Below are 144,179 nucleotides of genomic sequence, written 5' to 3'. Positions count from 1 at the left end.
GTTGGGCTCTAGCTCCCCCTCCCCTCCTACTTCTCCCTCTCTACTTGGGCGACATTATAGAAACATAGGAGGGTTCTTCCACTTCCTTGAAATGGTTTCTTCTACCTACAAAGGGACAAAGCCAATGACTTGAATCAACCTTCAGCGACAAGATTGACTTCCGACGCAAAATCACCAAGCAAGGATATGGACAACTCCTTATCAACCAAAGGCTCAACCCCCTTTACCATTGAGCACACCAGACAAAACCCTAGGACCTTGACACTAAAGCACTCAAAACCTTGACGAACAATAACCAGACCCCACCCACAAAAAAAGGCACTCTTTGCAACCAGAGGCACCTACACCAACTTAAGACTTGAAACCCCACCATCAACTTTTCCAAGAGTACATAGACTCAACCTCCAAGAGTTGACCATAACTACAAAGCTTCTACAGACCTCAAATATGAGAATACAAAACAAATTCAACAACTATGACACTAAACCCCAAAATCTTAATTCTTCACAAGGAAAACAAATGCCAAACTAATTTAAACAAGACAAGACCAGAGGGATTGCACAAGGCTTACCACTTCGAATTACAAACAAGAAATTTCCATAGAGTCGTCGATTCCTCTCTAGGACGCGGCCAAACCAGGAAAATTTCACCAGTCGACCAAAATATGCATTCTCGAGGCTCCAGACCTCCCTTCCGAGGCAGGAACTCACCCCCAACAAGGTCTATCGAATGAGGATGCCATAAGAGCCAGGGACTCACCCTCTTAACCAGAAAATCGTCACCATTGCTCACTACATAACTACTGCAAGAAAAAAACATCGGACTTGCAGCTCCCTCACCTCATCTCAGGGAAATGACTTCCACCTCCTTCCCCATCATACATAACCTCGATGCCAACTAGAGAAATGCATACTCCTACATACGAGATGCCAAATGCGTACGCATTCCATCAATGCATAATTAAAACAACAAGAATGGTGGCCACAAAATCCCAAACCCCTCACCTCCCTTCATAACACCCCATTGAAAAATTATCCCAAACCCCTCACCTCCATTCATAACACCCCATTGAGAAATTTCAGTTAGTTTATTAATTTAAGTATTTTCCTTTATGAATTTGTATTTGTATTTAATTGGTATGATTTATTAAATTTAAGTAAGAATTTATATATATATATATATAATTATAATTACAATAAAAAATAATCGTCATACTATTAAAATAAAATTATACCAATACAAATAAAAGTAAAATATGCCTATGAAAAAAAAACAATATTGCAATACTAGAGTCCAAACTTACTATTAAAATAAAAAATAAATCATCATATTACTAAAATATACCCATAGAGGATGAGAAGCGAAGAGAATTTTGCATGGGGTTGTGTACATCTTTTGGGCTTACAAATAAATTAATAAAGAAAGATTAATGAATGTAAGCTATGTCATAAAAAGACAAAGTGGGGTATCACTTTTGCAAGGGGCTGTGTACATCTTTTGGGCTTACAAATAAATTAATAAAAAAGATTAATGAATGTAAGGTATGACATAAAAGGACAAAGTGGGGTATCACATTCTCGTACAAAGAAAGATGCTTCTCGTACAAAGAACGTGATCCTAAGCTTTTGACTTTTATACGGTGAATGTGAATTCTTTCAAATAATTTTATAAATTTACTAAGATATTCTTAGTACAACCACGTGATCTTCATCTTGTGGAATATATTACATGACATAAAATAAAATAGAAGGAATAAAGTTATTGTCTCTATAGGTTCACATGCTCCAATGGACTTGGGTTGTACCAAAGGTGTTTAGGGTTCTTCCCTTCAATGATTTTATGAATGAAATCATTGAAAGCCATGAAATTTTCCACATATTTGAACTCTTACTCCAGCATAGTAGAGTTTGGAGATTTATTGCTGGTTTCTATAATGATTAATCTAGGGTGTATTTGAGACTTGATTTGAACTTCAACTAAGTTAATGATTGCCTATAATAATTAATCTAGGATGTATTTGAGACTTGATTTAAACTTCAACTAAGTTAATGATGGTCTTTTGTGTTTATAACTTATTTAATTATCTATATAAAATGAGAATGAGGTGACATCATATTTTTTTTGTTTTTTATATTAAAGTATCACTATAGTTTCTAATAATGATGTAGTTATTTCGAGAATAAAACCTCTTTGTGGTGGTTAAAATATGGAATCTATTTTAATGATTGATAATCAAAATTTTATGTTAATGCATTTCATTAAATCAATAATGTAAGCTCAAATATAAAAAGACACGTTATTTGTTTATCATATTCATTTGAAATTAACTTTTCTCTAGTAAATATTTAGCCTTTCCTAGAAAAGGTGTAATAAGCTCATGCTTTTCCATTATGTCCGTACATTTATTGGTAAACTTACTCTCATCAACCAACTTCTCTCGCTTCATACTTATATGCCAGTCTCACTCTGTTTTACACCTAATTGTTATCTTGATCAATTAGTTCCAACTTTTATTTCTTGTTTTCTCTAGCATTCATTCATGTAACTACCCCTTCAATCACAGAGCCATGAAATCTCTCTTCCACACTTTACTAACTTGTAATTATTTCCTTTCTTCCATATTTTGGTTTCTAAAACCATGTCGTGTAATTTTGTGGACTCAACCTTCAAATTTTGAACTATATTGGCCTAGATAATCCCAACAACTATACAATCGTGATTTGTGATAGAGTACATGTCAATAATACAAGTTAGAACTAATGAAACGTTAACCTCAATTACAAACTCAATCTTGTCCTTTCTATATTCGCAGACATGTTTATGTCTTTTAAGCTCACAAGCTATTTTCACATCAACTCAACTATGACCAACTTGTTCATCTTACATTACCATATTCCTAGCATATTAAGAATAGTTTAAAATCACAACGTAATGTTAATTTTAATGCTTGTGACGTGCACCCTTGCTTTATGATAGGCCTCATAGGTTTGAAAATCACTATCTCATTTTCCAATACCTATAAGTCTAGCAATATGCTAATAAAGAAAACAAAAATGTCAACATAATAAATATCCTTTAATATCATTATAATTGATAAACTCTCTATGTGTTTAAAATTCAGAAAGATCAAGCTATAGAGCAAAGAAACACTTTAGTGAAATAGCATGGCGATGCAAAAGCATCACAACAACTTATAATTAGAAGCATGGATAATCTATGTGAAGATTGGATGAAGGTAATCATGGAAGGAAACATAGTGATAGTGAAAAGATGTACATGCACATAGAGATAATATGAAGAAATTGGTGGCCATGGTGTATGAGAAGAAAGTGCATGATAGTTGAGGATGGAGCATATAAAAAATGATGTTTGCAAGAAGTATGAAATTGGTAAAATATATAAGAGTGTGAAATTATGTTGAAAAATGTTACATATGGAATATTGCAAGAAGAGTAACACGATGTACATGGAATAGTGCAAAAGGAGGATATAAGGTGAATATGATACAAAGATAATTCAATAAGAGAACACCAAGATAGAGATAGAAAAATGTGTTGAAGGAAGGTGAAGGTCATGACACAAAGGATTTGATATTGAACAATCACAAACATAATGAGCAGTTGTATAGGGAGTTGAGAACTATAACAATGGAATAATTAACATGATAGAGATTTTGCACAAGATGGCCAATTTAGTTAATGATAGAATTGTAGTCAAAATATAAAAGAAATATTAGTGAATCTATAATGTGTTGAGTAGTAACAATATGGCAAAGATCTCCCTAACATGTATTTCTAATTATGTACTATAACTAATAATGAGTGGAAAGTCACCCCATAATTATAATATGGTTTTGTAAATGTCACTATGATAAAAAAAAAAACATGAATGTTGTGTTAACATGATCTTAATTTTAGGATGATAGAGTTATATGACATTATGTGAAAGAGATGAGATTGTAGGTTTTAACCCTATACAGAAATTACCTGCATACGAATTCTAAAACACATAAAATAAATAATGCGAGAGCATAACACATAAAACACATATACATAGAGATATTCCCCTGGATCCCAAAACTGGGACTACCAGCTTGATTTTTCATTATGTTCCTTTCAATGTTACAATACATATTTATACATGCCGAAGCATCCAATACCATGGACCGAAAACCATTGCATCCAAAACCATGGACCAAAAACCATCGCGTCCAAAACCATGTGTGAAAATCATGCACAAAACCATATGTAGGTCCGCCCAACCTAATATAGGATCCAAAAAACAAAATTTTCTGGGGCGCTGCCCTGGACCACATGGAGGGGGGTTACTTGCACCCCTCAAACTCCCTGTGACCCCCTCGCTACGTAATCGGTGCAACGAAGGGGGGGTTCTGCCCCCCCTCTAACCCCCCGGTTAACTATGTGGGCTAGTCGTGGAAAGAATATAACATAACCCAACATTCTCCCACTTGTTGTTTTCTTTCCACAAGGAGCCACAAGAGAGCTTAGTCATTTATCCAGCCCTGCAATGCCCATTGTTTCTCTACACCAAGAGAACTTCTCAGAGCTCACAAATTTTTTCAATGCATTTGCAACATTCTTAAAAGTGTCCACCTTTACCAACAACACCTTTTTGTCTTCTATCATATCCCTCATAAAGTGATATTGAACATCAATGTGCTTTGTCTTTGAATGATATGCAGGGTTCTTTCCCAAGAAAATTGTACTTTGGCTGTCACAGTCTATCCTTATAGCTCCCTGTACTAACCCCATACTTGAACACAATCTCTAAAACAAATCGCTTCCTTGCTTGCATGAGTGGCTGCCATGTATTCTACCTCAAAAGTTGATAGTGTCACTACAGGTTGTTCTTTACTCATCCAACTGAATGCACCTCCAAATAGGTTAAACACATACCCACTTGTAGATCTTCCCTGATCCAGATCTCCAGCCCAGTCTACATCAACAAAGCCACGAATATCCAACACTCTGTCCAATCCTAGTCTTCCTTGGTAGCACAAACCATAATCACTAGTGCCACACAAATACCTGAAAACTCGCTTCACTGCTGCCTAGTGCTCCTTCCCTAGTTTTGACATAAACCTGCTCAATACTCCCACTGCATGTGCAATGTATGGTCTAGTACAGATCATTGCATACATCAGGCTACCGTCTGCACTTGCATATGGAACATGGGACATGTCTTCTTCCTCTTCTTGTGTCTTGGGACACTGTTCAACAGTTAACTTCACACCTACAGGAATAGGAACCTTCCCTGGTTTACTATCATGCATACTAAACCTCTGTAGTATTGTCTCAACATACTTCCTTTGGTTTAACTAGAGCTTCCCATTTGCCTAATCTCTTTTAATTTCCACGCCCAAAATATAGTTTGCAACACCAAGATCTTTCATGTCGAATTTGGAGGACAATTGGGTCTTCAAATCCTGGATAATTTCTTTGTCATTTCCAACTAGCAACATATCATCCACATACAAGACCAGATAAATAACATGGTCACCAATTAATTTAAAATACACACAGTGATCTGATTTGCTTCTGGTGAAGCCAAGTCCCCGTATAAATGTATCAAATTTCTGACACCACATCCTTGGTGACTGTTTTAACCCATACAGAGACTTCTTTAACTTGCATACCAGTTATTTATTACCCTTCACCGCAAACCCTTCAGGTTGCTTCATGTATATTTCCTCTTCCAGATCCCCGTGAAGAAATGTTGTCTTCACATTCATCTGTTCTACCTCAAAAGCAAAAGTAGCAGCAACAGATAAAAGTAATCTAATAGAAGTTACCTTGGTAATAGGAGAAAAAATATCACCAAAATCAATTCCTGACACCTGGGAATAACCTTTTGCTACCAACCAAGCTTTGTATTTCTCCACCTTTCCTTCTGCATTTGTCTTCTTCTTGAACACTCATTTGCTGCCAATGGGTTTCCTTCTAGCCGACAACTCCACCAGATCCCAAGCCTCATTTTTGTGCAAAGATGCCATTTTATCAACCATGGCCTCTTTCCAGAGTTTTCCATCCTTTGAATCTACTACTTCCTTCACAGTTTTGGGATCATCGTCAGTAATAGATAAAGAAAAATTTGAACAGAAAGTAGATGGACTATACCTTTCTGGCTACCTTCTTTCTCAAACTGATCTTCTCACACCTGGAGTTTGTGGCTCTTCATCTTTTGTTTCCTCCTCTATTTTAGAGTCTGATTCTTCCTCCTTAAGCTCAAATTCTATCTTCTCAGGTTCCTTTGGTTGGGCTTCATGTTTAATAAAATCTTTTACCTCTCTTAACACCACATCTCAATTGTACACAACCTTCCTTATTACTGGGTTCCAAAGCTTATAACCCTTTAAACCATCCTTATACCCAATAAAGATGCACTTTTCAGATTTACTATCCAACTTGGTTCGTTTCTCCTTTAGAACATGTACATATGCATCACATCCAAATACCCTCAGATGTGAAAGAGAGGGTTTCTTACCAGTCCATACTTCTTGTGGAGTCTTATCCTCCAATGCTGATGAAGGTGATCTGTTGACCAGGTAACATGCTGTCTCCACCGCCTCTGCCTAGAATTCCTATCCTAACCCAACACCACTGAGCATGCTTCTTTCCCTTTCCATCAACGTCTTGTTCATTCTTTCTGCAACTCCATTTTGCTTAGGTGTGTATGGCTTATTGTTCTGCCATGTTATACCACACTTCTTATAGAACTATTCAAATTCCTTATTGCAAAGCTCTCCACCGTTATCTGTCCTCAACACCTTTATCTTCTTCTTTGTCTGGTTTTCCACCAGAGCCTTAAATTCTTTAAACCTGTCAAAGACTTCAGATTTCTTCTTAAGGAAATATATCCATGTATTCCTTGAGAAGTCATCTATAAATGATACATAGTACACATAATTACCTAGTGATGGAACCTTCACAGCTCCAAACACATCACTGTGCACAAGCTCTAATATCTGTTTCGCCCTCTTACCACCACAGGGGAAACTCACCTGATTCTGCTTCCCATATACACAATTTTCACATAAATCAAAATCCAAATAGTTGTTACTCATACCTTCTACCATACCTTTATCATGAAGTATTCGAAGGCCCTTCTCTCCAATATGTCTAAGCCTTTGATGCCACATCATGGTCTTCTCTCCAAAGACCACTAGATTTTCTGCTCCACTTTTAGGAACCACAGAGCTGTTGCACCCATCAACAATAGTGCTACCTTGCAACTTGTACAGAGTTCCAACCCGAACTCCCCGCATCAATACCAGTGCTCCCCGAACCATCTTGTAGGTATCCTTCTCGAACACTGTTTTTACACTTGCATCATCCAGCTTGCTTACAGAAATCAGATTTTTGGCCAATGAAGGAATATGTAGAACACCCGGAAGTGTTCTAATCCTTCCACCTTGCAACTTCAACTTTACTTTTCTGTGACCAACGATTCTAGCCTTCATGTCATCCCCCAAGAAGACGCCACCACCATCATATTTCTCATACTCGCAGAACCACTCTCTATGGGGAGTGAAGTGAAAGGATGCACCTGAGTCAATCAACCATGGCTCATGATCTACATGTGTACTTGAATAATCCAAGTACACATCCCCACCTTCATCTGAGGTGGTTTTCGCCTCTGTAGAAGGAGCATCATCAGATCCATTTCCTTTGTCATGAGCTTTAGATTTACAGTCTATTTTGTAGTGCCCTTCCTTTCCGCATTTCTAGCACACCACCTTTATAGGTTTTCCTGGAGATTTAGATCTCCCTCTAGATTTAGATCTCCCACTTGATGACTTATTTTTGTTTCTGTTATGGGACCGTCCTCGTATAGACAAGGCATCACCATTCTAGCTCTCCATATTTTTTCGTCTCATCTCCTTCGTCAGCAAGGATGAGACTATTTCATCAAACTGCAAGGCAGTTGCATTGCTACCTATTGCAATAACCAGACTATCCCACAAATCTGGTAGAGAACACAACAAACTGATGCACTTATCTTCATCTGAAATTTTAATATCAACAGATAATAACTGACTTACCATAGTATTAAATGCGTTCAGATGCTCTGTCATTGAGTCTCCATCTTTCATCCTCAGGTTATATAACTTTTTCCATAGGAACAGTTTATTCACCAGAGACTTAGATTGGTACAAAGTCCCTAACTTGTCCCACAAAGCCTTCGCCGTAGCTTCCCCTGATACATTCAACAATATTGAATCTGAGACACACAATCATATTGTGCTCTTTGCCTTCCGATCCAACTTCTTTCATTCTTCATCAGACACTCCCGTTGGTTTAGTACCCGGATCTATTGCGATCCACTAATATTTATCCACCAACAGATCCTCCATCTTGAGTTTCCATAACTCAAAACTCTGACCATTAAATTTCTTGATCTCTATCTTTCCACTGCTCGCCATCTTCTTTCACCACTAGAATCGATCTCACAGATCTCCCACTGAACAGGGTCTTCCACAGGCCCGAGCGAAACCCTTCAGCAACAAAGGCGTCCCATTGAAGCCAAAACAACTCTGATACCAAATGTAGGTTTTAACCTCATATAGAAATTACCTACATACAAATTCTAAAACATTGAAAATAAACAATGCGAGAGCATAACTCAAAACACATATACACAAATATTTTACCCTGGATCCCAAAACCGGGACTACCAGCTTGATTTTTCATTATGTTCCTTTCAATGTTACAATACATATTTATACATGCCGAAGCATCCAATACCATGGACCTAAAACCATCGTGTCCAAAACCATGGATCGAAAACCATCGCATCCAAAACCATGTGCGAAAATCATGCACAAAACCATAGGTAGGTCTGCCGAACCTAATATAGGGTTCAAAAAACAAAAATTTTCGGGGCGCTGCCCCGGACCCCATAGAGGGGGGTTACCTGCACCCCTCAAACCCCCTGTGATCCCCCCACTATGCAATTGGCGCAACGAAGGGGGGGCTCTGCCCCCCCTCTAACCTCTTGGTTAACTATGTGGGCTAGTCGTGGAAAGAATATAACACAACCCAAAAGAGATTTGGAACATTGCACCCCTAACTGTGTCATTCAATATCTAGAAGAGAGAGACTAACTAGTGCTTAAAGAAAGTGACATAAGTCATGAGTGAGAAGAAAAGGACAAAAGAGTTGGAAAAACCATGGCAAATATAGAATTTTATACATTAAGGGGAAGAATAAAAAACTTACAAAATAGACAACAAGCAAAGGCATTGAAAGGAGTGGCTCAAAACTAGAAGAAAAGGTAGTGGAAGAAGGAGAAGTTGTAAGTAGCCTGTAAGATTATTAAGAGAATACATTTATAAAGATAGAAGTTTCTTACTATGGGGGAGCGTTGAAATTAAAGTATTTGATAAAGTGGCTCAATGGATGAAAATATATTTTTGAGCTTGTTGGGTCCCTATAATATTAGTGATTACCCCATTACTATTGTAGTTGTATCCCTTATTAATATTGTTGTGCCCCTATTTTCCCCATATTGTTATTATTGTGCCCTATAGAATCCCTCTATTGTTATTTTTGTGGCTTTATATTACTATTGTTAGGTCGGCTGGGTTATATTGTGACTCCTTAGACTCCTATATATAGAAAGGAGGTTTTGTCATTTGTATCATCCAAGAATTGCTAATTTATGTAATGTAAAGGAGGTTTCCCCCTCGAAGAGGCTAAATTCTAAGGTGTGGATCTCTCTTTTCTATCTTTTGTGAGCTGTTTTCATAACATTTAGTATCAGAGCTTTGGATTCTAGGGTTTCGCTGCTCCAAACAGGTCATCATGGAATTTTCGCTATAACTTTTTTTCTGCGATGTTTCAGAAGCTAAAAAAAAAACCCATTTGAGAAGAAATCACGCTGAATTTTGGGTCCGAATTTCAGAGCTTTTCACGCTACATTTATGGAGAAATGATCTGAGGAAGTTGGTCTTTTTGCAGACTTCTGAATTACATTCCAAACAGATGACCTGGGGAAAATCGTCATAACTTTCTCTCTGAGCATCAGATTAAAATTTCATAAGAAGGTACAGAAAGAGGATAGATTTTAGTTTCTTGTATATCCTTTTCAGATCCAAAGGTCTAAATAGTGACTTGTGGCACATCGTACAAGTTCGCTCTACTGAACTAGTCTATAATCAAGTCATCTTGGGATATTGTGCATAACTCTTCCTTGGAGAATCAAACTTGGATCAAACTGGTGGAATTAGAAAGAGGACACAAAGGGCTACTACAGGTCACAATTTCAGAACTGGATGATCCAAAATTGTAGAGATACATCAGATTCAATATCAAGCTTCTACAAAGTGAAAAAAGGTGTGTAGTTTTTTTAAATTTTTTGCATAAGCTTGGTTTGAAAAATTAGTTTGAATCGGTAATTGATGCCCCGAGGAAAGAAAATGAAAACACCTAGTAAGCAACCTAAAAGCTCTAGCATGAATTATGAATAAGAGGAAGAAATGCAACATGATATATCAAAATTACGAGACCAAGTGCAACAAGTGTCACTTGCACAAAAAGCAACAGAATCTAAGATGGATAGTTTAAGGAAAGATGTAGAAGCTAATATGGATGGTTTAAAGAAAGGTGTAGAAGATAAGATGGATTGTTTAAAGAAAGGTTTAGAAGCTAATATAGATGGCATGGAAGCTAAGATGAATGGCATGGACGCTAAAATTGATGGCATGGATGATAAGATGGAAGAATTGAAGATAAATATGAATAAGTTGCTACAAGAAATGGTCACTAATGGTGAAAGGGTAGTAAAGAAAACTCATGATGAGAACAAAAGAAATGTTAATCATGATTCCATAGACTCTAATGTTGGATCGAAGACCTACCATATTCCAAAAATCGATATGAGGAAGTTTGATGGCAAGGATCCCGCAACATGGATATTACAGATGGAGAAATTTTTCGATCTCAATAATGTGCAAAACACACAAAAGGTACGTATTGCAACTTTATATTTGGAACCAAATCAGTTTGTATGGTATCAATGGCTTTTCTCTTGTAAACAAATTATCACTTGGGCAATTTTTACGGAAGAATTGACAGCACATTATGAGGATACAAAAAGCAACACTTTTTTTAGCCAATTGATAAGTCTCAAACAAAAGGGTTCAATAATGAAGCACATTGAGGAGTTCCAAAAATTGAACATAAGGGTAAAAAATATTTCAGAGGAGCTTAGGATTGATGTGTTCATAGGGAATTTAAAGGATAATATCCAACATGATGTTCGCCTTTGGGAACCTGATTCATTAGAGAAGGCATTCAGGTTAGCAAGAAAAATGGAAAGCAAAATTATGGCAACTAGGAAGCATACCACTCACAACTATAAAGATGGAAGTGTTGTTTCCCCTAGTCTTCCACAACCTATAAGGTTAACACCACAAAAATTGGAAGAAAAAAGAGCAAAAGCGCTTTGTTACAGTTGTGATAGCAAATACACTAAAGGTCATAAGTGTGCTGAGAAGAAATTATTCTACATAGATTGTGAAGAGGAAGAAGAAAAGGATTAAGAAAGGTCAAAAGAAGAGGATATACTCCAGGAACAAAGCCTAGATAAAGAAGAAATGAATCCTACCATATCTTGTAATGCAGTGGCGGGAATTACCACTCCTCAAACCATCAAGATAGAAGGACAAATCAAGAAGAAAAAGGTAATAGTGTTGATTGATTCAGGAAGAACCCACAATTTTGTTCATTGTACGGTAGCAAAAGAATTGAATTGCTTCTTATATCCAACACCAGAGTGTCAAGTGATGGTTGCAAATGGAGGAACAATAAATTGCTCTGGAAAGTGCCATAATATCAAGCTATCCATGGGAGAATATGTATTGACTAGCCCAATGCTTTCCATTCCAATGGGAGGTGTTGATGTTGTACTAGGATTCCAATGGCTACAATCCTTGGGTACAATAGCTTTTAATTTTCAAGAAATTTTCATGAAATTTTTTGTGGAAGGAAAGGAAGTTGAATTAAGGGGTATTGCAAGGAAACCAGGAAAGATAATCAGCTCTAACGGTATGAAAAAGCTTCTAAAAAAGGAACAAAGAGGTGTAATTGCACAATTATGTTCGCTAGATGTTTCCACATTGGAATCATCTATTTCTCCAGATCTCCAAAAAGTCTTAGACAATCATTCCAAGGTATTTGAGATTCCCAAAGGTCTCCCACCTATTCGTGATCATGATCATGCTATTCATCTGATTCCAGGAAGTGTTCCTCCAAACATCAGGCCGTACAGATATCCCTATGCCCAAAAGAGTGAAATTGAACGTATGGTTGCAGAAATGCTAGAGGCTGGTATAATTCAACCGAGTCAAAGTTCTTTCTCTGTTCCAGTAGTATTGGTGCACAAGAAGGATGGATCATGGCACATGTGTCTGGATTATAGGGAGCTCAACAAGCTCACTATTAAAGATAAGTTTCCCATTCCTGTCATTGATGAATTACTGGATGAATTTCATGGATCAATTTACTTCACCAAGTTTGATCTTCGTTCAGGATATCATCAAATCAGAATGAAGGCTGAAGACATTCCGAAAACAACATTTAGAACTCATGAGGGTCATTATGAATTTTTGGCCATGCCTTTTGGCCTTACCAATGCACCTTCAACATTTCAAGGTTTGATGAATTCCATTTTCAAACCATTCCCTAGAAAATTTGTGTTAGTATTTTTTGATGATATACTAATCCACAGTAAGTCTTGGAAGGATCATGTTGAACACGTTGACAGGGTGCTACAACTATTGGAGGAGAAACAATTATATGCAAAAGATCCAAATGTTTCTTTGGAGTACAAGAGGTGGAATATCTGGGTCATATTGTATCTCATGAAGGAGTTAAGGTAGACCCTAGCAAAATTAAAGCCATTAAGGAATGGAAAACCCCACATCCATAAAGCATCTGCGAGGATTTCTTTGGTTGACAGGGTATTATCGCAAGTTTGTTAAGAATTATGGGAGAATAACAGTGCCTCTAATAACATTATTGAAGAAAGATGCATTTTCATGGACTCCAGAAGCAACAAAGGCCTTCGAGCATCTTAAAGGGGCAATGTGCCAAGCACCGGTCTTAGCTACACCAGACTTCACAAAAACCTTTATTGTGGAATGTGATGCTTCAGGAAATGGAACTGGTTCTGTTTTAATGCAAGATGAAAGACCCATTGCTTTCGAAAGTCATCCAATCAAGGGAAAGTTTTTACACAAAGCTATTTATGAGAAGGAAATGTTGGCAATACTCCATGCACTTAAGAAATGGTGACCCTACCTAATGGGAAGACCCTTCAAGGTAAAAACGGATCATGATAGCCTTAAATACTTTTTTAGAACAAAGATTATCCTCTGAAGAGCAACAAAAGTGGGTCACAAAGATTTTGGGTTATGACTTTGAAATCATCTAGAAAAAAGGGAAGCAAAATGTGGTGGTAGATGCACTCTCAAGAAAGGATGAGGATGTGGAAGCATTGTTGTGCGCCATTTCTATTATCCAAACAGATTCGATAAACGAAGCAAGGGGGGAATGGAAGAATGATGAATAAATGTGGGCACTTATTCGAAAGTTACAACAAAACTCCAATATGTTTGATACATTTAGCTAGCAAAATGATTCATTGTGGTACAAAGATCACTTATACCTCTGTAAGAATTCCCAGCTAAAACAAAATATTCTTATGGAATTGCACACTTCTCCCTTAGGAGGGCACTCAGGATTTTTAAAAACTTACCACAGGGTTAAGAAGGAATTTTTTGGGAGGGCCTTAAATCAGATATTCAAAAGTATGTGGCAGAATGTTTGGTTTGCCAACAAAATAAAGTTGAAACAATTAAGACACTGGGTCTATTACAACCTTTATCCATTCCAAGCCAACGTTGGGAGGAGGTTTCAATGGATTTTATTATAGGTTTACCCAAGTCGTGTCATCATGGTGGTAGTTGACAGACTTACCAAGTATGCACACTTTTGTGCATTATCACATCCATTTAAAGCCAGTACAGTTTCTACTGCATTTATGGAAACAATTCAAAAGCTACATGGAAACCCAAAGATTATTGTAAGTGACAGAGATCCCATTTTCACTGGAAATTTTTGGACATAATTATTTTCTTGTCTTGGTACTCAGTTAGCTCATAGCTCATCTTATCATCCTCAATTTGATGGGCAAAATGAGATATTAAACAAATGTTTGGAAGGATATCTTCGTTGCTTTGTATCTGATAAACAGACACAATGGGTCAAATGGTTGCCTCTGGCTGAATGGTGGTATAACACTTCCTTCCATACAGCAACAAAAATGACCCCATTTATGGCACTTTATGGATATCAGCCACCATCCATCACATCATATTTAAGAGAAAATTCTAAGGTTCAAGCAGTGGAACATCACATCGAACATCAACAACATGTCCTCCAACTCTTAAAGGATAACCTCGTGTTGGCACAGAATATAATGAAACAACAGGCAGATCAACATCGCAGCGAAAGAAGTTTTGATGTAGGTGATTGGGTATTCCTACGGCTACAACCATATAAGCAAATGTCCCTCAAGAAAGCTAAGAAGGATAATAAATTATCACCAAAGTATTATGGTCCGTACAAGGTGTTGCAAAAGATTGGTACTATGGAATACCAATTGGATCTTCCTGCAGCTTCTCGATTGCACCCAGTTTTCCATGTTTCATGTTTAAAGAAGGTTATAGGTGACAAGCTCCCAGTTCAAACAATATTGCTAGAACTTGACGAGGAAGGAAAAATTATATTGGAACCAGAAGCAGTCATAGAAACAAGAACTCGACAGTTACAAAATCGATCAATTTCAGAGTATCTTATCAAGTGGAAGAACTTATCCGCTGAAGATTCCACATGGGAGGATGAGAATTTTATACAGAAGCATCCAGAACTACTGAAGCGTTGAGGACAACACATTTTTGAAGGAGAGGGGCATGTTGGGTCCCTATAATACTAGTGATTACCCCATTACTATTATAGTTGTATCCCTTATTAATATTGTTGTGCCCCTATTATCCCCATATTGTTATTATTGTGCCCCATAGAATCCCTCTATTGTTATTTTTGTGGCTTTATATTATTATTGTTAGGTCGACTGGGTTATAGTGTGACTCCTTAGACTCCTATATATAGAAAGGAGGTTTTGTGATTTGTATCATCCAAGAATTTCTCATTTATGTAATGTAAAGGAGGTTGCCCCTTGAAGAGGTTGAATTCTAAGGCGTGGATCTCTCTTTTCTATATTTTTGTGAGCTGGTTTCATAACAGAGCTCAATAGGATCGAAAACCCTTATATGATGAAATTTGCAAGTACTAAGTTGAAGGAACACAATAATTTTTGGTAGAATTATGGGCAACATGAATGAATGCATAAGGGTAAAGAGAAGATAAAATGTTGGATATGATGGCCACAAAGCTGCAATAATAATTCATGTGCATATATTACAAACAAATATTGTTCAAATAATTGCATAATTCAACATAAAAAGAGAAATTTGTACATTAGTGACACTAAAAATTTCAATAAGATTTCACTTTGGGTTAGACACAAGGAGAATGAAGACCAACATGTCTCAAGGTGTTTTAATGAATTGAAATTTCTATATCATAATGAGAAATTTTCATAAAACGCATTAAGTAGAGGAGGCATAAAAATTAATGTCAAAAGATGAAGAGAAGTTAGCGTGCAACACTAGTAAAAGGATTTTTGGTAAAGGACAAGATGTTGATAATGAAGGAAAAGATTATAATTTCACACATAATATGGATGATGTGTGTTATGAAAGGGTAGTAAAGTCATAGGATATTTTTGTGATAGGATATAGGTGGACATTGTAGATGCTCTTGGGGAGTTGGAAAAGGTTATAGTGGTTACTAATGACAAATTCATTCTTACACGTGGGACAAAATGAAATAAGTCATTTGAATTCCCACAAAAGGAGAATGTGCACCTAAATGAACAAAAGAGGACTACATTAGTGTAGGGAAACACTTGAAAGGAAAAAGCATGTCTCAGAGTTAAGTGTTTCAAAGTTATTATTGACAGTAGTAGCTCAATGAACATCACTACTATATAGATAATAGAGAAATTGAATGTAGCATGATAAAATCATCCACAATCATTTTCTTTGTTTTGGCTCTAAAAAGGTTATTGTGTAATACTAAAAACCTAGTGTAGGGTATCATGTAATATAGAAAAATGCAAAGAAGTGATTTCATGCAATGATATACCCATATATTTTTTCCACTTCTCATTGGGAAGGTCATTGTTGTATGATAAGAATGTGATCCATGATGAAAGGAAGAATATCTACATCACTGAGTATATTGGGAAGCAATTTGATTTATTATTGATGGATGATGAAGAATTAAGAAAAAGTTGATCTTAATGAAAGAGTTTTCACAAAGACATGTTATGTTTTGTTACAAAATAAAGTTGCAAATTGAAATAGGATGGAAATCTCTACATGAAATACACTTGATTCTAGAGGCAAGTTCATCAAATTTTATAGCACACAAGGTGAGTTTAAGGGAAAGTGTGTAGCTAAATTAACAAGTGGGGAAGCTACCATCATAAGTTTGTGTTTGATTCCAACGTTGTTCATTCTAAAGAGGGATGGATTATACATGATGCGTTATGTTGTATTACTTATAAAGTTGCTATGAAATAGGATGGAAATATCTACATGACATAGATTCATTGATTCTAGATGCAAGCTCATCAAATCATGTAGCACAAAAGGTGAGTTTAAAGGAGAGTATGTAATTGAATTAATAAGTGAGGAAGCTACCATCATAAGGTTTGATTACGGAAAGTATGAGCTCGTGTTCAATTCCAACGTTGTTCATTCTGAAGAGGGATGGATCATACATGATCTGTACATACCATTGCATAGTGAATATGATCATATTTGAGTTTACATTCCCATTTCTAAGGATCGATAACTTCATGGATAGTTTGAGTGGCGCCAAATGCTTCTAAAAAATAGACCTAAAGAGTAAATATCACCTATATTTGAATAATTTAAGGTGATGTGTGCAAGATTTCATTTAAGAAAACGTTGGAGTGTAGGAGAGGTTGATTGTCTTACATTGACTAATCAATGCACCCAATATGTAAATGATGCTAACGGAAATTGTTTTGAGGTTGTATATTGGTAATTTTAACACAATTAAGAGAGGTAGAATTAGTTTTTTGCTTAAAGAAATGTGAGTTCTTCAACGATGAATTAGTATACTTTGGCTTCATTGCATCCAACAAAGGGTTAAACATGGATAATGAGAAGGTGAAGGTGATAATGTTGGACTGGTGTACGATGTGTAATGTCACAACATAAGGACTTTTCATGGCATTATTATCTTGTATAGAAAGTTTGTTAAGGATTCAATGGAATATATGCATCGATCATTGAATATATGAAAGCATCCATACTTTAGTGGATAATAGCAACATGATGTAGTGTTGAATGGCTAAAGAGGAAGATAATTGAAGCATCAATTTTAATATTTATTGTATTTTGGTCAAGTGTTCCAAGTAGATTGTGATGAGAGAAAGGTAGTTATTCATGCCATGATAATTGAAAAGGAAGGTTGATAGACCAATCAAAAAATAAGTTGAATGAATCATATAATAAGTATTCAACGTATGATTTAGAAATTTATGGTATTTTGCATGCAATGAAGAATTGGAGGTTCATCATTTGAGGGGTTGGCTACTATGGGGTCCAACATTTTCAGAGCATTTTTCAGAAGGTTCCTGGGATTAATATTCTAGAGAGAATCAGGGTGGCTCATTTCCTTCCTCATTTTGTGGGGGAGGAAGAAAAATTGGGGTTGATGGCAGAGGTCACTGAATATGAACTAAAAACTATTCTCTCAATTTTTCAAAAAGATAAAATCCTAGGCCCCGATGGGTGGGTTGTGGATTTTTTTCTAGTTTTTTACGATCTTATGGACCCTAATCTTCTACAAGTGGTTGATGAAGCTTGGTGGGATGGGAGGATTTTACCATATTTTAACTCTACATTCATTTCTTGTATTCCAAAGGTTGATCAATCTACTTCATATGAGAACTTTCGGCCAATATCCTTGTCCAAATGTGTATATAAAGTAATTTCGAAGGTGGTTGCAGGTCTGATTAAAACCATATTATCTAGGGTGATATCTCAGGAACAATTTGGGTTCTTGGAAGGTTGTCGAATTCATGAGGCCATTGGTATTTCCCAAGAATGTCTTCATAGTATAAAACTATTAAATATCAAAGGGGTGGTTTTTAAAATTGATCTATCAAAGGCTTATGACAGAGTAGACTAGTCCTTCATTCGTATGTTGCTTCCTCATGTGGGCTTTGATTATCACTTTATTAATTGGATTATGGGGCATATCTCCTCGGTCTCTTTCTCTATTTTGATCAATGGTGTAACATATCCTTTCTTTCATTCCCGATGAGGGTTGTGTCAAGGTTGTCCCTTATCCCCATTACTGTTCATTCTTGTTGCTGAGAGTCTTAGTTTATTGATCAAAGATGTTGTCAGGTATAAGTATTTTCATGGGATTGAGATTCACTCATTTATTATTTTTGGATGACATCTTAATTTTTTGTAATGGTTCAAGTGGGTACATTGATAAATTGATGGAGCTTCTATTGTTATTTGGAACTGCAACGAGCATGGTGGTGAATGTTCAGAAATCTACAGTTGTTGTCGATAATTTTGGGGAAGCAAAAGTTGATAATATCTGTATGGTCTTTCCATATGATATCACCCATTTAGAATTTGGAATCAAGTACTTGGGTTTTTAATTAAAGTCAAACATATACTTAAAGAAGGATTGACTTTGGCTATTGGGCAAGCTAGAAAAGAGGCTATGTTTATAGCGCTTTCGGTGGATCTATAGGGTTGGTCATATGGTATTAATTAAGGGAGTGTTGGAGGATATTCCAGTTTACTAGATTTCTATGGTGTCGATTCCATGTGGAACGTTGGACAAGATGTGACATTTATGCTTTTGTTTCTTATGGGCTGGAGCAAAGGACCAACATGTTTTTCCATGAGTTAATTGGAATAGATTAGTGGTCCCAAAGCTTGTTTGGGGTTGGGGACTTAAGAACATCTTCCACTTTTCAAAGGCCCTAGCGAAAAAACGTGCTTGGAGGTTAATATATTTTCAGAATCTATGGACTCAGGTGGTTATCTATAAATACATTGAACCTACGTCTTTAGAGGATTGGATTCATTTTCCAGATAAGTCACGACAAAATATATCTATGATTTGACAAGATATTTTTCACTCATTTGACCAGGTGGCATTTAGTTTGGTTTAACACATTGGTGATGGGATGAAATTTCACATTGGTTATGATCCATGGTCGGGGTGCACACATGGATATGTTCTCTCTCCCCCTTTTATTGCGGATCTCCAAGCGATGGGTATTACCTGATTGGCTCATGTTACTACTCCAGAGAGAACCAATATTTGACATTGAGGCTAGAAATATTCTAATACCTTTTCTTTCCACATTTCCTACAAGAAGAATCGCATAGGTATATTGGGGTGTTATCCTTTTCTCATGTTTGGCTTTGTGGGGGAGTGGATGAGTTAGCTCAGACATTTGCACTAGATGATAATTACACTCTAAAATTTAGGTATCTATGCCTGAGTGCAACTGACAAACTGTAAACTCTGGACTGGTGGGGGGGGGGGTATACTATGGAAATCTAGATGTTTGAAAAAAGAAAAGTTACTTGTTTGGGCTATTATGGAGGGGAAGATTCCAATATGGGAGGTCCTATAGTGTCATTTTACTTTTGGTCCCAAGAGGTTCCCTTTGTGTAAGTTTGAGGGTGAACCCAGTAATCATTTATTCATTCAATGTACTTTTACTTGAAGGGTCTGGGCGTCCTGTATGACTTCTTTGGGGCCCTCAATTCAATGGGGCATGCTTACTTTTCCTAATGCTTGGAAGTTATGGGTGGGGAATTGTCACGCGAAATGTCTCCTGGCGTTGCCTATTATTCTCTATTGGGTTGTTTGGATTTCTTGAAACAAATCTATTGTTAGGGGGTTTCAACTTCTTTGGATTTGGTTATTGCTCAAGGTTTAGCAATTCTTGCTCATTTTGCAAAGGATGTGGCGGCAACTCCTATTCAAAATGTGTATTTTTCTGAGTCGAACCAATCTTGTCCATGGGGGTTTTTCGATGGGGCTTCTCAAGGAGAGGACCTTGTTTATGGTGGGGGTTTTGTTTTATTCATCAATGCACATCATTACTTTCATGTTTAGTTGGATTTGCATTGGGGCTCAAATAATTGGGCCGAGTTCAATGCATGTTGGGTTATGATTAGTTTTGTTGTTGAACAGGGGATATCTCATTTGCAGTGCTTTGGGGATTCTATGGTTGTGATGAACTGGTTATTTAGGAAAAATATATGCAGAAATTTAGGTTTTGTTGATATTGTTGCAAACACTCTTCATATTATTTCACACTTTATCTCCTTCACTTGCATCCATGTATACAAGGATTGAAACTTGGCTATTGATCGCCTTTCTAAAGAAGGCATCCTCCTAGATTAGGGTCTCTGGCTAGTGAGGGAGTTCCAAGTTTTGGATCAAGTGCAGTATTAGTTGTAGGCCTATGTTGTGGGGCCTTTTGCATAGTTTCTTTTATTATCTATTTATATATTTTATACTTATATGTTTCGCTAACAACCATTTTGTCAGCAGATACAATTATCATCTTTTTGTGCTTTATACATAGTATTGTAAAGTACCTATGGTTTGGGAATAGGATACTCTCAGAGTGTATCATGGTTTCTAATTTTGATGTATTTTGTTGGAAATACTATGAACATTAACTGGTGGGATCTAAGTCAAGATGGATAAAAAAATGAAGAATTGGAGGAAATACTTGTAATTGAAGGAGTTTGTTTATTTTTAGACTCAAACAATTAGGAACTAAAGTTCATCAATGCTCGAGGCAAGTTGGATTAGTGACATATGAGATAGATAGTTTTTTGGGAGAACTACATGGTATCCATAAAGATGTAAAAAAAAAGAAAAAATGAAACAATATCACAGATGATTCATGTGGAAAATGCTAAATTAGCAGCAATAAATATTATGAGTAAAGTGGATTTGAACAAATCAATGATTACTATACTTGATAAGTTCACCCTAGCACTCTCGAAAACACCACATGAGTTCATATAGAAAGTATTTGATTTTCTTAAAATATATTTTGATATAATGGTAAATTATTGAAGTAGGGAACTTTAAAATAATATGGGAGCACCATTTTAAATTATTGATATAATATTTTGTCATAAAATGGTAAATTTAAAACAAGGAACTATTAATAATATCAAACTAATTTTCCACTAGGGCATTGGATAAATATGAGGAGCATGCTAATAATGAAATTTGGAGTGATTTTTAAAACTTCATGACCACACATGTTTTGAATTTCTCCAAGTGACCTCTTGCATTAATATGATAATGACTTAGTCTTACACTAGTCACACCATGTAGGCCAATAATGAAACATGGGTGGATGAAATTAAATTATTTTTGGTAGTGTGGCTATTCTTCAACATAAATTAATGTTGTATTCCCAAAGAAAATATATGAGATAAATTGACATGAGAATTGTATAGCAAAATATTAGGAGGACATTATAGATGTAATGATACATGAGCTTTATTGGATGAGAGGTAATTTGTGTTGAGTATAGGGAAGGGGGTCCAGAAATTTTAGAGAAATGTCAAATATGCAAGATGGACAATGGACTAAGCCAAATCACATGATTGTACACATTGTTACTTAAACCAAAAATGACTTTGGAAGATATTGCGATGGATTTTGTACCTGCATTAATGAGAAAATAATAGAGATATGAGGCAATGTTAGTTATGGTTGAAAATTTTCAAAGATGATGTATTTTTTCCTTGTAGAAAAACTAGTGATGTGTGTTATTGTGTAGGGATCTTATTTAAGAAGATAGTGTGACTAAGTTGATTTTGAAGATAAATACAATAGATAAACACATTAAACTTTTGAGTTATATTCACAAGATCATTTAGAAGAAGGTGAAAATTAAGTTAAATTTTAATTCAATGTATCACCCTCAATCCAATAGAAAAATGTAAGCCATACATCAACATTTTAGGAAATTTCCAAGATGAATAGTTGAGATAAGCCAAACAATATAATGAAATTTTACTTAAGACAAAATTCTCATGGAATAATTTTGTGAAAAAATTTCCTAGATTTTTTCCCTTTATGATAATGAACAAGATAAATATGAAAGGAAGTGTGATTTTATTTGATTCATTGTTTAACATAAAAAAGAGAAAAGGAAGAAAATACAATGAATGAAATTTTATAACATTGATAAAGTAGTTTTTTGTATATTTCCAAAAAAGACATTAAATGAAAATGGTACAAAATATTATTACAAAAAGAATATGAATAAGAAATATATGACTTAAAGAGATGATGAAATAGAAATGAAAAAAGAAAAAGAAAAGAGAGAACATATTTAATGAACATGAAGAAGATCAAACCATGCAAGTTTTAAAGAAAATGTGGAAACAATGTACATATAGTTGCATTATCTTAGGAATATTACATTTCAACCATATTCACTATCATAAATTTATACCAATAATATGTTATTGGAATACAAGTGTAATAACATGGGGGAAGCACAATGATTTCCAAATGAGGGAGTTGGGTTGGCATCTAGTCATTTTAAATTTGGGTTTATGGTGATGGAGTGGCTAGAGATTGCGAGGCATGCGACTAAAGGTGAGGTGTTATCCTCGACCTCCTTTCTCTATATTCTTCTATGGATGTTCCTCGTTTTTGAGTTGGTAGATGTAGAGTTTGGTCTTCTTATTCCTTTAGAGTCTAGACTGTGGGTTTTTCTCTCTTCGTGATAGTTGAATTGGGGTCCCTTCATCGATTTGCATTTAAGACTTTAGTGGCGAGATTGCAAGGAACTTAATTGACCTTTGGTTGCTATGAATTGTGTCATAGGCTTTTCCTCTACTTTATGGATGTTTATTCTCATAGTGTGGGCCACAATTTCAACATTCCAGGTTTCCTTGCTCCAATTCATTGTATTTTTCTATAGTTGCATCTTGCCATTATTATCTTATGGAATTGTGAAACATTGTTTTTATTTGATAGTGCCTAGTTTGGCATTGCTTGAGTTGTCGTGTCTTTCAAGTGTTCAATTCATCCTTTCCCTTACTCTCAGTAATGTATCTATTATTATCTTATGTTTGCATGAGCCTATCTACCTAGTTGAGCATTGGGGTTTTTGTATTATCATGCATTTGTGTTGTGGTGAGATTAATAATTTGTTGGGGTTTGGACCTTGGGTATGGTAAGTGGGTGATGACATACTAGTTTTTTTCTCATGGTTTTAGTGTCTAGTGCTTCCTTTTTCATCTTGTTTTGTTGGTAGAGGGTCTCCCAGTGGTTTTTCTATGTGTTCCTTTTCACTGCTCTCATGCCTCCTCAAAAAAATATGGCAAGTAGGAGCGGTGGTTTTAGTCATGTTGGGCATAAACATATGTGTCATTTTTCTTATGACTCATTAGTGAAATTTTTTCAATGTGGTTCCTTTGGAAGTGAGAAAATAAATCCTTTTACTAAATACTAAGGAGTCAAGTCAATGTTCATATCATTAAGATTTAGATATTGTCAGTGAATATATGATTAGAGTCCCTGATCCTGGTCGATTTAGGAAATGAAGGTTTCATTTCCTGAATTCCTTGGCTCTTCACCAACAAATGGACACTTTGTTACATCTAGTTTTTAAGGATAAGAAATTTGATAATTATAATGTGTTTTATTCCCTTGAATATATAAAACGTATGATCATGAACGTAAGGTTATGTTTGGGTAATGTGGATACTCATTTTTCCAGCATTGGAAGTTTTCTGGTTTTAGATTCTTGGTCAAGAGACCTTACTAATCCTCCTAGAGATTCTATCAACCCTCTGATGGACAACACTTAGGATTTAACCATTATCTCCTTTGATCAAGATTATATTTCCTAGGTATTTGGTTTTTTGGTTCAATTTTGGGCATCTCACACTAGGTATGGGTTCATTTTGGCAATTTCCTCTTGGTTCAATTCAACAGTTCAATTTTTTGGCTATAGGTGAGTGTTTTGCAATTACACAATTATGGAGGAATTGGAATTACCAGTTTCTAACTGTAAGGTATTACTAGTGTTGCTTCTTTTTGTTTTATCATGATTTCTAGACGTGTGAAGGTATCTCAGGTATTTTTATTAGATGGAGGCATTCAATATGTTCCTCATTATGGTTGACAATGCTTGCACTTTTACTCTTCCATGTCCATGCAACTTATGGTATTTATTATGTGAGATGGGTCATGGTTTTGATCTCCCTGGTGATAGCTCAACTAGTGGTTTCTTTGGATATCTATACTCCTGGAGGGCCATCCAATTTTAGTGCTTCTAGCACACAAACCTAAATTTGGTTTTCATTGTGAGAAGCACTCTCTAGGTGTTTTCCTCCTTTGGTATTGTACGTATTTATGGAATCTTATGATTTCATGTTTCATCTCTCTTTGGTGGTTGGATTGTGGGGAAATCTAATGTTACTGTTTCTTTGGAATTCAACTACTCTAATCAATTCTCTTCATTTGGGTATTCATTGTTGTGTCTCCTCCTAGTTTGTGGAGCGATTTTTTATTAGTATCTCTCTTTGTTGTTGTATGGAAAGCCAATTTCCCTGTGAGTCAGACTCTGATCAATATGTAATTAAGTTATTTTAATGAATATGAAGTGAAGAAGTTTACTATATATATATATATATATATATATATATATATATATATCAAATTTTAATTAATTAAATCAATACGCATTATGTTTTATTTGAAAATATTGAAGAAAAATTACTTAAGAATCAAATAAATTACATATAATTATAATTCCATACAAAGTTTATATATATATATATTCACTTGGAATTAAAGCACGGGAAACCTTGGAGTACTTCCCCACATTTTGTGGATGGTAAACCGAGTAAATTGTCAGCCTTGATTGTGAGGTCTCGCCAAAAGGGAATGGAAGAGAGTCAAACTGGTGATCAACAACAACTAACAACAATATAAAAGAACTTCACATCTCGCTCTTGAACACTTGATCTAGCGAGCCTTGGGGCTCTCTCTCTCTCTCTCTCTTTATATATGATTTATTTATTTTATTTAAATGATAGGGTGTTTTTTTTGTGAAATCAAGATATTTATATTATGATATAAAACATGAACATACATCAATGATTGTATCCACTAGTCAACCACTTAGGAAACCAGAATAGTAGCATAAGCAAAAAAATTATAATTCTTCATACTATTCATAACTTAAAGGTTTGATAATATAAAAAATACACAGAGTTCTACATGGAAAACTGAAAATAAATTCGAAATCATAAAAAAACTAGTGAAAATTAAGCTATTGGTGTGAGATGATGCTTTGTAGCCTTTCATTCTACAAGGGTATCTTTTAGGCCTGGAGAATGAGGATCTCTATTAGAGTCTAATGTAGATGGATCCATGCATATCAACCTCTTAGTTAGTAGTGTGATTTTCTTGTGAATTTTTTCCACTTTCTCCATAAGATCTACCATACATATGATGATTCTCTGCTAAGTATCAACCATGTCTATGAGGACTCTTCCCATTAGAGTCTTTATATGGAAATATAGGTTTATTTTATGTATGTAGGAGGAGGCCTTGGCTCTAGTGTAGTTCCCAATGTCTAGGATTCAGTCTCTAGTTTCTTGGTCCATGTGTGTGTCAAGAATGAGCCTATGAGATTGCATTTTTCTTACACATTATATATTTCTCTATTAATATACGCAGGGATGGTATCGCTATATCTTTCCATAGCTTATCTAACAATGGATTGTGCATGGGTGTAAAAAATGGAGGGAATACTATATTCTGGTGAAGAGAAGGGACTAGAGCACACCTGCATACCTCAACGAGATGCTCCAGCTAATCAATGTGTGGCCATGTAGGGAAGGGGAGGATCACATGCTGGGAAAAGGGGGGAGTGCAGCATTGGAGTAGATGAAAGAAGGGGGGGGAGAAGGAAAATGGGAGGGGACCTTGAGAGCACAAAGTAAAGGGAGGATGTGGTAGGGAAAAATGTGGATAGGAAGGAATGACCATGATAACAAGTAGGGGGTTTTGTCACTTTTTCTAGAACCTGTAGCATAAGTACTTCACACGATATAGAAGCTTCCTAGTGACAACCTTTGAGTTGACTATAGACCAGTTCCTAGGACATCTTAAAGAGATGAGTTCTTTTGGATATTATGCGTAGGAATTTCTGTTGCACTCCAATTGTCATGTAGTTGGAAAAGATAATGAATGGGGGTTGGTTAAATAGTCCTTCATCATGGTAAACTCAAGAAAATACATGGGTCTAAATGCACAAGGGGGAAATAGGACCGATATCAAAGAGAAATGTCTAGTTTTGGTGGCTGACACACAATAACAGACAACTTTAATATTTTCATTGTAGTAAAGTGAAGAGGAGGAAAGAAAGGAAGGAATTATATGCATAGGGTTGGGAAAAATACAAAATCCTAAGCAACAATATTCTAGTAGAACGATGGAAGACTGAAGAGATGCAATGACAATAATTGTGGAGAAAAAATTAAGGTTTCATGCTCTATACCTCATAGATACACTTATCACTAATCAACATAAGTAAATTTGTGCTCTTAAATTTACATAAGTAAATCTTTAATTTACATAGATATTGTTACTACTTAGCAGCATACATATAACTATGAGAGAATGAGATTGACAACTTCATTACACAATTTTAGTAGAAGAGAAACATACATGAAGTGAAATACAAGGAGGAAAACATACTGCTTACTGCTTTGATAGGAATCACCAAAGGGTTTCATTAATCCTCAAAATGAATCTAATTCACCAGTCCATTACATTTAGCAATACATAGCTCAAGTCCCTCATGAACAGGAAAATAGAACCAAAAGTGGAATCATAGAATTTGAACCCCTCGGGTGCAAAATTATGGAACCTCTATTAAGTGTTTCTTCCTACATTTTATAAGGAGAGGGAGAGCTTTGTAAAAATTTACAAAATATCTTAGCCTAAGCTCTAGCTGTCTGATAGACTAGCTATCTTGGTGTGCAAGGCTCTATCGCCCAAAATTATTACAAAAGAAAAGATGCTTTTCTTTAAAACAGAATAACAAAACAAAAAAATAAAATTGTTGGCTTAGGGGGTCCTGACCCAGGTTCAGAGTTAGTTGCACAAACCAACAAACCCTACACTACTGGACCTTTCAGCAACAACCCACATAGTGCATGATGTAGTCTCACCAAAAGTAGTATGGGGGGATCCAAGAACCAAGTTTCTGCATTCAGACCTTTGCAAAGGTCGATGATTAGTCCTTGCGGACCTTTAACAGTCAATTTGTCTACTTACACGTATCAGAGGGTAGTATTAAATTAGGGTTCATACAGATTTACTTAAGTTATTCATAAACATCAAAGAATTCATCAGTGTCTTTGCAAAAATACTTAAACATGCATTGCGTAAATCATTAACAGTTATTAAAGAGAATCATGCAACATTCAGTTAATATTCCATAAAACACATCATTCATAGACAACATATAGCATTAACAGAAGTAAATAGAAATACACAAGAATTCTTCAGAAACTGTCTTTATTGATCTTCAATTCAGGATTACAGACTCAAAACTACTCTGCGCACATAGCTGTAGGGGTCTGCACACTCAGCTATGGATTCTACCTAAGCCTCTGTGCACTCAGTTGTAGAGCCTTTCTTCTCCTATCTAGCCCGCTTCTTCTCACTATCACTTCATCATACTACTCTTCATTCTTAAAAACATCTCTTAGACTCTCTAAGACACACCTATTTATAGCCTTTTTCTTACAATTCCATGGTCCATAAACCATGGGTAGATCTCAAAACCAACTCAAAATTTACATAAAATAAGGGGCTAAACCCCTTTGACTCCTATTCATCTACGCACTCCATATCCACAAATCATGGGGACTTTACATTAATTACAAAACTACATCAAACTTGGGTAATCTTAACCCCAAAACAGACCCAGGGGACCCCATCCCAATAGGCCCCCAACACAAAGATCGTGACTCGCCCTCGAGTCACTATGCTGGTGCTACAATCTTACTTCGAAGATCCCCCCTAACTCTACCTGGATCACTACAACTTCGGCAACACTCTATGTTGTTTCCTGCTTGACTTCCTCAACTAATTTTTTCATGGCTGGTCCTTCTACGACCAGCCTCATCATTTGTTGTTTCTGCTATAACCCTTTAATATTATCCTGAATGGTTGCTGTGACTTGATAAGCCTCCTCTAGCCAAGGTTGCAACCTATCCTTTAGCAAGGCCTCATTTTTCTGCGCTTCCTCCACCTATGCTAAGAGTTGCTTTCCTTCCCACAATTTAGCAAGGCGTTGCGCTGGTGCTATGGAGCGCACAATCGCCTTGACTTCATCATATTAATGCTATATCTCCCTTACCTCAGTGTCCAACGTCTACAGGTGTGGATCCTCCTACAGATTGGTCATGAGCTCCATAGCCTACTCAAATAGCACCGCATAGTTAGCGACGGTGGCATCCAATGTAGCCATGATTTCCTGTATCGCAGCTTTGTGCTGCTCCTAGACCTCAAGCGGGTTCGTGGGCTACAACTTTAACTGCAACTCTGTAATCTTTATATTGAGCTCAAACGCGACCTGGCCAACCTCTACTTTAGCCTCACGCGCACCAACAACTAGTTTTCTGATCTTTGCTTCTGGCTGTGCATCCTCCAGGATCTGAAGCTCAGGCACTGCCTTTGATGCCTCTGCTACTACTAACTCTAGACTCGAACTACGCATATGAAGTGCCTCCTTTTCCTTCAAGGCTTACACATTTTCAGTGAAAATTTGCTCATTTTTCACTTTGTACTCACTGATGAGGTTGAAGGCATGCTACTCCCTAGTTCTCAATTCATCTTCCACCCCTGTATGCAGCGTGTGGAGGGTCTCATTGGAGAGCACCACTATATTCAACCTGATGTTCTTGATTGTACTTAGGATAATGCGATCGTTGGTGGTCTCTACGTGAAGGGACCCATCTGGCAATGCTATAGTTCAGAGGTCAAGGGTCCTTACTAACTCTGCTACTTGGCTTGTCCCAGTTACTAGGCTCGCTTGCTTCGCGCTCGCTTGTCCAGTGCCCACTTGTATTATGTTTACTTGGATCTATAGCTCACGCGGATCCTTTTGGACACTTCCCAGCATCTACATGTAGTGCTACTCAAACTGCTACAACAATTCAGTTTTTGTATCCCCGATTTTGTCGGCGATCTCATCAAGATCACCTTCCGTTAACACCATGGGATCAACCTATTAATTATCCAATTTCTTCTTCTTCCTTGTATCTCCATGCTACTCCTTGACACGTCTCTTTAGAATAAATGGGGTGCTATTCCCCTCATCGCTTCCACCGCCATGCCCTAAAAGTTCTTCCTCCTTTGTCTCCAACGAAGGTGACTTGTCACCTTTTTGTGACTTACACTATTCCTGTTCCACCTGTTCCTTGGTAGCACGTTCTTGCTCCACACGAGCCTTTTCTGTGGCTTCCTACTTTTTCTGTGTTGCCAGGGTACACACAGCCTGCTTAGCTACCTCCTTTCTCTTCTGCGCAACAGAACTTCCCCGCCCATGCTTGGTCAAACATCAAAGTCTGACGAGGTGCGCCACTCTATAGGCCATTTTGAGACAACCTCCTGCACATTTGTTTCTATCACCAAATAGGGCAAGTCATGCCATTTCTGCTCTGTATCCTTCTGCGCCTAGATATACACTCTGTCGAAGTCAGCCTTGAATGCCACATAGGGTGACAGCTGCATGAATAAGGTTGGAGATAACCTTGGATGCTGATTGATGGCCATGCAGAGACTCATTTCCATAAGAACCAAAAATATCTTCCTCTCAGTAATTCGCGTGACATACTTTGTAGCCCATAAGGAAGCGAATTGCACTGCCTCTGGCAATCCTTCCTTGAGCGGAGGAAATTGGCTATCCTCCAGCAATTCCCATGCAACAAGCACAATCGACAACAACAACCAAGCATAGTGGAATGACTTGGTTTCATCTTCAGCCTCTCGGAATTTTGCTGGGAACTCTTAACAGAGGTATCTTGACCAATTAAACTGTACGCCTTTCGCACACTGTGCAGTAAGGGAAACTACAGGCACTGGAACTTTATCCGCGCAGCATTTTCTCATCAACTTTCCTGCTAAAATCTGGGCATCCAATTGAAATTTTGAGTCTATTATAGACATAATTGAATACCCTCGCGACTTCTTCATGAGGCCATAATCTCTCTTCATTCTTTCTGTGAGGTCTTTCTCCCCAGTCTTTCTGCCAAACTCCTTAGCTAGGTCTGCATCCTTATAAGGCAGGTGTATTCTGTGAATGAGCATGTCTGTAATGGGGGTAGTCCCTCCTAGCCATAAACACCCATCGTGCAACAATGTAAGAAGCTGGTGCACACATATTGTATTAATGGGGGTGCGGTGATAGTGGGGCACCCACAGCAGATTGAGTAACCCTGAGTTGTTGAGTATGCAGCATGATTGTTTAGAGGTCTTTGTTTTAGCCGGATGTATACCCCAGGAAGTTTGTACACCCCTCCACGCGGGGGGGTGTAGGGGGGCTGATCCCCCCGGCTAAAAACATATGTAAAATTGCCTCGTAAAAGTATAGTAATTTCTAGTCAATCTGGGCCATTCATTAGGCAGATGATTTGACGGTAGAACTTATGTTTAGTTTAGGGTTTTTCCCCCTAGAAGGCAACCCTTCTCTTTATATGAGGGCATTGTATTGAGTCTATGTAATATATATGAGTATTCTCCAAGCAAGAAGTAGAGAGGTGAGACTGTGAGAGAAAACAGAGGATATTATAGCAGATCTACTGTAGGTTGTGTCTCTTCATTTTGCTGGATAATAGAAAGGAAGGACTGGCTGTTTTGGGTGGACGTAGCTCAAACTGGGTGAACCACATATATCTGTGTCTCTCTTGTTTTATGTGTTTTCTGTGTTTATATTTCTGCAATATTTTATGTGTTCCATTGCTCCATAATATATAATTTTTTAACATGAGTGCTCGACACCATGAATCCATTCCTCCATTTCCAGCACTGTAACACCTGATTCTACATAATAGACCCACCTCATGTACTTTTTTGTCACCAAGTGTGGAAACCTAGCATGGTCTACGAGGTCCCAATCCTCCATTTTCAACAGTGGGATCCGCGCGAGTCGAGGACCTTCAAAAGGGACCTGCTTAGGTAGTAGGGGCATAGATATTGTGAACTTCTCAGAATCTAGGTCCTTCGTGACCTTCACTTTTCCCTTTCATGGAGGGATATTCTCAGGGAGCCTTGTTATAGGTTCTGATCCTTCAGCGTCAATATCTTCGGTTCCCTAGGCTTCTTCCGCCTCTAGGTCCACTACCTTCTCTGGATGCTTATCTTTCTTCGGCTTCTGTGTTTCAGAATGCTTTCTTGGGGAAGTGCGGACTGACACCAACTTCTTTTGCTTGTCCTTCTTTAATTTGGTTGGTTTTTTTTCTCTAGTAGGTGTAGGCTTTGGCCTAAGTGATTGTCACACGGAATTGGTCAAGGGTGTGGACACGACTGACCTTCCTAGAAGTCTAAGACATTCTAATGACAAACAAGACAAAATGGAGTGATCTTTCTCTAAATACACCTTTTATAACATGAAAACTACAAGTGTTTAGGCTTACCTTATTCCAAAACGTTGTTGTTGAGGTCCGTTCTTGACGATCCGGATGAGCTCCTCCTTCAAGTCAATTCCTACAACCACAAACAATCAAACAATTACCAAGCACTTGCATTTCATATAATAAAACATATATTCAACATGCAGACCAAGGAACACATGAAATAACTCATTAACACAAGCTATTGAGAAAAATAAACCAGTTTGTATTAATAACGAAACAAAGAAACTCTTACAACCTGGCCTTGGTGTTGTGCAAGTTCCTCCCAGGGTCCATCAAGGGTTTTCCTCTACTTTGACAAAGCTCACCCTCTTCCAAGTAGAATCAAGTAAAGACAATCTCTCCTTACAAAGGCTCTAATGGAAGACCTAAATCCTGCAGCATTTACCCAAAGAAAATGTATAGCTCCAACCTCCTCTCCTTCTGGCTCAATGCCTTTATTTATAGTGCTGTAAAGAGGTTATTCAGGTCCACTATCAATGGGATCATCCCCCTCTTTGGGTGGGATAGCTCCCTTATTGATGGGATAAGTTCCCCCTTAATAGAGATACATGAACCAACTGGAGGCGCATCCATTTCATCAAACCGACCTCTAGAATGTTCTAGAAGTAACCACAAGTAACTTTTTCAAGATAAAAACTCGCGCATTTTGCCTTTTGCAGAGGGACGCACATGTCCCTTAACATACAGAGCGTCCATGGACGCAGATTTTGTGAACATGGTCAGCGTCCCCGCGGGTAAGGCTAGAGAGAACCTGCGACCCCAGAGATAAACATAGTTTTTACAAGACTTTCTCTCTTCTTTGAGTTTGAGATGGATAACAGAGGCATGAGACTTGCCTAAGAGGGTAGCATGATTGTTGATTTGAGCCATACTAACTGTAAGTAGTCAAGGTGACATTTTTTAGTGTAACAGATTGCCCCCTAAAGTGCGAAGCCTGGAATAGAATAGGGTTTTGTAATTCTAGGAAGGGTGAAGCGCTTTATCATTTCAAGGATTGTCTTGTGGATGGCCTGGTTGGAACCTGCAATTTTCAACACAAAATACATGGATAAGATTATAGCATCACTGAGGTAGGCATTCCCATACTCAGATTCAAAACTTTAACTAATGGACTAACTATTCTGATACAGGAATGATCTTGCAGTACATCATTTTAATAGACTTTTGTAGACACAGTATGGACGCAGCCATTTGTTTATGATTAGTCTACATAGATAATGAATACAAAACTCCTCGCAGCCTAGATGGTAGAAACTAGATCCAGGGTCTTTACTTCTACTTCCCGAATTGGTACGATTCTAGCCATGTGATTAAATGATTTGATGTCGAACATGATAGAAACCACTTGATTACCAGTCAATGATGTAAACTGTTAACAAGCGTGAGAGAAACCACCAGTAATGTCAATGGTTCTCAAAGTACCAAGCACAACCCGTGAAATGTGAATAGATGTTTTGATGTCGAACACTTCACGGAATCCTTTGATCGAAAGTCAATGATGTAAACTGACGTCAAAGGCGAGAAACCTGCCATTGATGCATGCAGACTTCAAGGTACTGTCGATTCCTAAGTCATCTTTCTAGATAATGTGTCGATGTCGATAGAAAGCGACCCGTTGCAGGCAAGCCCGCAACACGAAATCATTGTTCAAGTTGAAGAAATGTTGCTGTAAGGACTGACTCAGGGATGGTCAAATGGATGACAAGTATTTTGCAGATGAAAGTTTTGCTTGCAGACCTCTTGAACACATAACGACACAACAGATGGCTTGGTGACGAATAACTCAAAGTTAATCCCCGAAACCCGGTTAAAGACTTTCAAAGTGATTTGGTCAACTGTGAGGTAAAAGATTTCCCAACCCAGGTGAATGAAAAGTGTCGTGTTCAAGAGTGGTAATAAAGTTTCTTCTGAGACAAAAGGTGACAAACAGGTTCATTCTTCTCTCTTTTCCCCCACCATTTCTGGCAAGTACCTCTTTATTTTTAACAAGCTTGAGGAGGATAACATATGCTTGATTATAAGCTCATCCTTCGGACGAGTCCAACCTAGTTTAAATTCAAACCCTAGGAAGGAGTGGTTCGTTCCTGTTTGTAATTGAACAGGTCCTCTACTGTAAAAGTTTAACGAGCCCAGTATAGGAAAAACTCGGCGTTTTTCAATTTTAGAGAGTCTGAAAAAACTAAAGGAGACTCCACGTTGAACTTTTTCGTACATTTGTGTCCCTCAAGCCCGAAAAAGTATAAAATAATACCTGGGGGAACCGCTTGATCTGGCGACCAAGGAGTACTTTCATAATAGTGTCGTTGACCTGAAAAGTAAAAAGCGATCAAAGACACGTCGTTTTATTTCCTTATCGAGTTTGAAACGACAAAAACCCGGCAATCTTTTCCTGATTTTGCGGTCAGAAAAGAGCTAAAAGGGGACCGTCTTTTAATTCCGTTTTAACGAGTGTAAAAGAAACGCTCGACAAACTTTTCATGTTTTGAGAGTCTGAAAAGAGCTTAAAAGAGAACTCCAAGGTTTCACTTTTTCGTAAGTTTTAACGAGTTCGAAAAAGGGATAAAAATGTACTCATGGTTTTCATTTTTTCGTATGTTTTAATGAGTTCGAAAAAGGGATAAAAATGTACTCATATGGCCGACTTTCAATTTAATTTACGAGCAGGAAAAGACGGAAAGAACTCGGCATTTTCATTTGTTTTACGAGAATGAAAGATAGCAAAATAATCTCGGTATTTTCATGAGTTTAACGAGTCTTGAAAATAACTGAAATTGACTCGAGATAGGTTTCATTTTTACAAAAGCAACTATGCTTCAAAGTAGTTTCATTTTTTCACAAGCTTGAAACAGAGAGAAAACTGTGCTTGATGCCCCCTAAGCATAACTGCTAGAGCGCATGCCCCCCAGCTTCATTTCATTCAATTGGTTGGATGAAATGAAGGTTCAAGTACGAGATCATTTGAAAGACTCGACCTAAAACTATAAGAAAATTATGCAAAAAACTGAAATAACTAACCTAAAAACTTAACATTTATAAGATCTCGTCAATCTCTCAACTTAAGTAGAGGAGGATTTGTTTCATTTTTTAACGAGCTTGACACAGGAAAAGAACTATGCTCGGATTCGGTTTCATGTTTACGCAAGCTTGAAACGAAAAACTATGCTTGTTATAAGTTCGCATGCCCCCAGCATAATGATGCAAAACGAGGTACATGCCCCCCAAGCTTCATTTCATTCAACCAGCTGGATGGAATGGAGCTTTACTTTCAAGATCTTGTAAAGATTCGACTTGAAAAGGGAGTTGTTTCATTTTTTAACGAGCTTGACACAAGACAAGGAACTATGCTCAGAACTACTCTCTACAATCTACCTAACAAAGACTCTACTCTAAAAACCTTGATTCATTTTTTAACGAGCTTGACACAAGACAAGGAACTCTGCTCTAAAACCCTTGTTTCATTTTTTAATGAGCTTGACACAAGACAAGAAACTATGCTCATGACTACTCTCTACAATCTACCTACTTAACCTACCCTTGTTTCATTTTTTAACGAGCTTGACACAAGACAAGGAACTATGCTCAAAAAGTTCGCATGCCCCCAGCACAATGATGCAAAGCGAGGTACATGCCCCCCAGGCTTCATTGCATTCAACCGGCTGGATGAAATGAAGGTTTACTTTCAATATTTAACTTGAAAAGGGAGTTGTTTCATTTTTAAGGAGGTTGACACAAGAAAAGAACTATCCTCATACCTGATTCATTTTTTTAACGAGGTGGACTCAGTAACAGGAACTATCCTCCAACCTGATTCATTTTTTAACGAGGTTGACTCAGTAACAGGAACTATCCTCAAAACCCTACGTTCTGCAATCTACCTACATAGCCTAAAATCTACCTGATTCATTTTTTAATGAGGTTGACTCAGTAAAAGAACTATCCTCATACCTGATTCATTTTTTAACGAGGTTGACTCAGTAACAGGAACTATCCTCAAACTCACTGATTCATTTTTTAACGAGGTCGACACAGTAAAAGGAACTTTCCTCGTACCATCCAATTTCATTTTTTAACGAGGTTGAGAGAGGAACAAACTATCCTCGTACACACTGATTCATTTTTTAATGAGGTTGACACAGTAAAAGGAACTTTCCTCACACCTGATTCATTTTTTAACAAGGTTGACTCAGTAACAGGAACTGTCCTCACACACATTGATTCATTTTTTAATGAGGTTGACACAGTAAAAGGAACTGTCCTCAAACCTGATTCATTTTTTAATGAGGTTGACTCAGTAACAGGAACTATCCTCAAACCTGATTCATTTTTTAATGAGGTTGACTCAGTAACAGGAACTATCCTCAAACCTGATTCATTTTTTAACGAGGTCGACACAGTAAAAGGAACTTTCCTCTCTAATCCTACTTTCCTATATAACCTAAAATCTAGCTGATTCATTTTTTAATGAGGTTGACTCAGTAAAAGAACTGTCCTCATGCTAGCCTATTTCATTTTTTAACGAGGTTGATATAGGAAAAAACTATCCTCGTACTCACTGATTCATTTTTTAACGAGGTCGACACAGTAAAAGGAACTTTCCTCACACACACTGATTCATTTTTTAACGAGGTTGACACAGTAAAAGGAACCATCCTCATAACTTCCAGTTTCATTTTTTAACGAGGTTGAGACTAGAAGAAACTATCCTCACAACATTGATCATGGATTCCAACTGGAAGAAAGACATGTCAATGGACACACCTTGATCATGGCTTCCAAGAGGTCTTCATCAGAAGGAAGAGTAGTTCTCGGAAAGGAACACATGTCAAGAGACTCAAAAGGGATAAGAACATCGTGTTCATATAATCCCATAGAGTTTTCCATGTCAATTACCGGATCTAAATCAAAGGAAGATGAGCAAACAGTGAGAGGCTCACTTACATCGGTAACTGAAATCATGGGACTGGTTGCCACATAATTAACCCGTGGCAGGGTAGATACCACTTTAGAATCAGGAACATTTAGGGGTGTCATATTATTGGTAGTTGAAAAAAGACTAGGGAACGAAAGCTGGTCTACAGTCACAATACTGCCATTGTGAGGGAAAGACATCACGCGAAAGAGTGTCGATACGACAGCTTTCATTGCATAAACATAGTCTCGCCCAAGGAGTAAATTGAAATCCAAGGGACCTCGAACTACCATAAGATCAACACAAACAGTTTTACCTTCCAAGGTAATAGAAAACTTAGGAAGGATCCCTAAAGGTTCACTAATTGTTTTGTTAAAAGCTTTCAGATTCTGCGTAATAGGCGCAAGCTGAGGGGAACCCAAAGCTTTCCAAACAGCTGAGGATAAAGTACTAACAGAAGCACCTTCATCTACCTGAGTACGATGTATGTCCCTACCACCAGCCTTGACAATGATTTGGAAAGGGATGGAGGAAGGAAGACGAGGTTCTGTCAGTCTATTCCAGTCAAAGGAAAAGACCTCAGTACTTGGAGGGGGTTCTGTAGAAACAGGTGAAATGCCCCCTGGCATAGAAGAATCTGATGTAACAAGAAGAACCTGAGCGGTATGAAGTTCACTCTCTAAATGGAAAGTGGGATCGACCGAATGTGAAATTGAATCGACCACTTGATCAACTAATGGATCATCAACCTGAGTGACATGAGTTTCACTCTCCAATGGGAGAGTGTGACCGACTGTATTTGAATTTGAATCAATCACTCCGTCAGTTGACGGTAGGTTGGGAGAAAGTTTATGGTAACCAGTTGGAAATTCTTGCTGTGGAACAGGAAGGTTTTCCAATAATGTTGAGGCTTCATCCATGTGAGGGCAAATGTGAGTTTGATGACTCCCTTTGCATAACTTACAAGGAAACCTAACTTTACCCTTTTTCCCAGGAACCTGACTATCACTGGTTGATGGATCAATGGAAAGTTGATGAAATTTTTCTGACCATACTTCCAAGACTTTTGGAATACCAGGACAATTGACAAGGAAGTGGTCACCCTTACAAAGCCTGCAAGGGTATTTGGGTTTACGGTGCATGTCGGAATTTTCCTCAACACAACTAACACTTACAGCCACGGTTGGTTGGTTGACTTCTTTCTTATCTTGCTTCTTCTTCTTCTTCTTCTTCTTCCCTTTCTTCTTCTTCTTAGCCTCCTGGTTACTAACATCAAGGCTTTTACCAGGCGAAGAGGAAGAAATGGAGGAAGAAAAATTAGGCGAAGAAGGTAAAGGGTCAACAGAAGGTTGGTGATGTTGAGATGGTGAACTCTGTTGAGGTGAAGCATCCGGTTGAGATGGAACAATTGGAGTATTTTGGGCCAACGAAGTTGAAAATAACCATATCGGTAAACCTATTGTAAATCCAGGTAATGACAAAGTAGCCATATAAGGAGGACCAACATTTCCAAAGTAAGGAAAAGTACTAGGATTCTCATTAGGAGGGGTTCCTAGGTTGATAAATTCCGGAACATTTGCCATTATATTCAACTTCAGTGAATTTTATTAACAATTTAAAACTAAAATTAACAATTCACAATTCACACTTAACAACTAAAATTCACAATTCACACCTATGGTCTCTAAAAGTAAAAACAAACAAATTAACACGCGCTATCAAATCTAGGAGTCAAACCACACACAAACAGTAAGCTCTCCGGACCGAAAACACTAGTTGGTGATGAAGCCCAACCTCGCAGAATTCAGTACAGAAATGGCGGGTGGAACAGTTACCCCGGCAACCTGCTTAATGAATAGACCGGCACAAGTTCCTCCACTTTAACCGTCTCGAAGTGAAGTGAACCCCCCGGAAAATCCAAGTGAGTATAACCGACGTCTGCTCCAGGTACAGTGGGACCTTCCCTCCACCGTCACCTCGGTAGAACCCTAAAGATTATGGTCACTAAGGTCACCAACAGTAACAAATACACCTGGGGGAACAGTCTAAACTCCGACAGCACGCAAGGGCAGAGTAGCAAGCTCAATCCCCTTACCGGCTCCTTGACAACAATCCAAGGTTTACCGATAAGTGACCCCTGGCTCCTCGACAATGGTTAATCCGAGGTTTACTGTTTGTAATACGTACTGTCTGGCGTCGTTCCCAACGAGGGGGGAATGATCCCCTCACTGGTTTGGACACGAGCTCGTGCTTCTCCTTTAAGAGGAGCTTTCCCAGAGTGCAATTGAAACAATTGGATTTATTCTACTCAAGATAAACTATCTGTTTGGTTTTGTAGTCTTGGAGAGTTAAGTACTCACCTACTCCAAGACCCTAGCCTAAGCTATGTTGGCATTTCAGAGCCCTAGAAATGTAAAAATTACTAGATGAATTTTAATTAAGCGCTGTGTTATTAAGGCTGTTATTACTCAAATGGGTAAATGGAGATGAAACCAATGGTGTTATGACCCGACTCAACTGAATGCAATCCTTTCAATTCGATGAATCCTAACTAGAGTAAGGAGAGAGTTTCCATTCACTTCCAACAATGCAAAAAATTGATCATTAAGAGAAAATTTAACAAATTCTCTAATGCACTAATTTCATCAAGAAAAACTAATGCAAATCAATTCCAAACCAATTTTTATTTTTATTTTTGTGTAAATTCAAATCAAAGAAAGCTGATCTAAATCTACGATTGATTTTTTAGAATGTAAACTATGCAATTGTAATCTATGCACAATTCACATGAAAAGTATGCAAATGTAATCTATGCACATTTTTCATTCATATTCTGAAACTGAGAACTCTAATTATGCAAATGTGATCTATGCAAGAGAATTCTCAAACACAAGATGATTCTAATGTAATCTAAGAACCAATCAAGTGCAAGTCGAGAAAATTGGGTGAGAGTTCCAAAGATCAAAACATAAAAACACTCAAAGGCGATTAACACTCATACACAATTTAGCCCCCCCGGCGAATGAGGGGGAAATTTTTTTGCAAAAACAAAAGCAAAAAGATGCAAAATTGTGAAAAGACTGAGAGAAACCTCCAAGTAATGACCAAAGGAAATCAAATTAAGAATTTCTCAAAAAAGAGACTCAAAACACCCAATTGATGAAAGCTAAAAGCAGGAATGCTAATGAAACAAGTTCAGGTGAAAATTTTTGACAGGGTACTAAAGGATCTGGGCAGAAAACACTAAGAAAAACCAAAATCTAAAAGCAATTAAAGCAAAAATGGAGTTTTCCTAAATTTTTACAGGAAGACGCAGGCAACCTGTTAGAACAGGCGCGGGCCCGCTCTGTGCAAACGGCAATAGAGCGTCCAAAGACGCACTGTGCAGTACTCAGAGGGTGCGTCCTTCTGGAAAAGTTAAGAAAAACCAAATCTAACTAAATCTAAAGCTAAGCCACCCAAATACTAATTCTCACAGTCAAAAACCAGAAAATAAAAATGATTTTCTCAGAGCAAAGTTCACACAAAGGAAAAGACTTTCACATTAATGGATTCCCCAGCGGAGTCGCCAATTTGTCACACGGAATTGGTCAAGGGTGCGGACACGACTGACCTTCCTAGAAGTCTAAGACATTCTAATGACAAACAAGACAAAATGGAGTGATCTTTCTCTAAATACACCTTTTATAACATGAAAACTACAAGTGTTTAGGCTTACCTTATTCCAAAACGTTGTTGTTGAGGTCCGTTCTTGACGATCCGGATGAGCTCCTCCTTCAAGTCAATTCCTACAACCACAAACAATCAAACAATTACCAAGCACTTGCATTTCATATAATAAAACATATATTCAACATGCAGACCAAGGAACACATGAAATAACTCATTAACACAAGCTATTGAGAAAAATAAACCAGTTTGTATTAATAACGAAACAAAGAAACTCTTACAACCTGGCCTTGGTGTTGTGCAAGTTCCTCCCAGGGTCCATCAAGGGTTTTCCTCTACTTTGACAAAGCTCACCCTCTTCCAAGTAGAATCAAGTAAAGACAATCTCTCCTTACAAAGGCTCTAATGGAAGACCTAAATCCTGCAGCATTTACCCAAAGAAAATGTATAGCTCCAACCTCCTCTCCTTCTGGCTCAATGCCTTTATTTATAGTGCTGTAAAGAGGTTATTCAGGTCCACTATCAATGGGATCATCCCCCTCTTTGGGTGGGATAGCTCCCTTATTGATGGGATAAGTTCCCCCTTAATAGAGATACATGAACCAACTGGAGGCGCATCCATTTCATCAAACCGACCTCTAGAATGTTCTAGAAGTAACCACAAGTAACTTTTTCAAGATAAAAACTCGCGCATTTTGCCTTTTACAGAGGGACGCACCTGTCCCTTAACATACAGAGCGTCCATGGACGCAGATTTTGTGAACATGGTCAGCGTCCCCGCGGGTAAGGCTAGAGAGAACCTGCGACCCCAGAGATAAACATAGTTTTTACAAGACTTTCTCTCTTCTTTGAGTTTGAGATGGATAACAGAGGCATGAGACTTGCCTAAGAGGGTAGCATGACTGTTGATTTGAGCCATACTAACTGTAAGTAGTCAAGGTGACATTTTTTAGTGTAACAGTGACCCTGGCACCGTAGGCACAGGAGCCGGAGCTTCCATACTTACAACTTCTGAGGCAACTGCCTCAAAGGCAACATTGTCAGTACTCACATTTTTTGCAAGACTTGGTGCCAGAATTTTTTCAAGAATAAACTTCTGGTTTATCTCAAACAACTTAGCAAACGTGGGGCTCGCGACTAAATCTTCCCAAGCCAATCGTTTCATAGGTGACAGACAACGAATTTCACTAACAATTATTAGAGTGCAAAGTGTTCTCTGTTGGACTAGCACACATAATTTATAGGGACTTTTGAATTCAAATCCGACCGTTCCCCCCAATTTCTGATAATAAATTTTATTTTGGTGGCAGATCTTCAAAGATTTTTTCCTTAAATGCCACCACCCCACTCCACTTAACTATCTTCTGGCCGTCAAGTCATGAATAGTGACTCCAACAGTCACCTTCCTGCTGTGCTGTGCGGCACCTTCCCCCATGGTGCAGCTTCCTACGTGCAGCTCCTTGGATTGCATCTCCATCATTGTCCACACAGCCTACTCGTTGTGTTGTCCTCCAAATTGGGTAGTGTAGTTTATAGTCCCGCGCTCCCTTGCAACTGCCTGGAGCACTAAGACTATCCTGCTTCCATATAGTCATTATGAAGGATCCCCTGTATACAACTTCAATCTTCTCCCATTCACTCTTCCTGGGAAAGGTTCCCCGTTCATCTTTGCGAGCTAAACTGTGCCTCCATCTGTAATTTCTTTGATAATATATGGTCCTAGCCAATGCATCTAGAATTTCCCCGAAAATTTAGTGAATTTACTATCATATAATAGGACAAGATCATTTACCTTGAAAGTGCAAAGCTTGATATGGTGATCATGCCACTCTTTTTCACGTTCCTTCTGTACTTATTGATGAAATCCTGCCAAAAATCGATCCTCCTCGAGCTCCATCAGCTGCTTGATTCATTACTCCAAGGCCTCGTGATCCACCATATCCATTAGGGCTGCTATGAACAAACTAGGAACAATGTACTCCATCAACATTACAACTTTGACCCCACATACTAATCTGAACATCGTTTTCCCTGTCAGCTTCTTACAAGTAGTCCTATAAGCCCATAGTAATATAGGTACGCTCAGTCATTTCACTGCGCGTTGTAGATCTTCTTCAGCGTGTTCTCCAAAATCTTATTGAAGGCTTCAACAGTTCCATTGGCATGTGGTTGATACTATGTACTCTTTTGATGGTCGACCTGGAATTCTTTAGTCAATGTGCTGATCGTTTCATTCAGAAGGTGCATACCTCTGTCACTCATCAACACTTTCGAGCAACCAAATCTGGTTAAGACATATTTAAAATTTTTTTTTGTTGTCATAGCCCCTATACAATCCTTAACCGGTTGTGCTTCCTCCCATCTAGTTAGATATTCCATCGCGGTGATGATATAGTGCACACCTATTTTCTTTCCTGGGGGCTGAATTGGCCCAACAAAATCAATCGCCCATTTCTCAAATGGTTGTAAAGCTACTTGAGGATGTAATGAAAATTCATCCCTTCACGATGGTTTGCCCATTCTCTGACATGCATTGCATGCCTTACAATACGCCTTGGAATCCTTGTGCAACGTTGGCCACCATAGACCTGCGCGCAAAATCTTCTGCACAGTTTCCTTGCCTGCATAATGACCTCCCGCAGCTCCCCCATGAGCTTCAACAAGAATGCTATCCTGCTCAAAATCCGGCACATATCTTCACAATATTTCATCTACACCCATCTTATACAGATGTCCCACAATAACTGAAAAATCTGCCATGTGCACTACTAATTCCTTCTTTTGTTGACTTGTATATCCTTCTGGTGCCATCCCTGTAGTCAAGAAGTGAATAATGTCTGCAAAATGATTATCCTCTACACGCACCACAAAGAGTTGCGCATCTGGAAGCCCTTCCTCTAGATTTGTAGGTTCTTCGCCTATCTCGATCCGTGATAGATGGTCAGGTCCTTCATTTAACCTCCTTGGATTCATAATGACTTCAAAGTCATAGTCCTGAAATAATAGCAACCATCTATAGATCTTCCCCCCAACATAGGCTTATTGACCAGGTATTTCAAGGCAGAATGATCTGTGTACATCTTGATATGTCCTCCTAACAAATAATGCCTGAATTTTGGCAGCATGTACACCATGGCCAATCCTTCGTGCTCGGTCATTGAATAATTATTCTTGGCCTTTGATAACTTCCTACTTGCAAAGGCTATTGGATGGTCCATTTCTCCTTCACTGACTTGTGTTAGCATTGCACCCAATGCAATGCAAGAGGCATCCACACGTATGTGAAACTCCTTCTTCCAATCAGGGAATACCAAGATCGGCGCAGTGACCATCTTTTCTTTCAATACGTATAAGATGCACTGACATTCTTCATCCCAACAGAATGTTGTGTCCTTCTTCAGCAATTTCTCCATGGGCACAATAATTTGAGCATATGCTTTGATAAATTTTCTATAATATCCCATATGTCCCAATGTTGCATGCAACTGCTTGAAGTTCTTAGGGGCCTCCAAGTTCACTATTACTACAATCTTTGCAGGGTCCACCATTAACCCTTGCTTGCACACCACGTGACCTAGCAAAATTCCAAAGTGAACACAAAATATACATTTCTTCATGTTCATCGTGATCTGGTATCTGTGACAGGTATCCAACATCAGGCGCAGACTTGCTACATGGCACTTTACTAATCCAAACACCATCTAGTCATCAAAGTATACTTCCAAGAACCTATGAATGAAATCCTTAAATGTTGCTTTGACTACGCGGGAAAATATTGTAGGTGCATTGTTAAGCCCAAACGACATCATAGTGTATTGAAAACAACCCCATTCCATCGCAAAGGTCGTTTTTCTCCTATCCTTTGGCATGAGCTTGATTTGATGATACTCGGAAAACCCATCAGTAAAGGAATATGCCTCTTGCCCTCCAACATTGTCTAATACTTCATCGGTAAATAGTGTTGGGAATGCGTCTTGGACACATGCATCATTAAGCTTCTGTAGGTCTACACAAATCCTTATCTCACCCTTTGGTTTCTTCTCCTGAACCACCATTGGGATCACCTAATCAGATTCTTCAACCAGTTCTATGATGCCTACTTCCAGCATCTTGTCCAGCACTAGGCGAACCTTTTCCTTATATTTAGGATTAAGGTGATATGACCTTTGTTTAATAGGCTTCGTGTTAAAATTCATAGTGATCTTCATAGCGCCCAAATATCCAACTATGCCCTTCAAATCTAAGAACTTGGTAGAGAATAGATCCTAGTATTCGTGGAGTAACTCAACAACTTTATCCACGGTAGCGTCGTCCTAATAATCTCTAATTTTTGTGAACTTCGGTTCTGTTTTAGTACCAATGTTTACTTGCTTTGTCTTCAGTGGTGTGGTGATGTCTGGGTTGTCTATTTGTGGGCCTTCGACTTCGCGATGCCCTTCTGGCTATGGAATATTAATGTTTCTAAAATCTTCATCTTCCTCTTCAGCGTCACATTATAACATTCCAGTGCATGGCACAACTAGGTGCTCTAATATAGTTGGGTCCACTCCATAGGTTCTTGTGACTTTCTCAAGATAACCACCTTAATCTCTTGTAGAGATTAATCGATGCTTGTGAAGCCATATTCCATGGTGCCATGGCGGAGCTTCGTTTTCAGATACCAATTCATGGGAATTATATCAAAAGTATGGAAAAATATGTGTACCCTCTCTGTCTGCAGTTCTGTCCCCCATGCTTTAGTCCATTTTGCTAGGTGATCACGTGGATCATCCCTTCCATTATATTTCTCACTCAATCGAGTGTTAGGACACCCAAACTATAACCTCATCATTCTTTTGTAATCTCTCCATCCATCAAAATTATCTTTATGTGTACCCTACCATCATGCAGGCGTAGCACGCAGGGCCAAGTCTAACGCTTGGAAGCAGTGATCCTTAGGGACTTCTCGCTCAAATTCATCCAAAAACTTATCTACATCACTTAAACCATCATAGTAGGGTAGTTTCCTTACCTCTGACGAGACACAATGCAGAGACTTCGTCATCATATTGCATCACAGTGTGGATACTTCATGCAAATGGTTCTGCCAATGCTCCAACTCTTCATCTGAGTTAGAGGTGCAGGAACTCTCCCGATCCCATGAAATCCTCCCATATTCCATTGGATTGATCCAGTCCTGGTCTCACACTATTATTTTGTAGATTTGATCCAATTCATCCTCACTTTCTTCATAATTGTGGACTAGTTCAATATAGCACGCCCCTTCTACAGGGTCCAATGGTACTACAACATGAAGCGATTTCCTTTCAAACGACATTGTCCTCTTCTTCAAATTGATGACCCCATTCATATCAATAGCTCAGTCAATTCCCAAGAGAATTAGGTATGGATTACTATCATCAACAATCTCTATAACCTCAAACTCGGCCATCGCACTAACACCTTTTATATCAATGGTTACTCCATATAATCATCCCATCAGGATGATTTTCTATTGGTTCACCATCCTAAGCTAAATTGGAGACCACTATAGTGCAAGTCTCCCCATCCTTTCCCATGTATGTTTTGGTAATACGTTCACATCAAACCCCAGATCCAAGATGACAGGGTCCATATCATAGTCACCTATCTGTGCTGTGAGCCTCATTTCACATCTCGTTCTTGTCTTATGTTTGCCAATATTTCTAACATCCCGGTGTCCATCAGGGACCATCTCTTTGCTGGCACATTTGTTTATTAATTACTGTAGGTCTTTCATAACTTTTCTATCGCACAAAAAATTTGTGTAGGTCTCCAAAAATGTTGTGAGTACAGAGGGATCAACCTCTGTAGGTGCGTTGGTTTCTTACACCTTGTCATGGCTTCCTGTGGTGGAGGCCTCAACGAAGCTTTTCCTGGCTTCCATAAATGGTTCCTTAGCGTGATTCAAATCAAAACCAACTTCCTTCTCTAAGGCCTTACGGACCCATCCACATTCTTTAGGCTATTTACCTTTATCATTGCCAGTTAATATACCACTTCTTAGCACTATATTCACACTTTGATCCTCCTCGCGGGCTCAACTCTCATCATTTGTAAGTTCTACATAGGCTGCTAAGGCTGTGATTTCTTCTCTTTCATTTTAGCTATCAGCACCGAGCATTCTTCTATAGTTTGGTCAAACTGGATGTAGTATTGACATGACGGGCATGTCTTATTCTAACACTCCCATGCGTAGTGCCTTGGCTATCCACAGTTGTAGAAGATGATTTGACCACGGCCTCTACCAGGCCATCCTCCTCCTCGGCCCCGTCTGTGTCCCTGATATCCTCTACGTGCTCCTCCAACGCCCCGCTTTAGAGGCCGAGTTTCTACTTGCATCGGGTATGTAGGTTTCCTTTCCATCATCAGTTCATAGCTTTGACAATGGCACTCATCATGTCCCACCAATTTGTAGAAGTTATGAAACAACTGCTGGGGTGTCTAGACGAATTTTTAAAGTAGATGAAAATTATCTGTCGCATGTTGTCCAACAACCTGACAAATAGCACACCATAGTGCAGCCGCCATGCATGGTCCTACTGAGGCTTCTAACTTCAAGGGAATTGGCCCCCCTTTGGCAATATAATTCCTCTACACTAGACAATGGTCTTTATCATGCCCTTGGCTCTTGCACTTCAAACACCAGACTTATGCGTGCACTTCTGGTTTAGTCTCCTTATCTTTCTTCAAACTCTGCAATTCTAACTGTAAGCTCTGTAATTGAGAGTGGATCTATTGTACCCCCAAGGTTGTGTCCTGAATAGGTGATGCATGTAACCTCATCATGATTTCCAAGGCTTCTTCTTGTGTTCCTATCTTCTATTATGACAAAGAAATTCTTAGGTGGGGCAGAAGCAAATCTATAAACCATTCGTGATGCTGACTATCTGTGAGTTGCATGTTAGCTTCTCGAATCTAACACTTCAATCTTTGATCTAATTCCCAAGGCATCTCATCAACCCTCATCATGATTTCCTTGAATCAAATTACTGTCTACGAGTAAGACTTAGGTTTACTAAACTCCTTTTTTTAAAGCTTCCCTCGTCTCTGCTAGCGATGCAAGAGGATTACTAGAACAATACTTAATATACCAAGTTAGCGTGCAATCCAGCAAAGCGCTAACCAACTATGCCTTCTTTATATTCTCATCAGCAATCTATTGCGTAGTCCAAACAACATTTGCAACAAACTAGAACTGCTTTTTATCTTCACTCCTTATGCCCTTGAATATCGGCGGCTTCATCGTGTTCACCATGTTGAATGGTGGTGGTGGAGGTGGAGGTGTGGGCGAAGGTGTATGCAGTGGAGGTGGAGGTGGAGGCGAAGTGGATGGATGATGTGATCTAGTGATGCGACATCACACATATCTTTCAAGAAGATCTCGATCCTGGAAACAGAACCATTTTTTGGCTTAGGGGGTCCTGACCCAAGTTCAGAGTTAGTTGCGCCAACCAAAAAATCCCTACACTACTGGCCCTTTCGGCAACAACCCGTGTAGCGCAGTCTGCAGTCTCACCTGAAGCAACATGGGGGGATGCAAGAACCAAGTTTCTGCATCTAGATACTAGTGTGATGTCTTCCAGCACCTTAGATCTGCCTTCATGCAGATCGATAACCTCTTCAGGAACGTTGCTGCAATTCTGTTAAAATATCCTTCAGACCTTCACAAAGGTCGACGGTCAGTCCTTGCGGACCTTTAACACTCAATTTTTCTACTTACATGCATTAGAGGGAATTCCTAAATTATGGTTCGCGTAGACTTACTTAAGTTATTCATAAACATCAGATAATTCATCAGAGTCTTTGCGAAAATATTTAAACATGCATTGCGTACATCATTAATAGTTATTAAAGAGAATAGTGCAACATTCAGTCAATATTCCATAAATCACATCATTCATAGACAACATATAACATTAACATAAGTAAACAGAAATATGCAAGAATTCTTCGGAAATTGTCTTTATTGATCTTCAATTTAGGATTACAGACTCAAAACTACCCTGCGCACACAGCTACAGGGGTCCGCGCACTCAGCTGCAGACTCTACCTAGGCCTCTACACACTCAACTGCAGAGCCTTTCTTCTCCTATCTGACCCACTTCTTCTCGCTGTCACTTCATCATACAACTCTTCATTCTTAAGAACATCTCTTAGACTCTCTAAGACACACCTATTTATAGCCTTTTTCATACAATTCCATGGTGCACGGACCATGGGTGGATCTCAAAACTGACTCAAACTTTACATAAAACAAGGGGCTAAACCCCTTTGAATGTTATTCATCTACGCACTCTGCAACCACAAATCGTGGAGACTTTACATTAATTACATAACTGCATCAAAACTTGGGTTATCTTAACCCAAAAATTGACCCAGGGGACCCCATCCCAACAAGAATTAACATGTGAAACTATAATGATGGTGAGGAAAATATCTCCTAGTCATACTTGTGATTTCCCCTAATGAGGCCATGTTATGCCTTAAACTCTCTCGGCCTGTTTCCTATCACTTTCGACCTCAACCGCTTTAATTGTTTACTTACAAGAGCCGAGAGCGATCACTCATGATGGTCATAATAGATTCTAAGCACAACTTCTGACTCATCCACCCCTCTAGACTTCCTGTATCACACTATCGGAGCCATGATATGCCTAGTTACACTGCCATAATGCTAAATCGGGGATTCTCATTATTTGCCTTTTGCACTTGAAAAAATTACAAAAAAGGCGAGTTCAGGGATATTCGGCTCCCTTTGTTTTAGCCCCTTTTCGTAATTCTCTTCATTTAACTAGGGGTTATGACTAGGTGCTTAGCCCTAAGGTGCTAGAGCCTTTAGACTCCTGTCCGGGGGTCTTTTTCCCTTTATAAAGTGATTTGCACTCCTTCCCTTTAAATTCCTCTTACAACCGCGCACTTAGCCATACATTGGAGGCTTCTAGTCGGGGCTTTTATATTGGATCCACAACATGTTTGTGATTTCTGATTGTGATAGATCTTTAGTGCTTGGCCTCTAGCTCCGCCTTTGGTTTTTTATGACTTTATGACCACAGACTAGCTCCCCACATCAGAGCTCTCTTATCGATGATTTCCAATTAGGGATTTAACTATGGAGTTGCAACATTTCAATTTTTCCAATTGCCGATAGTCGATCTGATGTCATCCTCTACCACATGGAACCTCGTGAGCAGTGACACGTGTCACCTTGTTTTCCCTCTCTAGACCCTTAAAAATGTTAGATCTGCATCCCACATGTCCATAATATTTCCACATCATGATGATGTTAGATGCCACGTAGCTTTATCGGGACCTATGGTATTCATCCATGCGACCTTCTATAGGAGAGAGAAAAGGCCCGCCTTCTTCTGGTTTTGAATCTGAATTCATTTGTAAATGTTTCAAGGTGTTCTCCTGACAGCTTACACTCTCGACATTTTTTCCCGCAATTCCTTTATAGTGGTCCCTCAAGGATTGTTGATTGTCAACTTGTGACATGCCTAGCATTGTTGTGATATTGCTTGATGTTGGACCTGTGATTGCCGATCTCCGATGTGCCTTATGTTGCGATCACTGATTCCTAATACCACTGGGCCTCTGATATATCTGAACTTTAATGTGCGATGCGTTGATATGCCATGATGTTATGAAGTGCGATCACCAATATGCAATATGGCCTATGTAGGTTTTAACCTCGTACAAAAATTACCTGCATATAAATTCTAAAAAATAGAAAATAAACAATGGTGAGAGCATAAAACATAAAACATATATACATAGAGATTTTCCCCTAGATCCCAAAACCGGGACTACCAGATTGATTTTTTCATTATAGTCCTTCCAATGTTACAATACATATACATACATGTTGAAGCATCCATAAACCATGAACTATAACATAACCATAGTTCTCTTGACTGGATCTACAAAATACCATGGATAGAAAACCATCATGCCCAAAACCATGTGCAAAATCCATGCACAAAACCATAGGTAAGTTTTGCCACCTAATATAGGGTCCAAAAAAAATAATTCTCGAGTTGCTGCCCTAGACCTTGTGTAGAGGGATACCACCCCCCTGCATACCCCGTGACAAGGGGGGCAGCTGCCCCCCTGTGACCCCCCTGCTGCACTTGACACAATGTACAGGGGGGACTACCACCCCCCTGTGATCCCCCCGCTCATGTGGTAGTCGTGGAGATAATATAACACACACCCAACAACCTAGACATATTGAATGCCAATATTGTAGAACCTTTGATATGTCATGTTTTCTAATCCTCTAATCTGTAGCACCTTCGATATGTGGGATATATGATTTGTGGGATCTTCGATTAGCTCTTCTTTCCTTCCTTTTAAAGGTGAAAAAACCCCCAACTTCAACAGGCTATATCTTCTGATCCAGAAGTTCATTTTCAGACTTCCACATACTGTTGGAAAGGTTTTTCAGATAAATTCCCAATGGAGAGGGTACGATTTAGCTTTGAGTGCTTATGTGTTTTGGAAGATGGCTACAAACTCATCTTCTCTTTTGTACTCTTTTGACAGTTGAAAACACATTTTGTAGAAGGTGACAACATTGGCTCCAATCGGGGACGGTGTGTTATGCTCTTGACTCGCAAGATATTCTAGAATACCAAATATGTGAAGAAATACAACCCAGAACACAAAACAAAATGAGAAAAACAACAAGTATTTTATTATTCAGAGATGAAAGCAATGTTCACTTGCCTCTTCGAGGGGGAAACCTCCAGTAGAGTAGAGCTCGATTAAAAAGTAAGACTCGATATTTCTCAATGGGGAGTCTCTATCCTTTATATAGGATTCATACATACAATACCATGGGTCATTACCATGGTTCTCTCAATACCATCTATCTAATACCATGGCCCATTTGCAACTAACTGTGGTCCCTTTCTTAAATGCGAGTCAACCACTTATAATTATTAATACGGGATTTATTGACTCTTTAGCTAATTATAACTATGACTGGACCCTATTACATAAATAAAGGGGTTAGGGTTGGCCCCTAACATGCTCTCCCCCATAAAAAGTAGTCTTGTCCTCAAGGTTGAAGCTGCGGAAACTGTAGAAGAATAGTGGTTGGTTCCTAGGTCGAATCTTTTGGAGAGGTGTATCTCCACTTGACGAGGACTTCCTTGATCGTGCGACCGTGTAAATGTTGTTCTTGTATACCAATGAACTATTCTGGTTGGAGCCAGAGTGAACCTTCTTCATCCCATTCAGGTAGACTGGTTTGAATTCTGCAATTGTTCCCCACCACTTTCTTGAGGCATGATACATGGAAGATTGGATTGATTTTTGAAGTTGGTGGCAAGGCCAACTTGTAGGCTACTGCTCCAATGTGCTGAAGTATTTGATCAGGTTCGTAGAATTTTGGAGCTAATTTTTTGCAGCCATTCTCTTTGAGCAATGTTTTCTTATATGATTGCAGCCGTAGGAATACCTGATCCTCTTCTTGAAATGTGTGCTTTGAATGATGTTGTTCTGCCTGTTGCTTCATTCAATTTTGAGCTTGATGGATATTATCTTTGTGACAGGCTAGCATGGTTGCACTATTCTGTAGGAGTTGATCCACTGCTTGCACCTTAGAGCATCCAGGGATATAAGAAATAGGTGAAGGTGGTTGTTGGCCATACACTGCTTCATATAGAGTCATCTTGGTGGCTGCATGATAGTTAGTATTATACCACCATTCAGCTAAAGGTAGCCATTGTACCCATTGATGTTGCTTTTACGAAGTGAAGCACCTTAGGTATGTCTCCAAACATTTGTTGACTGCTTCAGTTTGACCATCAGTTTGGGGATGATAAGAAGTACTTAGTTGGATTTAGGTGCCTTGTAGCTTGAAAATTTCTTTCCAAAAGTTACTGGTGAAAGTCGGGTCATGATTAGACACAATGGAAGTGGGCATGCCATGTAGTTTGAAGATCTGGTCCATGAAATCTTGAGCCAAAAAAGTGGGGGTAAATGGGTGGGATAGAGCACAAAAATGAGCATATTTAGAAAGTCTGTCCACAACCACCATGATGACTGATTTGTTGCCTGACTTTGGAAGACCAGTAAAGAAATCCATAGAAACATTGGTCTATACTGAGGTAGGGATTGCCAATGGTTGTAAGGTGCCTGGTGACTTGACTGTTTCTCCTTTGTGGTGTTGACACACATCACATTGAGCTACAAAAGTAAGAATGTTAGTTTTCATGCCTGTCCAAAAGAAAGAAAGACGAGTGTGAGCATAAGTCTTCTGAAAGCCTGCATGGCCTGCAATGGGAGATGAGTGCAACTCTGCCAAAATCCACTGTTTGAGGGTGGATGTCGGTGATATAACTACTATATCCTTGTAGCGAAGAATATCATCCTTCCAAGAGTAGCAAACTACAGAATGAGAATCTTATCTCAAGTTATTGATGATTTGGGAGAGAGAGGGTGTTGGGTCCCTATAATACTAGTAATTACCCCATTACTATTGTAGTTGCATCCCTTATTAATATTGTTGTGCCCCTATTATCCCCATATTTTTATTACTGTGCCCCATAGAATCCCTCTATTGTTATTTTTGTGGCTTTATATTATTATTGTTAGGTCGGCTGGGTTATATTGTGACTCCTTACACTCCTATATATAGAAAGGAGGTTTTTTCATTTGAATCATCCAAGAATTGTTCATTTATGTAATGTAAAGGAGGTTTCCCCCTCGAAGAGGCTAAATTCTAAGGCGTTGATCTATCTTTTCTATCTTTTCTTGAGCTGGTTTCATAACATTTGGTATCAGAGCTTTGGATTCTATGGTTTCGCTGCTCCAAACAGGTCATCGTGGAATTTTCGCTATAACTTTTTTTCTGCGATGTTCCAGAAGTTGAAAAACAAACCCATTTGAGAAGAAATCATGCTGAACCTCGGGTCCAAATTTCATAGCTTTTCAAGCTATATTTGTGGAGATATGATCTGATGAAGTTGGTCTTTTTGCAGACTCCTGAATTACATTCCAAACAGGTGACCTGGTGAAAATCATCATAACTTTCTCTCTGGGGATCAGATTGAAATTTAGTAAGAAGGTACAGAAAGAGCACAGATTTTAGTTTCTTGTATGCATTTTTTAGATCCAAAGGTCGAAAAAATGACTCGTGGCACGTCGTACAAGTTAGCTCTACTGAACTAGTCTATAATCAAGTCACTGTGGGATATTTCACATAACTCTTCCTTGGAGAATCCAATTTGGGTCAGACTTGTGGCATTAGAAAGAGGACATAGAGGGCTACTGTAGGTCACAAGTTCAGAACTATATGATTAGAAAGTACAGAGATACATCAGAGGCAATATCGAGCTCCTACAAAGTGAAAAAAGGTGTGTAGCTTTTCTTAAATTTTTGCTTAAGCTTGGTTTGAAAATTTATTTTGAAGGAATTCAAAGGGCATAGTAGAGCATTATTATCGGTAATTGATGCCTCGAGGAAAGAAAATTCAAACACCTAGTAAGGAACCTGAAAGCTCTAGCATGACTCATGAAGAAGAGGAAGAAATGCTACATGATATATCAAAATTATAAGAACAAGTGCAACAAATGTAACTGTCACAAAAGCTGACAGAAGACAAGATAAATGGCGTGAAAGCTAAGATGAATGGCATGGAAGCTAAGATGGACAACTTGAAGATAGATTTGAACACAAATTTGAAGACAGGCATGGCAGGTTTGAAGACAGATTTGACAAATTTTCTACAAGAAATACTTACCAATGGTGAAAAGGTAGTAAAGGAAACTCATGATGCGAACAAAAGAAATGTTAATCATGATTTCTTAGACTCTAATGTGGGATAAAAAACCCACCATATTCCAAAAATTGATATGAGGAAGTTTGATGGCAAGGATCTCGCAACATGGATATTACAAATGGAGCAATTTTTCGAACTCAATAATGTGAAAAACACACAAAAGGTACGTATTGCAACTTTATATTTGGAACCAAATCAGTGTGTATGGTATCAATGGCTTTGCTCTCATAAACAAATTATCACTTGGGAAATTTTTACGGAAGAATTGATAGAACATTATGAGGATACGAAAAGCAACACTTTTTTTAGCCAATTGATAAGTCTCAAACAAAAGGGTTCAATAATAGAGCACATTGAGGAGTTCCAAAAATTGAACATAAGGGTAAAAGATATTCCAGAGGAGCATAGGATTGATGTGTTCATAGGGAATTTAAAGGATAATATCCAACATGATGTTCGCCTTTGGGAACCTGATTCATTAGAGAAGGCATTCAGGTTAGCAAGAAAAATGGAAAGCAAAATTATGGCAACTAGGAAGCATACCGCTCACAACTATAAAGATGGAAGTGTGGTTGCTCCTAGTCTTACACAACCTATAAGGTTGACACCATAAAAATTGGAAGAAAAAAGAGCAAAAGGGCTTTGTTACAGTTGTGATAGAAAATACACTAAAGGTCATAAGTGTGTTGAGAAGAAATTATTCTACATAGAGTGTGAAGAGGAAGAAGAAAAGGAGCAAGAAAGGTCAAAAGAAGAGGATATACTCCAGGAAAAAAGCCTAGATAAAGAAGAAATGAATCCGACCATATCTTGTAATGCATTGGCGGGAATTACCACTCCTCAAACCATCAATATAGAAGCACAAATCAAGAAGAAAAAGGTACTAGTGTTGATTGATTCAGGAAGTACCCACAATTTTATTCATTGTAAGGTAGCAAAAGAATTGAATTTCTTTTTATACCCAGCACCAGAGTGTCAAGTGATGGTTGCAAATGGAGGAAAAATAAATTTCTCTGGAAAGTGCCATAATATCAAGCTATCAATGGGAGAATATGTATTGACTAGCCCAATGCTTTCCATTCCAATGGGAGGTGCTGATGTTGTACTAGGAGTACAATGGCTACAATCCTTGGGTACAATAGCTTTCAATTTTCAAGAAATTTTCATGAAATTTTCCGTGGAAGGAAAGGAAGTTGAATTAAGGGGTATTGAAGGGAAACCGGGAAAGATAATTAGCTCTAATGGTATGACAAAGCTTCTAAAAAAGGAACAAAGGGGTGTAATTGCACAATTATGTTCGCTAGATGTTTACACATTGCAATCATCTATTTCTCTAGATCTCCAAAAAGTCTTGGAAAACCATTCCAAGGTATTTGAGACTCCCAAAGGTCTCCCACCTATTCGTGATCATGATCATGCTATTCATTTGATTCCAGGAAGTGTTCCTCCAAACATCAGGCCGTACAGATATCCCTATGCCCAAAAGAGTGAAATTGAACGTATGGTTGTAGAAATGCTAGAAGCTGGTATAATTCAACCGAGTCAAAGTTCTTTCTCTGCTCCAGTAGTATTAGTGCACAAGAAGGATGGATCATGGCGCATGTGTCCGGATTATAGGGAGCTCATCAAGCTCACTATTAAATATAAGTTTCCCATTCCCGTCATTGATGAATTACTCGATGAATTACATGGATCAATTTACTTCACCAAGTTGGATCTCTGTCACTTACAATAATCTTTGGGTTTGCATGTAGCTTTTGAATTGTTTCCATAAATGCAGTAGAAACTGTACTGGCTTTAAATGGATGTGATAATGCACAAAAGTGTGCATACTTGGTAAGTCTGTCAACTACCACCATGATGACACTTGAAGCAACAAAGGCCTTCAAACATCTTAATGAGGCAATGTGCCAAGCACCGGTCTTAGCTAGACCGGACTTCACAAAAACCTTTATTGTGGAATGTGATGCTTCAGGAAATGGAATTGGTGCTGTTTTAATACAAGATGAAAGACCCATTGCTTTTGAAAGTCATCCAATCAAGGGAAAGTTTTTACACAAAGCTATTTATGAGAAGGAAATGTTGGCAATACTCCATGCACTTAAGAAATGGAAACCCTACCTAATGGGAAGACACTTCAAGGTAAAAACGGATCATGATAGCCTTAAATACTTTTTAGAACAAAGATTATCCTCTGAAGAGCAACAAAAGTGGGTCACAAAGATGTTGGTTATGACTTTGAAATCATCTACAAAAGAGGGAAGCAAAATGTGGTGGCAGATGCACTCTCAAAAAAGGATGAGGATGTGGAAGCATTGTTGTGCACCATTTCTATTATCCAACCAAATTGGATAAACGAAGCAAGGGAGGAATGGAAGAATGACGAAGAAGTATGGGCACTTATTCGAAAGTTACAACAAGATTCCAGTACGTCTGATACATTTAGCTGGCAAAATGATTCTTTATGGTACAAATATCGCTTATACCTCTGTAAGAATTCCCAACTAAAGCAAAAGATTCTTATGGAATTGCACACTTATCCCTTAGGAGGGCACTCAGGATTTTTAAAAACTTACCATAGGGTTAAGAAGGAATTTTTTTGGGACGGCCTTAAATCGGATATTCAAAAATTTATGGCGGAATGTTTGGTTTTCCAACAAAATAAAGTTGAAACAATTAAGACACCGGGTCTATTACAACCTTTATCCATTCCAAGCCAAGATTGGGAGGAGGTTTCAATGGATTTTATCATAGGTTTACCCAAGTTTGAGGGAAAGAGTGTCATCATGGTGGTAGTTGACAGACTTACCAAGTATGCAGACTTTTGTGCATTATCACATCCATTTAAAGCTAGTACGGTTTCTACTACATTTATGGAAACAATTCAAAAGCTACATGGAAACCCAAAGATTATTGTAAGTGACAGAGATCCCATTTTCACTGGAAATTTTTGGACATAATTATTTTCTTGTCTTGGTACTCAGTTAGCTCATAGCTCATCTTATCATCCTCAATCTGATGGGAAAACTGAGATAGTAAACAAATGTTTGGAATGATATCTTCATTGCTTTGTATCTGATAAACAGACACAATGGGTCAAATGGTTGCCTCTGGCTGAATGGTGGTATAACACTTCCTTCCATACAACAACAAAAATGACCCCATTTATGGCACTTTATGGATATCAGCCACCATCCATCACATCATATTTAAGAGAAAATTCTAAGGTTCAAGCAGTGGAACATCACATCGAACATCAACAACAAGTCCTCCAACTCTTAAAGGATAGCCTCATGTTGGCATAGAATAGAATGAAACAATAGGCAGATCAACATCGCAGTGAAAGAAGTTTTGATGTAGGTGATTGGGTATTCCTACGGCCACAACCATATAAGCAAATGTCCCTCAAGCAAGCTAAGAAGGATAATAAATTATCACCAAAGTATTATGGTCCATACAAGGTGTTGCAAAAGATTGGTACTATGGCATACAAATTGGAGCTTGCTGCAGCTTCTTGATTGCACCCAGTTTTCCATGTTTCATGTTTAAAGAAGGTTATAGGCAACAAGCTCCCAGTTCAAACAATATTGCTAGAACTTGACGAGGAAGGAAAAATTATATTGGAACTGGAAGCAGTCACAGAAACAAGAACTCGACAACTACGAAATCGATCAATTTCAGAGTATCTTATCAAGTGGAAGAACTTATCCGCTGAAGATTCCACATGGGAGGATGAGAATTTTATACAGAAGCATCCAGAACTACTCAAGTGTTGAGGACAACGCTTTTTTTGAAGGAGATGGGAATTTTGGGTCCCTATAATACTAGTAATTACCCCATTACTATTATAGTTGCATCCCTTATTAATATTGTTGTGCCCCTATTATCCCCATATTGTTATTACTGTGCCCCATATAATCCCTCTATTGTTATTTTTGTGGCTTTATATTATTATTGTTAGGTCGGCTGGGTTATATTGTGACTCCTTAGACTCCTATATATAGAAAGGTGGTTTTGTCATTTGAATCATCCAAGAATTGTTCATTTATGTAATGTAAAGGAGGTTGCCCCCTCGAAGAGGCTAAATTCTAAGGCGTTGATCTATCTTTTCTATCTTTTCTTGAGATGGTTTCATAACAGAGGGGTGTGAAAACCATTCCTTGTGGGCTTCTTCAATCCAATCTAGTATGGGAAGAGAGATTGATAGTATCGTGCTTTCATCCTCAAGTTGGTGTGATAAAACATCCGCTACTATATTTTCATGCCCTTTCTTGTAAATTATCTCATAATCATATCCAAACATTTTGGCTAGCCATTTATTTTTCTCGGGTGAGGATAGATGTTGCTCCAAAAAATATTTGAGGCTTTGATGGTTGGTGCAGATATGGAAATGCTGTCCCAATAAGTATGGTCGCTAGGTATCTACTGTGTGTAATATGGCCATCATCTCCTTCTCATAGGTAGATTTTCCCAAATGTTTCTCACTCAGTTGTTGGCTGGCGAAAGCCAAGGGTCGACCTTCTTGCATTAAGATAACACCAATAATAGTACTTGAAGAATCACATTCAATCACAAAAGATTTGGTGAATTCGGGTAGTGCCAATACGAGAGTGGAACACATGGTTTGTTTGAGAACCATAAACGTCTATTGTGTGGCATCAATCTAGAGGAATGAATTTTTCTTGAGAAGGTTAGTGAGGGGTCTAGCAATGTGACCATAATTGCAAACAAATTTGCGATAATAATCGGTGAGACCCAAGAATCCCCTCAAACTCTTCAAGGTTTTTGGTTGGGGCCAATCTTCCATTGCTTGTATCTTTTTGGGATCCACCCGGACACCTTCATGACCCACAATGTGGCCCAAATACTCGACTTCTTCCATGCCAAAAGTGCACTTGGACAATTTGACAAATAATTTGTTATTCTAGAGCAGTTGCAAGAGCAGGTCTACATGTTGAAGATGTTTTTGCTAGTTTAGGCTATAGATGAGAATGCCATAAAAGAAAATGAGGACAAATTTTCAAAGATATGGTTTCAGCAGGTGATTCATGAGGCTTTTAAAAGTGGATGGGGAATTATAGAGACCAAATGGCATGACCAAGAATTCATAATGGCCTTCATGAGTTCGGAAAGCAGTCTTGGGAATGTCTACTTCTTTCATGCATATTTGGTGATAGCCAGAGAAAAGATCTAGCTTAGTAAATAATTGAGCACTATGTAGTTCATCAAGTAGATCATCAAAAACCAGGATAGGCAATTTGTCTTTTACAGTGAGCTTGTTGAGGGCCCTGAAGTCTGGACACATACGCCATTCCCCATCTTTCTTGAGCACCATGACCACTAGCGATGAATAAGGACTAATGCTAGGACAAATAACACTAGCTTCAAGGAGTTCCTGATGATTTTTTCAATTTCATTATTTTGGTCAAAAGGATATTGGTATGGGTGCACATTTGGTGGCTATGCCCCTGGGACCAAAGTGATGCTATGATCATGTTACCCTCTAGAGGGTGGAAGCTCTCTAGGTTTGTCAAATACCTGCTGGTGGCGGTTGAAGACATATTGCATCTCAGGATGAATATGAAGAGTAGTGGGCTCAATGGCCTAGATGGCATTAAACTGGGTGATAACTCCATGATGGCCCTTTTTCAACAAATTTTCCATTTTATGCGAGCTGTTGATATAAGGAGCACATGCCTGGAGTCCACAGAGGGTATGCATATGGTCATTCTACTTAAAACTCATATATAACTCCTGGAAATCCATTGTGATTAGGCCTAGTGTGTAAAGTCATTCAACACCCAAGACAATGTCACAACCACCCATGTTAATCACAAACATGTGGATCTTTAGGTGGTAGTCTCCCATCTAAAGTTTGATTTTGTCGTAGCAGCCTTCACATTTCATTGTCCCCCCATCAGAAATTTGGACCTTGAAATTAGAGACTTCCCTGACAAAACAATGAACAGCTTCGGTGACTTGCTAATGGATAAATTTATGAGTGTTGCCACTATCAATCAATACTACTACAGGGTGATGTTTAATAAATCCTCTGATTTTGAGAGTTTGGGGCACAAAAATTCCCGCCAAAGCATGTAGTGAGATAACTGGTTCCTCTGGCGTAGCTGGGAGCTCATTGTCCTGCTGGGTGTCCTCAACTTTGTCCTCTGGTCCCTCAAGGGGTGGGGCTTCTTCAGATGAGCTGTGATCAATAACATCAATTTGAAAGAATTTGGGTTCCTTGCATTTATGCCCCAGGGAGTATTTTTCATCACAGTAGTAGCACAATCCTTGTTTTCTTCTTTCAACCATTTCTGCTGGAGACACCTTTTGAACCTTAAGTGTTTGGGTAGGGACCTGAGCCTAGGTGGGGCGTCCCTTGGTGATGAAATTTGGATGAAGTGACTGGGCAGCTAAAACACATCCACTTTGATAGCCTTTGTGCAAGCGTCCATCCATGTAGGTGGGTGGTGCATCTGGACATCGGCTTGGATGGCTTCTTTGGGACCACTTATAAAACATTCCAAGCAGAATTCATCTCCTAGACCTTCAGTGCGGATGGCCAATGTCTCAAAGGCTGCAATGTAGTCTTTTATTGTGCCTATCTATAGGAGCTTAGTAAGACGCCCCAAAAAATTAGATTCTCTGTCAAAGTGGTCACAAAGAGATTTTGAGAAGACTTGCCAATTTATGCTTGGGATAGAATTTCTGATGCCACTGCCACCATTGCCATCTCTCTTGGTCTAAGTAAAGGACTCCCACACATAGTTTAGGTTGAGCATCTTGGATATCATTCAGAATGAAATATTGTTCCATTTGTGCTACCCATACTATTGGATTAGAGCCATCAAATTTATACATGTCCAACTTGGGTGGCCGAGGGTGGGAATGTGGGTGATTTTCATGGAAGTGAATATGATGGCTAGATTCTTGTTCAAGGTCTTCATTAATACCATGTGCCTCTGAATGTAACCCGGACGTGTTCATTTTGAATTGTTCTATGAATTGTTGCATTTGATCCACTAGGCTCTGGAAATAATCCAACTTTTGTTCAAGGCTCGTGATCTTCTCGTTGGCCATGACTTGAGCTTTGGTTTCTACCATACACAGATCTTAGTCACTTTTCATCACTTAGAAAAAATTTGGGACTGCCCGAAAATTGAAGCTGACATGTGAATGGTACCACTACGATCAGCTCGTTGTCCTGAATATTATGGGCTAAGTCTCTTGTAAGCGTTCCGGGAAAGCCTCAGAGGTTTTTTTTTTAAACTCCAAATGGAGTTTTACTCCTCGCTGATCAATAATGCAGTGGGCAAATTCCAGAAAACTTGATCCTACCCAATGTCCCATGAAAATCGACCTAGACTATAGGAGCCACAAGCATCGTTGTGCAAATGGTCAGATCTACCTGCGAAACCCTGACGGTTGAATGTGAGTTGGACTATCGTGGCGGCACAACCCCAACTGCTAGATCTGAATGGTACTATGGCGATAAAACCTCAATTGATGGATCTGATTGTTGCGGCGATGACAAAACCCCAACTGCTAGATCTGATTTGGAAAATATGATAATGGGCGATCTTCAGAGAGTCGAGGGAACTATGGTCTCAAAGGAGTGTCAGGTGCAACATATCGCAATATACATAAGGGTCCAACAAAAGTACTCGATCCAATCTTTCAAGGCACTAAATAAGGAGGATCAACCGTACCCTTAGCCGTACTACCCGACTACCCTATTGTACGCGTGAGTAATCTCCTTGAGTGTTGTTCTCAATGCACTGTAGTAGTAAGATGGCCGACGGTTTATCTAAGGTGAGGTTTCAGGTGAGCCTAGGGGGCTTCTGATATACCTAGAGGGTGCATCGAAGGCAGTCTGTGCGCGGTTCTATCTAATGCGCTACTACTCGAAGGGGTACCCACAGGGGATACAAGGGAGTCAAACATGTTGGAAATAATACTGAGAGGGGGGGGGGGGGTGAATCAGTATTATCAGATCAGTAAAACCTTTACAAATTTCATACTCAGAAACATATACGCTACTTCAGTTAAGTGAACCCGCGTGTACACGCTACTGTGTCTAAAAAAACTAGCGTATATCCAGAATTCTTATGATTCAGTTAGCTTATCTTCAGTAAATGCATCAGAACATTATTAACCATATTAACAGGAAACAGGTGCAGTATAACAGAACAGATCATCACACAAAAGCCACACACATGAACACCATGATATAAGGTGGAAACCCAATCTGGGTGAAAACCACCTGCTGCAATTCGTCTCTTTCTTCTTTAATAAGAAACTTCTTTTACAATGTACTGGTGCAGTCATTTACCAACACGCAGGCTAAAACCTGCAGAGGGCTACAACCCTCATAGCTCTTGTACTAGCCGATCCATTTACTAGTACGTAGGTGCCAACCCTACAGAAGGCTACAACCTTCACTCGTTTTCCAGCTGCTCCTGGAAGGGAGCTACAACCCCCTGGCTCTTGTACTGGCTGATATGTTTACCAGTACGTAGGTGCCAGCCTACAATCTTCTCGGGACCACGTTTCATACATTTTCATACTGGATCCATAAGACAATTACCATTGTAGTACAACCTGCATCATCAATCACTGAAACACCCAATACTGAATCACTGAAACCCTGTCAACAACATCATAACAACAACCAGATCCAACTCCATCTTCAAATATCATACTTCACATTGTATACGCTACTTGGATGAACCCAACCTGCGTGTATACGCTCTTTTACCAAAACCAACCTGCGTACAGATCTACAAATTCAAGCTTAAAACTCCGCAGCTATATCAGACATCAAAACATACCCAGATCATAATAATAAACATGCGTCAGTAGATCTAGTCTATCCACAGTCAAACCATATGAAGATAATCATTCCAAGCCTTGAGATCTCGTTCCATCATTCATCATCCTCCACATGAGTGAAACCTTGGTTCAGATCACCAACCCATAACCAGCACTTGGATCTCACACTTCCTCAGATCTTCATCACTCACACACTCTTGCACTCAGTCTGGCCTACTGATCTTCTCCTTATATAGGCTTAGGCCCTTCACAATACCATGGTCCAAAACCATAGTAACACAATACCATCAACTTCAAAACTAGGGATCAACACGTCTGTCGAGACACCATGGTCCAAAACCATAGGCACAACTTCCAAGGACTAACCGCCACGGACCAAAGATAAGTTTTCCACATGTATGCGCTTTTACTGAAGCCAACCTGCGTGTACACGCTGATTTTCCTTACTGAACCTGCGTATATTGCTTTCTTGTCCTGCTGTACTAAGATCTGTCCTCTGATTAAGTTGCCATCACCTGTACCTGCCTCTGAGTGAGTTGCCATCAAGGACAACACTTGTATCATAATGCCAACAATCTCCCCCTTTGGACTTGATGGCAACCACCACACCAAGTCACTCTCCCCCTTTGACATCAAGGGCAAAGGGCGGACCAAGATATTCTCCTCTTTGGTATACCTTTTGCTGTACATACTCCCCCTGAGTACCTGCTGAAATCTCCAAATGTGCTCCCCCTTTGTATATGCCAAAGTGTACCAATCTATCCATGCTCCCCCTGAGTACATGCTAAAGTTTCTGATTTGGCTCCCCTTTGTATTAATCCATCCATGCTCCCCCTGAGCAGATGCAGGTTCTAAGACTAGCCATTCATTCAAGACCATGACTATCATTCATCATATATGATCTGTACCATAAGCAACAGCCTGCAATTCCTTTGATCAAACAACAAGATGTATCATTTAGCTTCATAGACTTTATCAACAACTTCTAACCATAATGCCAACAATGCATTATTTGAAGTATATGCTCCCCCTGAGCCTGTGCCATCTGTAGTTAGATCTGATCATGCATACATCAGTAATAAGCATCAAGATCTCATCATCATCAAGTTAGGATTAAACAACTTCTAACATCTTACAAGTATCAAGACATTTCCAGACATCCTCAGCAGACTGTAACTGTTAACCAATAGAGCATATACTGGACTGGATCATATCAGACCCCTTTTCTGAGTCTGTCCCCACTGCTTTTTCACAAACTGACATATACGCGACTTTGTAGTGTGAAACTCGCGTATATATGCGGATTTCCTTCATGAAACTTGCATATGAGAATTAGAACACTGAAGTTTGACACTTTCAGCTCCCCCTGAGTCTGTTATGTCTGTGCTGGGCTGAGTACCCTGTGCTGTGCCACATCTTTCTAACTGAACTTCCTTCTTCTTCCATATCTTCAAGCATGTTGATGATTTCTTTTTATCATGAGCTTTGTTCCTGCAATCTTTTGCTCTATGTCCAAACTTGTTACATGCATAACATCTTACATGTTTCATATTCTTCCTATAGCAATCGGCAGCTTTGTGACCAAACATATTGCAAGAAAAGCAATATCCATTAAAGTACCTTGAATGTGATGATCTTTCTGCATGATGTTCTTGAAACCTTCTTCTTCTACATATGGCTGCAACATGTCCAAGATTATGACATACATGGCATTCAACATTATTCATGGGAGGAGTAAAAGATTTTCTTTGAGGTGTCTCTTTCCTTGATTGTTGATGGGGTTGTCCTTTCATCTCCTTGTAGAGCCTTTCAATTTTTGCATTAGAGATTCTTGTCTTACTTTGTGAACCAGATTCATCTTCAATAGACTCATGAAAACCAAGACCAGTTTTGATAGCAGGGGACCTTTGACTACTAAGAATATCATCCAAGATCTTAGTACTATCTTGAAATCGTAATAGTTTATCTTTTTCTTCTAATTTACTTTTCAAGATTTTTACCTCAACTTGGTGTTGTTCTTCTTTTTCCAGACATTGCTTCTTCAAGGTCTCTTCAACTTTCCTTCCTTCATCCAGCTGGTGCCTTAGTTTGAGGATCTCGTTTTCTTGCTCTTTATTCAGCGCTAGCAGCATTTGTCGAATTCTGGAGGCACATTCCAACTGATCTTCTAATCTGATGATTTCTTCTTTGAGGGCATTCTCCCTTTTTCTTTGATCTGATGCTTCATTTGTTTGTCCATCTTCATTCTGAGGTGATTCAGGATCTGAATTCTTGCTTCCACTCAACGGCAGGTTGTCATTGTTCCTTTGAGCTGTCTTCTTCTTCTGACATGCTTTCTTTCCCATTGTTCTACGAATCTCCTTCAAGCGATCAAGCTTCTCTGAAGGACCTGCTCTGATACCAATTGTTGGAAATAATACTGAGAGGGGGGGGGGGGTGAATCAGTATTATCATATCAGTAAAACCTTTACAAATTTCATACTCAGAAACATATACGCTACTTCAGTTAAGTGAACCCGCGTGTACACGCTACTGTGTCTAAAGCAACTAGCGTATATCTAGAATTCCTATGATTCAGTTAGCTTATCTTCAGTAAATGCATCAGAAAATTATTAACCATATTAATAGGAAACAGGTGCAGTATAACAGAACAGATCATCACACAAAAGCCACACACATGAACACCATGATATAAGGTGGAAACCCAATGTGGGTGAAAACCACCTGCTACAATTCGTCTCTTTCTTCTTTAATAAGAAACTTCTTTTACAATGTACTGGTGCAGTCATTTACCAGCATGCAGGCTACAACCTGCAGAGGGCTACAACCCTCATAGCTCTTGTACTAGCAGATCCATTTACTAGTACGTAGGTGCCAACCCTACAGAAGGCTACAACCTTCACTCGTTTTCCAGCAGCTCTTGGAAGGGAGCTACAACCCCCTAGCTCTTGTACTAGCTGATATGTTTACCAGTACGTAGGTGCCGGCCTACGATCTTCTCGGGACCACGTTTCATACATTTTCATACTGGATCCATAAGACAATTACCATTGTAGTACAACCTGCATAATCAATCACTGAAACACCCAATACTGAATCACTGAAACCCTGTCAACAACATCATAACAACAACCAGATCCAACTCCATCTTCAAATATCATAATTCACATTGTATACACTACTTGGATGAACCCAACCTGCGTGTATACGCTCTTTTACCAAAACCAACCTGCGTACAGATCTGCAAATTCAAGCTTAAAACTCCGCAGCTATATCAGACATCAAAACATACCCAGATCATAATAATAAACATGCGTCAGTAGATCTAGTCTATCCACAGTCAAACCATATGAAGATAATCATTCCAAGCCTTGAGATCTCGTTCCATCATTCATCATCCTCCACATGAGTGAAACCTTGGTTCAGATCACCAACCCATAACCAGCACTTGGATCTCACACTTCCTCAGATCTTCATCACTCACACACTCTTGCACTCAGTCTAACCTAATGATCTTCTCCTTATATAGGCTTAGGCCCTTCACAATACCACGGTCTATAACCATAGTAACACAATACCATCAACTTCAAAACTAGGGATCAACACGTCCGTCGAGACACCATGGTCCAAAACCATAGGCACAACTTCCAAGGACTAACCGCCACGGACCAAAGATAAGTTTTCCACATGTACGCGCTTTTACTGAAGCCAACCTGCGTGTACACGCTGATTTTCCTTACTGAACCTGCGTATATCGCTTTCTTGTCCTGCTGTACTAAGATCTGTCCTCTGATTAAGTTGCCATCACCTGTACCTGCCTCTGAGTGAGTTGCCATCAAGGACAACACTTGTATCATAATGCCAACAAAACAAGCATGACCACCTCTTGTATTTCCTATGTGCATGCCTCCCCAAATCCATAGGCTTATGTGCTTAATGAAATATCCCATGGTTTAGAGATGTCAGAACACATCTCTAGCCTAAAAAAATTCTGCCAAAAATGGAGGTACCACCGGCCTTGGAAAGTGCTTTGATACCACTTGTTATGCTCTTGACTTGCGAGAAATTCCAGAATACCAAATATGCAAAGAAATACAACCCAAAACACAGAACAAAATGAGAAAAACAACAAGTATTTTATTATTCATAGATGAAAGCAATGTTCACTTGCCTCTTCGAGGGGGCAACCTCCAGCAGAGCAGAGCTCAATTACAAAATAAGACTTGATATTTCTCAATGGGGAGTCTCTATCCTTTATATAGGATGCATACATACAATACCATGAGTCATTACCATGGTTCTCTCAATACCATCTATCTAATATCATGACCCATTTTCAACTAATTGTGTTCCCTTTCTTAAATGTGGGTCAACCACTTACAATTATTAATATGGGCTTTATTGACTCTTTAGCTAACTATAACTATGACTCAACCCTATTACATAAATAAAGGGGTCAGGGTTGGACCCTAACACAGTGCCTTGTTGGCAAGGTGTTGAGACCTACAAATTAGTAGCCTTCACCATTGGGCATGGAGTAAAAAATATAGCGAATTGATAAAACCATAAAATCCCCATGTAATTTTATTTGTAGGGAGTCCTTTCCTCATCAAACTGAAATGTAGAAATATAAATGCTAACAACTGGAAATTAAATGCTCAGCTAGTGAACTTATTTATGTACAACTCCTACTTATGTATATGGAATAAATTCACCTAAGTGAGGTCAGCCCTCTAATGGTACTAGGTCAGCATTTGGGTGCTGGTCCTAATGCCTCCATGCTGCTGAAATTTAAAAATCACAACCAGCATGCACCATAAAAAATATTTGGACAAAACTTTTGATATGTGCCCCCAACTTGATAGTTGATGCTCACCTCTTTTAATTTCCTCCATGAACCTTCTAATGGGGCTATGTTCATAAACATTAGTGGCTAACATGTTAATGTATCCCATAATAGCTTCAGACCAAAGGTTTGACACATACCTTGGAAAAGTTGTATATTGTTACTGACCAAAGAAAGATACCATGTAGTCAACTACTAGATCATGGAACTAATGAGGAAAATTGGTAGTTGTCTCCCTTTCTTGAACAATTTCGAGGGAGGAATATTTCTACAACAGGGAACAATAGACTTTGCTTGGCTCTTCAACTTTGGGCTCTTCTTGAAAAAATTGTCACTAGAAGCCCTTTCTCCACTTGTTTGTAAGTATATCCCTTTGATAATCCGTGACCATCTCATCCTCCTAAGAATGATATGAATCATAAATGGGAGGAGGTTCTTGAAATTTTTCTCCAGGTGAAGGATACAAATCGTAAATTGGAGCCTCTTATTTTTGTGCATCTTCCCATGATTGGGACTGTTGTAGTTCTGCATCGCTCGACTTCCCATTGGAGTCATACTCATCATAAGAAGGAGAATCATCAAATTCAGCTGAATAATATCTCTGAGGGTTATTTGTAGCTCAATGATGTTTCCTTCTTTTCTTCCTTGATCACTGGGAAATGCTTCTTGATGTGAGTATATATCTTCTTGAATTGGAGTCTCACAAACATATTTAGCAGGGTCATTAAGCTCATAATTATTTTCATCATTAAAATATGCACAACAATCTTCAAACAGAGCATCTAGTGGATATAATCCTTTGAAATAATGATTGAATTCCATGTGAAAACTCTTTAAGGAATATATGCTTCCACGAGGTATTGTTTTGTACCAACTTCTAAAATCATCTTCTAAAGAGTACATGAACAATTTCAATGTCGCATCTTCTAAAATAATACCTTGTTGTTCCATGCATTCATGAAAATCCTTAAGGTGTTGGTCATGCCTTCTATCTGGGTTTCCACTGAATCTAGGCAGATAGGTATTCCATTCATGAAATGAGGGGACATGATTGGGATAACCAACAATAGAAGAAAAATCCAGTGGGGAACATTTGTTGGCTAGGAATGCAAGAATGGCGATTTTGAAAACCCCTTTAGGTGAGTGGTCTCAAGTTCAAAGATAGGGGGATTTTTTAGCATTTTAGCATCAGAGCGAATATGAGGTCTCTTGAATGCCAGGATGATCAAATAAATATATAGACAGTGGAGTTGCTAGGATGTTTATAATGAAATTCAGATAGTGGAGTCACCAAGGTGAGAGATCTTCAACCCACACTTCCCTTGCTCAACTGATAGAGGGAATGTAAAAATTTGTCATACGCAGGGAAAAATATTCTAATTCATTCCCCCAGCGACAATGCCAGAAATATGTTGCTTTTTCTAGAACACGTAGCACAAGTGCTTCAGGCGATATAGAAGCTTCCTAGAGATAGCCTCTAGGTTGATTGTAGATTAGTGCTTAGGACATCTTAAAGAGAGGGGTGATTTTGGATATGCTGCACTCCAATTGTCACGTAGTTGGAAAATATAATGAAAGGGGGTTTATTCAATAGTCCTCCATCAAGGTGAACTCAAGAAAATACATGGGTCTAAATGCATAGGGGTTAAATTGAGCTGATATCAAAGAGAAATCTCTGGTTTTTGCGGTTGACACACAACAACAAGCAGCTTTAATATTTTCGTTGTAGTAAAGTGAAGAGGAGGAAATAAAAAAAGGAATTCTATGCATATGGTCGGGATGGAAGACTGAAGAGATAGAATGATAGGAATTCTGGAGCGTGAATTAAGGTTTCATGCTCTATACCTCATGCATACACTTATCACTAATTATCATAAGTAAATTTGTGCTCTTAAAGGTACATACATAAATCTTTAATTAACACGTGTTGTTACTACTTAGAAACATACATATAACCATGAGAGAATGAGACCAAGGACTTCATTACACAATTTCAGTAGAAGAGAAACATAGATGAAGTGAAATATAAGGAGGAAAATATACTGCTTACTACTCTGATAGGAATCACCAAAGAGTTTCATTAATCCTCAAAATGAGTCCAATTCACCAGTCCATTACATTTAGCAATACATAGCTCAAGTCCTTCATGAATGGGCAAATAGAACCAAAAGTGGAATCATAGAATTTGGACCCCTTGGGTGCATAATTCCGGAAACTCTATTAAGTGTTTCTTCCTCCTTTTATAAGGAGAGGGAGAGATTTTTAAACCGTTACAAAATATCTTGGCCTGAGATCCAACTATCTGATAGAATAGTTGTCTTGACGTGCAAGGCTTTGTCGCCCCAAATTATTAGAAAAGAAAATATGCTTTTCTTTAAAACAAAATAACAAATCAAAAAAATCAAGAAAACAAAATTATCATGTGAAACTAAAATGATGGTAAGGAAATATCTCACATCCGTCCTTGTGATTTCCCCTGATCATGCCACATTATGCCTTATACTCTCTCGGCTTGTTTCCTATTGCTTTCAGCCTCAACCGCTTTATTTCTTTACTTATAGGAGTCAAGAGCGATCACCCATGATGGTCATAACAGATTTTGAGCACAACTTCTCATCCACTCCTCTAGACTTCTTGTATTACACTATCGGAGGCATGATATGCCTAGTTACACTACCATAATGCTAAATCAGGGATTCTCATTATTGACCTTTATCACTTAAAAACATTACAAAATAGGCAAGTTTTGGGATTTTTGCCTCCCTTTGTTTTAGCCCCTTTTTGTAATTCTCTTCAGATGATCGGGGGTTGTTGACTTGTTGGGGCCTGACCCAGGTTTAACGTTAGTTAGCCAAACAAATCCCTACTCTACTGGCCCTTTTGGCATCAGCCCATGTGTTATAGACATTTTTGTGCCTTACAGCATGAAGCATGAAATGTCAATAATCTAAGGGATCCAAAGTCCCTAAACATGTTGTTCCTACCCCTAGAGGAACAAGGTCAGCAAACCACAGCACTAAAAATCAGTTCTCCACCTGAAAACACTCAAAAACAAGCTATTTCTGGATCATGTCAACTGCTCCACTGAGCATCTGCGCTGAATGTCAACTGCTCCACTCGGTACCTGCGCTGAATGTCAACTCCAATGAAGGCTACCTGCGCTGGGCGAGTTTGGCCAAGTGGCACAGTCATTCTGCAAGGTGTCAATGCCCAGGAAGCTTCCAAAATGACACTTGGATCAGGGAATTCGCCTAGTGATGAGTAAGAGGGTCTAGATCTCCAAGTGGAAGCAAGAACCTCCAAGTGGACTCAAGAATTGAAGAACAACTGAAGTGGGAGAGGACACTAGTCAGCTCCATGCCAAGCTCAAGCTGACTCATCCTTTCTCCAAATCTCCTATATATAGAGCTCTCTCATGAGGTCTAGGGAGGCTAGAATCTTGTGAATGTAAGGAAGTGCTGTTGGTTTGTGCATAGAACTATTGGGTGATTGCTTTGAAGGAGGTGAAGAGGAGATTTCTTTCTGCTGGGAGGTGTTGCTGGATTGGACCTCTTATGGTTGTAACACTCTCAGAACTTTACTTCTTCCATTAATAAAGCATTTGAGGTTCTTCTATATGCATGTGTCTCTGTGGCGTATTGATGCTTGTATATTTGATTTATTCTAATCCTTGAATCAATTATGGATGTATGCTTCTTGTAGTTTCCTTTTCTTGTGCTTTTGCAGGATCTTTGTGTAGCTGGGCCAGTGAAAGAGCAAGGAGCTGGGAGCAAGCAGCAAAGAGGGAAGATTGGATCAATCATTAGCGGAAGATAACGGTTAGTGGATCTCTTTCTCCTCTCTCTTACATCTCATAAGGAAGTAATCTTGAATAGCTTTGCATTCGGTTGTTGCTGAGGTACTATCACCCTTAGAGTGGGATAGGGTCATTCCGTATTGGATACTTTTCCCAACAACAAATTGGCCACTCCACTGGGGATCGTATCTTGTTGGTTGTTTGTGTTTTTGCTATTCATTTCATAAACAAAGGGAGTACCGAATCGAACTGCGTTTGGATTTTTCAAATGTAAAGTAGAGGGCAGCTACTCTAGCTCAGTTTTCTGGGCAAGTTTATGATTTGAAGAGCTGATCCACAAGGACTCTAATAAGCTCTTAGTGATACCTTTTCATCCTCCTTTTCATCCCTTAGTGTGTCCTTGACTGATAGCTTATGATTTGGCCAAAAACTGTGAATTTTTGAGCAATCTGTGACCCGGAAACCAACAGAAACGAAAGTTTCGTTCTTCAGTGCAGGCTATGTGAAGGCTGTCTACATTTCAGCGCAGTTCCCGAAGGGGCTACCTGCGCTGAAGGTCAAACTGCCTGTGTACCACCTGCGCTGGACCAGTTTTGCCTAGTGCTACTGGGGTTTCCTGCTGTTTCTTGCCCTGTTTTCACTCTTGTTTTTGCTGCCTGTTACCAGTCAATGTACCTATCTGAAACCAACTTTCCTTGCCACTATTCCGCCTCGGTTGTATAAAGAAACTGTGTTTGTTCTTTGTGTATTTCTTGTATCATTTGCAGTTTCCCATAACAAAAGTGAACTAGTCTTGCTGTGGCCTCTTAGATCTAGACCTGTGATAAAGTGTCGTTTTGATCTTAAGAGTTAGTTTATTTGTTGTTCATAGCTGATTGAGCTTTTGCTTTCGTCATATGGTTTGAGTTTATATATTTCTAGTGTCAAAACAAGTAAATCTTAAGGTGTCTTTTGATTTTGGACAAGCTTGTTTGCTTTCACTTGAAATCAAATTCGAAATTATACAACAGCTTTCTTTTTGTGTCGCACAAACATTAAGAAAGAGAAAAGAAATACTTGCATTGTGCATGTGCATTATGACAGTTTGCATGTTGATTTAGGGAAAAATGCATTAGTGTGTGCTCTATGATCTGTGTGAAAAGATGTTATCTTTCTTTTCCCTCAGTAGTTAAGATTTTCAAAGTTGAAAGATTGAAAAGCTTGCTTATCATCTTAGACTGCATTTAGGAGTGTTACTATACATCTCGTGGTGATCCATAAAGGCAAACTGCTAAACAAGATCAACCTTAAAATAAATTGAATTTACATAACAACGCATTGAAACATAACGCAAACACATAGAGGTCTAAGCTAGAGACGTGTTCCGGCGTCGTTAAACGTGATATCTTAGCGTTGAGTGGTTGGGTGATTCCTCCACGGTGAAGCGATAAGTATCAATACGGACTTGTGATCCCACGTACCGTCGCGTATATATTGGGAGACCCCTATAGGAACAAAGCCTTTATCCATAGGAAACCGTGTCGGCCGCCCTACTGATCGCAATGCAGTGAACACAGCATTCACGAAGATCGACCACTCGTACCGTAAAACGTATTCTGTGGTTTTGCGAAAAGTTTGGCACACCCTCTGCCTAGAACTCCAAAGCAGTTTCTTTTGGCCTTTTTCAAACTCTATAACTGAAAAAGTCCAACCGAGCATTTGTCACTTCGGGCTCGTTAATACATTGAAGGAGACTAGAGTCATCTTTAGCTTTTTCTCGACTCTTAAAAAGTGAAAAAGCAAGTTGTGTCTAAAAGCGTCTAATAAAATTCATTCAATTCGGAAACACAAATTTCCCCTTTTAATATTTTGGTTGATCGAGTAATCCGCAATCGTGGAAGAAAGTCAATTGAAACCCTGTCGTTCGCGGAGGCTTACGAGTCAACCGTCTTTGTCTCCGGAATCGAAAACAGTACGGACAAAGCGAACTCGTTTAACCGGTTCAAAATCTCCTTTAAAAGTTAGAACAAGTGTTCCAACTGCATCTGAGGTTCCGGTTACTCTGAACATTTCTAGAAACCCTGCCTCTATAGAGGAAGTTCAACAGCCACAGAAGGACAGTAATACTGATCCTAGTCTGGGGGCAAATACTTGTATAACTGAACCAGTTCCATCTGTAACCGGTCCAGAGAGTTTTGCTCCTCAAACAACTGTCGCTGTCGAAACAACCACTTCTTCGGCACCAGAAATATTTTACGGACCTGACGGTCTTCCTCTTCCACCGGGTTTGATTGCGATAGAGGAAATTGCAGAGGATCCGCAAGCAAGTACTCCAACTCATTTTGGAGTCGGGGTCACTCTATTTCCTTCATCAGAAGTTAATCCACCACAAGTGGAAGTTCCTGTAGAATCGCTAGGCAATCTATTGGATAGACTTAAAATGTCTGAACAACCGTCATCATCTAGGACTGTGTCAAATGACACAGCGACAGCAGAAGCCCCTGCCGTCACTCCGACGATGTTTGCCGGCATACCAGCTGTCCCGACTAGCTCTCAACCGCTGGAAGGAGTCCACCAAGGGACTATATCGACAGTGTGGTCTGTTCCAGTTTGTTCATCCGGAGTAATACCCGGTAATTCTTATGTTGAAACTCGCCAAATTGATCCATTTGGAGGTCAATCTGGGCAATCAATCCCCTTTAGTTCAGGATTGATACCGTATGGGGGGCAGTATGCTCTTTCATTACCCCCTCCGGGAGGGTACCCATAGGTGAGTTCACAACAATGTTCAGGTTATACTGGAATTGCGTCAAGTAGTTGGGTACCAATGCTACCTCAACAACCAAGGGTTGTATATTCTATGCAACAGTGTGTACCTATGACGAACATCCCAACCACACCGGCTATTGTAACCGTGTCACAAGTTCAAGCGATACCTGTTGCATGTCAACCTCAGATTTCTCAGGTTGTAATGCAACAGCCACTTGATCATGGGTCACAACCACAATCGCCAACTGGTGGGGCGACACAGGTCCAAACGGGTACAATTACCCCACACCTCAGTCCAACGGTTAGCATAGCACAACAGAACATGGCGTCACAACCGTGGCTTGTGCAATACCAACAACCGAAATTCCAACAAGTGTACCAAGGTTCTGAGCAGCAAATCTTTGCGAACAGTGGACAACCGTATATCCAAAACGGGCAAAACCAACCACTTTACAGTGGTCAAGTCCACCAACCGTATCAGTCATACCAACATCAATTACATTATGCTGGTATGCAAAGACCCACTGCTCAAGCGATTCCATCGTACCCTGGTTATGCTTCACCTAACCTGAATCAACAGTTACCATTCGTGGCAACTTTAGAGTTACCTGATCTACACCGGTTAACCAACGATCCGATTGCTTATGCCCCTTGGTGGCCAGCGATTCCTCATAAAATTCCATCTGACATTCCTAAATTCAATGGAAATCCAGGTGAAGACCCATCGAATCACGTGATGACTTTTCATCTGTGGTGTTCGTCGAACACCCTAAACGACGATTCGATAAGACTTCGCCTCTTTCAGAGGACATTGACAGGTCCAGCGGCTAAATGGTATATTGAATTGCCAAGAGCCCCTTTCGACAGTTTTAGTTCCCTAGCCACGACTATCTTAACCCATTTTCAATTACCGATAAGGTATGAAACGGGAACAGAAATATTAACCAACTTCAAACAGACAACTGCCACCCATATATCTGATCATATACATGAGTGGCGTCGTCGTTGTAGGATGGTGAAAACATATGTTCCCGATCAGCTATTAGCTGAATGGTTTATAAAGTCGTTACTCCCGGCAATTACGGAAGATGTGGCCAAGGGGGGAGTCGTAACAGAGGAGCAAGTAATTGCTTGTGCACAATATTTGGACTTAGTTTATACTCAGTCCGGCACACTCTATGACAAAATACCAGACGCCCCTAGACCGGAATTTTCAATTCCTCCCCCTCCTAAATCAAATAGTGACTCTCATGCCAGTGATGGCGTGATTGGCACAGCAAACACGAAATCGATAAAGGCTTCATCAAAGAAAGCCCGTAAGAATTCGGATCAAAATGCAAAAGAAGAAATTCTTGCTTCGGAAGTAAATGCTATATCGGAAGATAAAGGCAAAGAAACCAATCAACCAGGAAGCAAGAAGAAGCAAAACAAAGGGAAGAAGAAGAAACAGGGTGAGTCATCCCCTGGAAAGAATTCTTCAAACCCTCCTGGTAAAGGGAAACAAAATTATCCGTGTCTAATATGTGATGATAAGGATCATGGCACAAAGAATTTCCCATTCAAAGCTGAGTTAAAGAGGTTCTTTAAAAGTTCCCAAACATCAGCTGTGTTAACTGATCCATTTCCCAACCCAGGTCAAAATCTGGTTGATAGTGGAAATGCTTCCCCGTCGCAAGTCCTTATGTTGTTGGTTTCAAAACAGCAGAATGATGCTTTGATTTCGACAAGGAACAAAAATTATGGGAATCCTCAGCTGTCGAACGAAAAAGGTAAAGATCAACCAAGTAGTTCGACAACAAATTCAACAGAAGTTGTAACACCCACCATCCCTGAATTAACAATAAAACCGCCAAAGGGTGTAGTACATAAGTCGACATTTAATCCTCGTGCCAGAGCGGCGTAGCATTATAACATAGTGGAAGATTTGGCCCAATCGCCATCTGCTATGTCGACTCTTGAAGTGCTACAAAATTGTCCAACCCAAAGGCAGGCGTTGTTATCAGCAATTGGTGGGGTTGATCCCAAGGATTCCAATCTTGTATCCTTTGATCACAAGGGATATGATCCTCAGTTACCAGCTCAGCTAGCTTTCCTTATTCAAGTGAAAGCACTCAACAAAACTGTTCACAGAACAATAATTGATGAGGGAGCCTCGACATGTATTATGTCGATGAGTTGCTGGAAAACTTTAGGATCTCCAACCTTGTCGCGATCTTCGACGACATTAAAAGCTTTCGACGGAAGGACTTATACCCCATACGGTATCCTTAATAACTTGAAAGTTGAACTAGGAGGAAAAACAATAGAAATTGATGTTGAGGTCATTGATGGAAATCTTGACTATAACATCCTACTGGGTAGACCATGGATTTATGCCATGGCAGCTGTCGTGTCGACTTATTTTAGGAAGATAGCATTCCCGTTTGAAGGAGGGATTACGATCGTCGACCAACAGAACTTCCTCCCTAATGGTTCACAAGTTACAGGAAGCATTCCCATGATCCATGAGAGCAACCATTCAATTCAAGATATCGGAGTAGGATTATTGAAAGACCCCACATTGATGGGAACTTTCGCGCTACCACCTCCTATTTATACAGGAAATGTACCGTTTGTAGCAACCTGCAACATGATATCTTCCACGAAGGTCAACATGGATCATTCAATGGTTTTGCCCCCAAGCCCTTTAGAAATATTGTAGCAATCAATGTTTCAAGCATGGGAGGCGAACCCAAATCAACGCTCGTCAAGCGTTTGGGTAGATAGGTCTAGAGAATATGGAACCCCATTAGATCCTTGGTCGAAAGTACATGGGACTGACGAAGGAATCTTACAATCAATGATGATTGAGGGGGCACCATGGAACGATCACCACCATCGTTCCCTTCTTTCGGAATACGAAGAAGATACTCAAAGTGACCTTTATCACCCTTCAGTTTTTGAATTCCTAACAAATACTGTAAACACGGTGGATTCCGAGCGAAACCTATCCAATATTGAAGAGACTATAGCCATAAATATCTCGACTAAAACAAACGTTGTAGAGAATATTTATGTCGGCAAAGGTTGTTCCCCTTCAGAACTGGAAATATATAACGCTCTTTTTCGCGAATTCAGAGATGTCTTTGCTTGGTCATATGATGAAATGCCAGGCATTGACTCGAGTATCGTTGAACATGAAATTAAAATGTATCCTGATGTCAAACCAGTAAGACAACGGCTTCGACAAGTACACCCGAAGAAAGCCGCTGCCATTAAGGCAGAAGTTGAAAAACTTCTCCATGCTGGATTCATCTACCCGGTTCCTTTAACCAATTGGGTATCGAATATTGTCCCTGTTATGAAAAAACAAGGGACGATTAGAGTGTGTGTTGATTATAGGGATGTAAACCAAGCTTGTCCAAAGGACAACTACCCTACACCCTTCATCGACCAGATAATTGATGAATGCGCCGGATGTGAAATCTTTTCATTTATGGATGGATTTTCCGGGTATAATCAAATAAATATCCGCCCACAGGACCAGTCAAAGACTGCATTTATTTGTCCGTGGGGCACATTCGCTTATCGAAAATTACCCTTTGGTTTAAAGAACGCAGGGGCGACGTTTCAGAGGGAGATGAATTATGCCTTCCATGACATCAAGAACATTGTTCAACCTTATCTCGACGATCTTCCGGCTCATTCGCGAAAGCGGACTGATCATCCGCAGCATTTAAGAGCGATATTTCTACGTTGCCGACACTACAAGATAAGACTCAATCCGCACAAATGTGTGTTTTGCGTCGGTTCTGGTCGTTTACTTGGCTTTGTAGTCTCTAAGGATGGGATTCGTCTCGACCCTTGTACGGTTCAGGCAATCATTAATTTGCCTCCACCTTCAAATTTGCTTCAGATTCAGAAACTCCAAGGGAAAGCAAACTTTCTGAGGAGGTTCATTCCAAATTAGGCAGAACTTGCTAAGGGTTATAATCGTCTTTTGAAAAAGGATGTACCTTTTGTCTGGGACCAGGTGGCGCAAGCTTCCTTTGATGCTCTGAAAGATTGTCTAGTAAAAGCATCATTAATGTACGCCCCGGACTATCAAAGAGATTTTAACCTGTATCTGGCTGCAGCGGATACGACCATTGCAATGGTTTTAGTTCAAGAAGTCGATGGAATTGAACATCCTATCTATTATTTAAGTAAAAACTTGAACGATACAGAAAGTAAATATTCTTATAATAGCACTTGCAGCTGTTCAAGCGATTCAAAGGTTTTGACATTATGTCCTCTTTCGGAAGACTACCATCTTGTCAGATTGCAACCCCATGACTTATATACTGTCGCGACAGTTGCTGGGGGGCAAATATTCAACATGGATAGCAATCCTTCAAGAGTTTGATCTGGAATTTGTGAAATCCAAATCAAAGAAAGCTCTAGTTTTCGCAGAATTATTGTGTGATCTCCCATCGTCGTCCAACGATGAAACATCGGAAGAGTCAATCGTGGACGAAAGTTTGTTTCTGATATCCGTAAGCGATGAGTGGTATGGAGATATCATAATTTATCTCCAAACCCAAAAGTTCAGGTCTAACACCTCTCGCTCCGAACAAAAATGTATACGATACCAATCAAAAGACTACATGATCGTCGGTGATACACTTTACCGTCGTGGTGTCGATACAGTTCTGAGGAGGTGCCTTACCCATGAGGAGGCCGAAAAAGCCCTGAATGAGTGTCATTCAGGCGCGTGTGGGGGTCATCAGTCTGGATATGCAACAACACAAAAAAATCTTACGAGCAGGATACTTCTGGCCAACCATGTTCAAAGATTGCATAACCGCAGTCAGAAGTTGCCATGCTTGTCAAATTTTTGATAGCAAAACCAGACGACCGCCCGCACCTTTACAGCCGATACTTGCTGTTGGGCCCTTCGCCAAGTGGGGCATCGATTTCATGCAATGTAACCCCACCTCGACCGAGGGGCATGGGTATATAATAGTCGCTGTTGACTATTTTACCAAATGGGCCGAGGCGATGCCTACATTGGATAACACTGGTGAAACAACTGCCCTTTTCTTTTTCAATCATGTAGTCGCCAGGTTCGGCGTACCACAGGCTATAGTTACAGATCATGGGTCGCATTTTCGCAATCACATGATGGTCGAATTAGCTGCCAAGCTAGGGCTATCTCACGACAGCTCTACCCCATACTATCCGCAAGCCAATGGACAAGTTGAAGCAATCAACAAGGTCCTGAAGCGTATGTTGCAAAGGATGATCGGGGTTCATAAAAGAAGGTGGCACCTAATCCTGTACTCAGCTTTGTGGGCGTACCGAACCTCGGTAAAGAACGCCACCGGGTTCACACCTTTTCAACTGGTGTATGGCCTGGAAGCAGTCTTACCGATCCAGTGCGAAATTTCGTCGCTTAAACTCGCAATCGATCTTCTCCCCGGAACTTCAGAAGAAGAGGCTCGTTTCTTGGAATTAATCCAATTGGATGAAACCCGTCGTGATGCCGCTTTGGTTAACGAGGCTCATAACAAACGAGTCAAGGCTCAGTTCGACAAAAATGTCAAACCCCGTGTCTTCTCAGAAGGTGATTTGGTCTTGCTTTATGACCAAGAATCCGATAAATTGGGAGCAGGTAAATTCAAGTCCTTATGGATGGGCCCCTATATTGTTAAAAGGGTGTTAGCAAAAGGAGCCTACGAGTTAATGGATTACGATGGAATTCCACTGGCACAGCCCCGCAACGGGCTGTACCTCAAGCATTACTATGCTTAAATAGTAACCTGCTTGCTTTTGTTGTATTTTCTTTTCGCTAAAGTATTTGTTCTGGTCGAGTGATCCACCTTTTTCATTTGTTGCAAATGTCAAACCTTCTGGAGACATGTGTTGGATATGCCGACGGAGCGAGTCGTAGTTCGCGGAACCTATCTTCCGCGGCCTGGGCCATTTTTGATCCAAGCGGCGAGTTAGTAAGTTTCAGAGGTGTGTGTATTGGGCAATCAATGAATAACATCGCTGAGTATAGCGCATTGATAGAACTACTCTCTGATACCATCACACGTGGCATACGCCGACTAATTGTCAGGCTAGACTCACAGCTTGTAATACTACAACTCAATGGTATATATTCTGTTCGCAATCCAGCTATTTATCGCATGTTCCTAAGGGTTAAGATCTTGGAAAGACGATTTGATTCAATTCAATATCAACATATTTCAAGAAACTTAAACACATTAGCCGACTCATTAGCAAACTATGTGTTAGATAGACATTTGCGACATTTATAAAAAGGACACATCATCAAAGATTGTACATATGGATCGTATAACTCAAACAGAATAAAGCTCGAAAATCAAAATACATATAAGATGTTTATAGTTCATACATAATGTTCTGTAACCAAGACAAAATTGGTCATATGACCTAAAACTCAAAAAGATGCTAGGGGGCACCCTAGCCTAGTGGTGCTCATGATAGCACGTCACGGCCTGTGCAATCATGCGTAAGAGACGAGTCCATCGCCTAGGCACGCCAGTGGTGTGTCGCTGCAGCTGTAAAGGTAACTCATCAATCCTCACATCGGGAATGCCGAGAGTAAGGCTCTCAACCTGCTCCTGCACAGCTGCAAGGGTCTCAGTATCGTCAAGGTCGCGGAGGATAGCTCTCCTAGCAGGCTCTGCTGCCGGGGCAGCAACTGGCGGTCTCGAACGAACTGCAGGACGAACAGGACCAACATCTGCATGCACCCAAGAGTATAATTAAAAGTCTTGATAGAATAAATCACAACACCATTATGAATAAGAACAGTAAACAATAATATGGTCAAAAGAATTTACCAATAGCGCCCCACTGTTCGCCATCCGGTAACACCAAATCCGGGTCACCTCGGAAATCCATACCCACATATGGATACTCGGAGAAGACCATCTCCTGGCGCTCGAACCACCTGAAGAAGGCCTCAGTAAAGGTAATCTGAGGTTGACCAGCATGCCTCGACATGTGATCGACCCACCTCTGCATACGTGGCTCGGTCGGAGAAGGCAAGTCGAGTATGATGTACTGAGGCTGCATCAGTGGGATTTTCTCCAAGGCAAAGGCAGTCAGAATAGAACCAAATCCAAAGTTCTTCAGCTTCCCGTCCTTTACCTTGGTCAATTGACTTTTCATCTGAACAAGTACTGCATCACACCAGTTGAATACTTTCGGTTGGAGACACTCCAAGGCGTGCTGCATATAAGATCTGTTGGCAACATGTAGAGCTGCGCTGCCGGCCATCCTACCAATGGTAAACAGAATGGACCTGAGAGACCTGTCAGTAATCTCACGGATAATAATCTTGTCGTCTCTGCTCGGCTGAGAACCTTCCCTGCAATACTGGCGGACATAATCTCTGGTGGAATCAGTCCCCCGGGCCGTACCTGACAAGGAAATGGGGGCACCTCGTCTTGACAACCCAGTCAAGAAGTACATGTCCTCTATGGTCAAGGGGATGGACTTTCCCCTAATCTGGAATACTTGGTTAACAGGATCCCAAGCATCAAGCATATACTGCAACAAAGTAATCTGTGCCCTCATGCTAGAGATACGGAAAAACTTCAGCAGGCCACAGTTCCGCAGCGCGTTCACCGTGACCGGGTCATGGAGGGCAATCATGTCCTCCTCTTCATGTTCTCATTCTCGCCATGTGAGGGACATTTTGTTCAAAGTTCCCTGCAAAGCAAACAAGAGAAGGAGTAAGTTCCTGATTTTGATGAAAAACTGGCGAAAATTCATCAAAAAATGACCTGAAAACCCAGTTTTCTGAGCCCAGCGCAGGCAGAGAGTCTCCCACCTGCGCTGAGGGTCAGTCTGCCTTAAGGCAGCTTGACCTTCAGCGCAGGTTTCGAATGGGGAACCTGCGCTGAAGTTAGGGCGATTTTGCAAAACCCCTGGGGCTCAGAAACACTGAAAAACAGGCCTAAAACTGGAAAATGAAACCATGAAAAGAAAGAGCTAGGGTTTAGCTCCTACCTGGTCCAGACGGCGCCGAAAATCGTCCGCAGAATCTCCTGGAATCAGCTGATGAAAATCAAGGGGGAAGAGGCACCTCCAGAGCTCCAACAAACCAAATGCAAATGAAATGGTAAATGAGAGGTAAAAACACCTTTTAAATAGCTTTTTACGTAGTTCAAAGTGAAATATTAGGGTTATAATCTCATTTTCATGCAAATATTATTCATTTCTAACAAAGTTTGTTGCAGCAATTGAAAATGCAGTACTGTACTTGAAAAGAGAAAAGCTAGTAATGGTAAAAAATCAAAATTTGACCATATAATCGAGCAGTTTTACCGCAGAATTTATGCTCGTTAAAAAATAGAAAAGCGAGATCCGAGCAGTTTTATACATAGTTCATGCTCGTTAAAAAATAAACATAAGATTGAGCAGTTTTACCGTGGAATTTATGCTCGTTAAAAAATAGAAAAGCGTGAGCAAGAGTTTCCTCCAGAGTTTAAGCTCATTAAAAAATGAACCTATCCCGGTAAATAACCATTGTGATCGTAAATTTATTAGCCATAAGAAGCCTTGGTCGTGTTTGCACCTGCCACCTCCATTCCATTTGGCCGATCGTTCACCCCCATATGATTGTTTACCCATTTTGAGGAACAGTTGCGAAGAGTGATTTCACCTAGCCATCCTTGTGACACTGCCATGATTGGAAAATTCCAACCTGTAACTGGAATCTGCTGCTATCCTTGTTTATCACTCGTTCCTCAAAAGACGAGTCTTCTTTGAGCTCTTTTCATCTGACTCGTAAAATATGAAAAGTTTGCCGAGTTTTGGCCTTCCAGCTCGTTAAAAGGACCGGAAGAGCTATCCCTCCTCTAGATTTTAATCTTTTTGGACCCGAGGGATTATTACACAAAAAGGTTGAGCGCTTGTTTTATTCGGCTCGTTAAAGTTATCGAAAACTCATCCCTTCTGTAGTGTTTTATACTTTTTCGGACTTAAGGGATTAGATGACGAAAAAGGAATTTTGGAGTTAACTTTCTGTACCTTTTCAGACTCTCTAAAAATGAAAAGGACCGAGTTTTCCTTGTCGTTAGACTCGTTAAAATGATTAAATAGCGACAAACTTGTCTTTAGACGAGAACAAGTTTCCCTATCGCTAGGCTCGTTAAAACATAGCGATGGGCTTGCCCGAAGGGCAGGTTATAGAACAAGCATATGTTATCCTCCTCAAGCTTGACAAAAATAAAGAGGTACTGGTCAGAAATGACTGGGGAAAAATTGGGAGAACCTCAAAGCTTTAATGGTAGCAAGTCGCTCTTGAACATGACACTTTTCCTCCGTATCACATCGGGTTGGGTTGTTTCATTCATCGGTCTCATCACCATGGTCTTCGCCAAACCATCCACATTTGGGGTAATACTACCGATCCATCACATCAGTGTCGTTATATGTTCAAGAGATGTTGTTCAGAAAGAGTCAACCGTGTCCCATCCACTGCCATACATTATCCTTCATCCACCCATGATCGCCACCCTGAATCATATCTCACAGATTGTTTTCACCTCCACTAAAATCATTAGCTCTGTTCCGTGTCACTGATGTGGGATTCATTAAGGCCCTCCTTTGACGGATCGCTTCTTGTCGACTTCAGCTCATCATCCAAGAAGTTGATCTAGGAACACCCCCCTCAGTACTTTGAAGCTTGCATGCCTCAATGGCAAGTTTCTCACTTCCGGCGGCAGGTATACATCAATGACCTTCGACCAGAAGATTTTGTGTGGTGTTCGACGCCAAGTCCTATATTCACGCCACGTGAATTGTACTGCAGTACCTTGAGGGTCATTATCATTATCGGTGATTCCTCTCGCGCTTGTTAACGGTTTACATCATTGACCAGTAATCAAGCGATGTCTTTCCATGTTCGACTTCAGCGCAATTCTCACATGGATCGACTTGTACTTAGAGTGAAGATCGAACGAGTTTGAAGACCCCGGATCTAGTCTCATCCATCCGGGTTGCAATATTTATTCAGGAAACATAAAGACATTTGACATGTACATCATTGCAGCAGATGATCATCCTACTCAAAGGATGATAATTTCAGCAGAGAATTATCAGTCTATCATCAGACGATCGTCTGTTCTATGTACCAAAATGAATTTATAAAGCTGAGCATGGGAATGCCCGCCTCAGCTAGATGATGAAAGCAGAATGAAAAATAATGTATTGTATTGTATTTTATTACAGGTCACCTCTCAGCGATTGAATGAACTTCGGATCCTCCTGATAAAGCATTTCACCCGATAAACGACCTCATACTTTAGGGGGCAACTGTTATAGACATTTTTGTGCCTTACAGCATGAAGCATGAAATGTCAATAATCTAAGGGATCCAAAGTCTCTAAACATGTTGTTCCTACCCCTAGAGGAACAAGGTCAGCAAACCACAGCACTAAAAATCAGTTCTCTACCTGAAAACACTCAAAAACAAGCTATTTCTGGATCATGTCAACTGCTCCACTGAGAATCTGCGCTGAATGTCAACTGCTCCACTCGGTACCTGCGCTGAATTTCAACTCCAATGAAGGCTACCTGCGCTGGGCGAGTTTGGCCAAGTGGCACAGTCATTCTGCAAGGTGTCAATGCCCAGGAAGCTTCCAAAATGACACTTGGATCAGGGAATTCGCCTAGTGATGAGTAAGAGGGTCTAGATCTCCAAGTGGAAGCAAGAACCTCCAAGTGGACTCAAGAACTGAAGAATAACTGAAGTGGGAGAGGACACTAGTCAGCTCCATGCCAAGCTCAAGCTGACTCATCCTTTCTCCAAATCTCCTATATATAGAGCTCTCTCATGAGGTCTAGGGAGGCTGGAATCTTGTGAATGTAAGGAAGTGCTGTTGGTTTGTGCATAGAACTATTGGGTGATTGCTTTGAAGGAGGTGAAGAGGAGATTTCTTTCTGCTGGGAGGTGTTGCTGGACTGGACCTCTTATGGTTGTAACACTCTCAGAACTTTACTTCTTCCATTAATAAAGCATTTGAGGTTCTTCTATATGCATGTGTCTCTGTGGCGTATTGATGCTTGTATATTTGATTTATTCTAATCCTTGAATCAATTATGGATGTATGCTTCTTGTAGTTTCCTTTTCTTGTGCTTTTGCAGGATCTTTGTGTAGCTGGGCCAATGAAAGAGCAAGGAGCTGGGAGCAAGCAACAAAGAGCGAAGATTGGATCAATCATTAGCGGAAGATAACGGTTAGTGGATCTCTTTCTCCTCTCTCTTACATCTCATAAGGAAGTAATCTTGAATAGCTTTGCATTCGGTTGTTGCTGAGGTACTATCACCCTTAGAGTGGGATAGGGTCATTCCGTATTGGATACTTTTCCCAACAACAAATGGAGCATGGACCGAAGTCTCACCCGAAGCAGTATGGGGGGATGCTGGAACCAAGTTTCCGCACCATGAGATGGACGTGATGACATTTTATTCCTTTTATTCCTACCTTCGCACATGTTACTTAGTTCTAGGGCTTTGTCTACCTAACCCCTTATTCCTCCCTTTGATAACTCCGTGAAAGGGTACAACTGACCTTTGCGCAACCCTAACCTTCGATTCATATACTTTCGTGCTGCTAGTGCAGTGTACCGTGTAGATTTCCAAACTTGTCTAAGTGTCTTACTTATCTTATTAGATAATCACAGCGAGCACCGCGTAAGTAGATATTCTTATTTGCGTTGAGTTATCCAACATAATTATACACATTCGTGCATCACATAAACATTATAAAGGAAAATCATACATAATATGACAAGATGCATTAATCAGAACAAAGACATAGAATTTGTAGAATACTTATCTTTATTGATATCTTCAAGTGATTACAGACTCTATCCACCTTGTGCACACAGCTACAGGGGTTCGCACACTCAGTTGCGGACTTCTACCCTAGGCCTCTGTGCACTCAGTTGTAGAGCCTCTACCTATGATACAACCCAAATCTTAGACTTCTTACTTTAGAGCTATGACTATCTTCTTCATTGTATTTTTCTCTCTCTAAAACTACTTAGAGCTTAGCTCTTTTTATACAATCCCATGGCCCGCGGACCATGGGTAGGTCTTTTACAGCCGACTTTGCTTTACAAAACTAAGGGTGAACAACACTTTATGACTTATGACACCTTCATGCTCCACAACCACAAAATGCAGAGTCTTTACAAGTTTATTACAAAATTTGACAAAAAAATGGGCTTTTAGTCCCAAAACTATCCTTTGGGGGATCCTGTTCCCAACAGGCCCCCAACACAAACATCATGACTCACCCTCAAGTCACTCAGTAGGCAAGAAGATCTTTGCGCGAAGCCCTTCCCACTCGACATGTATGACCACAACCTCAACAGTGCATTGGGCTGCCGCCTGCTTCGCATCTTCAACCATCTGCTCTGTCATTGCTCCCGTGCTATCGGCCTGAAGCTTTTTCTGCATCGCTTGCAGAGTCGTAAGATCGCCTTCTATAGATCCTCTCACTTCATAAGCCTCATCCAGCCAGGGCTTTAGTTGTGCCTTTAGCACTGCTTCCTTGTGTAGCACTACATCCACCTGTTCCTTTAGCTGCTTGGCCTCTTCCAGCTTGGCTAGTCTCCGTGTCAGTGTGACAGTTTGCGCTGTGCCCTTAACCTCATCATAGCGCTATTGTAGCTCACGCACTTCCATCTCTAGCTGTTGTATAGTGGGGTCCTCTTGCAAGCTAGTCAGGACCTCAAATGACTGCTCAAACAATTGTGTGTAGTCTGCTAGTGCACTATCCACCACCACTGCTACTTCTATGACAGTGGTTGCCCACTGCTCCTTCGCTTCTGGTGGAGTTGAAGGTTAGGCCTTCAACCGTAACTCCATTATTTACAGGTTCAACTCCAACTAAACCCACACTGTCTCAGTACAAGTGTCATGCACCCCTGTGGCCAGCTTGCGGATGTGTACCTCGACTGGCTCCTCCTCTGGAATGGCCAACTCTGGTACCATTCGGCATGCCTCCTCAACGACCTGCATAATGTGCTTACTCTGATTGGTTGCTTGAGTCTCAGCGGTGATGGAAACATCTCTTTGTAGTGCCATCTGCTCATTATTGATCCGCTGTTCACTAATCACCTGGAGGGCGCGGTGCTGTCGGGTCCTCAGCTCTGCAATCACTCCATCCTATAAGAGGCGAAGCATTTCTCATGGGAGTGCTGCCAGGTTCAACCCTACTCCCTTTAGGGCACTGATAATAGGCCTGTCAGCCTCTTTCTATGTGGTCAGTGCTCCGTCAGGAAACACTATTACACTGGAGGCCTTCGCGCGCAGCATATTGGCAGCCTCTGAAGTACCGATAGCCAGGCTGGTAGACATCATGCTAGCCTGCAACATGCAAGTCTGCAGCTCCTGCAACCCTATCTGGATAGCCCCCAAGATGATCTATTGTTGCTGCTCAAATTGTTGTAGGGCCTTCGTGGTTACATCCCTTACTGTGTCTCTGATATCATGCAAGTCGCCCTCTGTTAGTGTGATAGGTGTTAGCACCTGGATTGAACCTCAGGCTGAAAGAAGGCAATGCCAGGGTAACCACAAACCACGCTTAGCCAAGTAGCTAGCCCTACTAGGCCAGGAGAGGGCTCTCTCTGTAAGGATCTCAACCAAGATGACTGGATCAGGAAAATGATATTAGGCTAGGTATAGTATCACAAGGTTTGATTTGATTTTGAAGGGTTTTGTTGGATCAGGAGGAGGAAAACAGTTAGGGTAAGGAAATTAGGTCAAAATTGCAGGGTTTTAGATGGGGCAAGGTAGGCACAAGGCCCAACACTCTAGGGTTTGATGGGTGAAGTGATTCAAGGACAGGTGAGGATCTAGAAAGAGCATGTGAGCAACATGGATTCTTCCTAAACTGAAGAAAACATAGACTATGAATATTTTCCCAAAATAGAGCATAAATATTATGGGTTGTGCTTATCAACTTGAAAACATCCACTTAAAGAGTATGAAATGATGAAATGGATTCAAAAATACATTTTAATACATGAAAACATAAGAAAAACTGAACTGAAAATCATACCACATGGACCCCAAAGAAATAACTGCAACTTTTCATTAATCTCCTGCTAAAATTGATACAAAATGATGTCTACTCAAAGCATAAGCATCCAGCTGAGTCTAACCCTTTACAGTGAGAACGAAGAAGAAGATATAGACATTGATTCAACCTCATCCCATCCTTAGGAGTCGAATCCCTAATATGAGGAGCTAATCTAACCAAAACTGAACAAGAAATTGGAATCTAAACATCCTAACAACTTGCCTCTAAAAGTGAGGAAACTGATTCATTTGTCCTCAAGACGACTTTTAATCTAATGAATCTACCTTCTAATATTTATTATCCATCATATTTACATGCCTAGTCATAATTTGCATCAATAAAACATCATTTATGAGAGGAAACCCAAAATTGCAGTCAAGGCACAATGAAATAGACACTCAGCACAATTTTTGTCCTATGCGCAGTGCACAAGCCCTATGCACAACGTTTTTTCAGGTCCATTTTGGACGTCTTTCTGGTGTCCAAATTGAGCTCATGATAGCTCATTGGAAATATCTTCAAGTATTATTTCTAGAACATCTTGAATTTCTTCATTTGAAGCTCATTTGACCCCTCCAAAACTAATTCTCCCAAGACTGCTTCTGTGTGTCCAAAAAAGGGCAAAAAGGTCATTGTTTGGGTGTTTTTGTGACCTTTTGGTTGACTAGTTCTGCTCTAAAAGATTAGAAAATTCTCAGGGTGCATGTACTTATCATTCTAAATCTAAAAATTCTTACCATTCCCTCATTGGATGCCCCTAGGAAAAGCACAATGTGGATAGAGCCAAAATTTCTGTGTCAAAAATTGCCAAATTCTTCAAAAGGCAAAAATTCTTCAAAACTTTCTCAAAATTTGTGGAAAATACCACCATTAAGTATCTTGATCAGCCAAGGAAGCTTCAGCAAGAAACCTAAGCCTATCATCCTCCTTTTTGCCTTTGAGTGCTTGTTTTAGCCTTGTTTTCATTTGCTTGACCCTTATGTTGCAAATCTTGTTCCGGGTCCTATAATGGCGAGCCATGTGCCTCATGATTCGATTGTCCCTGTTGACCTTTTGGAGTAGCTTCTCCAAATTCAAATTGACCCTATCAAGCCAAGTTTCTCTATCCTCCTCAATTTCCTTCTCAATTCTTTGTTTTGCAGTCAAGGTAGCTGGTGTTTCTTCCTCTTGTATTGCTAATTTGCCCTTGTCACTTTGCCTCTTTGCTTTGAGAAGTTATAGCTCCACGAGGACTTGTTTTTGACTTAGCTTCTTGTTCTCTTGCTCAAGGTATGAAATTACATACTTAGCTCTCACCAAGTTGTCCATCAGTGCTTGGATCTGTGCATCTTTTTCCCTTATGGTGATGTTTTCGTTTGTTACCTCATCTTGAGCCTCTAAGTCAACTATCTCAATGCCATGATGGATGTGTGGCTGTTCTGGTTCATCATCTCCCATCAAATCAAAATCCCTTTCCTCCTCATCATCAAGGCTTTCCTCCAGCACATTTTCTTTCCCTTTATGTAGCTGCTGCACCTATTGTACCTGTTGTGTTGATGAAGAAGGCAGAGCCCCTTCCACATTTTGTGGAGCAAGCATTTTCCTATGAGTTGATGAAGAAGGCAAGGCGCCTTCCACATCAATTGGAGTAAACACTTGCCTATCTACTGCAAACAACTTTCTAACCCCTCTCTGATAAATCTTGTAGGTTTTTGGCCCCTCAATAGCTTTAGTCTCTTTAACCTTCTCATCTTTCTTTACTTTGGCACTGATGGAAGGTCTTTCTGCTTCTTGAGGGACCGTTGGAGGAATCTGAGGACCCCTGAAGATGTCACTGGCAATGAATGTCTCACAGGAGATGTTAATGAGGTTGAGATGATGTAGCAAAATCATCTTGATCAGGGAATAGTGATAGAGACTACTCATCTACTGGGGGTATGGCTTTTTCTATACAATGTAGGTCATCTTCTCAATGTTCATAAATAAGAAATAAGGGATGTTCAACATTTTCACTCTTGTAAAATGCATAAGAAGCCTAATGTGATAGGTGTACAATCTAGAAAATCTGCCCTCACATGTGAAATATTTCATAATGATCCTCATCATAGGGGCATATTTGTCTTCAAGGAACTTGAAAGGAAAGGTCCTCTTCTTTTCATTTCTGTACCTAGATTTGATGTATGGCTCATAATAGTGCTCATCCAAATCTTGTGCCTTATACCATTTCTCCCCCACATTTGGAATCCTTGTAGCATCAGCAATGATGGAGGATGAAACTGTAAATGTCACCCTGGCAAGAGTTACCTTGTTATCATGGAGATTGGCTACAAAAAGCCTGGTTAGCTCAGGATGATGTTGAACTCTTTCCACCTACTCACAAAACTCATAACACCCTAGATGCTTGAAACAAGTGACAGTCATATGAGAAGCCTGTAACACTCTGATGTTTGATGATTCCTCCCTAATTATTCTACCTCCATTGTGTGGTTTTCTCTGATGTTGAGGTTCATCTCCCAAACTCTCACTGCCACTATTTTCCTCCTCCTCATAATCTCTATCCTCTTTGTCCATGTTTGTCAAATTTTGAAGCTGTGTAACTCTAGAAATGGTAATGGAGTAAGTATTGGTGATTAGGGATAGGGGAAGGGCAGATTAAGTTATGTGGTGTAGGAAGAAATATATATAATATGAAAATGAGAGGGAGGGTATTCTTCTTTGATAGGGAATGTTTAGTAAATAAGGTTTAGGATTTTGCTTTGGGGATCAGGGAATAAGGGATACAGAGGGATTTGTTTGAGGGAATAGGGTTCAAGGAATAGGTGGAGGGATGTATAGGAGGGATTAGGGTTTCAAGGAATAGTGGAGGATGTATAGGAAGGATTAGGGTTTTAAGGAATGAGTGGAGGCATGTATAGGAGGGATTAGGTTTTCAAGGAATAAGTGGAAGGAGGGATTAGGGTTTGATTTTTCGAAATAGAAAACCAACTTCAAACTGATGAATTGAATGCCAAGAGGATAGCTTAGATATTACACTTACTTGTGTATAGGCTATAGAAGGAGAAAAACACGTTTTGAGTGGCTAATAGAGTGTTTTGGCACTTGCTGGCCCTATGCGTAGCGCCACCTACAAGTGTGGACAGCTCCGGCTCTACGCGCAGCGCCATTCAAATTTGCATTGGAGAAACTGCCCTATGCATAGTGCTCCACTCCTATGCACATCGCTCCAACCTCTGTGCACAGTGCCTCCTCCAACTACTCTGTGCACAACTCTCTATCTCCTATGCACACCGCCTCTTCTCCTTAGCCACCAATTGGCCTCAATTCCCCTCTTTCCTTCAATGCTTTCTTTTTCTTTGTCAAATGAGAGTGATTAGTTTGGAAAAGGAGTGTGACATCTTATATAGAGTTTGATTTTGTTTTTTCAGTAGAAAAACCCACTTTCTAATGTTTTGGAACCTTTTCTTCTTTCCTCCAAATCTTTGTTTAATACCTTTCTCTCATTGTCTCTTTTCAGGTGGATGATGCTCGGATTGAACTGATTTTTTTAGTGGTTTCATTTTCTTGCAGCAAGGAGAAATGTTTGGGGCAACTAGGAACACTTATTACACAAAATGGATTGAATTACATCAAAAGAATATAAATCAACTAAAAATACTCTGTTTTCATCTCAAAAACAGGTTTTTGAGATGAAAATTACATTAGTGACAAAAGATTTTTATACAATCATCATGAGTTATTGGCAATTATTCTTTGTTTACTGGTCATCCTCATATCTTTGCTGCCCTTTATTCACACTTGAAATCATGTTTTTTGACTTTGGAAATGAACCCTAAGACCTAATGGAAATACCTTGGAAATGAACCCTAAAACCTAATGGAAAGACCACTGCCTTGACACCTAAAGTAACATATTTGAAACCTCAACTGAATACAACATGGAAATGGGTTAGCAAATGTACCTCATGAGGTAAGACTTGATTTTCTAAGAAAAAGACAACCATCAGTGGACCATTTTAACATGACCTAATGGAATGATCCAAAATTCATTATGAGACACCTAAAATGAAAATGCAAAGAGAAGATTTGATCCCTGATGGAAGTATGCATATACTGACACTAACATTGGAATTATTGGGGATGGAAGCTCCTTGGATGTGTCAATAACACCGTAGACCAAGTGCCTAGATGATTGGGCCAATACGGTCAAACAAATGAAAGACTGAAAACTTTTTGAAAATTTTAAAGAATGATGACTCGATACAAACTGAAAACTGACTCACAACCGACTCCAAACTGACTCAAAAACCAACTAAACTCAGCACAAATCATTTAAGATTTATAGCCTTCACTTCAGGCCCCAAGCTCAAATGACATTGTACTTCAAATCTTGCAAGGAAAGAAAACTGGTATATACAATGACAGTGAAGCAACTTCAACAAACTGCATTAGAAATAGTAGTGTTTCAGGAGCCTACCATTCACTGGTCCTCCTGAGCATTCTTGACCATCCATTTCCTTTAATAAAAATGCATTCTGTCCTTGATAGGCTGAGATTTTATATGGTCCTTTCCATAGATTGTCAAACTTACCATGCTTTCCTTTTTCTTCATTTCGTGCATCCCATTGCAGCACTACATCTTCCAGCTGAAACTTTTCTGCCTTGGTTTTGTGGTCATAAATCTTCTTTATCTTCTCTTGTAGTTGGAAAGTGTTTTGAGAAACCTCTTCTCTTGTTTTTTGAAGGTGAATCATTTGATTAATCCGGCGCTGAATATCATCTTCTTCATTGCTAGCTTCTTGCAATAATCTCATGACCGGGACTACAAGGGATGTGGGAAACACTATATTAGTACCATAAACCAACTGAAAAGGTGACATACCTATTGATTTCTTATTGATCACTCTGTCGATCCACAAAGTGTTGACAAGCTTCCGATGCCAATTCTTTTTGTTTGCTTCCAACATCTTCTTAATAATGTTTACCAAGGATTTATTTGAAGACTCAGCTAGTCCATGGCCCTATGAGTAGTATACTGTGGAATTTTCCAATGTGATATTGTATTTGTTGCAAAACTCAATCATTCTCTTTGACTTAAATGCTACTGCATTATCTATAATAATCTTGTGAGGGAAACCAAAACGAGACAAGATATTGGACTCTAAAAACTGAATGATTACCATGTCCATAGCTTGCCTTGTTGGAATGGCTTCAATCCACTTGGTGAAGTAATCGGTAGCCGTCAAAATCCATTTGTGTTGTGTTGATGATGTAGGATGAATTTCTCCTATGAAATCAAGCCCCCACTACTGGAAAGGTGCGTTTACTACAACCGGTTTCAGAGGAAGAGGAAGCAGCTTCCTTTTTCCCTGAAAAACTTGACATTCATGGCAGCTCATGACTGTCTTATATAAATCTGAAAACAAAGATGGCCAATAATATCCTGCTCTCAAAACTTTATTAGCTATTGTTTTCCAAAACAAGTGACTACCACAATCTCCTCTATGGAAATCATTCATTACCTGCTGAGCTTCATCTTCAACCAAACAATTAAGGAGAACCCCTCCCAGATCTTTCCAATAGAGAGCACTATCTAAAATGCAGAATTTTGTAGACTTTAGTTTTAGTGATCTACCTTTACTTCTTGACATTCCAAGAGGAGGAGAAAGATGTTGAAGAACATATACTATATCAAAATACCAAGGTGAGTTGAGAAACATCTCTGATACCTGAATGAGTGTGCCACCATCTTCGTCATCTGACATTGTTGCAATGAGATTTATGTCTAGAGCATGAAGATTCGACTCAGCCATGAGTTTTTCCAAGCCTTGACCTTTGATCAGTTTGGTAGGCTTAATCTCAAGATCATACTCTAACATCGCTGCTATCCACTTACCTCTTCTTCCCTCCAGATCAGTTTGCATGAGGACATCTTTGACAGCTGCGTTAGGAACATATGCTATGGTATGTGAATGCAGAATGTAAACTCGGAAATCCTTCAATGCCTTTATAAGAGCCAAAGCTTGCTTTTCAATGATGTTATAGCACAAAGCAACATCTATGATAGTCTGACTAAAAAATGTAATGGGTTTTTCCACCTGATCCTTCTTTTGCATCAACACTATAGCCAAAGTGTGCTCAGACGCAAACGAAAATATAATAAAATCAAGAGTGTAATAAGGACTGATCAAAACCAGGGCTGTGATCAAATCAAGGTTTACCAAGTTGAAATATCTCATGGCATCATCGGTCCATTTCACAGTGTTGTCCTTCTTCAACATATTAGTTAATTCACGTAAATGCTCATCTAAATTTGGTATAAATCTGCACAAGAAGTTCATCTTACCATTGAAAGCTTGAATTTCCTTTTTTTTGCGTGGAAATTCTATTTGCTGGATTGCCTCCACCCTTGAAGGATCAATGTGAATACCATCTTTGGAAATTATATGACTGAGGAGTTTACCTTCCTCCATGGCAAAAAGACTCTTCTTTGGATTTAAAGAAATCTCGAACTTCCTGCATTTCTGAAAAACAATCCTTAGGTGGTGTAAATGCTCATCATCAGAACCAAAAAATACTGTCAAGTCATCTAAATAAACTACCAAGAAGACATCCTTCTCGTTAGCGAAAGCTATATCCATTGCCCGCTGAAAAGTGGCTCCGACATTCTTCAACCCAAATGGCATCTTGGCATACTAAAAAGTTCCCCATGGTGTTGTGAAGGCAGTTTTGTCTTGGTCTTTTTCATGCACCAAGATCTGATTGTAACTTGAGTAGCCATCTAGTAGTGACATTTGTGATGCTCCAACTACTCTTTGCAGAATATGGTCCATCTTAGGAAGAGGGTAATTATCTTTCAAGGATACTTTATTCAAGTTCCGGAAATCAATGCACAACCTTATCTCTCTGGTCTTTTTCCGTACCAGGACCAAATTTGAAATCCAATCAGAGAATCTAATTGGAACAATGATACTAGCTTTAAACAATCTATTTACCTCTTTCTCGATGGATGGCAGCAGCTTTGGATTGATTCTCCTCAACTTTTGTCTAAAAGGTTTTTGATCTGCTTGATAGGAATAGTATGTTGAATGATGTTTTTGTCATATACTTTCAAATCTGAGTAATCCCACACAAAAACATCAGAAAATTCAGAAAGAAACTTAACATACTTAGCCTTTGATTTGGGAGATAATGTTTTTGATAACTTTACAAGCTTGGGCTGGTCTACTGTCCCAAGGTTTACATCTTCAACTCCCTTGTCAGTAGGAACCAAGGTTGGTTTTCTCGCCACATCATCTTGATCAAACAACTCCTCTAAAGGTATAAGACCTCTAGGAATAACATTATCCTTCAGCTGTAAAACATCCATCTGATTTACCTCAATGTCTTGTTCATCAGAATCACAAACATCATCAATGAAAGCATTCTTAAACTTCCCTTCATTCTGCAAAAAGGAATTAATTTCATTGTCATCCCAGAAAACTTGCCAATATCTCAGATTATCAGGAATAGTAGGCCTATGTTTGACATGAATTTCAAATTTATTGCTAGAATTCATTGGAATTTTCAAATTTCTTGCTGTTGTAGCAAGTGAATCAACAATGATATTTTGACTTCTTGGCACCGCTGTCAAGGTGTATTCTAGAAACATTTTCAAGATGTCCAGGACTGCGTTCCTATAAGCTCTCATCCACGGATGCTTTGCTTGATATTCTCCTTTTACTTGTTTAATCACTAGCTCTGAATCACCATAAACAGAAATCCTTTTCACACCTAGCTTCTTCAAAATTTTTAGACCTATAATCAATGCCTCGTACTCCGCTTCATTATTAGAGAAATCAAAATCTAATTTATAGGAACACACTCTAACATTACTTGGGACTTTGTCTGGTTGAAAAATAGGACTTTGAATCCAAATTCCAATACCTGCACCATCGAAGTCCATGCTCCAAAGGCTGGCTTCATCTTCTAGATGTTGGAATTCTGCTTTAGTTTCGATCTTACCTTTGCTGGTTACTTCACTTTTCTGCTCTTCACTAACTTTCTGCTCCTGTGGAGGCTGCTCAGAAGGAATTTCCATTTTTTCCTTTTATTGATTAAGAACTGCTCTAAAACTCTTGGAAATTTCTAGTACATCATCTACTTCTACAAGTTGAATATCTACATCATTCAATCCACTATTAGTGTACAAAACAAAAGACTCTAAATTTGTATGTACAACATTTATCGGATGATTTATGGGCTTCTCTTTACTAGTGATCATATACTTCATCTTCTTTTCTCGGTACAACTTCCTTAATTGACTGAAAACAGGGATTGTAGCATAAGAGAAGTCAAGTTGTAAAGTTCCTTTGAGTTTGGCTCCCCACGATCTAGACAACAACATACCAAATTGAGGTGGTATATCAGCTACTACCACATCCATCAAGACATTTTTGGCTGGGATTTGATCTAAAGAAACCACCAAATCTTTGATGAGACCAATGCAGCGAACTCTACCAGAATCAAATGAGTACAAATCATGATATTTTCGGGTGATATCCAGGCCCAACTTTTCCATGATGGCCTTGGGCATCAAATTGTGGGAAGCTTCGGAATCAAGCATAGCATTATGAAGAATATACTCATGCAGTCTAAGACTTAAATAAAAGGGCGGGACTTCACTATCTTCTAGCTGACCTTCTATAGCTGGACCAAAAATAAGTTCAGGGTGATCATCCTCAACATTCACCATGTCAGAAAAAGGATCAATTTGCAGTATTCTAGATACATGATGTTTGTAATGGCTATTATTAACAAGCTCAGTCAAAGGAATGGACACTTTTAATTTAGCAAGTTCACTTTCTAAGTTAAAAGACGTGACTTTTTCTACCTCTTTGACATTGATGTCTCTCTTATCTATTTGATCCTTCGTTGCACTATCCTTGTGCTGATTGTCTTTCTCTTTTGCAGCTGTACTTGTTGATGGCTGATTTACCTTGCTGGAATTATGATCAGCAAGCTCCTTTCCCTTTTTCTGATTGTTCGCGGGATCATTCTTCGATTGAACATCCTTCCTCTTCTGAATAGGATTGAATGGCGCATCTCTGCTCCTCAAAGGATATTGCCTCTACTCTGTGCTCAAAGCATTCAAGCAACCACGTTGATAATCATCAGACTCGGCCTCCAAAACAATATCATTTTCCAAGATGTAGTCTAGACTTCATCCCTTTGAATGTCAGAACTTTCTGCATACTCTCCATCTTCGTTCAGAAATATAGGAATACCATCAGTAGTGAAAAAATGATTCGTTTCAATTACAGGATCTTCCTCGTCTTCTTCTTCCACTCCTTGAACATAATTTCGTTGTAAGGGAGTTCTGATATGCTATTGCTATTTTGTTGGTTGTTCTGGTGATTTTTGTTCTCTTTGCTTGATTCAGAATTGGGGCTGCTACTGCCCTCTAAATTTTGGATTTTGGATCTGAGGTTCAAGTCTATCTGCGATGGAAAACTGGTCAACCATCCTTTCCATTGTTCAAATCAATGTATCCATTTTTACATTTGAAGAAGATGCTTCTTCTTTGATCTCATCCTCGCTCGTTTGGCGAACAAGTTCGCTTCTACGCTCACAACATTCTTTTGCATGTCTTCTAGACTTGTAGGGTCACATTCACATAATTGATATGCCATATCAACATCAAATCCATCTGGAAACTTAAGCAAATCCAATCCCTCTAGTGGTTTGATGTTTGCAGGGATAACATTGTACACTGCATTAAATCTTACACAATAGTCTTGCACACTCTCGCCAACATTTCTTTTGATGTTCTCATATTTAGACAAAATCTGAAGGGGATTTTTCTTCACCTCCCACCATTCTAGGAACTACCTATGGAGGATGGGTAAAGTAGTGATAGAAGCTACTGGTAGGGCTCTGAACCATTTTTGAACTTCTCCTCGAAAAATTTGTACAAACAACCTCATCGTTACATCTTCAATTTAAAATTCATGGAGGTCAAAGAAATCATTCATCTTGTCTATCCGTTGTTGAGTTGTAATGGTTTGGGTGCCATCAAAGAAAGGTATTTTGGTTTGATAATCAGTAGGCATGGCACCAAGATTTTGAGGTAAAACAAGGGGTGCATATCGGGCAGCCATAACTAGAGGTGGGGGAGGTGATAGAGTTAAAGCAAGGATTGGGGTACTCGATATACTCAAAAGGGGCTTAATGATAGCTTGAGTAGTGTGAACAATCTATAAAGAAGAAGGCAATGGGTAAGGGATTGTTTGGGTGGCAGTAGATGCAAAGGAGATATTTTGAAAATCAAAAGATGGCCTATGAGTCTTATTTTGCACCCAAGTGTTTAAGTTTGAAGAAATGTTCTGCAACTAATCAAGAGTATGAATAAGTTGTGACCTTGATTTACTTTGTGGAAACAAGTCTTCAATGGGGTTATCAAAAGATATAGAGGAATCAACAACTATCTCATCAATCCAACTTAAATATTTACTGTGAAATAAACTTTGTTCAAAATTAACATCAAACCCAATGTCTTGCAAAGTGTCTAAAGTTCCCGGGAGTGAATTAACACGAAAAATGAAATCATCACTTGATTGTTCTTCAGTTAAACAGAATTTCTCTACAACTTTCTTAGATTTTCGCCCAATTTTATGAGGATCACTGACAATGGTTAGAAGATTCGGATATAGATTGGATCTGGTGTACTTTCGAGAAGCTAGTATGTCTAATTTTGAAATTTTATATATTGCTTTACAACTTTCCAATTCAGCCTAGTAAATTCTAAAACTCATCACCCACAAGCTTAAGAATTCAAATGAAACATCTTACTAGGGTGATTAATATTTCATTTCCCCAGTACAGTCACCACTATGTTAACACCTGGATTGAACCTCAGGCTGAAGGAAGGCAATGCCAGGGTAACCACAAACCACGCTTAGCTAAGTAGCTATCCCTACTAGGCCAAGAGAGGGCTCTCTTCATAAGGATATCAGCCAAGATGATTGGATCAGGAAAATTATATTAGGCTAGGTATAGTAGCACAAGGTTTGATTTGATTTTGAAGGGTTTTGCTGGATCAGGAAGAGCCAAACAGTTAGGGCAAGGAAATTAGGTCAAAATTGCAGGGTTTTCGATGGGGCAAGGTAGGCACAAGGCTCAGAAATCTAGGGTTTGATGGGTGAAGTGATTCAAAGAAAGGTGAGGAGATAAAAAGAGCATGTGAGTAACATGGACTTTTCCTAAACTGAAGAAAACATAGACTGTGAATATTTTCCCAAAACATAGCATAAATATTATGTTTTCTGCCTATCAACTTGAAAACATCCACTTAAAGGGTATGAAATGATGAAATGGAGTCAAAAATACATTTTAATACATGAAAACATAAGAAAAACTGAACTGGAAATCATACCACATGGATCCCAAAGAAATAGCTGCAACTTTTCATTAATCTCCTGCTAAAACTGATACAAAATGATGTCTACTCAAAGCATAAGCATCCAGCTGAGTCCAACCCTTTACAACGAGAAAGAAGAAGAAGTTCTAGACATTGATTCAACCTCCTCCCATCCTCAGGGGTTGAATCCCTAATATGAGGAGCTAATCTAACAAAAACTGAACAAGAAACTGGAAGCTAGGCATCCTAACAACTTGCCTCTAAAAGTGAGGAAAATGATTCATTTGTCCTCAAGATGACTTTTAATCTAATGAATCTACCTTCTAATACTTATTATCATTCATATTTACATGCCTAGTCATCATTTACATTAATAAAACGTCATCTATGAGAGGAAACCCAAAATTTCAGTCAAGGCACAATGAAATAGACACTCAACACAATTTTTGTCCTATGTGTAGCGCCCAAGCCCTATGCGCAACATGTTTTGCAGGTCCATTTTGGAGGCCTTCCCGATGTCCAAATTGAGCTCATGATAGCTCATTGGAAAGATATTCAAGTCGTCTTTCCAAAAAATCTTGAATTGCTTCATTTAAGGCTCATTTGATCCATAAAAAACTAACTCTCCCAAGACTACTTCTATGTGTCCAAAAAAGGGCAGAAAGTTCATTTTTTGGGTGTTTGTGACCTTTTGGTTGACCAGTTCTGCTATAAAAGATTAGAAAATGATTAGGGTGCATGTAATTATCATTATGAATCCAAAAATACTGACCATTCCCTCATTAGATGCCCCTAGAAAAATCACAGCGCCAGTGGCACTACGCATAGAGCCAAAATTTCTGTGTAAAAAATTGCCAAATTCTTCAAAAGGAAAAAATTCTTCAAAACTTGCTCAAAATTTGTGGAAAATACCACCATTAAGTATCTTGATTAGCCAAGGAAGCTTCAGTAAGCAACCTAAGCCTATCATCCTACTTTTTTCCATTGAGTGCTTGTTTTAGCCTTGTTTTCATTCACTTGACCCTTATGTTGCAAATCTTGTTCCGGGTCCTATATGGACGAGCCACGTGCCTCATGATTCGATTGCCCCTGTTGGCCTTTTGGAGAAGCTTCTCCAAATGCAAATTGACCCTGTCAAGCCAAGTTTCTCTATACTCCTCAATTTCCTTCTCAATTCTTTGTTTTGCAGTCAAGGTAGCTGATGTTTCCTCCTCTTGTATTGTTGATTTACCCTTGTCACTTTGCCTCTTTGCTTTGAGAAGTTCAACTGCCATGAGGACTTGTTCTTCACTTAGCTACTTGTTCTCTTGCTCAAGGTATGAAATGACATACTTATCTCTCACCAAGTTGTCCATCAGTGCTTGGATCTGTGCATATTTTTCCCTTATGGTGATGTTTTCATTTGTTGCCTCATCTTGAGCCTCTAAGTCAACTATCTCAATGCCATGATGGATGTGTGGCTGTTCTGGTTCATCATCTCCCATCAAATCAAAATCCCTTTCCTCCTCATCATCAAGGCTTTCCTCCAACACCTTTTCTTTCCCTTTATGCAGCTGCTGCACCTGTTTTACTTTTTGTGTTGATGAAGAAGGCAAAGCCCCTTCCACATTTTGTGGAGCAAGCATTTGCCTATGAGTTGATGAAGAAGGCAAGGCCCCTTCCACATTAAGTGGAGTAAACACTTGCCTATTTGTTGCAAACAAATTTCTAGCCCCTCTCTGATAAACCTTGTAGGTTTCTAGCTCCTCAACAACTTTAGTCTCTTTAACCTTCTCATCTTTCTTTACTTTGGCACTGCTGGAAGGTCTTTCTGCTTCCTGAGGGACCGGTGGAGGAATCTGAGGACCCCTGAAGATTTCATTGGCAATGAATGTCTCCTAGGAGATGTTAAGGAGGTTGAGATGATGTAGCACAATCATCTTGATCAGGAAATAGTGATAGAGACTACTCATCTACTGGGGGTATGGCTTTTTTTGTACGATGTAGGCCATCTTCTCAATGTTCCTGAATAAGAAATAAGGGATGTTCAACATTTTCACTCTTGTAAAATGCATAAGATTCCTAATGTGATAGGTGTACAATCTAGAAAATCTGCCCTCAAATGTGAAATATTTCATAATGATCCTCATCATAGGGGCATATTTGTCTTCAAGGAACTTGAAAGGAAATGTCCTCTTCTTTTCATTTATGTACCTAGATTTGATGTATGGCTTATAATAATGGTCATCCAAATCTTGTGCCTTATACCATTTCTCCCCCACATTTGGAATCCTTGTAGCATCGGAAATGATGGAGTATGAAACTATAAATGTCACCCTGGCAAGAGTTACCTTGTTATCACGGAGATTGGCTACAAAAATCCTGGTCAACTCAGGATGATGTTGAACTCTTTCCACCTACTCACAAAACTCATAACACCCTAGATGCCTGAAAAAAGTGACAGTCATATGAGAAACCTGTAACTCTCTGATGTTTGATGGTTCCTCCCTAATAATTATGCCTCCCTTATGTGGTTTTCTCTGATGCTGAGGTTCATCTCCAAAACTCTCACCACCACTGTTTTCCTCGTCCTCATAATCTCTATCCTTTTTGTCCATGTTTGTCAAATTTTGAAGTTGTGTAACCCTAGAGAAGGTAATGAAGGAGTAAGTATTGGTGATTAGGGATAGGGGAAGGGGAGATGAACTTATGTCGTGTAGGATGAAATATATATAATATGAAAATGAGTGGGAGGGTATTATTCTTTGATAGGGATTGTTTAGTAAATAGGGTTTAGGATTTTTCTTTTGGGGATTAGGGAATAAGGGATATGGAGGTATTTGTTTGAGGGAATAGGGTTCAAGGAATAGGTGGAGGGATGTATAGGAGGGATTAGGGTTTCAAGAAATGAGTGGAGGGATGTATATGAAGGATTAGGGTTTTAAGGAATGAGTGGAGGGATGTATAGGAGGGATTAGGTTTTCAAGGAATGAGTGGAAGGAGGGATCAGGGTTTGATATTTCGAAATAGCAAACCAACTTCAAACTGATGAATTGAATGCCAAGAGGATAGCTTAGAGATTACACTTACTTGTTTATAGGCTATAGAAGGCAAACAACACGTTTTGAGTGGCTGACAGAGTGTTTTGGCACTTACTGGCCCTATGCGTAGCGCCACCTACAGGTGCGCAACACTCCGGCTCTATGCGCAATGCTGTTCAAATTTTCACTGGAGAAAATGCCCTATGCACAGTGCTTCACTCCTATATGAAATGCTCTGGCCTCCATGCACACCACCTCCTCCAACTGCTCTGTGCATAACGCTCTATCTCCTATGCTTAACGCCTCTTCTCCTTAGCCACCAATTGGCCTCAATTCCCCTCTTTCCTTCAATGCTTTTCTTTCTCTTTTTCAAATGAGAGTGATGAGTTTGGAAAAGGAGTGTGACATATTATAGAGATTAATTTTGATTTTTCATTAGAGAAACCCACTTTCTAATGTTTTGGAACCTTTTCTTCGTTCCTCCAACTCTTTGTTTAATACCTTTCTCTCATTGTCTCTTTTCAGGTGGATGATGCTCGGATTGAACTAATTTTTTTTAGTGGTTTCATTTTCTTGTAGCAAGGAGAAATATTTTGGGTAGCTAGGAACACTTATTACACAAAATGGATTGAATTACATCAAAAGAATATAAATCAACTAAAAATACTCTGTTTTCATCTCAAGAACAGGTTTTTGAGATGAAAATTACATTAGTGACAAAAGATCTTTATACAATCATCATGACTTATTGGCAATTATTCTTTGTTTATTGGTCATCATCATACCTTTTCTTCCCTTTATTCACACTTCAAATCATGTTTTTTGACTTTGGAAATGAACCCTAAGACCTCATGGAAATACCTTGGAAATGAACCCTAAAACCTAATGGAAAGACAACTGCCTTGACACCTAAAGTAACATATTTGAAACCTCAACTGAATACAACATGGAAATAGGTCAACAAATGTAACTCATGAGGAAATATTTGATTTTCTGAGAAAAAGACAACCATCAGTGGACCATTTTAACATGACCTAATGGAATGATCCAAAATTTAGTATGAGCACTTAAAATGAAAATGCAAAGAGCAGATTTGATCCCTGATGGAAGTATGCATATACTGACACTAACAATAGGATCCAGTGATGTCTTGCTCGCCTTTGATTTCTTGCTGGACCCTCCTTTCTCCATCTCCCTTGGGTGATTGATGCGGGAAGACGTCTCCTGAGGGTCTGTGTCGTGCGTTCTATTTCCTCTTCTGTGTCAGGTGAAGGCGACATCGCGTCTTTGTCAAAGCCCCGCTTTGTCCCACCGGTCTACTTCCTTGTCTGTTGCATGGCCTTGCGCTCCACCTGGGCCTTATCGATGACCTCCTTTTTCCTCTTCTCGACCAGCTGTGTCATCTTAAGCTTGGCCTCCTCCTTTTTCTTCTACGTGGCGGGCTTGCTCCCGCCCACCTCCAAGTCTGTGGTAGCGCTCCACTCTTCTGGCCATTGATTAAGCACCACATCAATGGCATCAACTATTGCCAGATAAGGCAAGTCATACCATTTCTGCGCAGGGTCCTTCTGCACCCTAATGGATACATGATGGAAGTCTGCTTTAAATTCAGCGTAGCCCTATAGGTTGGCATACACTGTAGGCAACAATCGAGGTTTACGATTGATAGCCATGTGGATGTTCATATCCATCAAGATCTAGAAGATCTTGCTATCCTTAACTCGTTGCACATCCTTGGTTGCCCATAGCGAAGCGTACCTCACTGCTTCTGGGAGGTCTGGCTCAACCGAAGGGAACTGGATGTCTTCTAGTAGCTCCCATGCTACCAACACAATTGACAGAAATAGCCATGTGTAGTGTAACGTCTTGCTAAGCTCGTGCGCTTTGCTACTGTTCACCAGAAACTCTCCACGAAGGTAGTCCGACTAGTTGAACTCGACTCCTTTAGTGCACTGGGCTGCTAGTGCAATGACAAGCGTTGACACCTCATCGGTGTGACACTTCCTCATTACCTTCCCTGCTAGGATATGCATGGCTACCTTCACGGCAGGGTCGTAGATGCTGGATATAGCATAACCGCGTGACTTCTTCACTAGTTTAAATTTCTCCTTCATAGATTCTGCGAGAGCCTGCTCACCACCTTTTCTACCAAATATCATGGCCAAATTTTTTCCTGTATACGTAAATCGCGTTATTCTATGAATCAATCTATCTGTGATGGGTATTGGCTCCTCCAGCCACAGACACCCATCATACACCAAGCACAATAGCTGCATGATGACCAAAAATTTCATTGGGGTGTGGTTGTAGTGTGACACCCAAAGCAGGTTGAGCAACCTTGCCTTGTCTACTCCTCGAAGCCACCTCCGCGGCTCTAATGCGGTAATTCCATAGTTTGTATGAATGATATGACGCATCTGCTGCTTGGTCGCCAGGTGTGGGAAATTCTCATGATCTACCAAGCCCCAATCTTCAAGTTTCAGCAGCGGCACTCGTGCCAAGCGCGGTCCGTCGAAAACAATCTCATCCGGTAGCAGAGTGGTTTACAGGGGGGTCTTGGTCTCATCGATGTCCTTTGTTACCTTGGTCTTGGGCTTGGGCGGAGGGACATACTTTGGAAACCAATTAATAGGGTCCACACCCTGGGTTTCAACCTCCTCTACTTCAACCCCCACATTCTCATCGTCCATCGGGATGTCTTCAATGTCTTCCTTCTCTGGCTCCAAATTTATAGCTTTTCCCTTCTCCTGTGCAGTGGGCTTTGGTGGGTTTCTCCTTGGTGATGCATGTACTGGTATCACAGGATGCTTGCCCTTTTTATCCTTTGTGGTCTCCTTGGTGGGGGTCAGCTTTGGTCTCGGTGTCCTCGGTGATTTAGGGACCTCTGTCAATACTTTGGTCACTGCTGGAGCAGCTTCCTCGGCCTCTATCTCCATTTCCGGCATCGACTCCTCTGCTATTTCTTCGGTATCTATAGCTTCTGTAGGTGCCGACATAACACTTTCCAATAGTCCTCGTGATGTCTCTGGGAGGTTTGCAAATACTGGAGTCTCATTCAAAGCCTCGAAGAATTCTCAGTTCATGAGTGCCTGAAAGCTCAACAACTCAATTCTCAATATGCCAAGTGTTTTTCGCTAGACAACCACTTGTAATTTATAGGGAAATTTAAATTCAAATTCTATCATTCCCCCCAAATTCGGTCCATTAATGCTAGATTGACAGTAGATTTTCAAGGATCTGAGCCTTAAATTTCATCTTAAATGTCAGCTGCCCGCTCCATTTGGCCGCATTTCAACCGTCAAATCATGAACAGTGACTTTAATGGTCACTTCCTGGCTGACCTGCGTGATTTTTCCCTGGGTAGCGCAGCTCCCTTCACGCTACCACGAACCCTATGACACTTCCTTGCTTTGCACAATTCTCCAATCGCGCAGCTCCCTAACCCGAGCAGTGTAGTTTATAGTCCTGCACCTCCTTTCAGCTGCCTGGAGCGCTAAGAATGTGCTACCTCCATCTAGTCACATGGCTAGACCACTGGTGCATGGCTTCAATCGACTGCCATTCACCTTTCCTAGGAAGGGATCTCCATTTAGTTTGACCAGCTATACCACTCCTTCATCGGTAATCTCCTTAATGACATAGGGCCCTAACCAGTGCATCCAAAATTTCCCTGGAAATTTATCAAACTTGCTGTCATATAACAAAACTAGGTCATTTACCTTAAAGGGGTGCAACTTAATGTGCTAATCATGCCATGCTTTTTCACGCTGCTTTTGGACCTGTTGGTGAAATATCGTTAGAAATCTCTCTTCCTCAAGCTCATCCAGCTGTGCGAGCCTTTCCTCCAGGGCTCCGCAATCCATTATACTTGTGAGTTCCACTATGTGCAGACTAGGCACAACATATTCCGTAGGCATTACCACTTCAACACCATAGACCAGCCTAAAGGGAGTTTGTCCAGTCAACTTCTTGCATGTCGTCCGATAAGCCCATAGTACCATAGGTATGCGTAGGTCCCAGTCACTACACTGAGCATTGCATACCTTGGTCAGTGCGTTCTCTAGCACTTTATTGAATGCTTCCACCATCCTGTTAGCCTGTGAGTGATAAGGTGTGCTCTTATGATGATATACTTGAAATTCCTCCATTAGAGCGCTGATCATTTCATTCAGAAAGTGCGTACCACGATCACTGATCAAGATCTTTGGACAACCAAATCACGTTAGTACATGCTCAAAGAGGAACTTTGTAGCAGTCGCGTCTGTGCAATCCTTCACACGCTATGCTTCTACCCACCGAGTCAAATACTCTATTACAGTGATAATGTACCTTGCTCCTATCTTTCCTTGGGGTTGAATGGGTCCCACAAAATATATCACCCATTTCTCAAAGGGTTGCAATGTCATTTGTGGATTCAAAGGCATCTCATCCCTCTAAGATGGCCTGCGAGTCCTTGGACACACATCACATGCCTTGTAGTACGCTTTTGAATCCTGATGGAGGGTTGGCCATCACAACTCTACGCATAGAATCTTTTGCATGGTTGCTCTCCCTACATAATTCCCTTCTACAACAGCCCCATGAGCATCTACGAGGATTCTGATTCTTTCAAATTCAGGCACATATCATCACAATATCTCATCAGACCCCATTTTGTATAGATGCCCAGCAATGACAAAAAAATCTGCCGCGCGCACCACTAACTCATTCTTCTACTGGATGGTGTATCATTCCGGGGCAGTTCTTGTTGTTAGGAAGTGTATTATATCCTCAAAATGACCATTCATGATGCGCACTGCAAATAGTTGCACATCAATATATCCCTCCACCAAATTAGTGGGCTCTTCCCCTAATTGGATGCGCGATAGATGATCCTGTCCCGCGTTCAGTCGTCTAGGCTTCACAAAAACTTCAAAATCATAGTCCTGGAACAATAACATCCATCTGCAGATTCTCCCCCGCAACACAGGCTTATTGATCAGGTACTTCAGCGTAGAATGATATGTGTACATCTTAAAATAGCCTCCCAGCAAGTAGTATCTAAACTTCTGGAGTGCATATACCATAGCGAACCCCTCATGCTCGGTAGTGGAATAGTTCTTCTCTGCATTGGATAACCTTTTGCTTGCAACCGCGATAGGATGGTCCAAGTCTTCTCCACTAGCCCATGTTAGTACTGCTCCCAATGCTATACATGACGCGTCGACATGTACATGAAACTCCTTCATCCAATCCGGGAAGACTAGGATCAGCGCAATGACCATATTTACTTTCAATACATCCAGGCTCTTCTTACAGTCCTCATTCCAGCAGAATGTGGCATCCTTCTTCAACAACTTTTCCATAGGCGCAGTGATTTGGGCATAACCTTTGATAAACTTTCTGTAGTATCCTGTATGTCCTAGGGTAGCGCGCAGCTATTTCACACTCCTTGGCGCCTCCAAGTTTAGTATCACCATGATCTTTGCAGGTTCTACCATCAGTCCCTGTCTACAAACCACATGATCCATCAGGGTCCCAGAGGGAACACAAAACAAGCACTTCTTTAGATTGAGCACTATCTGGTATCTTTGATAGGTATCTAGCATTAGGCACAAGCTTGCTACATGGCATTTCACCAGCTCAAACACAGTCCAATCATCAAAGTATACATCCAGGAACTTATGAATAAACTCTTTGAACGCAATAATGACTACGTGCGAGAAAATCAAAGGAGCATTCTTCAACCCAAATGGCATTATGATGTACTAAAAACACCCCCACTTAGTTGTGAAGGTTGTCTTGCTCCTATCCTCCGACGTGATTTTGATTTGGTGGTACCCTGAGAACCCATCAATGAAGGAATATGCTTCCGGGACACCTACATTGTCCAACACTTCATTAGTGAATGGAGTCGGGAAAGGATCATGTACGCTAGCATCATTCAGCTTTCTAAGATCCACACATATCCTTATCTCATCCTTCTACTTCTTCTCTTGTACCACCATTGGTCTTACCCAATCAGATTCTTCCCCAGGCTTAATAATGCCTACCACGAGCATCTTGTCTAGCTCTAAGTGGACCCTTTCCTTATACTTTGGATTGAGACAATAAGGTATTTTCTTAACCGGCTTCGCATCAGGCTTCAAGGTGATCTTCATAACACCTAGGTCTCTAATTATCCCTTTTAGATCTGTAAACTTGGTAGGGAATAAATCCTCGTATTCACAAAGCAATTCAATGACCTTATCCACCGTCGCATCATCCCAGTAATCTCCAATCTTCGTGAATTTTGGCTCCGCCTCCGTACCAATTTTTGCTTGCTTTGTTTTCAGTGTTGTGGTTATATTAGGATTCTCAACCTACGATCCTTCGACCTTGCGGTGGCCTTCTGTTTCAGGGATGTTATTTTTTCACAGATCTTCGTCCTCTTCTTCAGTAGTTACATTATAACATTCTAGCGCGTGACTCAACTGAGTAGCCCACTCAGGTTGAATTAGGTCTAAAGGATCCTGCCATATCCAAAAGATTGTTGCTTTCACCTCTTGTAGAATTTTGTCAATACAGTTAAAACCGTCTTCAAAACTGAATGTCATTATGAATCCTTCATGCAGAATATCCCATTCACCTATACCATGGTAGAGCTATGTTTCTACATACCAGTTCATCGAGACAATATCCAGGGTATGACAGAACAAGTGCACCCATTCAGGTTGGGGCTTCTCTCTATAAGCCTGAGCCCATTTTGTCAAGTGTGCATGTGGATCATCCTGCCCATCATACTTGTCTATCATTCACACCTTCGGCTTCCCAAAGCATGTTCTCATCATCCTCCTACATTCGCACCAATCATCAAAGCTTCCCTTCTGCGTACCCCACCACCTTGTGGGCGTAGCAAGCAGTGCCCAACCCAATGCCTGGAAGTGCTTCTTTTCTGGTACCTCCCTCTCGAATGCATCCAGAAAGATATCTACATCATTCAGGCCATCATAAGTAGGTAGATTTATTTCCTTTGACAACACACAATGCAGTGACCAGGTCATCATGTTGCAACTCAGTGTAGTCACCTCATGTAGCTAATTCTGCCAGCGCTCTAGTTCTTCATTAGAGTCTAAGGTGTAGGAACTCTCGCGATCCCATGTAATTCATCCATCCGTTGTGGGATTCACCCAATCTTGGTCTCGCGCTGTTATCTTATAGATACATTCCAAATTGTCATCGCTTTCATAATCACAGACTGGTTTAGTATAGCACAATCCTTCAGTAGGATCTAAGGGTACTATTATGTAAAGAGATTTCTTCTCAAATATCATCTTTCACTTCTTTAGGTTAATTACCCCATTCATATCAGTAGCCCAATCAATTCCAAGGAGCACAAGATAGGGGTTATTGTCATCCACAATTTCTATTACTTCAAAGTCAGCCAGCGCACTCGCACCTTCCATATCTACAGTAACCCCCTGCAGTTGCCCCACGGGGATGATCTTTTGTTGGTTCACCATCCTTAGCTGAATCAGAGACCATTGTAGCGTGGGTCTCCCCATTCGTTCCAAAGTTTGTTTTAGTAGGACGTTCAGATTTGACCCTAGGTCTAAGATAACCTGATCCATCTCATACTTTGCTATCTGTGTGGTCAGTCTCATCTCCCGTACTGTCCTTGTTTTATGCTTACCAATCTTTTGTACTACGCGTGGCTCAGCCAGAGTTTTTTGGCGCATCTATTTATGAGCTCCTACATCCCCTTCATAGCCTTTCTATCGCGTAGTAGCTTCATGCAGGTCTCCAAGAAGGTTGTAAGCGTAGAAGGATCCATCTCTTGATCAGGATTATCATTGCTTTCTGAGGTGGAGGTCTTGGCGAAGCTCTTCTTCACCTCCATGAATGTTTCACATGCACGCTCCAAATCAAACTTAGTCTCCTTTACCGGAGCCTTGTGAACCCATGTACTATCTTCGGATTATCTCCCCTTGTCATCTCCTATTGTGATTCCACTTCTGAGCACTATATTCACGTTCAGATCCTCTTTGCGCGGCTCAGACCTCATCATCTATAGGTTCTAAGTTGGCGGAGGTGGTAGTGCCCATTTGTCACGTATCCTAGCTATTTGCGTAGCACAGTCTTTCGTTTCATGATCAAACAAAGTGCAATACTTGCACAACGGATGTGTTGGGTTAGTGCAATTGTGGGCATAATGTCCTCGTCCTCTGAAATTGTAGAAAATCAACTGTCCTTAACCTCTGCTAGGTCCTCCTCCACCTTAGCCTCGTTTTTGCCCCTAAAATCCTATTTGCTCCATCCCCACGCTCTGGTCAGGGGGTTGTGTTTCTACCTGGACCCTATAGGCGGGCGTTCTATCCATCATCAATTCATAACTTTTGCAGTTACACTCATCATGCCCTACCGACCTACAAAAGTTGTAGAACATCTGTTGTGGTGTCTGTACAAACTTTTGAAACAAATGACAATTATTCGTGGCATGCTTTCCTGCTACGTGAAATATAGCACACCACCATGTAGACCTCGTGCTTGGTCTTGCTTGAGCTTCTGACCTCAAAGCCATCGGTCCTCCTCCTACAATATAGTTCACAAAGACAGGACAATGGTATTTTTCATGCCTGTGACTCTTTCATTTCAGACACCATACCTCTTCGTGCACCTCTGGTTGGATTGTTCTATCCTACTTCAAACTTTGCATCTCAAGGCAAAGATTTTTCAACAGCGCATGGATCTGTTGAACCCCCATATTTGGATCTTGCATCAGAGTTTCATGCAATCTCATTGCAATCTCCAAGGCCTCTTCCTGAGTCGTTATCTTTTGTTTTGACAGCGCAACCCTTAGGTGAGGTGGGAGTGAAGCCACAAACCATTCATGATGTTTTCTATCTGTTAAATTCATATTAGCTTCACATATCTTACACTTCAATCTCTGATCTAATTCCCAAGGTGTCCTGCCTGGCTGCATCACGATTTCCTTGAACCCCACAATAAACTGTGCTTCATATTTAGGCCTACTGAATTCTTTGTTCAGCAAGGTCTAGATGTCTGCCACTCCAACATTCGGGTTATCATTAGAGTACTTGATGTACCGGGTTAGCATGCGATCCTGCAAAGCACTAACCAATGTCGTCTTCTTCGTGTTATCATCTGTAATGCCCTGAGCTTCCCATACAAATTTTACAATGAACCAAAATTGGTTTGGGTCCTCATTCCCCAAGCCTCTAAACAAAGGCATCTTCACTAAATTTTCCATACTGAACTGTGGTGGAGGCGGAGGTTGTACGGGTGAAGTCGCAGGTGATGGTGGTGAAGTTGGAGGTGGTGTAGGTGGAGGTGGCAGTCGTGGAAATCCTTGTCTTATTAACTGAATATAACTTCATGGAGAAACCTATGCTATCCCTTCTTCGTCACCTCGCTAAGGTGAAATCAATGGGCTATATTCAGGACCCTTTTTTCCTTCATTCCTGTATGTTTTTCTGCTTTACGTAGCCCCGAACATAAAGGTAGCTACATAACCTGTTTTTCGCACAATGACATTTTAATCCAGGTATTCAAGGATTTCACGTACTTACCTCACAATGCTTTGAAAAAGAATTGCTTCGCCTCGTTGTAGCTAACTGAGGTATCGACTACGAATTCAGTTACAAATCCTCCTATGACACGATCGAGCCAATGATTGACAGTGCAGGCAATCTTATCCTCAGATGCTGCCAACCTCCGTACTAGCTCTGGGGTCCACATAATAGGACCGTCAAGTTTTCACCTTCCTTGCTATATGCTAGCTTCGCGATCCACTCGTATAGCTCAACCAGAAAGGAATAGAAAAACATCTTGTGGATCTTTGTATAGAGGTACCTATCTAGCCACTGTTCCTTTGTCAGTCACAGGTTTTTGTTCTCCTGCACAGCGAATTCTTGGATCTTCTTGTCCAACCAATCTCTGATCTCTTTCTTATTCAGATTCTAGGGATACGACATCACACATCTCTTATGTAGATTCTGGTCCCGACAACAGAACCATTTGTTGGCTTGTCGGGGCCTGACCCAGGTTCAACATTAGTTAGCCAAACAAATCCCTACAGTGGCCCTTTCGGCATAAGCCCATGGAGCGCGGACCGAAGTCTAACCCGAAGCAGTATGGGGGGATGCTGGAACCAATTTTCTACACCCTGTGAGGGTCGTGTTATCGTTTTATTCCTTCTATTCTTACCTTTGTGCAGGTTACTTATTTCTAGGGCTCTGTCTACCTAACCCCTTATTCCTCCCTTTGATACCTCCGTGAAAGGGTAAAACTGACCTTCGCGTAGCCCTAACCTTAGATTCAAATACTTTTGTGTTGCTAGTGCAGCATACCGTGCAGATTTCCAAACTTGCCTATGTGTCTTACTTATCTTATTAGATAATCACAGTGAGCACCGCGTAAGCAAATATTCTTATTTGTGTTCAGTTATCCAACATAATTATACACATCTGTGTATCACATAAGAATTATAAAGGAAAATCATACATAATATGACAAGATGCATTAATCAGAACAAAGACACAGAATTTGCAGAATACTTCTCTTTATTGATATCTTCAAGTGATTACAGACTCTATCCACCCTGTGCACACAACTGTAGGGGTCCACGCACTCAGATGCAGACTTCTACCCTAGGCCTCTGTGCACTCTACTTTAGAGCCTCTACCTATGCTACAACTTCAATCTTAGACTTCTTACTTTAGAGATATGACTATCTTCTTAATTGTATTTTTCTCTCTCTAAAACTACTTAGAGCTTAGCTCTTTTTATACAATCCCATGATCCGCGAACCATGGGTAGGTTTTTTATAGCCAACTTTGCTTTAAAAAACTAAGGGCGGACAACCCTTTATGACTTATGACATCTTCGCGCTCCACGACCACAAAATGTGGAGTCTTTACAAGTTTATTACTAAATTTGACAAAAACATGGGATTTTAGCCCCAAAACTGTCCTTTGGTGGATCCCGTTCCCAACAGGGGCTATGACTAGGTGCTTAGCCCTAAGGTGATAGAGCCTTTAGACTCCTGTCTGGGGGCTTTTTTCCCTATATAAAGTTCTTTGCACCCCTTCCCTTTAAATTCCTCTAGTGACCACGCGCTTAGTCAAATATCGGAGCTCCTCTATGTTGGAGGTTTCTAGTGGGGGATTTTATATTGGAGTCACAACATGTTTGTGATAGCCATTTAGTGCTTGACCTCCAGCTTCACATTTGGTTTTTTATTCCTTTCTAACCGCGGACTAGACACCCACATCAGAGCTTTCTTATCGATGATTTCCAAATGGGGATCTAACTATGGAGTTGCAACAATTTTAATTTTTCCAATCGTTGATTGCTAATATGACATCATCCTCTGCCACGTGGCACCTCATGAGTGAAGACATGTGTCACCCTATTTTTGCTTCTCTGAACCCTTGAAAATGCCATAGTTGCATGCCATGTGTCCACCATACTGCCACATCATGATGACGTCAGATGCTACATGGCTTTATCAAGACTAATGGTGTTCAGCCATGTGGGCCTCTAGAGGAGAGAGAAAAGACCCACCCTCTTCTAGTTTTGCAACTGAATTCCTTTGTAAATGTTTCAAGGCGTTCTCTCAACAGTTTACACTATTGACACTTTTTCCCCGTAATTCCTTAATAGTGATCCCTTAAGGACTGATGATTGTCAACTTGCGACATGCCCAATGCTATTGCATGATGATGGACCTATGATCACTGATTTGTGATGTGCCTTATTGTTTTGATTGTCGATTCCTGATACTGTTGGGCCTCTAATATATCGAAACTTTAATGTGTGATGTGCCGATATGTCATGATGTTATGAAGTGCGATCACTAATATGCGATATGGCCTGGACCTGCGAACTGCTGATATTGTGGGACCTCCGATATGTCATGAAATATGATCCTTTGATTTGCAGGACCTCCGATATGTGGGATCTCTAATTTGCGGGATCTCCAATTAGCTGTTCTTTCCTTCCTTTCAAAGGTGACAAAACCCCGAACTTCGACAGACCATATCTTTTGATCTAGAAGTCCATTTTTGAACTTCCACATACTTTTGGAAATATTGTTCAGAGAAATTCCCAATGGAGAGGGTCTGATTTAGCTTTGAGGGCTTCTATTACTTGGAATATGGATGCAAACTCCTCTTCTCTTTTGTATTCTTTTGATAGTTGAAAACACATTTCGTAGGAGGTGACAACAGGGGGATCGAGGTGGAGACTAGAGAGGGGGAAAGGGAGTAGAAATATGAAAGAAGAAATAGGATGCAGCTAAAGAAAAAATAGAGCACCCATAATTGACAATCCAACGAGGGGAGAGAAACCCAAATTCCAATGAAGCTAAAAAATTAAAAATCTAGAATGAGATAATTCAAAATTCAAGTGATATTCTAGAGAGGTAGAATCAAGATACCAAACCTATAATCATTAGGTGCATTGCAGGAGGTCACTAGTGAGTGAGAGGAAATACTGGAGTATTCAAAATTTAATATTAGGATTGGACTCCCTAGCCTGATTTTCTCCATATATCAATTCTTTTGATCCAAGAAATCCATCTTTGTTTTCCTCCCACCGTGGCTAACTTCTTATAAAAATGCAGAGGCACTCTCTTCTTACCAACCTATCTGCTTCTTTCCAACTTTTATAAATATTAAACTTCTTCACTCCATGACCTTGTTGTTGATGGTGTTTGATGCCACCAATAGTAGGGGGTCTCCCTGGTATGAAGTCCCAAGTAGACCTCACACTGTTTGGAGTAGGAGACCCATCTGGATAATAGGCCTGACCACCTTAACTTAAAGGTTTTACTTGGCTGAAATAAACAAGATAAGAAAGTATGCACATAACCTTTGAAACAAGCAAGTAAGTTGAGATTGTGAAGCATACCATTGTAATGTATATGAGTTACTTTCACAAATGAGAAGAGAGAAAGTGAGCCTTTAGAAGAAAAGTAATAGTAATATCCTAATAAAGAAACACATGAGCATAGAAAGAATCATTAATTAACCTACAAAATAGTTCACAAGGTAACAACGATCACGAAAACAAGTAACAATGACAATTCAACAAGATGTATACCAAAGCCAATGAAATAGTTCATATTCTTAAATTAATGTGTATGAACACAAACATATACCACAAACATTAAAAGAATAGTCTTGTCCATGATACATGCATGAAAGTGCATCGGATTTGAGAGCTTCAAATAATAAGTGAAAGTTCCAAGATACACAATTACAATAATGCAACAATAGCCTCAATAGTGGAACATTAAGCCACCACTTACTCCTCCAAAGAATGATATTATCTCTTATGCCAAGTTAGATAAGCCAAGGTGAAAAGTACTTTGCTTGAGCTATGAGGGCGTATTGATAACAAATGAGATGACTCTTGACCTCCCTCATGACTATTGAGTTCCCATGTGAATTTTGAACTTCTATATGAACTTTAAGATTCTACATGGATCTCATACTTTCTAGTGACTTTTCACATTACATGTGTGACCCTTGGGCTTCCACACACTTTACATTTTCTATTTTTTTTAGAAATACAAAATTAAATTCCACAAATTGTGGGAAAATACACAGACACCATAAGACTTTTGTGATGACACTTTGAGAAGCCACAATTTGATGATTGTGACATAAGACTTCATCATAATGTATTGATGCTAAGTTTATCTCTTTATGGCTATGTCCTTAGTTCTTTATGATATATATGACTTATGCTTTATCCTCACCCTCCAAAGGGCCTGGATAAGTATTATAACCTTTTAAGTCGACGTGAGTTTCCATCTCTCTATTGTGGTCCTAGATTCCTTTACTCCCGCATGATAGCATCTTTGTGTCTCATCTCCACAAGTGTCCTTGTGACCTCTTTTTGTTGACCTCCTTGATCAACATCATGTCTTGATAGGGTGATAACACCTACAAATGTAGTTTACTCATGGAAAGACAATATCAATCCCAAAATCACCTAGTCTACCTTGTTTTCTCACAAAAATATTGATTGTGATGGGATAATGTGAAAGGGTTGAAAGAGAAACCTTCTTAGGCATAGTGCACATGATCAAGAGGCAAGGAGTGAGGGATTGGGCACTAGGAGTGTGTAATGGAAAGAAAGGAAGAGGTGAGATTATGCACATTTCACAGGACCAGGAGGTAGAGAAGGCATGAATGCTCACTGAGAATGTGTTGCATGCAATGCTTGTGGAGAGGGATCTAGGTGTTGCATAATGAAGCACTACAATGGCTGAAATATTACTCTACTACTCACTAAAAGGCATAGTGTGTAGGAAAGGCAAGGCTAGTCAAGGCATTGTGCATAGGGAAATTTTAAGAGACAACAGTGGCAAGCTTGGGCACTATAACTGTGAAGTGCACAATGGATTATAAGGAGGATATAGGGGTTGCACAATTGAGAACTATAGGGTTCTAGAAATTATTGACCCTACTTTCCATTTAGAATATGAAGTGCATAATCTGTGGTAGAATTGGTCCAAGCTTGTGTAGTGAGTGGGTGTAGGCAGCAAGGTTGAGTGATTGTGCTCTAAGGTTTCTCAATACGAAGTTAAGGTGGTTGTCTTCTAGGTTGGCATAGTGCACATATTTAGGAAGAAAGGGTCTCATCACCAAGGATTAAGAGTGCATAGTGTGCTCATCACTTCACTAGAAGTTGAATGTGCTTATGAGTTTTGAAAGAGGTGAGGACAATAAAGGAGTCTATAATTGACTAAGTGTGAGATCAAAGAGACAAGATAGTAAGAGCATATAATAAGTTTTTAACATGATCAAACACACATATACAACCAAGCACACGATAAAAAGATACATAGCACCTAAAACCAACACGTATACGGTGAAACAACAGTAAATGAAACTTATCTCCAAGTGTGACACTTATGATGTATATCTTTGTAACACAAGTGATGAATACAACTAAAAGGTGTGCTATGCCATGGGAATGTGTCCAACACATGTTCTTATTATCAATAGAATCAAATAGTGCAAGAGAATGTGCTAGATCTTCCTCTAGAAGGTGCGCTAATAGTGTTCTTAACACAATATGAAAAAGTAATTGAAAGTGAAACATGAGAAAGAAAATGAAAACACAATCAACAAATCGAAGAATGAAAGCAAGCAAAAGCGACACTTGCAAAAGATAGAGAAGCAAAAACGACACATGTAAGAGAAAGAGAAAGAAAAAGAGACAATTGCAAAAGAAAAAATGAAATTTGATAAACTCACCCGAAAGATGGGGCATTTTCAACCACGAGTGAGAGAATTCTCCTTCTGGTGAGCCTTAGTATTGCACCAAGAATGTTGAAACTCCCAAGGGCTCCTCAACTCAAATTATCAACCTGGGGTTAGTACAAACTTAGAGGTGAAAATGTTATATGCACAATATGTTAGATTCTACTCATGTCACCCTCAATCATGATATTAGATCAAGGTGTTCATAGACCATTCCTCCTACTGAACTATAGTGAAATCTTTCTCTTGAAAGCACAATTGAAAAATGATTCTAGATATGAAAGTGGAAATGCCATTTGCTCAACTTGTAGATGCCAATTAGTCATTTCATGAAAGGAAAATGGATAATATACTTGCATAAGGAAAGATACACTATATTTCATAATTCATCAAACCAATAACATAATTTCATGTATCATCTATCTATTTCACACTTGCTTGAAAATCATACCTAACTTGCATCATACTTGTGATTGAAAAACACTAATTCTACTTTGTTTTGCAGTGAGGAAAAGGATTGGTTGGGGTGGTCTAGGAGATTCTGTTAATCATAAAATCACAAATTTGGATCATTATTCATCTTGACTAAGCTAACGTTGAAGTGGGGAACAAATCAGGTGAAGAAAAGTGGTGCTACAAGCCTGCTATAGGGGGTCCTATATTGCTACAGGAGGGTCTGTAATGCTACAAGAGGGGTTCTGAGAGCCTTTTTAGGGTGGAGATGATGTCTTGAGGGAATTAAGAGGTATATGAAGGTTGGAGAGAGTGAAGGAAGGTTGGGGAAGCCTCTTAGCCAAGCCCAAGACCTCTCAGAGGTTTGTCTTGCACCAAGATGAATGCCCATGGTGTCCTAAATTTCCTAGGCAAAGTGACTGTGGAAACAGATTTTTGGGAGCATAATTGAGGGATGGAAAGAGAATATGGAGAAGTATAAAATGGAGGTGAAAGAGGTTCCCTCCCCTACATATCAACACAACCCTACAACCATCCACATACACACATCCATTGATCATTAACACAATGATATAAACTATGATGGAAAAGATGAGTTGAATTTGAATAACATATATTTCATGCAATAAAACTACTCTGACCACTAAACTAACTCCTAAGTTACAAAAAGTAAATATGAAGAAGGACAACTAACATCTATCTATTTCCAAGAAATCATAAACACAATGTTTTTGGGCTGAGATTGTGAATTCTTCCAAACATTATCCCACAAGAGAGGCGATATAGAAGCTTGCAGTCATAGGTTTTTATAGCTTAACCTCTACTGTAATGAAATAAAGAAATGAAATGCTTGAAACTAAGAACAAAACAAAAGTACAAAAGAGGTACCAAATCATCTAGGTTGTGCCCAAACCCAAGGGTCTCAGCCCTCTAAAACTAACTCAGATGCAATTGAATAATCAACTTCTTATTATTGGAAAGTAAAAGTCTCATACATAACATGAAAGTAAAAAATAACAATGTCAATCTATGAGCTCAATAGCTACACCTAGATGAATCAAAACTTCAAATCCTAATGAGCTTTTAACCTTTTTTATTTATACAAAGCGTTATCTGATAGTAACTCCCTTGAAAATAGGAGTGATTACCTCCTTGATATCAGAAATGGTGGATTTGGTCCCTCTTGAGCTTCACTTGTACTAGAAGTTACTCAATTGTCAATGAATTCGAACTGGAGAGAGAGGATGCTGTGATCCTAAGTCAAGTTAGGGAGTTAAGGAGGTGGAAAAACCCCTTAGATTCTCTCCTGGTTGTCTCCATGTAGCCCCTGCATAGTAAATGCCTAAAAAATGATTATTTTTCCTACAATTAAACCACATTAGGCCACATACTATGAAAAACACCCTTTACTCTTCTTATTGAGCATATTATAACAAAAAATGTGAATTAATGTGAAAAAATGATAGTTTTAAGGCTGGAGGATGGCATGATGATCTAAAAATATACCTATTGATGGGACTCATCATCGCCCCCTTGCTGAAGGTGTTTCTCACCCTCTAAGAAACTTAGTCATCCATGTGAAGCTATTTCATGGCCTTGGTGGCCTCTCTAACATCCTAAGATACCTCAGATGGTGTGCCTTCTTGTGGGTAAAAAACTGCATTTGTTTCTATCTCAGTCCATTCCTTCTGTGATTTTGTTTGGTCTCTTCCTTCTCATAATCATAGCAGCAAGGGTGGACTGATTTTGAGTTCTATCCATCTGATATTCATCCTCTACATGATTCTCTTGTACAATGGTGTTCTCTCCAAGGAATTCCTTAGACTTTCAGGAGAGTGATATTTTCTTATTTGTAGACTATGGGGTAAGGCATGCCATCTTCTCTGGCAAGCTTGTAGGCTTTCTGTTCGCAACATTCTAAAGGTTTCTTCAAAATGTAGAATGACTTTCTCTTGGGTTGCACTGTATTTAGGTACTAAAGTAACATCAGAGGAGATGTTTTTATGATTGTTGATGACAGCCTTAGGGCTCACTAGCTCTACTTTGATATACAAGGGCTCCTTCTCATCTTTTGTCATTACCATTTTCACCTCCTCAGACCTTGTGTCCTCATGAGTCAACCAAGATGCTAAAGCCATTATCTACATGTCTCCTAATCTTGAATTGGGGTCCCATAAATTCATATATGTCAAAGTAAAATTGTGCATGTAGAATTCAGCTAACTTTGTCTTATATTCCATGCTAGTTTGTTTACAAAACTCAATAAAATTCATGTAGTCCTGAAAAGGAAGAGACTCATATTGTGCTAGAGTTTTTATTTGGAACTGCAACCAATGTTGTTTGAGGAAGAGAGAATAATATTTTGATGGTTGTCTACATTCTAGGGCTTCCATAGAGAGACTTTCGATGGTGGTAAGTTGTGTTTCTTTCTCATGGAGCTTCTCTCTCAACCTTGTGTTTTCTACCTGTAGTTTCTCCTTCATAATAGGCTCCCTTAGTCTCAAATCACTCAATTACTTACCCATTTCAATGAATTTCTCCTCCATGAGGCCCACATCTTCCACATTCTTGGATTTGGCAATTTGCATCCACATGTGGGTTTTTCCTCTCTCTATCTCCAGCTCATAGAGGAGTGGGAATACAAATTTTTCAGGGATATTCCTTCCTCCTTCAATGAATTTTAGTAGGACCCTAAGCTAGGATGTAGATCACGCTCTTGGATCTCTGGGAGGTCCTTTCCAACTGGATTTGAGGCAGATGCTTCTTTTTGTAGCTCTTTTTTCTACCCCTGTAGCTTCCCATGTTCCTCTTGTAGCAAACTTTGCCTCTCCTGTAGCAAACCCCATCTCCCATGTAGCTTCACTTCTTCTGCTTGCTCAAAGGCAACTTGTGTCTTGGGTTTCTTGAAGGTCACTTACCTAGTGGTGGGCTTACCCACAAATGCTACAGGTGACATGGTTTTTGTTTTAGGAGAGGTGACCTCCTCAATATTTTCCTCATTGGACCCTACTTCTTCCTTTTTACTTGGTGATTCATCAATAATGATAGGGACCCTTGTGGGAGTTTGTGGTTTCCCATGTCTAATTATATTTCTCTTCTTGGTTTTGGAATATAGGGGAAATTTTCTTGGTTTTCTCCCCTTGGGCTTGACAGGAGTGCCCAATGTATCCAACGTTGTAGCTACTTCTTGATTAGTATCCCCTAGAGATAGACTTGTTTGATGTGTTTGTTTCTCTGCTTCTTGGGGTTTAAATGTTTCCTTAGAGATTACCATTCCTTCTACTTTTTTCTTCTCCTCTTCTTCTTTAATTTATTCTTCTCCTTTCTTTGTCTCTGCTACCCCCTCTTCCTCCATTTTTCTTTCCTCTTCTTTTGTTTTTGTTGCTTCCTCTTCCTCTATTTTTTCACCTTCTTCTTCCTCTATCTTTCCTTATTTACCTCTAGTGCTAGATGTTGGTGTTTCTCCAGGTGTGATGCCTTGGGTTTCTATGAAAGTTTCCCTACCCATGTCCACAAATTTAGTCCATAGGACAAGGATCCTTAAGTGGCTCAAAGCACCCATCAAAATTAACTTGATGAGACCATGGTGAGCTAAGTGTTGGTGCTTTCCTTCCCTTAGCTTCTGACTCATCTCCATGATTGGTTGTAGGAGGAAATGGGGAACACTAAGTCTTTAGGGAGAGAAAATTCTACCTTGAATCTCAGCTCATGGAGAAATTTGAAGTGGTAGGAATAAACCACACTCAATATCCCTTCACAAGATATATACTTGAGGATATGATAAGCTACATCATCCCAAGGGTAAGGTAGGATTTCTCTTCTTACTGCATTCTTATCTTCTATATGATTCTATTTCAAAATGAAGAAGTTTTTCCTAACTGTGACACTCACTACCTTGTCTTCTTTGCTCCACTGAATTCCTACGAGTAAGGTGGTCACTCTGCTTATGGTTTAAGGTGGTCACTCTGCTTATGGTTTCAAGACTTAGAGAAATGGCCAACCCTCTGAAAACAATAATGGCATTCTCTCTCTTTAGAATGTAATTCCATGGAAAATTCATGAGTGAGATCATCGTAATACCCTTTTAACAACTCAAAGAAACCCAACCATTGGTGTGTTTTGAAGATGTCCACTACAAGAGGGTGTTGGTGAATCCTCTTAGTGTTTAAGGATTCTCTTATGTTAAATAATCCCCCCATTCTTCTATTGTCCCTCCTTGGTGCTACTTAGGTGTGGAATTCATTTTTTTTAACAATCTCAGTGGTGAAACAATGTTAAATTCCTTGGTAGAAGTGGTGGAGAAGGATGCTAGAATTTACATCAACCAAACTCTTTTTCTATGCTTCTATCCACAATAATTTCTGAAAATACCTCCTGCTGCTTAATTAACTATTACAGGTTATCAATTTCAAGCATACCTCTCATGTAAATGGATGTAAAAAAACTAGGAAGGAGGATGTCACTAACTTCTTGTTAAAAAACCTATGTGTGTGTGTGAAGGTTTTGAGACAATTTTTATCCACTGTGGCTCCTTTTTCACCTTTCAATTTTGTCCTGTAGCTCCTTCTCAGCCCTCCTATAACATCTTAGACTTGCCTATAGGTTCCTCTTGTAACACTTGCAGACAAGGTTCGAATTTCTTGTTGGAACCCTAGGTGATCTGATATAATAACTCGTCCTTCCTCTACCTATTTTTGGAATGAGCGATGGTGAAAATGAAGTTGAGCCCGATACATAATATTCTCTTTGGGGTAAAATCTTAGAGCGCTTTGGTGACATGGAATATACATGAGTTTCATTTTTTGGACTATTATCCCCACTCCTTGTAATCATTTCCTCTCTCCTCGTGATTATCACCCCACTCTTCATGAACACCACCTCACTTTGAGTTGACATCTCCATGTTTCATGGGTGACTAATACAAACTTAAGTTCACTAGCCAAGGGTGGCCAAGTTCACTAGCCACCTCCAACCTATTAAAACTCCTCTCTCGACCATTACACATTTTAGTCATTTTATGCATAGGGAAGAGGTGAGGGTTTCTATACCTAAGCCTACCTGTGGATCAAATTGATAGAGATGGTTCCATGCTAGAGCTGGGCCATATAACATCATGATCTCAAAGGGAGTTGACTATTTTTCCAATTTCCTGTGCATGTATTCATAACTTGATGATACCCCAACTGATAACTTTGATGTGTGTGTGTAAGTGCCTCTATGATGTCAAAGCTATTGTTGCTGCTAGAAATACTTCTTGAGGATGATGTATCCCTTCCTAGTTGAAAACATGGCTCTATCATGCTTTACGTGGGTGAAAAAAATGATCTTATGAATTTCTGTTGTAACTACACAGGCTGCTACAGGAGGAGTTTTCTCCATGTGTTGTCCTTGATGGAAACTCACTTATAACAGAACAAGTATATGGTAACTAGATGACTCCATAGGTCAATTCAGAGGTGACAGAGTGATAGAACAAAATAATAGAATGATGAGACAAAGGTTTACAGATTAGAATTAGAAGTTTGTTATAGGTGAATATCTGATAGGTTTGTCAAGGCTAAGTCACGTATACACATGAGTTTAAAGAAGAAAAGGCACGACAATTTCTGCACCATGGTATTCTAAATACCAAGGGTACTTACCATGGTATTTCCATGTGGTTTTGGGCCCAACAACAGTTGTTTTGATCCCGTCTAAGAAAACCGTTGGCTCGAGTATGGTTTTGACCCATGGTATTCAAAAAGGATAAACTATATAAGTAGGTGAGGATCAAAGTGTTAAGTGTGCATGTGAAAGGGTTTTTGATGAATACTTCAACCTGAAATATATTTGCATTGTAAGGGCCATAGTTGACACATGGATCTGAAATAATTATGCACCTATGAATACAATGATGGATCAAGATCATGTGACCTAAAATGACTTTCCATTGTCTGATCTTCTCATGGATTTACTATATCTAAGTATTGACATGTGTTTTTTTCTTTGAATATTATGAACTGGGTCTTTCTGAAGTTTTGAAGAGTTGCACAATTTTAGGTCAAAATTTGCAGATTCGTATGTAGGTTTGTCTTGGTGAAGTTGTGTATACACACGGTTTTGTCTCTTAAAAGTCGCGTATATAAAGGAAGGGGTTCTATTCATAAATGATTGATCAATCTGATCAAGGATGTTGTATCTCTGTTTTCTGTCAATGATGTGCTCATGTTGATCTAGGTTGAGTGATAATTTCTGAAGTAGAACTGATTGAATGATGAAGTTGAATTTGGTTACATGTTGATTGGTTGAAAATATTATTGATGTTGCTAACTATATGAGGATTCTGTAAATATTTCAGAATAACTCTGATCAACTCTGTGTCTAATTCAGAATTACAAGTTCTAGTATATTGAGATCTGTACACAGGTTTCTCAACAGAAAATCATGTATACATGCGGTTTCCTTAAGTGAAGTAGCGTATACATTTTGACAGATGGTTGATCAGGATTTACAGTAAGAGAATATGGTTTCTGTGATGTGTAGTATGATGTTTGATATTCTGGTTACAGTGATTTGACTGTGCTAGTTGATTGGGTTTCAGTGGTTGGTTGATTTAGTTGTGTTAGAGATTAATGATTGTATTACAGTGATGAGTTATAGTTTGATTATAGATATTGAGATTAAGTGTTGTTAGTGGGTCCAGTCTGAAAATTTGATGAAACGTGGCCTACAAGTTATGATGTGTTGTAGCAGGTGGATCCAGTATGAAAATTTATGAAATGTGGTCCCTTGGAGTTGAGGGAGTTGGAGCTTCCTTCCAGTGGTAGTTGGTAAAATAGATCAGGGGTTGGAGCTCTCTTCCAGTAGCTGTTGGAGAACGAGTGAAGGTTGTAGGCTTCTGCAGGTTGGTGCCTATGTACTGGTACAAGTTTATGCTAGTACAAGATCCAGGGGGTTGGAACTCCCTTCCAGTAGGAGCTGGAGAATGAGCGAAGGTCATAGCCTTTTGTAGGTGGATGCCTACGTATTGGTATGATTTTGCACCAGTAAAAGATTGTAGAAATATTTTTCTTTATGTTAAAAATAAGTCAGAGATGACAACAACAGGTGGTTTTTCTCTACATTGGGTTTCCACCTTAAATCCTAGTGTTCATGTGTGTTGCTTATGTGTGATGGTTTATTGTGTTCTTACCGCACATGGTTATTGTCTATCTAATGTTTAATAAAGTACTAATGCACTGGATGAAGATAAATAAATGATGAATAAACTGAAACATGCATTTACTCGATGTTCGCTAGTTGTATTAAGAACAATCATGTACACACGTGGGTTTCTTTCAGTAAAGTCGTGTCTAGAAATTAGAATATGAAATGTAAAAATTTATTGATTTGAAAACACTGATTGTTGGGCAGTGGATCCCCCCATAGCGGATTTTTGGGGCTTGTAGCCTGAATTTTGGTCAAAAGTAATGTAAGACCCTGCGAAATGTGGGCGCGGAGTGCGAGAATCTAGGGTAGTCTGCCCTCAAATAATGTAAGGTAATGTAAAGTGAGTCGGCCTGCCCATGGTCTGCGGACCATGGGAATGTATAAATAGAGCGAGGCTTTAAGTGTAGAAGGTAGTTTTTGGTTAGTCTTGATCTTAAGTGTTATGGGTTGTTGAATGCGATATTTGCTCTGAGTCTGTAAGTTCGAGTCTTGGGTTGTAGTAGTAGGAAAAGGCTCTGCAGCTATGTGCATAGAGGCCTGGTAGAGTCCGTAGCTGTGTGCGCAGACCCCTGCAGCTGAGTGCGCAGGGCGGAGTTGAGAATGTAACAGAACAGAAGAGAAATAAAAGCTAAGTTGATTATGAAATATTGTGCATCTATTGTAAATCTATATGTTTATGCTTCTGTTATATGTTTATGCATCTCCTTACAATTTATATGTGCACGTACTTGTTATGAATATTGAATGACTGATAAGAATAGTGGGCCCACAAAATTAAGTTAAGATCTATAATAATAACGCAGTAAGGATAAGGGATATAGACCATAACTCTCGCGCTCCTTATAGAGCTACGCGAAGGACAGACATCTGCACAATGCGAGCATGCAGGATCAGTTCATGAACTTCCCAGACTTCATTAGGACATCCCTAGGGTGTAGAAACCTAGTTCCAGCACCCTCCCATACTACCTCGGGTGAGACCTCAGTCTGCACACTGTGGATTGTTGTTGAAAGGGCCGGTAGTTTTAGGATTTGTTTGGCTAAATTACTTCTGAACCTGGGTCAGGCCCCAACAAGACAACAAATGGTTCTGTTGCCGGGACTGGGATCTGCCTAAGGGATGTTTGATGTTGGAACACTAGAATCCTACGAAGAAGGAAATTGAATATTGGTTGGATCAGAAGCTTCACGAGTTCATGAAAATAGAACTCTGCAGATATCCGAGAAGAGGTGGCTAGATTGCTACGGATATACGAAAATCCACGAGATCTTCTTCGTGTACTTCCCTTTAGAGCTGTATGATTGGATCACAAGGTTAGCTGACATCCAGGGAAGGTATAAGCTCGATCAACCGATAGTGTGGACTCTGGAGTTAGTGCCCAGGCTAGAAGCATTAGAAGATAATATCGATCGAGTCGTGGACCATTGGCTGAACCAGATAATAGGAGGGTTTATCACTGAGTTTGTGATAGACACAAGCGTGAGCTATAGCGAAGCAGAATGACGTTTTCTCAAGGGACCGCGAGGTAGGTACATCAAATCCTTGAATACCTGGATTAAGATGTTGTTATGTGAAAAGCGGGTTATGCGAATACATTAATGATTGGAATGACGTGGAGTGGAAAGATCTAGAAAGGGATCGAAGGATTAGGGACCAACCCTTTAATTTCACCTTCATGAGAGAGTGAGGAAGAGCGCGCTCAAGTCTCTCCGAGAAGTGCGGTCAGTTTGATAAGACAGTGCATTCCGCAGTTATCACCTCCACTTACGTCGTCACCCGCTTCACCTACTTCACCTCCATCTTCACCCACCCCACCTCCACCACCCCCATGGTTCAGCATGGTGAGCGCGATCAAGATACCCATATTCAGAGGAGTTGGGAACGAGGATCCAAACCAGTTTTGGTTCGTGGTAAGAGCAGTGTGGGAAGCACAAGGGGTCACGGGTGACAACATTAAGAAGGCCACATTGGTGAGCGCGCTGCAGGATCACACACTGACATGGTATATCAAGCACTCAAATGATCACCCAAATGCAAGAATAATAGAGATCCAGGATGTGTTGAACAAATAATTTAGCCGACCGAAATTAGAGACCCAATCAATCATCGGATTTAAAGAGATCGCGATGCTTCTAGGTGAGACCCCCTGGGATCTGGATTAGAGACTGAAGAGTATGATTCGCGAGGCTAATATGACACTAACGGATGTGCAGCACCGTGCGTGGTTTGTGGTGTCTTTGACACCACACCTGAGGACGGCGCTATCACAACAAAAGCTTTCAACCCAAGCAGAAGCGTTGGAAATGGCAATAAGGTTGCATGAAACATTGATATAAGATCTGGGATTGGGAGTTCAAAAAATCATGTGCAGCTTCATAATCTCTGCCTAGAAATGCAGATTTTGAAGAAGGATAGGGCACCCTGGCCAGAGGCACATGAAGAAGTTTGGTGCATAAAATGTAAAGGGCAGGGCCATGACAAAGACCACTATCCAATATTCACGAACTACTTGGCAGGAGGGGGACCAATGCCGTTGAGACCAAAGGCACAGGCAGGGCCAAGTGCGGCACCCGTGCTTTGGTGTGCGATCTGTCAGGTGGGAGGAAAGCACACGACAGAGAACTATCATTTGTTACAGAAGTATACATAGACTCCCCAACAGCTATTTTGCAATTTTTGTAGATCGATGGGCCATGACGAGCATACTTGTCGCAGCTACGAGTTAATGATGGAGCAGACCCCAGCATATAAAATGCAGATGGAAACGCGAGGCCTTGACCCAGTCGCGGGGATGGCACACGCTGGATTTCAAGGGTGAGGTCGAGGACGAGGAGAAATGGGGCCAGGAAGGGGCTGTGAACAATTAATTTGTTACAATTATGGAGGACTAGGGCACTACGCTCATGATTGTACCAACCCAACGAGAATATCTTGTTCGTACTGTGAGCAGTTTGATCATGAAATGGTAGATTGTCCTACATTGATCGCACAAATGTGTGAGAAAGGGGTACTACAGCCTAATCCGACATAGAATATTCAAATGATGAGATCTGAACCGCGGGAAGAAGACCCCAATGTGAACATGGTGCTCAGAAGCGGTGCGACCACAGGGGAAGATAAGGGGAAGTAGCCCGAGGAAGATACATGGGTTCACAAGGCTCCTACAAAGGAACCTGTGTTTGACTTGGAACACGCAAAGGAGACATTTATGGAAGCTAAAAAGAGCTTCGCGGAGGCCTCTACTTCAGGTAGTAAGGATCAACCAGAGACAAGGATGGATCCTTCTATGCTTACTACCTTTTGAGAGACATGCATGAAATTTCTGCATGACAATAAAGCAGTTAAAGGACTACAGGAATTGATAACTAGGTGCGCAGGGTCAGGGGAATGCGCATAGTCCGAAAGCTAGGAAAGCATACATTGCGCACTGGGAGGGAGATGATATTAACGGTGTGGATTGGCAAATATGAAATGGATAAGGTAATCCTAGAACTGGGTTCGGACACGAATGTGTTACCGAAGAAGACGTGGGAACGCATGGGAAGACCCATGTTACAGTGGTCCCCTATTCAATTATGGATGGCGAACCAAGAAAAGATCTTGCCCATGGGAAGGTTGCAAAGGGTAACAGTGGACATTGAAGGCGCGAGCACACAGACGGATTTTTAGGTAATAGAGATTGTTGATGACAATAACCTTGACCCCGCATTGCTAGGAATAGACTGGGCCACTGATATGAATGGAGTCATCAATCTGAAGAAGCGGAAGATGATATTCGAGAAAAAGTCCTTACACGTAGTCATTCCACTAGATCTAGCCGAAGGAGCATGCTACATTGAACCTGTGCACGACAATGGAAGTGACGATGAGCTAGATTGTATCTACAAGATAACTGCGTGAGATCAGGATTGGGTGAATTCGACTGCAGATGGAAGAATCTTGTGGGAGCATGCAGGTTCCTGCACCTCAGATTCAAACGAAGAAGATGAACGCTGGCACAATCGGTTGAACAGAGTGACAATACTGAATTGAAACATGATGACTAGATCACTGCATTGCGTAACAGCCCAGGACCGAGATCTACTGACATATGATGGATTGACAGTGGTGGATGAATTCTTGAGCAAGTTTGAGAGCACAGTACCAGAGCAACAGTGGTTCGATGCATTGAAGTGGGCGCTGTGTGCGACACCTGCGCATTGGTGGGGAACACATCAAGGAAATTTTGAGAACTAGCATGGTTGCAGGAGGATGATGCAGCTACGATTTGGGAAACTAGAACTATGGATAACATATAAATACGATGGATGCAATGACCCGCACACGCACCTCGCAAAATGGACCAAGGCTTGTGGAGTAGAACCTTAGCTTGAATGGGTACACTTATTCTATCATACTCTGGATGTCATACCCATGAATTGGTATACCGAGACGGAACTCCGACATGGTATAGGCAAATGGGATGTTCTACACGAGGGATTTTTGTTAGCATTCACATTTGAAGATCGATGGGTGGATACTGTTGACGATGCGCTGCAAGCCATGAAAGCCGCCATCTTCAAAATACCACAGGAACCATGGGAAGAAGTTCAACCAGCATGGGCAAACCAGTTAAGCCATGCCCTAGAATGTTATAACATACAAGTAGAGAAGGATGATGACAACCCTTGAAACATTAATATTCTAGAAACCGAAGGGTGTCGCGAAGTTCGAGGACCGTCAATTGAGGACCCTGACATTACTGCGCCGTTAAAGACAAAGCAGGTAAACATTGGTATAGACGCGGAGCCAACGTATGTGACGCTTGGGGACTGTTGGGATGATGCAACAATAGATAAGGTTGCTGAGTTACTCCGCAAATATCAAGATTTGTTCCCAACCAAAATCACATATTTAAAGGGGATCATTGCTGACTTAGGGGTGATGAAGATCACTATGAAACTGGACAGAAAGCCAGTTAAACAATGACCTTACCGTTTGAATCCGAAGTATAAAGAAAAGGTCCATGAAGAATTAGACAAAATGCTTGCAGCTGGAATTATTGAACTAATGGAAGAATTAGATTGGGTGAGTCTTATGGTAGTACAGGAGAAAAAACAGAAGGGTGAAATTAGAATCTGCATGGACCTCAGAAAGCTTAACGACACCTTTGTTCACGATCTATTCCTGACACCGTTTATAGATGAAGTATTGGAGAATGTTGGCGGATAGGAAGCTTACTCATTCATGGATGGTTTCTTAGGGTACCATCAGATCAAGATCACACCGGAAGATGGGAGCAAGACAACCTTCGCAACTGAATGGGGTTGTTTTCAATACATCGTTATGCCCTTTGGACTGGAGAACGTGCTAGCAATATTTCTGTGTGTAGTGGTGACCGAATTCAAGGAATACATCCAAAACTTCTTAGAGGTCTATCTGGATGATTGGACTATATTTGGGTTAGTCGAACACCATATAGTGAGCTTACAATTGATGTTAGATACTTGCCGACGACACCAGATTGTGCTGAATCTTAAGAAGTGCACCTTCCTAGTCACCTTTGGAAATTTTCTCGGTCATGTGGTCTACAAACAGGGCCTAATGGTGGACCCTGTGAAGATTGTTGTTATTCTCAATCTGGAAGCACCGTGAAGTGTCAAACAACTACACAACACGTTGGGGCACACTAGTTACTATAGAATGTTTATTAAGAGATATGCACAAATCACAGTACCAATGGAATAGTTTTTGAAAAAAGATGCTACATATTGTTGGAATGATGATTGTAAGAAAAGTTTGGATGTTCTCAAGGAAAAAATGGCATCCGCTCCCATTTTGGTCTTCCCAAAATGGGACATTGAATTTCATGTACATGTTGATGCGTCGTGTATCACGCTAGGCGCTGTACTTATGCAGGAAGGCGTGGACCACCCGATCGCATTCACGAGTCGACAAATATCCAAAGTAGCAAAGAACTATTCTACTACTGAGCACGAAGGCTTGGCAATGGTATACGCACTTCAGAAGTACCACCACTATCTATTTGGGGGGCACTTCAAGATGTATATCGATCATTCCACGTTGAAATATCTGGTGAATAAGCCTATGTTGGGGTGCGCATATGCAGATGGTTGTTACTATTTCAAGAATATGACTTCTAGGTCATCGTGAAGTTGGGACCTCGAAATGCAGGACCAGATCACCTATCACGAATTGAGAATGGTGAGGAGCCAACAAATTTGGAGGAAGGACTACCCGATGCACAGCTCTATGTAGTGCATGTCACAGACAGCCACTTCGAAGATATAATCTATTTCTTAACCACAGGGACTGCACTGCAGGGATATTTAGTCCAGCAGAAGAAGGAATTGGTAGTATGTGTGACGGAGTTTTCTATCATAGCGGGGCACCTCTACAAAATGGGAAATGATGAGATATTATGAAGATATGTACCTAAATTTGAATGAGGACAGATCCTTGCAGAAGCACATGGGGGGGCTGCAGGAGGACACTATGCAGGACGGGTGACGGCATAGACGATTCTTTGCACTGGACTATGGTGACAACCCTCCATCAAGATTCGAAAGCGTACTGTCGGGCCTGCGATGTATGTCAATGAACTGGGAAACCATCGCAAAGGGATGAGATGCCACTCAATCCACAGATGACACTGCAACCATTCGAAAAATGGATGATAGACTTTGTGGGGCCAATCAAACCTCAGGGGAAGACGGGTGTGCACTACATCATCACTGTGACAGAGTAACTGACCCAATGGGCGGAAGCATAGCCGGTTAAGGATTGCACGGATGCCACAGTGGCGAGATTTTTGTTCGACAATGTGTTGACACGGTTTGGATGCACGAAAATTTTAATGAGTGACCAAGGAACACACTTCCTAAATGAAATTATCACCGCACTCACCGAGGAGTTCCAGGTGTATCATCAGCGAATTACGCCGTACCATCCACAAGCTAATGGGACAATAGAAGCATTCAACAAGATCCTGGAAACTGCGCTGACCAAAGTATGTAACGCACAACGAAATGACTGGGACTTGTGCATACCTGTCATATTATGGGCATACAGAACCACATGCCAGAAGTTGATGGGTCATACACTATTCAGGTTAGTTTATGGCATGGAAGCAATCATGCCAATGGAATACATCGTACCCAGTTTTCGGATAATAGAAATGACAGGCATGTCAGACCGCAAAGCCTTGCGAGAGAGACTCATGCAGTTTGAAGAACTTAAGGAAGAATGATTTCTGGCAATATTCCATCAACAGGTACAAAAACAACGCGAAAAACCTTGGCATGATCACCATATCAAGTTGCGCATGTTCAAGATAAATGATTTAGTGTTGCTGTATGAAAGCAAGTTCAAAAAATTTCCTGGAAAATTTAGAATGCATTGGTTGGGACCATATGTGGTAAAAGAGGTCACAGACGGCGACGCGGTCCAGCTAGTCAAAGTTAATGGAGAGCCCTTCCCAGGAAGAGTAAATCGCAATCGCCTAAAGCCCTACATGGGTGGGCCAACTGTCTGACTAACCGACCGAGGCACAGTCTTCACGACACGAGGAGCCGGATAGGGGTGCGAGACTATAAACATAGGTACTAGAGGTCGGCCTCACAGTATCGGATCAAGACAGATGCAGACAATTCTGAAGTAGAACAAAAGAAAATCCAGACAACGATAGTATGGTGAGTTGAGGATCGTCACGCTACACAGGCAAAACCAGATGAACTTCGCGTGAAGATCACTGCACTAGCTGAGTGACTTGGGATGAGTCAAGATGATTGTGTTGGGGGCTTGTTGGGCATTGGATCCCCCCATAACAGATTTTTGGAGCTTGTAGCCTGAATTTTGGTCAAAAGTAATGTAAGACCCCACGAAATGCAGGCACAGAGTGCGATAGTCTAGGGTAGTACACCCTCAAATAATGTAAGGTAATGTAAAGTGAGTCATCCTACCCATGGTCTGCGGACCATGGGAATGTATAAATAGAGCAAGGTTCTAAGTGTAGAAGGCAATTTTTGGTTAGTTTTGATCTTAAGTGTTATGGTTTGTTAAATGCGATATTCGCTCTGAGTCTGTAAGTCCGAGTCTTGGGTTGTAGGAGTGTTGGTATCATCCCAAGACCCCTTTTTCCTCTTAAAAACATGTCATTTACCCATTCCTTTTCATCATATATTCCTTAGAATCCTTGAAAATTAATTATTAATAGTCTTATAGTTATTAAAATGCATAGAAATTGATTTAGGAATCTTATGTTGAAGAATTAGAAGTTTTTGGTGAAATGGTTACAGGAAGTTTCAACAACCTGTAATCAGCTCATTGTTTGACACGTGTCACAGCAGCTGGACTAGAGCGAAAGGCATGGATGAAAAATAGAATGTCCAAGGATGGAAAAACACCTAGCATACAGCCGAATCGACTCTCCTACATGCACGGTCAACCCAGGTCAAAGCATGGCACACTGGCGACAAAGGCAGAAACAACAGCTCATTCTATCTTGATTTAGTTTTTGTTCTTTTTTATCAGTTAGGATAGAAACATTTTGAAAAGCTCGATGTAATAAAAGTGGAAACAGCCAAATTCCGAATGTACATTCATTAATGACATGGTTATGTAAATACAATCCGAGTAATGGATAGAAGGTTAATCGTTGTATCGTTCGAAAAACTTTGTTTTAAACTTAATACTAAGAACCCAGTTGCAGTTACGATTTGTGTCTCGTGCATTGATTTGATCTTCAGTCAATTATAGTCCAGTGTACCTCTGGAGTGCGGACGGGCCCTGCGCTCAACCGGTATATTGTTCTTTCATTTTATTTGCACTTAGGTTATCGTGTGGTTTACACAGTAGTCACGCTTGAGTAGATTTCGATATCAATAGATATTAAAGGGTTTGCACAGCAGTTACAATTACTTGGGTTTCTATTTCCATAGCTTTTGACTTCCATTGAATGTATATGGTTTGCGCTTATGGTTGGTTTGCGTTTATGGTAATGCTGAACAGTCATCACTGAGATCTGGAAGTGCGTCCTGTAAGGGATTCGATCCCTGTGTTGTTTCTTAAAAGCACCATCATAAACTCTGTTTTCATTTCACAATTCATTTATGATCTCTGTATATTTTGATATTGTATAAATGTTAGCGAATGCTGGGTGTTTACTGAACAAGGGCTTTATGTGTAATATCTTTGTAAGGAGATTAAGATCATTGTTGCAGTGATACACAGTGTTTAGTTTCAGTGTGTGATTTGGTAAATGCATTTAATGATAGCATTGTAATCAGGTATATTAGCAAAGTGATCTAAGTGTTTGGATGATAGGTGACATATTCCAGTCTTCCGTAAAGAAGCCCTGTGACCTACATCATAACCACTTAGCCAACAATCCTTTATGTCTATATACTTTAAACGCATGCCTCTAAGCTTACGCATCCTGGTCGATAATTAATATAGTCTAGTCTAGTACCTTAGCTAGAACACTACATTTTCGCGCCGTTGCCGGGGAGGCGTACTTAAAGGATTCAAACAAAAAGAAAAAAATTTCAACACACAAAAATAAACAAAAACACAGTTAGAAATCATGTTCATTTATGCCTAGATTTAGAGACAGTCAAGGGAGATTTGTAAAAACCCCCCACCATCTAAAAACTAACCCATCATCATAGGAGCAGACTCTCTAGGGAATACAACACCAGCTGAGGAAGTTATCCAGACATTGGCAGAAAATTTTTATTCAGGACAGGAACTTACTCTTATTGAGAGGGAAACTTTATTCACACATAAATCGCAGAAGAAGCACTTTCCTAAACCTTCTACACAAGGGGAAAGTAGTACAGTTATTGAACAATCTTCCTTCCTCCTTTTTCCACCAAGTGACACTGACATAGAGAGACCAATTAGAATGGCTGAGGAAGGATCTGGATCAGTCCCACGCCAAGGAGATGAAGAAGAGTCAACTTTTAAGTTCCCTATACATGAACCACAGGAGGATGAGGAGATCAAAATGAAAAACATACCCCCATCCGTCCTACCAAATTTCTATGGTATGGCTTCAGAGGATCCGGACTCTTTCTTGTTCAAGTTTGACATTGTATGTCGAACTTATGGCTATACAGATGATGCCCATAGGCTTAGATTGTTCCCAGCCACACTAAAGGCATCAGCCTTGAAATGGTTCATGGGGCTTGGTGAGCATGCTATAGTTGATTGGGATGGTATGAGGAGAATATTTCTAAGGAAATATCAGCCTTATTGCAGATCCAAAGACTCTAAAGATGATATCTTTAGAATGAGTCAGCAAGAAGATGAAACCTTAGAGGAATATCTAAAACGGTTTGTCTACAACTTACAAAAATCTAAACACCGAACTATGCCTCCTGATCTGGTCCGCACAATATTCTTGAAAGGTATCCGAGAGGAATACATGGATGATATCAACTTAATGGGCAAAGGTGACATTTCTACCTTACCCTTTGAAGAAATCGCTGAGTTGCGCGAAAAGTATTCAAGGAGTAAAGCTAAAATGGGAAAGAGAGGCCTGTCATCAAGGGTCACAAAATCTGCCTCTGCAAGTGTCACTAGGGCCGAAATAGGGAATCTTTTATAAGAGTTTAAAACAGATTTGTTAAGCACTCTAGGGAACCAAATTGATACTTTAAAAGCCAAGAAGAAACAAGAAGATGAAGATCATATCATGGCTATTTTCTGCCCAAAGTGCCGAAAGAAACATGCATTAAAAGATTGCCCTCTAGAGAATATCCAAGTTTGTGCTTTCTGTACTGAACATCATGATATGTTTAACTGTCCTAAAGTTAAAGTTTTACAGAACTGTAATATGACAGCCAATGCAGAGATGGAAAACGTGTATTACATGGGCACAAAGCGACCATGGCAGCCAAGGCCAGCAACCCAAGGTATGTTTCCAAATCAAAATCTGCAGTTTCCTATAAATGATCAAATGTATGCACAAAACTCATGGAATGTACCCATGCCATGGCAGCAACCACAAAACCAACCACAACACCAATGGAGACCATCTCAACAGTACTCCCAATCTTATAATACATATCCTCAATCATACCCACCTTACTCACAACCATATCAGCAATACCAACAGCCGTATCCATCACATTCTCAACCATATCAACAGTATCCTCAACAAGTTGTCTATCAGCCCCAACCTCCTCAACAAGCACTGCCTGCTCCTCCACCAATAAATGCACCACAACTACAATTTCCAGCTAACTCACAACCTCCCAGACCTACTCAAATTCCTGCTCAAACAGTCCCAAATCCGAATAATAGAGCAGAGAGGCCAGCCTATAACGTAGAGGAAGGAACCTCATATTCCACACTGCCTTTGCAAAACATTAATTTGAGGTCTGGTAGGGTGCTCCACAAGGATTCTCCAATAACAGATAAGCAAGAAGAAAACTCAGAAAAGGAAAATGAAATGACAAATCAAACAAAACCAAACAGTGATACCAAAGACAAACAGATGCAACCATTGCCTCCACCTTTTCCAGACCGATTGGTCCAAGTAAAACCACCATTGTCTACACCACAATTTGATGTCTTAGATGAACTTAAAAATGTCTACACAAAAATCCCACTGCTGCAAGCTATAAAATACATTCCTATTTATACCAAAGCCATCAAAGACATGTGCCTTAAGAAGCCTGCTAGGAAAAGACTTGATCCTCAAACCATTCATGTTTTAGGAAATTTAGCAGGCCTTATGACCAATACCATCTCCATGGAGAAGTATGTTGATCCTGGCATTCCCAAAGTGACCACCATCATTAACAACATACGGATTCCAAACACTTTGATAGATCTTGGAGCCGCAATCAATGTCATGACTCTTGAAACCATGAGAACACTCCAGCTCATGAATTTGCAACATACCACGATTGTTCTAGAACTAGCTGATAGGTCCAAAGTCATTCCTGAAGGGATTTTGGAAGACATCATTGTCTCATTGGACTCTTGGGAGTATCCAGTGGATTTCCTAGTCCTTCAACCCAAATCCAATTTAGGAGGACAACCTATCATTCTAGGTAGACCATGGTTAGCGACTGCTGATGCATTTATAGGATGTCGATCAGGCAACATGATCATTTCAAGGGGGACCAAAAGAAAACAACTCACCCTTTATCCATCGGCACAATCACCAGCAGTAACAAATAACTTGTGGCTTGATGATAAATTTAATAATAAAGAAGAAGTACAATATGTTTTTAGCATTGACCAAATCTATGATTTCCAGGAAGAAAATAATGATTTGGTAGAATTATTCCTTTCTCAACCTGATATATCTAAAAATTTGAGAAATGAACAATATCATGCTGCAGATTTACTTTTGGCTCAAAACTTTCAAGAAACATGCTCTATCCAATCATTGCAAACTACATTTCACGACATTTTTCCAGTTCAATCCATCACCAATACACAGAGTCAAATCATAGAGATCAGTCCAGGGAAAACTCTGAACATAGGCAACCACCTAGACTCATCTCAATAAGAGAAATTGATTAAACTCTTGAGAAAATACCAAAAAGCCTTTGCTTGGGACTATACCGACATGCATGGGATTCACCCCGACACATGCACTCACCACATCTATACAGATAGCACCATTAAACCAGTGAGGCAACCACAGAGAAGAATGAACCCCATGCTCCAAGATATTGTCAGAGAGGAGTTGCAAAAACTTTTGAGAGTTAATTTTATATATCCTATTTCTGACAGTCAGTGGGTATCCCCATTGGTGATAGTGCCCAAGAAGAATGGTAAGTGGCACATTTGTGTTGATTACAGACAGCTGAACAAAGCAACGCTCAAAGATTACTTCCCACTGCCATTTATTGACCAAGTGTTAGACACCCTAGCTGGCAAATCATCATTTTCTTTTCTTGATGGTTTCAATGGCTACAACCAGATCAGGATAGCCTCTGAAGACCAGGACAAAACCACATTCACCTGTCCTTGGGGGACCTATGCCTATAATGTTTTGCCATTTGGACTTTGTAACGCACCAGCTACATTTCAGAGAGCTGTATTAGCTATTTTCACTGATTTAATTCATGATTGTGTTGAAGTCTACATGGATGATTTTTCAGTATATGGCAATTCATTTGAACATGCATTAGAAAATCTTGAGAGAGTTTTGAAAAGATGTATTGAAGCTAACCTGTCCCTCAGCAATGAAAAGTGCTTTATGATGTTAAACGAAGGGATAGTGTTAGGCCACTATATTTCTTTTCAAGGCATCCAGGTTGACCCAGCCAAGATCCAGATTATTGCTGATTTGCCAATTCCACAGAATCAAAGAGAGGTAAGAAGTTTTCTTGGGTATGCAAGCTATTACCGCAGATTTATTGAAAATTTTAGTAAGATAGCTTTACCTTTGTTTAAACTTCTAACCAAAGATGTACTTTTCAACTGGAATGAGAACTGCCAACAAGCATTCGAACAGCTCAAAAAGAAACTATCCACCGCACCAGTCTTGAGAGGGCCTAATTGGAGCCTACCATTTCATATCTTTACAGATGCATCCGACACTGCAGTAGGTGCATCCTTAGGCCAAAAAGAGGAATCTTGTACTTATGCCATTTATTTCATTAGTAAAAATCTAACACCTGCAGAGCTCAACTACACAGTTACAGAAAAGGAAACACTTGCCATCATTTATGTTGTGAATAAATTCCGAAATTACATAACTGGTTATGAAGTCTTTGTACATACTGATCATTCGACCATTAGACATTTAATGAATAAACCAATAACTAGTGGCAGAGTTACCAGATGGTTACTATTGTTACAGGAATTTAACATCACAGTGTTAGATAGACCAGGCAAGGAGAACCAGGTGGCAGATTTTCTCTCTAGACTGCAAAATCCAGGTGAGGTTGTTCCAGTTGAAGATTCTTTTCCAGATGAAAACTTATTTTCAATTTCCATAGTAACTCCTTGGTATGCTGATTTGGCCAATTATTTGTCTACAGGATGGACACCTCCACACTTTACTGCAAAGGAACGGAAGAGACTAGTCAAACAAAGTGCTAGATATTCATGACTTAATGGCAACTTATTTTACACTGGTTTTGATATGATAATTAGGAGATGTGTAAGAAATGATGAGGTCATTGATATTTTAAAATCTTGCCATGATGAACCGTGTGGTGGGCATTTTGCAGCAAAGCGGACAACATTCAAAGTTCTTACTCTTGGATACTACTGGCCATCCATTTTCAAGGATGCCAAGAAGTATGTAAAGAGTTGTGACAGCTGCCAAAGAATGGGCAGGCCCACAGCTACCGATGAGATGCCCCTTCAGCCCCAAGTTCACTTAGAGCCATTTGATAAGTGGGCTCTAGACTTTATAGGACCCATTAACCCAACCTCCAATGGTAAGAATTACATCTTAGTATGTACTGATTACGTCACAAAGTGGGCTGAAGCAAAAGCATTGGTTAGAGCAACCGAACACACAGTAGTCAATTTCCTTTTTGAGGAGATTTTTGTGAGGTATGGAGTACCAAGGGAAATTGTGATTGATCAAGGTACTCAATTCACCTCAAAGCTAGTGAAGGACATCACAGACAGATACCAAATCAAGCATAGGAAAAGTACCCCTTACCATCCATAGGCCAATGGGCAGGTGGAATCCACAAACAAAACCTTGGAAGGCATCATTACTAAAACTGTTGCAATGAACCGGAAAAACTGGGAGGAGAAGCTCAAAGAAGCACTCTGGGCTTACAGGATTACCTGGAAAGATACTACAGGATTTACACCATATCAGTTGGTGTACGGTAAAGAGGTAATGCTTCCTATTGAGTTCCAAATACACACTTTTAAACTGGCTGCAGATTTACAAATTGATTTGGACCAAGCACAAAAAGAAAGAATTCAGCAGTTGAACCAGCTGGATGAGATGAGGCAGCAAGCAGAAGAAACCACCATCCTCATGCAAAAACATAGGAAGCAGTGGCATGATGCACATATTAAGACAAAGCAGTTTAAGGAAGGTGACTGGGCTTTACTTTTTGATTCAAAGTTCAGAGATCATAAAGCTAAGTTCACCACCCATTGGATGGGCCCCTATGAAATTGTTCAGGCTTATGACAATGGTTCAGTCAAGCTCAAAACTATTGATGGAGAAGGTCACTCCTTCACAGTCAATGGTCATCGCCTGAAACTCTACACCAAGCCCATCAGCAAGCAAGATTTTCTTTATATGCTATCTCAGCAAAGAGAGGTTGAGGTACTGCAGCCCTCAGCTGCAGTATCACTGCCTTAGTTTCATTTCCTTTCAATTTCAAAGTTAAAAAGAAAATATATATATATATATATATATAAATATATATAAAACAAAAACTAAAAAAAAAATTAAAAAAAAGAATATAAAAAAAAATAATGGGTTAGATGTGAAAACCAGTCTCTGGCACACTCTAACCTCGAATTCCTACTTGAAAACCAGTCTCTGGCGGGTATGAATTCTCTTTCTTTTGTTTACAGTTTGCTTTATCAGTTGAATCATGACTTGAGGACAAGTCAAAATTTTAGTCGGGGAGAGAGGCATCAACACTTTGTTCTTTTATCTCTCCATTGTAAATTCTTAAAGATTTCTTATTCTATATCTTCACTGTAAATTTCCAAAGCAGCTTGTTCCAGCATTCCAGACTTCAATAAATAAGCTGTTTTGTCATTGTTTTATCTCAGAGGGACCTGGTTATAAACATTATGTAGGGGGACCTGTTTTGTCCAGACAACTATGCTACCAACACCAGCAGTAAGGGACCTGTTTAAGACATTCAGAAGGGACCTGTTAAAGAAATTGACACCAAAGGCTACTTCAACAGAATTTCATCAAGTTTCTACAAGGATTTGGGCATCAAGACTCCATCAAAGGCACAAGCTCAGTGAACCTGTATCAATATAAGGAGCTGTATGAGCATTTTCAATTTTTCTCAAGGGACCTGTTACATTCAATTTTTCTCAAGGGACCTGTTACATTCAATCTTTCTCAAGGGACCTGTTATATCTTCAAATTTTTCTCAAAGGACCTGTGCATTCAATCTTCCTTAGAGGACCTGTTACAACAAGCAAAAGAACAGTAAAAAAGGGACTAGCTACTCAGCATGTCAATACAACAATGACCGACAAAAGAGTAATATGTTTCTTGTTCTTAAACATTTGATTTCTTAAGATTGATTTTTAATGTAACTTTGATAACTGTAAACTGTTATGTTTGATTTCAAGGACACCTACATTTCCTATCATCCCTTATTCCACCGATTCTCATCATTCTCATAACATCAACCCATTCATACTTCTAAAACCCATTATCAACACATCAACCTTGTCATACATCCCACAGTCATACCAACATCCTCCATCTGACCGAATACCATTTGGAATGGGACACGTGGCGGATTATGTTTTTAAATATAAAGGAAAGAGACAAATGTAAAGCGGCCTATCTATTTCATTCCACACAGCCAAATCATAATTCCACCACCCAACGTACCGAATGATTCAAGGGACTTCCCGAAACCATACCCAACATTATATATGCATGCTCCCAGCGTTCTTGTGGTGACATCTGTGTAAGCATACAACACTCCTCTGTTTTCAAATGAATGAATATGCTGTGAAGTGAGTATAGCCGGCTATCCCACAGTCATTCTCGCACTTGATTCCCATAATTTTCAAAGTATAATCGGGAGCAGTGAGTGCCGGAAGAAGCATTATCATTTAGGTTCGATTATTATCATTTGGGTCCGATTTACTCAGTGAGGAATGGGAGCAGTGAGCACTTAAAGAGAAAGTATAACCACCCTGTTGCGATTTCCACCACAGTCATAATACAGTCGACCAACCGAGCATCATATTGAAGACTAAGGAAAGCGATATACCAGGTAACCAGTTTGAAATTTCTTTGTTAAAATTGTAAGAACATAAACAGAGAAGGGTTAGAAGCACGACCCTCTGCCACCATGACTAATAGGGTCGAACCGAGTGTGTTCGACAGTTCACAATATCATGAGGATTGCATCGAAATTCTTAGAGAAATACAGTGGTTACCATTCCTAGAGAAATTCCATGGAAGCAATGAGGAAGTTACCAAGCAATTTGCCTTCACCTTCAATGGAGAAAAAACCCTGATAGGTAACTTCAGAGGATACTATAGCTCATGCAATAGGGATTAGTCCAGAAGGGGAGAAGTATTTTAAAACCAATCAATTTAAAGAAAAATCGTGGACACAGTTTATGTCTAGATCTAGAGTCTCATCAGTGAACTGGAAGAAGGGTGTTCCAAGAAGTTGGTTGATGCATCCTTGGGATGAGATGGTCTACATCCTTCAAAAATTCATAACCTGTGAAGGCCGCTACAGTATTGTCTATCTATACCACATTAAACTACTCCTGCACTTGAAGAAACAATGTGTTATCAGTATACCATATTTTCTGTTACAAAGTTTAACCAAGATGTCCAAGACTATCCAGAAGCAGAAGGGGAATGAAGACAAGAGCCTGTATCATTTTGGCTTAATTAAAATTCTCATTGAGCATGAATTGCACAGAAGAGGGAAACCATGGAAGGAATTCCTCACTGTTAATCAAATTAGAGATGAAGAAGATAAAGAAGAAGTGCAAGAAGACTCAGGGTTCATGAAGGACATTGATGAAGAAATCCCAGTATCCAAAGCCAGCAAGGCACCTCTACCTGTGGGCAGCATAAGGACCAGGAACATGAAAAAGGAAGATGCTAAGAGGGCCGAGAAAGATAAAATTTTCACCACTTACTCACGAAGAACAAGGAGGACACCAAAAGCCCAGTTGCAAGAAGACCAGCTTGAATCCAATGCACCTGCACAAATGGATGTTGAGAGTGGTGACCACTCACTACCAGGACTAGAAATTGATGTAGAGGTAGAAAGCAATAACAAGCAGGAAAAATGTTCACCACCTCCCACTAAGAGACAGAAGAAATTGGAAAAACAAATTGAAGAATTAAAGGAAGAGCTCATGGAAGCTAATATGTTAGAAAAAGTTATCAAGAGGGAAAATGAAATGCTCTGGGCGCAGAGTAAGGAAACTCAGAAGAAGAATGAAAAGTTAAAGGAAAGAATCGGTGAATTGGAGGCTGAGCAAACTGAGATTTCTAACTGGGCCACTAAGTGGTACAATCAGAAGAAGACCCTAAAAGAAAAATACAAAAGGTTAAAGCAGGAGC

The sequence above is a fragment of the Pinus tabuliformis genome, chromosome X (genome assembly GCF_031772625.1).
Source record: "Pinus tabuliformis cultivar Carrire ecotype Pingquan chromosome X, CPIR1, whole genome shotgun sequence".
In the NCBI taxonomy this organism is placed as follows: Eukaryota; Viridiplantae; Streptophyta; class Pinopsida; order Pinales; family Pinaceae; genus Pinus; species Pinus tabuliformis.
This window is presented reverse-complemented; position numbering follows the sequence as displayed.